This window comes from Panthera tigris, chromosome D4 (assembly GCF_018350195.1).
Source record: "Panthera tigris isolate Pti1 chromosome D4, P.tigris_Pti1_mat1.1, whole genome shotgun sequence".
NCBI lineage: Eukaryota > Metazoa > Chordata > Mammalia > Carnivora > Felidae > Panthera > Panthera tigris.
Window position 1 is genome coordinate 46,213,265 of NC_056672.1, and position 144,179 is coordinate 46,357,443.

The 144,179-nt window shown below is 36.8% G+C and overlaps 1 pseudogene; it reads right to left on the reverse strand.

Annotated features, from left to right (window-relative positions):
* Positions 1-19,401: 19,401 nt before the first annotated feature.
* On the reverse strand, positions 19,402-115,855 carry LOC102955607 (annotated as a pseudogene).
* Between the last annotated feature and the right edge of the window lie 28,324 nt (positions 115,856-144,179).

Below are 144,179 nucleotides of genomic sequence, written 5' to 3' on the forward strand. Positions count from 1 at the left end.
GAGTAGTTAGAGAAAAAAGTTGATGAATCAAACTTGGAGGATGTGGCTAGGGTTCCTTGCCAAGGAAAGCAGGCTGAAAAAGGCTGCCACAGTTGCCTAGAGTTATACCTTGCTTGGTATGATAGGAAAGAGAAAACAGTCATGCACCCAGGGTCTGGATCATGCTCTGTTATGGCCTTTGATATCATTCCAGTACTAATGTGAAATAGGAGCCTTGAGGTGCCATTATAATGCACGGTTGTACATTGGAGGTCTTGAGGGTGCAATGTAGGCAAGCATAAAACTGCTAGGGAAGAATGAACAGAGAGAATAAGGAAGGAAGAAAAGTGAACTACCACTAGAGCATGCAAATTAAAATTTTAATGCACAGGAGGAAATCTATTTCCAAGACATGACTGTCTCAAGCAACAGTTGAGGCATAAGTATATGTCCATAAAATTCAAACAATAGAATGATTTGAATATGACATTAAAATTAATATATTTAAGAGCCTCAAAGATATAAAAGTAGAAATACTACTTAAAAATAAATTGTTTACGAAATAGATTCAGACTGATATGTATTTTTGAAAAACAGTTACAGATAGTAAAAACCAATTAAAAATGTTAGGAATAAAGAGTATTGAGAAAAGAATTAACTAATTGGAAAATACTACTGAGAAGTTCATCTGGACCCTAGCACAAAGATAAAGAGGTGAAAAAGATAAATGGGTACTTAGAATGATGGTGGAAAATCGATTGAGAGGCTCCAACATATGTCTTGTAGGAGTCCTAGGGGTAGAGAATTGAGGAAATTGTATAGAGTAACAGCTAAAGTATTTTCAGGTGTGGAGTTGAGAAAACAAACAGCTAAACTGTGTGAGTAAGTGTTAATAACTACTCTATGTCTACCTTTTTATAAATAAAAAAAATTTAGAACTATAGATCTAGGTAGTAACGTGGAAAATACAGATGGGGAAAGGGTGTTTGTCATAAGATTCTTGTCTTTTGGGAGAGAAAAAAGATATTAAATAATTTTAGAAAAAATATTTTCTTAGGTATGCATGTTGGCAACCTAAAGGTTATCACTGAAGGATAATAATCAAATGTATAACTTCTAAGCCATGAGATATATTAATATACATTTCAAGTCATTTTTCTTCAGATGTTTTACTCCTTGAATAGAGACATGACCTTACTCTCCTTTTTCCCTCTCATCTCCTCCTGGGACTTCTCACTCAGTAAACCCAATGGGAAGCCTTAGGGAAAGGAAGCTGATTGATGTGCCCATATAGATAGATCCACCACTTGAGACACAGAGTAGAATGGAGAATTGGGAGATCTGATCTGGAGGTGGAAAGGAATATATTTAGTAAAACCTCATCACAAAAATAAATCCCAGGTAGAATAAAGGCCCTTATGTGAAAAACACAGCATTGAAATTATTAAAAGATACTGAGACTATATCTAGGGAGTATGGGAATATTTCTTTACCAAGATCCCAAAAACACATCTCAAAGGACAGACAGATGAATGGAACTATAGTAAAATTAATTTTTTGGACAGTAATATGCAAAACAATTAAATGTCAATAACAAACTACATATATAGCACACAAAGAATGGCATTCCAGGATATATAAGTACTATGAATCAATACAGTTGGCCAAATAATCATTAGAAGATGTAAACCATTATACAGCAGTTAACATGAATTGGTTGGATCTTTATGTGTCAATGTGGATAAATCTCAAGACAAAATACTGAATTAAAAAAACCTCATGAAATTATGTATAGAATATATTTAATATGATTGTGACTGGAATAATTCCATATGTGAAAATTAAACTAAAAGTACAATAATGCTGTGTATTGTTTCTGGATAGATATGCAATAAAAGTACAAACAAACAGATTAGTTATAGTAAAGAAATCATGTTAGTTACTTGCAACTAGGATTGGAGGGGATTGGGAGTGGGTAATGTAACGTAGGTGTTTGAATGTAATCTCTAATGTTTTATTTCTTTTTTTATTATTGTTTAATTTGTATATATTTTTTATTTTAGAGAGAGAGAGAGTGCGAGTGGGGGAGAGGGGCAGAGGGAGAGAGAAAGAGAATCTTAAGCAGGTTCCTAACTCAGCAGAGTCCAATATGGGGCTGGATCCCATGACCCTGGGATCATGACCTAAGCTGAACTCGAGTCAGACAGTTAACTAACTGAGCTACCTAGGTACCTCCACCCCCACAGATGTTTTCTTTTCTTTTCTTTTTCTTTTTATTTATTTATTTTACTTTTTTTAACATTTATTTATTTTTGAGGGAGAGAGAGAGAGAGAGAGACAGACAGACAGAGGACGAGCAGGGAGGGGCAAAGTGAGAGAGAAACACACACAAAATCTGAAGCAGGCTCCAGGCTCTGAGCTGTCAGCACAGAGCCCGACGCAGGGCTCAAACCCACGAATTGTGAGATTATGACCTGAGGCAAAGTCGGACTGACTCAACCGACTGGGCCAGCCAGGTGCTCCTATTTCTTAAAAAAATCTTAAATATGACCAAATGTCAATTTTACTTAATTAAAAGAGGTATAGGTACATTTTATTATCCTTTTTTTATTTTCTGGGCTTTAAAAGCTTTTTTGGGGGGGCTTTAAAACTTTTTAAAAATAACAAAAAGGAAGAATACTTTATTAATGCAATACAAAAATACTTTCTCTCAGATATATGAGTGTGATTAGGGTCATCATTAGACCACTAATTTTAATTCTGTAGACCGAGTTCATGATGCAACTTTTGTGCTTTTTCGAGTCCTGTTTTTCTGGTAATGGAGGCAAACAAGCAAGAAGTATTTTTCCTCTGTCTTTCCTTCCCATAGCAAAAGAGTATTAAAAATAGTCCCAGGAGTTCAGGAACTGAGCAGCCAGAAAGTGGTTCTTAATTCATGCATAAGTGTTAATTGATTTCTTAATTGAATAAGCAACATTGTACAAAACAATATTCGGGGCTATGTAGATAAATACAGAAATGATCTTAGAGGAAAAGCAGGTGGCAGGAAATTAACATTTACTAAATACCTCTTGTGTGGCAGGCTCTAAACAGGAATTTGAGTGCACAATCAGACTATTAATATGGAGTCCTTTAAATCTGATGTTTTAAAATATATACTCAGTGTTTACTTAATTTTGGCACTTAGAAACTTGTTTCCTATCAATAAAAATGGGATACTTGTGTTCCACATAACAGATTCATTCCATAAACTCATTATCACAGCATTTAACTTGTGTCTGCTGTACTGTTTGGTCGTTCACACCGTAAGGAAAGAAACACCTCTCTTGGACAGACTGTAGACTGTATTTGAAGTTTCTTTTCCTTGTCTTTTCTGTTAGCAAAACATTTCCTATTTTCCAGGGGATTTTATTTCTCTGACTTTCTTTTCTGATACTCTGAACTCTAAAGCTAATTGGTTGACATAAAAATGAAGAGCAAGGAAGGTCCTAAGGTTCAATTCTTGATTTTGTCACTTCCTGTTTGACCCCTGTTGGGCAACTGCCTTTTTAATATTCCAGTTGCCTCATCGGGCAATTGAGATGTTAATAGTGCCACCTAGCTCAGAGGGTTGTTGGGAGTGGAGGGAGGGAGGTTTAAAAAGTAGGAAATAACACATCTCTGTCACTTTGACATTGAGCAGCATTAAGCTTCTGCAAATGTAACCTATGGTTTTGTTTTTTTTTTTTTTGAAAGAATTACAAGTTAGGTGATAAAATAACTCATCTGTTCTTGGAAGATAGCACTATACCACACAATCGTGTGCTTCAGATTTTCAGACTTGATGCCCGAGGCCATGTCAGCTGTTCAGTCTCCAGCCTGGGGTATAGGTGGGAACCTGTACTATGCCATTTTCATCTTGCTCCAAACGGGTCCGTTCTGTAGGGAGTGCTTTTTAAAACTTCCACTTGAGGGCGCTGTCTACTTCTGTGGGAATTAGAATATCACAAATGTCCAGTTACACAAAGAACCTTTTTCGATTTAGCCCATATCGTATTTCCAATTTATTCCAGGGTCATGTTAGTTCTCCTTATTGATTGTTGCCCCAGGCAGATGCCATCCTGACCTATGCTGAGCACTTTATATTAGACATTTCATTACATTGCATTAATCTTCTCAATTATCTTGAGGAGAATACTTGTCCCAATTTTATAGATGAGCAAAAAGCCTGAGAAAGGTTAAGTAATTCTCCCAAGTTGTCCTAACTAGCATGTGGTATAAAACTCAAACTTAAGCCTAGATCAGTCTAACTACAAGACTAGTTGATATTCTTTCATGATGTCTCTCTATTTAATATATATATTTGTTTACAAATATGTGTGTATATATATATGTCTATATAGTACATGTATATGTGCATATACATGCATATGTACATGTGTGTATATGAGCATATGTGTATATATTTATTAGTGTAATTTTAGAATTTAATGGACAAATATTTCATATATAATTATTATATTTAGACTACATTTTAATTTTTTTAAATTTATTTTGAGAGAGACAGAGGCAGTGCCAGTGGGAGAGGGGCAGAGAGAGGAAGAGAGAGAGAATGCCCAGCAGGCTCTGTGCTGTCAGTGCAGAGCCCAACGCGGGGCTCAAACTCATGAAACTGTGAGATCATGACCTGAGCAGAAACCAAGAGTTGGATGCTTTACCAGCTGAGCCACCCCGGCGCCCCTAGGCTATATTTTAAAAACTACATTTATATTATATTTTAAAACAGGTCCAAATTAAAGATCCTGATGAAGAAAATACACAGATAAAATTGTTTGCCTGCAGAGGAAGTTCTGGTATTTTTGCTGAATAATTATGCAATAAATGTGCTAAAGCAGAGCCAGCATGCCCAACTGTTTCATCACATTGGCAAGCTATAATAAAACACCAAATTACTGTCTAGAAACAAAACACATTGTTGTTACCATGAGTTGCTTTAAGTAATAGGAAAGCATCCTGGCCCATTTAATACATGAACTCCCCCTCCCCCCCACCCCCCCGCCATTTCTTGTAAAATTGAATTAGGTAAAGGCTATAATATTATTTGTATTTATAGAGAATCACTACCTGGAGCAGACTAAGCCACTAATTCACATAAAGTTACTATTTCCCAACATAAGTAAAAGCAAAAGAGATAGCATGAATTACTATTCCATTTGTATGCAAATATATAAAAATTCCTCCAGGTAACCTGGCTGGTATTTGCCACTTCTCCTTTTTAAATGGTGCCAAATAGAATGCTCTTTTTTCAAAATTTTCAAACTTGAACAATCTCATTAACAGAAAGGTGACTGAGAAGAGCATTAAAATAATCATCACTCGAGCTTTATATCAGTGAGCACTTTCTTCGTAACAAATAGTAAGCACTTACTGAATGCCTGTTGTGTCTGGGGCATTGTGCTGAGCAGGTCGAAAGCATGTCTCCTGCCCTATTTGAAAGGGGGGGCTTCATTTGGGGAAGGACAGAAGGTATTTTCAGTCCGAGTGAGGACTCCGGGAATGAGGGAGGTGGACCACAGAGAAAGGCTGGGCCCTGACCAAGATGTCCTCATTTCTCAAGACTTTGCCTGTACAGTGTTTTGTTACATGCAATGTAGTTAATATGCTCTAGGCATTTGGAGGAGAGAAAATGGTCCTAGATAGCCATGGAAGTGCATTCCGTCTCATCTCTTGGTAGTTTAGCCAGCAGCTTGGCTCAGCAGCATTCAAGAGAAGAGGCTGATACTAGAGACTGAAGTCCCTCTCCCCCATCATTTCTAACAGTGCCCTTCTGTCACCAGGTAGCCACAACTGGCTTTCAAAAACCGGCATGTTCCCTGCAGTACTGTTTTGCCCTCTTTCCCTCTGTGCAGAAGGTTATGAAGTTCGATTCCTTCTCTGGAGCTTTTCTGTGCTGCGTGCAATATAGCTATGCCTGGCCTAAGCACAGCCACGTCTGTGGGACAAACAAGACTTTGAGAGATTGTGTGTGTTCTGCTGCTTCTCTGTTTTTTAATTAAAAAGGAAAAAAACCAAACCTCAAAACATCATCTTAATGCTGCTGATGGTGCTATGGTGTGTGTGGTTGTGATGTCGTTACATTGACACGTTTATTTATAAAATGCCATGTGTGAGCAAGGAGGGCAAAGACCACCAAATCAGTTGTAATTAGAGTCACAACAAAAATCATCTTTTCTTTGAAGTCTGGCATGTCACTTGTGCTCAGAACCAGAGGACCGACTAATTCACAACCTGTGGATGTGTCTGCATAAATATTTCAATGAATCGACTGTTCTGTCCGTGCTTGTTGTGAAGGGACATGTTGAAGAATCCAGATTATGAAGCAGACTTTAATTCAGGCACATCAAAGTGAAAATTTTTTGAGAATACATCGGCAGAAGCGTTAATGCTAGATAATATGTTATAAATTTTAACAATGACCTTTAACACTCCAAGAGCAGGAATTGCCAGAGGCTTGCTACTGTCATCGCCTCAAGTTCTAGTTGAACAAGCTTTCATTTGGCCCTCCAGAGGGACTACTGATGAAATCATTTCGAGAAATGTCAGAACTGGATAAAACATTTTCACACACATTACCCCTGACAGGCAAACCTGGTGGGCTGATGTCAAAAACATAACACCACATCCTAGACTTTTTTGAAATACTTTGCCTGTCCCCTCTATAAATATTAGAGCCATTTAAGATTAACTTCCTTGCTGAGACCTCCGTGTGTGTAAAAAGACATGTAGGGTTGAGAGCATTGATCTCTGCTGGGGTTTTGAGATGGAGATGTTGTCTTCCAAAATCTGGAGACTAAAAGGGAAAATTATGACATTTACTTTCCATGGAGAGAGTTCTATAGTTCTGTGAAAATTTGAAGCAGAGGGTCAAACCAAAAATAAATATGCAAAAAAAAAATGCTTGGATTGTAAAGGCTCTTTGGAAATGACAACCATTTTAGCTCAATGGAATATATAGCTAGCCATTTGAGGTTTTTCCTCGTATTAGAATGTACTTGTTAAAAAAACAATCAAACAACATGAAAAGACATACAATAAAACAGAACTGTCTTACTGCCTCTTCCCCCCCCCCCGCTCCTATTTTTTAAATGTTTATTTAGTTTGAGAGAGAGAGGAAGAGAGAGAATGCCAAGCGGGCTGCATGCTCAGCACAGAGCCAGATGCAGGGCTCAATCCCACTTATCGTGAGATCATGACCTGAGCCAAAATCAAGAGTCCCATGCAAAATGACTGAACCACCTAGGTGTCCTGACTCCTTTTCTTAGTCCCTTTTATTAATTTCTTTAGTATACTTCCACAAGTTTTTAATGCAAATATAAGCAAATAGGTATTGTATTTTATTCTTATCTTTACCCACCTTTTACATGATTCAAAAGGTAGCACCTCGTTTTATTCATTTAACACTGTAACTTGGCACTCTTTCCATATCAAACTCAATGAGATTCCTTGTCTTTCCCTTTCTCCCTTTAAAAAATAACTACATAGCATGTCAGTGTATGGATGTAACAATTCAAATAGTCTCTTATTGAAGGCAATCTATATGGTTGCTAATTTTATGCAATTGCGAACAATACTGTGATGAATAACTGAATATGTGTCATTTGCTTGTGGACAATTATTTCTGTAGGATAAATTGAATCCAGGTAATATATAATTTTGAAAGAACTTGCCAAATTGCTCACAATAGGTTAAGCTACTTTGTGGTCTCAGCAGCAACTCAGGAGCATGTTAACAGTGTGTCAGAAATATTTTGGTTTTTAATAGATTACAAATATTTAAGATATCTGGATAAAAATCATATCAATGTAATTTTAATCTGCATTTCTCTTATGATAAGGTTAAAAACCTGTCTTCAGATGTTTAGGGGCCATTCGCATTTCTTTTTCTATGAACCATCTGTACATACACTGTGCTCACTTTTTCTATTGGGTCATTATATTTTCTTCTTATAAACATCCTGAGGTATGTTTCATCTATCTTTTGACTGAGGGTATTTTTTTGTTTTGCAGGTTTGTTATTAATTATAATTTTTATATAATAAAATACATTTATCTTTTCTTCTGTGGCTTCTGAACTTTGAGTACAGGTTAGAAAACTGCCTACTTTGGGGCATCTGAGTGGCCCAGTTGGGTAAGCGCCCGACTTCAGCTCAGGTCATGATCTCACAGCTCCTGAGTTTAGCCCTGTGTATGGCTGTATGCCCTGACACCTCAGAGCCTGGAGCTTGTTTCGGATTCTGTGTCTCCCTCTCTCTTGCCTCTCTGTCGCTCATGCTCTGTCTCTCTCTCTTTCTCTCTCAAAAATAAATAAACATTAAAAAAATAAATAAATAAAAGAGAGTTGCCTACCTCAAAGCAATAAAATAATTGTTCCAAGTTTTAATCTAATGGCTTGATATATAATTATAATTATCAATATATATATTATGAAGATATTAAAATAAGATAAATAAATATAAATAATATAAATAAATGTACAAATATAAAATAAAATATAAGAACACAAATGAACTGATGTAATTAATCATTAATATCCAGTCACTAATAAAACTTCAAATAGTATATATATTTATAGCTTTGACACAAGATTTGAGAGTTTTATTTTTTTAATTTCCAAGTGAAAAGGACTCTTTGTTTCTGAATTTAAAGTTATTTTCTATTTTTCTATGTTTTGATCAGTGAATATTATCTGTACTCATTCCAGTTTTTAATATTTATTTTTTGTGTGTGCAGCTTAATAATGTTCTACTACTGATATATTTCAAATTTTTGTTTGTATCTCCTGCATTATTTTGTCCTTTAAAAGGTTTTATATTATGAGATATGTAAAGGTTAATGACTTTAATATATTCATTGTGATTTGTGTTCTTTAGACTTATAAAGTATCCTTTCTAACTGTTTATTTTCTTATGTTTAATACATTGGCTGGAACTCTGCCTCATCTGATTCAACTGAAAGTTATATCCCAATCCTTATCTTTTCTTTTCCCCCTACACTGTGTGGTTTATACTTTTCACTATTCTTTTATTTTCAGACTTTCTGAATAACTTGTTTTAGTAGGATCTGTGCATACAGCACAGAAGTAATTTCATATTTGTAGTGTGATCTGTAGTTTGTAGTCCTGTTTTTCAGTGAGTTATAGATTTTTCGGCCCGTTAAAATGGGAGATATATTTGGCTTCATTGTAGCTAATTTTAATACGAATTCTTGATTTAACAATGACTACATACATGAATTACCTATAGTCGGACTTTGAGGCAGAATGGAATGTTACTGGCCTTGGTAATGAGAGAAATAATATGGTCAATCATGTACTGGCTTATAATAAACCTTTCTGCCTGGAAGTTTTCATTCACATTTCATTGACACAAGCACATCATTGCTATATTGAAGTTGAAAGTAGGGGAAGGGGTGAACAGTCTTATCTTTGACCCGAAAGCATGAGACCAGGAATATTTGTGCATAGTTTATGATTACCACCTGAAGCTGTTTGACCTTTTGATTTGTGATTGTCAGGTGGACTATGCAGGTTATTTAGGAGGTCTTGATATGAGGACTAAAATATACAAGAGAAATATGGTCCAAATACTTTTTGACATTTTCATTATATCAGTGAGTGACTTGGATTATATTTTTTGTGTCTGTAGACAAAATATACTTTGGATATGGAGAAAATTTGAATTTCTAAAATACTTGGCTACCAGGAATAATGGTGATGATAACAACGATAGCAATGATAATACCAAGAGGAAGATAATGGTAGGAAAACTATTGCACAAGAAATGTAATTATAGTATGTCAAATGGCAGAACTTTATTTAAAGGCCAATAACATTTATTTTATGGCACTAGGAGATGATCTTTTTGGAATAACAGCTTGGAGGATCACTGACCAGAATGCCTTTCACTCCTGGTTTATGGAACAATCTGTTTCCTTGGGCTCACTTTCTTACAATATGTAATTTATGTTCCTGATTCACATTTTTCTTTCTCGTTATTATTGTAAGTACTTCTTTTGGAGTTTACTTGTTGATATTATTTTAAACACAAGAGCCATTAAAACTGTACATCTACCAAAAAAGCCTGTACATCTACAGCCTTAAAATTGTGGTAGCCTATAATAATACTTTGCGTGGTACCTTGACCACAGTAAGTGCTCAAATTGTGTTTGTTGAAAGGCTCCCTGTAAAAAGGAATTTGATGACTGAAGAGCAGTTGTGCTCTAGGTCTTTTATTACCTTCCACATAACAGATAAGAAGAACTAAAATTTCAGAGATCACAGGTGTTTGTGCCTTGTCTTCATTAATTGAAATTAGTCCTAATAAAATCCAGGGTCAGATGAGACTCATATAAGGGTACAGAAAAATATTTCTCTCTGGTGAACCTTAAAGAAACTGAGAGAAAATATCAATTTGCTATTACTGATTGAGCATTTAATATGTGCCAATAATTTTATCCTATTGATAACTTAATGAAGTAGAATTATTATTATATTTACACCCATTTTCTGATGAGAAAAGCTTCTTCACTATTCAGCTGGCAAAAGCATGGAAGTATGATTTGCACCCAGAAAGTCTAACTCCAGAACCCATTATGTGACAGACGACCTTGCCACAATTATTGGAAAAGACTCCATCATTGCATTCAAACTGCATTTTATTCCAAGATAGAAATTACAAAGCTATAAAAAAGAAACACTGTGGGGGAATAAGGACCTTAATGTTCACTTTGTAGGTCTGAATATATCAAGCTAGCTCTCTGTTTTTTTCCTGTGTTTAATATGCAATAATATCTCAGTGCTACCTTAACTATGTACCAAATACTAAGCTCCTGATAACTAAGAGCCTGATTAGTTTAAGGGAATATCATACTTTTTTACTCACTGAGACTCTAATCTAGTAAATCGATAAAATCTTTTATTACTTACAAACTACTACAGTTGAAAAGATTATATCCACTTTATTGCAGATATAAACACTTAGGAACTATTCTCAGCTATCATAAACTATTAAAAATCATGAGTCAATTTAATCTTATTATTCTTGTCATGCCAGAAAAGAGTTAATTTTTGCACATGGTATGAGGTAGGGGTCCAACTGTATTCTTTTGCATGTGGCTGTCTTGTCCCAGCACCATTTGTTGAAGACTGTTCTTTTCCCATTGAGTAGTCTTGATACCTTTGTCAACAATCGGTTTACCATAGGTGCTTGCGTGTATTTCTCGATTTTCGATTCTGTTCTATTGATCTGTATGCCTGTCTTTATGCTAGTACCACACTGTCTGATTACTGTTGCATTATAAGTCTTGAAATTGGGAAGTACATATCCCTCCTTCTTTATTCTCTTTTTTTCTTTTTAGGACTATTTTGGCTCTTCTGGGATCCTTGCAATTTCATATGAACTTTAGAATCTGTTAATTTTAAAACACAAATCAGCTGGGATTTTCATAGGAATTGCACTAAATCTGTATATCAGTTTGGGGTCTGTTGCCTTCTTAACAATGTTGAGTGTTCTGATCCATGAACATGAATTACTTTCCCATTTATTTAGATCTTTGTTACTTTATTGCAACAATGTATTATAGTATTCAGAAGTAAGTTTTGAGCTTCTTTGGTTATATTTATTCTACTCTATTCCTTTTGATGTTATTGCAAACGGAATTTTTATTTTCAGATTGTCTATTGCAAATGTGTAGAAATACAGTTGGTTTTTGCATATTGATATTATATTCTGCAAACTTACTGAACTCACTTATTCTAATAGTTTTTTTTAGTGGATTCTTTAGGATTTTCTCTATGTAAGATCACGCCATCTTTGAATAGTTGTTGTTTTACTTCTTCCTTTGCAATCAGCATGACTTTTGTGTTTGACCTGTGGGAACTTCCTGTATAATGTTAAATAAAGGTGGCAAGACTGGTTACCTTGTCTTGTGCCTGATCTTCGAGATAAGCATTCAGTCTTTCACTATTAAGTATGAGGTAAACTATGAGTTTTTTTCTAGATGCCCTTTATCATGTTGAGGAAGCTCCCTTCTATTCCAAGTCTGTGTAGTGTTTTTATCATCAGAGGACATTGGATTTTGTCAAATCCTTTTTCTCTGTCTATTGAGATGATTGTGTGATTTTAAAAATTCTATTACTATTATATATTACATTAATTGATTTTCAGATGTTACACCAGCCTGATATGCTGGGATAAATTTCACTTGACCATAATGTATAATTCTTCTCCTATGTTGTTGAATTCAGTTTGCTAGCATCTTATTGAGGATTTTGCATCTATATTCATAAGAAACATTGGCCTGTAGTTTCTTTTCTTGTGTAGTTTTCTTTCCTCCTCCTCCTCCTCCTCCTCCTCCTCTTCTTCTTCCTCCTCCTCCTCCTCCCCCCTCTCCTCCTCTGCTTTCTTTGCCTAATTTTAGTATCAGGGTAATCCCTTATAAAATGAGTTGGGAAGTACTAACTCCTCTTCTAGGTTTTGAAAGAATTTGTGAAGAATTGGTATTCACTCTCCTTTGAATATGTGGTAGAAATCAATAGTGAAGCCATATTGGCTTGGGCTTCTTTGTTAAATTATGGATTCAGTCTTTTATTCACTTTTTATATAGATCTATTCAGATTGTCTATTTCTTCTTGAGTCAGTTTCAGTAGTTTATGTCTTTCTAAGATTTTCTCCCTTTCTTCTAAGTAATCTAATTTGTTGGTGTGCAACTGTTCATAGTATTCCTTCATAATCCTTTTTATTTATATAAGGCTTGTTTTATTTATGTAAAGTTGGTATTTATATGATGTCTGCTCATTCATTTCTGATTCTAGTAATTTGAATCTTTTCCTCTTTTCCTTTTGGTCAAACTAGTAAAGGTTACTTATTTTTTTTGTTGTTGTTGATCTTTTCAAGGAGACTGATTTTCTGTTGTCTGTTTCATTAATTTCCACTACAATCTTTTAACTTTTCTCCTGCCTCCTTTAGGTTTAGTTTGCTCTTTTCCCTCCCCCTCAATATCTGAAGGTAGAAGTTCATATTTTTGATTTGAGACATTTGTTTCTTTTTAAAATTTTTTATTAAAAGCATTTTTAAAATGTTTACTTATTTTTGAGAGAGAAAGAGTGAGAGAGAGAGAGAGAGTGGGTGAGGGGCAGAGAGAGAGGGAGACACAGAATACAAAGCAGGCTCCAGGCTCTGAGCTGTCAGAACAGAGCCTGACGTGGGGCTCAAACCCACAAACCATGAGATCATGACCTGAGCTGAAGTCTGAGACTTAACTAAGTCACCCAGGCGCCCCTGTTTTTTCTTTAAATACAGGCATTTACAGCTATAAAGAATCACTCTAAGAATTCCTTTAGCTGCATCCCATAAGTTTTGATATATAATATCTTTATTTTCATTCATCACAGAGTATTTTCAGGTTTACTTTTTAATTTCTTCTTTGACCCATTGGTTGTTTAAGAATGGGTTTTGTGATTTCCATATACTTATGTTTCCTTAATTTTTCTGTTTTGGTATCTAATTTTATTACATTATTATTTTTATTGTTTATTTATTTATTTTGAGAGAGAGAACATGGGCCAGGGAGGGGCAGAGAGAGAGGGAGAGAGAGAATCTCAAGCAGGCTCCATGCTGTCAGCACAGAACTCAACGTGGGGCTCAAACCCATGAACCGTGAGATCATGACCGAAGATGAAATGATGCTCAACTGACTGAGCCACCCAGGCACACCTTGATTTCTAACTTTCATTGTGTTCAGAACACGTGTTTAGTATTATTTCTATTCTTTTAAATTTATTGAAGTTTGTTTTGTGACATAAGCATATGGTCTATTCTGGAGAATGTCTCATGTGCACTTGAGAAAACTATATATTCTGTTGTTGGATATATAGATGTTTGTTAGATCTAGTTGTTTTATAGTGTTGTTCAAATCTATTTTCTTGCAGATTTTCTCCTTAGTTGTTTTTATTATTATGGAAAGCAGGATATTGAAGTCTTCAACTATTATTATTGAGTTGTATATTTCTCTCTTCATTTGTGTCAGTATTTTGCCTTATATATTTTGGCACTTTGTGATTAGGTGCATATACATTAGTAATTGGCATATATTCCTCATAGATGGACCCTTTTATCATTATAAAATCTCTCTCTTTATCTCTAGTAACATTTGTAGAAGTCTATTTTATTTAGTATTATTGTAGAGCTACTCCAGCTTTCCTCTGGGTTGCCCTTTGCATGATGTATCTTTTTCCATCATTTTATTTTTAATCTACTTGTGTCTTTGAATTTAAAGTGTTGTGTGGACAACATAGAGTTGAATAATATTTTTAAATCCAGTCTGACGGTCTCTGCTTTTTGATGGGCTTGTTTAATCCAGTTACATTCAGTGTTATTATTGTTATGTTGCATTTATGTTTGCTGTTTAAAATTTTGTTTTCTATGTGTCTCATGTCTTTTTTGTTCTTTTATTTCTCCTTTACTGATCTTTTCTGCAGTGAGTAAATATTTTCTCATGTAACATTTCAGCCTCATTATTGATTTTGTCACTATACTTTCTGAGTATAAGTGACATATCACTTTAGTGATAGCTCTGGGGTTTGCCATATATGTTTTTTGACTCATCAGAATCAGCTTCAGATTATGCTAGCTTAATTCCAGAAGTATACAGAAAATACTACCTCTATATAAATCTATTCATTTTGTCTCCTTTTTGTGGTATTATTGTTATACATGTTATGTCTATTAAAATTATAAATCCCAAAATGCTACTTTAGTTAGCATCTGTAGTTATTCCCTTACCCTATTAGATATTTGCTTTCTCCTACATCCTCTGTGCTATTAGTAGAAAATATATACAGGGGCACCTGGGTGGCTCAGTCAGTTAAGCACCCAACTCTTGACTTTGGCTCAGGTCATGATCTCATGGTTCGTGAGTTCAAGCCCTGCATTGGGCTCTGCGCTGATAGTGCAGAGCCTGTTTGGGATTCTGTCTCCCTCTCTCTCTCTGCCCCTCCCCTGCTCTGCTTGCTCTCTCTCTCTCTCTCTCTCAAAACAAATAAAAATAAACTTAAAAAATTTTTAAAAATATATATTATATATAAACAAGTATAAATTACATGTGTATAAAGAACTGGTTGTTAACTCAGTTAAGAGAGGAAAGGAGAAGGAAAAAGAAGAAAAGAGAAAGAAAAGAAGAAAGTTAAAAAAAATATGCAGGAGTAGTGTTTTTTATTATTATATAATTACCTGTACTGGTACTCTTCGTTTGTATAAATGTGAATTACCATCCAGGATTGCTTGCTTTCATCAAGGCATTTCTGCTAGAAACACATATTCTGTTTTTTTTTTTTTTTAATATGGAAAATCTTCATTTCACTTTTATTTGAGAATAATCGTTTTGCCAGATACAGAATTCTTAGTTGACTTTTCTTCTTTGAACACTGAATATGTTACCCACTGCCTTCTGATTCCTGCTGAGATTTTAGCTGTTAATCATATTGGAGTGTCATTTAAGTGATGTGTTATTTTTTTCTCTTGCTGCTTTTAAGATTTTTTCTTTGTCTTTGACTGTGAGCATTTTTAGCAGGGTGTGTCCGTGGATCTCTTTGTGTTTCTACTTGGAGTCTGTTGAGCTTTCTGGAAATGTAGGCTATACTTTTGCAATAATACTGAGAAGTTTTTAGCCATTATTTTTTGAATACTTTTTTCTCATTTTTTTCTCTCCTTTCCTTATATTCTTATTATACATATTTTAATGTTCTTAATATTGTCCCACATTTCTCTGAGACTCTATTCATTTATCTTCATTTTTTTCCCTTTCTAGTTGGGCTTGCATAATTTCTATCAACCTATTTTCAAGTTTGTTAATTCTTTCTTCTGCCATTTCATATCTGTTGTTGAGCCCCAGTGAATTTGTTTATATCAGTTATTATACTTTTTAGCTCCATAATTTCCATTTGGTTATTTTATTTTTTATAATTTCAGTCTCTTTATTGGTATTCTTTCTTTGATGCAACATTGTTATCATACCTTTCATTTCACTAATCATACTTTCTTTTTGTTTTGTGAACAAATTTACAATGGCTCCTTACAAATCTTTTTTCTGTTAAATCTGACATCTGGTCACCCTCACAAGTAGTTTTGCCCCTCCTCCCCTTCCAGTGTATGGCTCATATTTCTGTTTGTTTGTTTGTTTCTTTGCGTGAGTCATAATTCCTTTTTGGAAACTGAACACTTTAAATAACACATTGTAGCAATTCTAGGTATCCTCCCTCTCCTCCTCCATTTCAGGGCAGATATTGTTATTTACTTGTTCATATGTTTAGTAAGTGGCAGGATTATATTAGTGAAGTCTATTGCCCTACCTCCCTATTTTAAACGTCTGAGATTGCTTTTCAAAGAGGCATAGGTTTGGATATGCCTACAATCACCCTACATAACAATGGGACTGGTAGAACTCTCTTCCATTCTTTTTTGGGCCACACCCACCTATTAAACTCCACTGATTTCCAGTTGATTGCTTTGTTTTCAACAATACCCTGGGATACACATTCCTCTACAAACTAACAGATCAAATTGTGACTCTTTCAATGGCTGGAATAGTTTCTGAGGTTGGTGTTTGATATTTGTTGTGACTGCAGAAGGATTTTTCCCAGCTGTCTTATTTCCCAGTTATCTCCTGTGAGATAGCATCTACAGTCTAGGCTGTATCTTCATGAATCTCCTCATATTTGAATATTCTTTCACCATGTTGACCTTAAAAATAAAACCGGGGCACCTGGGTGGCTCAGTAAGTTAAGTGACTGGCTCTTGGTTTCAGCTCAGATCATGATCTTACAGTTGGTGAGTTGAATCCTGCATCCCGCTGTGCACTGACAGCATGGAGTCTGCTTGGGATTCTCTGTCTCCCTCTCTCTCTGCCCCTTCTCCACTTGCCCTCTATCTCTCTTTCAAAATAAATAAATAAACATTAAAAAAAAAAAAACCCAGCCAGTCATTTTACCAGCAAAATGGCTTTCTTCGGGAATAGTAGAGGAATTATAATTATAGACATGCCAGCCATGGAAAAACTTAGGCAAGTTTGGAGAACAAGGGGAGGAATGCTCTTTTATAGAGCAAAGAGGAGTTAAGAGAGGCTATCATAAAGGAAAGTCCATTGGAGTAAACTAGGAGTTCAAAGTGTAGTGGCTTTTTATTGGCTGAGTTGTGTTAGTGGTAGTCTCTCATTGGCTGGGCTGTTGCTGGGCAAGGAGAAAAATCTTCCTCCTCCTGGGTAGTAAAGTATAGGCTTCTCCCTGTTTGGAATACAAAGTATGCCTCTTTCCATAGTTTCTATAAAATGCTATGAAGAGTGGTATGGCATAAGAGCTCCCCCTTCTGGCTTCCCATCTCCATTTTAAATGAGGTTTATTTTATTCATTTTCATAACCACAACCTTCAATAATCTTGAGAGCACCCTCAGGTTTAAACTTCTTCATGTTCAGTTGCAAATGAAGCCAGTTCCTCTGGGAAGAGATCAGCAGCCATCTGTTTTACAGTCTGTTCTTCCTCCAGGCAAAATCTCTGAGTCAGAGCTCTGGAGCTGGTAGCGCGAATTGTGGCAAGTGTTTCTCTGAGTGACACCCCTGCTCTTGGAGCTGAGTGCTTGCTGTGTGTTGGGGAGTGCAGGCAGCATAGAGATGCAAATAGAGAAAATGGAAAGCAAGGGGGAACTCTGTGGCATTGGATTAGAATTACAAATAGCAGGGTAAACATCATATATACATATATGTAATACAAACGCACACACACACACACACACACACACACACATACACACACATCCCTGTACATGCAAGTTCATTCGTTGGTTTTTCTGGTACTCTTCTGTTTTAGGAACCTCGGTGAGGTAGAAGAGCTCCTGTGTAGGTGTAATAGTTGGGCCAATAATATGTGGCTGATTTACTTGATGTATTTTGCATTAAACAGAGACAAAGTCTCATTCCTTGCCATAAGGTGGTTTTTGCAAACATATTCCCTTAAGTGTACAGAAGACCAGATAAAAAGCATGAAATTAGCTTTTATTAGAGTAAAAACTATATCCTCTCCCTGATAACTTTTTCAAAGATCAAGTTAATATAGTTCAAAGTTAAATATAAATGGAATCTTGGAGAGGTTGTTAGATTTTTATGGATACAGAATTTTCTTTTTGTGTAGGGTTGGCGATTTGCATGAATCCCAATTTGACATATGTTTTTCACTACACATTAATGAACTGTTCACACTCTATGTGGCAGAAAGCAGTGGAAAATAGAAAGTAAATGACATTAAAATGAAGTTTTTAATCTATGGTGGGTATAGATTTGCATTATTGTCCTTGTATGGAATATGAAGGTTACTGCTTCCTCCTATCTGACAAATTTTCACATACCTGAGAGAGGGAGAAAGAGAGAGGTAGAAGGAGTATCAAACTAAGTAAAAAAAAATTTGCATAAAATTTTGAGGCAATAAAGGGAACTTAAAAATCTAATTACTTTTTTAATGATATGGTTTATGTAAAACAGGTGCTTCAAAATGATATGATACATAATGAATATTCATATTATTTAATTTCATTTTTTTTATTTAATTTTTTTTGCAAGTTGGAAAACAGTTTAATGACCACTCACTAAAATTCATAAGAGAACCTTAAATGTTTACAGGGTAAACTTTTACACTACACTTGCTATCACCGTGTTTTACATAGTAGAGTATAGCAAGTCAAAAGTTTCTGGTTGTTTCATCTAATTAAAACCAGAAGGAAGAAATAACCTAAGTTATAGCAACTTCATGCTTCATTATGAACCCATCAAAGCTCTCTTGGAAAGGTTTTCTCTCTGAAAGCAGCTTCCCTGTCTAAAGATGCCTAAGGTCCATGTATCTTTCTTCTTCCAAATAGCCAAGAGATGGTTAAATACTTTAAAATGCCCAAAGGGGGGCACCTGGGTGGCTCCGTCAGTTAAGCATCCGACCTCGGCTCAAGTCATGATATCGTGGTCCGTGAGTTCAAGCCCCGCGTCGGGCTCTGTGCTGACAGCTCAGAGCCTGGAGCCTGTTTCAGATTCTGTGTCTCCCTCTCTCTCTGCCCCTCCCCTGTTCATGCTCTGTCTCCCTCTGTCTCAAAAATAAATACACATTAAAAAAAATTAAAAAAATAAAGTAAAATCCCCAAAGAGGTCCCAATATTTAGTCAAGGCAAGTATGAAACAGGGCACATGCTTTTTAGATGTGATGAATATCAGAGTTCTGAGAAAGACATTAAAGCCATCATCGAATCCTTGGAGGACTGAGATATTCGAGCAGCAGTGCAAAAGTCTCAGGCAATAGGAAGAAGTCTGGCACCCGTACTTCTTCCTTCAGTACCAGGCCCTTCTAGGCTTTGTGGTCTAGAAGATGATTTCTGTGTGCTTTGAGTTGGGGATCTGCCCCTTTGACTTTAACCTCTGAACGGTGTCCCTCATATGTTTGAGTTGTAGTTGGTGGCATTTCTCCCCACTTGCCCCACACATCCAGTACTGCTTCTATCATCTCCCCCAGAGAAAACCCTGGAAACACCATTTACAGCAATCCCAACATTCTGAGACACAGGAGGTGCCACATGACAGACTGGATCAGCCCTTGAATGGCTGCCTTAGGGAAACCTGACTGGTGATATGCTTTATAACTGTTCAGCTGCTTCTCAGAAAAAGAAGAAACCAGATCTGCATCTTTTGAATCTCTTCGTCCACTTTTGGCTTCTTCTCTTCTTTTCTTCGGTGTCTATTTTCATTTCTTTGGCTGCAGGAGTAAGTAATGATGAGTCCTCCTTTCCAGTTGCTCTTCAATCTGAGATGTCCTGACTTTTGAGCTTGCAGCTTTGGCCATGTCTTCTCTCTAGTCCCCATCTCCATCCCTGTCAGTTTCCTCCGGGAACGTCTCTATATCGGTGATCCTGGGGGCCCTGGGAGCAGTGCCGTTTTCATCTGACTCCCCTGTCTCTCCACTTTTATCCACGGTGACTCACAGGCATTATCACAGCGGCAAGAAAAAATGGAGAGATCACAATCCTGTCAGACTCTGGAGCTCTGGGTGCAGGCGGCCTCCTAATTTTAAATAACAAATAATCGGGGCACCTGGGTGCCACAGTCGGTTGAGCAGCTGACTTCAGCTCAGGTCATGATCTCACAGTTCCTGGGTTCGAGCCCCGTGTCAGGCTCTGTGCTGACAGGTCAGAGCCTGGAGCCTCCTTTGGATTCTGTGTCTCCCTCTCTCTCTGTCCCTCCCCCACTTGTCCTGTGTCTCTCTCTCCCACAAATAAACATTAAAAAAATTAAAAAAAATAACAATCTACATGGTATGCTAATCACATGGAAGATGTAAACATATCACAGTTGTTCTTGAGGAATTTATCAGTGCTCAGATAGATATCTCTTCATATTAAAAGAAAAATAATAAGTAAAAATAATTATTTTTAAAACTTACCTACCATGTTCATTGATGGAAAGAATTAAGTTGCTCATCATACTCTTGAAGTATTTTGGGCTTATATTTGGAGTAGCAAATTTCTGTCCAAAGGAAGACTCTGGAGGCCTATGAAGTATCAGAGAAGAAAAACAAGGTTGTTCAGTAGAAATATTTCCATCATTAAACTGTTCAAAATGTCAGTTAAAATCCAGTTATTATTTCTGAAACTGGAAGCATACAGTGTGGCAAATTCCCCATAGTACATATTCTAAATTTTGCCATTCAGGTGGAACTTTTTCAACACCCACATTTTGTGCTTTCCTTCCTTCCTTTTTCTGACTTCATTCCCTTTTATTTCTATTGGTAGCTCTTAGATTGATCCTCCCTGCTTTGAATAATTCACCATCTAAATAAAAGTAACAACATCAAAGCATCCCAGACTTAATACACTCCATTCCGTCTTGGGCTCCCGCGGGTTGATCTGAAGGAGCCTGAAGAATTAATCACCCAGGATAAGAGCCTCAAGGTTTTCATACATTTAATGCTCAAGTCACTTTCAGGAAAAAAAAAAAAATTCTCTTTCCCTTTTGTTTTTGTGTTTAGTTTTCTAAACACTGTCATTCTGTTTCCACTTCAGCTCCAGATCCCCGGGACGTCTTGGCACCAAACACATGTAAAACAAATAAACACCTTCTTGCACACTCTAACAAGTGTAGCAATTAGTCGCTGAGCACAGCTTGCTCTCCACCGCGGCAACTCATTTGGTGCTGGTTGTTATTGTAGGAGAACAACTTTGAATCAGCAACATTTGTTTGATTCTGCAGTGTTCACCCCTGTCTGCGTGGCGACTTCTGTACATCCTTTTCAAATCGCAAGTTCTACACCCCTATGAAATGAGCTGCCACCCAGCATACAGCACTTAACCTCCTGTATGTCACCTTGTCACACCCTCATGGAATTTTCAGCAGTGGGTGATCCTCACTCCATATGGACTGTAATAACTACTTGCTGTGGTGTGAATTACAGATGATCTCAGTTGAGTATTTTTTCCCTTTTTGTTATATGATAGTATTGGCTTAAAATAGTATTAATAATCTTTGGTATATATTTATGAACAGCCTGTATTCCAAGATACAAAATGTTATTTGTAAGTGCCCAAGTGGTCTCTTTAGTACATAAGTGAGAAAACAACTTGCTTTCATTTTATGTATGCCACAGAGAGGCTAAAGATTTTCTTTGAGTTGATGCAGAACTTGGAAGGTTGAGGGGCGCCTGGGTGGCTCGGTCGGTTAAGCGTCCGACTTCAGCTCAGGTCATGATCTCACGGTCCGTGAGTTCAAGCCCCGCGTCGGGCTCTGTGCTGACAGCTCGGAGCCTGGAGCCTGTTTTAGATTCTGTGTCTCTCTCTCTCTCTGCCCCTCCCCTGTTCATGCTCTGTCTCTCTGTCTCAATAAATAAATAAATAAATAAATAAATAAATAAATAAACAAACATTAAAAAAAATTAAAAAAAAAAGAAATTGGAAGGTTGAACATAAAGTCCCTGTCTGTGGCATTATTTGATATAATATCCTACAATCCCAAATGATTTTATTTCAGAACTGATGGATTCTTTTGTGGGGGAGGGGTTAAAGCATGTTAACATATGTTTTTTATCCTGAAATACAGTGTTGTAAGTTATGGAACAGACTAGTATTATTTGGAAACTGGATCAAATGTTTCTAGCTACAAAAAATTGAATTGCTATTGAACTTTGTGTCAGGGTGCTAACTTCTACCTTTTTTCAACATTATGAGTCAAATTCCCTAGACCTCTTCTTCAGTAATGCAGGGTACATGTGAACAAATAAACAAAATTAATAAACATTCACTAGGTTTTAGCCCCAGCTCTGTGGCTAAGTGTGTAGCTTTGGGTAAGCTGAGCAACCTCTGGGATTCAAGACTTCATCAATTATACCGAACGGTTCAATGAAGTAGTTTTCTAAAGCCCTTTATGGTTCTCAAATGTACTATTTTTATTCCTACCAACTAACTCTTGCATTAGGAGGATTTGATTTTAAGTGACATCATACAGAACTCTGCTTGATTCTTCTGTGTAAAATATGAAGAAATAGAACTATTTACATCTAACTACTGATTATAACTCTACTTATGTGCTAGTCATTGTGCTGAAAGCTAGATGCAGTGAGTGCAATAAAAAGACACTGGCAGCCCCACCCCCAGAGAGATTGGGGCCCAGTGTATGACAGATAAGCAAGCAATCAGGAAAATGATTATAGATTGTGGTAGGTGGCAAGAAGGCAGTAGAGAGCTGAGACTGAGAACAGTGGGTATAGGAAGGAGATACTTTACCTAAGGTAATCAGGGATAGCTTTGCAGGTTTTGGTGTCTTTAGAAATTTTGGTTGCAAGAAAAACCACACCAAGTATACTTGCTCCCTTTGAGAGGAGAAGATAATGGTGTGGGGGGAATATGAGCTGTGATTTCAGAGAAGGTGAATGGAAATGTGCTGGTGCCTTGAGCTCACAGTGTGTTTTGGACAGAGCCTCTTAGTTCTTCTGGACTTGTTTCCCTGTCTGTTCCAGTGCTTATAGGGGCACTCACTAACCAAACTGGTAAGAAATACCGTAGCTGCAAAAACTCTCAGAAAAGTTGCCAACTCTCAAATGAGTGATGAGTTGTTTTTTTTTTTTTTTTAACATATCAGTGAGAGAAAGATTTAAAAATCATCGAACACCTTTCCCTCAATTCTTAATTTTAGCAAGAAGCAAGAAAAGCCATGAGGTAGACAGGCACAGTTGAAAGGCCAAGCAGGAATTCAGAAAAGTAGGCTGGTGAATGAAGACTGGTTTGCTGTGCAAAATGCGATAGCCACAGTTTGCTTCCTCCTTTAGTCCCATTTCTACCACTATATCCACATAGTGTTCCTTCTCCAGTGTAAGGGATTTTTGCTATTTTATCCCGTAAGTTTTGAATAAGGCTTTCTTGTAATTTCCTTATTGCAATGAGCTGGAGTTTAAGTAGATCGTAATGCTGGAAATCTTTCTGTATTAACATTGCAAAGGCTGTCAATATCACTTGTGAAATAGTCATGGAATGGACAGCCTTTCAATTGGAATGACAAATTCAGAAACAGCTATTTGGAGTGTTCATTTCCCAGTGTGACAATTTATCATCAATACCATCTCTTAGGTTTCTTATGTTACAAACTTCATCAAGTTTTCTTAGTTGCTAGACCAATAAGAGAAGCTTCTTTATTATCCATTTACAATATAAAGGAGAATCCCATTTTGCCCACTTTCTTTAAAATGTTACTATCAAAATGCCAAGCCAAGTGTTTAGTGCTGATAGGGCTGCATTTGATAACAGCATTAGCAGATCCTTGGTGGTTCTGCATATATAGCAAAAGCTACAGAGTCCCTTGACAAGGCTTATCCAGTTGAGCCTATGGTATCTCTAGGATGTCTGCATCTATAAATATATAAGCCAGGCTTAGGCTTTTAAAGACGCTGATTAAGAACCACAGAGTGGTTTCTGTTGCCATGCGATAGAAAGTTGTGGAAATCTACAAACTTGTGGGAAAATATAATGGAGCAAGTTGTTCCCCCAAAGGTTTCCATTCTGGTAGGTTAAACATTCTCTAGGGGCACCTGGGTGGCTCAGTCGGTTAAGCGTCTGACTTCTGACCAGGTCATGGTCTCATGGAGCCACGCGTCAGGCTCTGTGCTGACAGCTCGGGGCCTAGAGCCTGCTTCAGATTCTGTGTCTCTGTCTCTCTTTGCCCCTCCCCCCACTCACACTCTCTGTCTCTCTCAAACATAAATAAGCATTAAAAAAATTCTCTAAACACACACTAGTATTTCAGAGTGCTGTGTTGTTAGGCAGCGTTCTCTGGCTGAGGATGTTGGATGAATACCGATCAAATGCCGTGCAGAGAGACTGCATGACAAATACCTGATTTCAAAGATGGTAGAAAATTTTAAAGCCTGCATACAACAGTTATAGGTAGAAGAGCTCATTTTATTGGTTGTGGGTATTTATCCATTATGGTAATCACAGTCTATACGTTTGCAGTCAATTGTATCATTAGTGATACCTTCCCCCATTCATCCTTCCTCTTTATTCTCAGCACATTCTTTGATAATGTTCTTTTGCCATCAAGAGGTTAAAAAAGCGATTCAACTAAATTATTTGAGACCTGAAAAAATATGATATACACTTTCTAAAGCATCCTTGGGAGATTTTAACAGTTGTTGATTTCTTTAAAAAAATACCTGTTACACACTGATGAAAATTCTAGCTCCATATATTACTATAGAATATCTTTAAAAGACTGGTGAGAAGAGAAGCAAAAGATTAGTCAACCATGTAACCATGTACAAACATTTCTTTGTTTCCAAAAATTTATTTCATTTTTTTTGTGACAAATATTTCCCTTTCTAGAGAAAGCTAGGATTTTGTAATTTCTTGGAGTGTGCATGGGAAAGGAAAGAGGTTGAAGAGACATTTGAAATAAAATATGTATCAGAACTTTTCTAAATTTTAAGAAATTTAAACAAAACCAGTACACACATGCTTGCATATTTATATGTTCTAGTCTTTGTAAAGAACTAGAAGAGACCATTGTCTTGAGGCTTTCTTAAGTGGACTCTCTTCAGAGCTTTGAAAGATGTGTATTTGAACTCCACTCTTCAGCACATGGTTAATCTGCAAACCATTGGGATTCAATCTTAGGGATGATCAGAACTTTACATGATTCATCTTTAACTGGCCTTAAAATAAAATAGTCCCTTAAATAACAATAGTTATATTCTATCTCTTCTGTTTTTGACAGGGAATGTGTATTGATAACTCAAGTGATTTATCTTTCTTTTTTAAAAATTTTATTCCACTATAGTTAACATACAGTGTAATATTAGTTTCAGATGTAATATAGTAATTCAACAATTCTGTTTATTACTTATTGCTAATTGTGATAAGTGTACTCATTAATGCCCTTCACCTATTTCACCCACCTTGCTCCTCTCTGGTAACCGTTAGTTTGTTCTCTATAGTTAAGAGTCTGTTTCTTAGTTTGTCTCACTCTCTCTCTTTTTACCTTTGGTCATTTGTTTTGTTTTTTAAATTCCACATATGAATGAAATCATATGGTATTTGTCTTTCTCTGACTTATTTCACTTAGCATTATACTCTCTTTTTAATGGTTGAGTAACCTTCACATATATATCACATATTCTTTATCCATTCATCTATCAATGGACATTTGGTTGCTTCCTTAATTTGGCTATTGTGAATAAAGCTGCAGTAAACATGGGGTGCATATTATCTTTCTGAATTCGTGTTTTCACAGTCTTTGGGTAACTACTCAGTAGTGGAATTACTGGATCACAGAGTAATCCTATTTTTAATTTTATGAAGAAACTCTATACTGCTTTCCACAGTGGCTGCACCAGTTTGCATTCTCATCAACAGTGCATAAGTGTTCCTTTTTTTCTCCACATCTTCATCAACACTTATTTCTTGTGCTTTTGATTTTAGCCATTCTGACAGGTGTGAGGAGATATCTCGTTGTGGTTTTTGATTTACATTTCCTTGATGATGAGTGATGTTGAGCATCTTTTCATGTGTCTGTTCACCATCTGGATGTCTTCTTTGGAGAAATGTCTGTTCATGTCTTCTGCCAATTTGGTTTTTTGGTGTTGAGTTGTGTAAGTTCTTTATATATTTTGGATACTAACCCTTTATTGATTTTGTTTGTTCTTCTTTTTATGGCTCCTTTAGGTGTAAGTTTAGGTTGTTTATTTGAGATTTTTCTTGCTTCGTGAGGTAGGCCTGTATTGCTATGAACTTCTCTCTCAGAATAGCTTTTGCTGCATCCCAAAGATTTTGGACCATTGTGTTTTCATTTTCATTTATCTCCTGGTATTTTTAAATTTCCTCTTTTATTTCTTGGTTGACCCATTCATTGTTCAGTAGCATGTCATTTAACTTCTATATATTTGTGGTCTTTCCAGATACTTTTCTTGTGGTTGGCTTCTAGTTTCATAGTGTTGTGGTCAGGAAAACACGTATGGTATGACTTCAATCTTTTCAAAATTGTTGAGACTTGTTTTGTGCTCTAATATGTGATCCATTTTGAAGAATTTTCCATGTTCACTTAAAAAGGATGTGTATTCTGCTGTTTTTGGAAAGAATGTTCTGAATGTATCTGTTAAATCCATCTGTTCCAGTGTGTCATTCAAAACTATTGTGTCCTTATTGATTTTCTGTCTGGATGATCTACCCATTGACATAAATGGGGTGTTAAAGTCCCTTACTATTATTGTATTACTATTGATTACTTCCTTTATGCTTGTTATTAGCTGTTTTATACATTTGGGTGCTTTCATGCTGGGCGCATAAATATTTACAATTATTATATCTTTTTGTTGGATTGTTCCCTGTATGCATGTGTGGTGTCATTCTTGGTCTCTTGCTATAGTCTCTTTTAAAATCTATTTCATCTGACATAAGTATTGCCACCCCAGCTTTCTTTTCATTTCTATAGGCAGGATAAATGCTTGTCTACTCCTTCACTTTCAATCTGCATGTGTCTTTAGGTCTGAAATGAATCTTTTGTAGGCAGCATATAGATGGGTCTTGCTTTTTTATCCATGTGGTCACCCTGTGTCTTTTGATTGGGATATTTAGTCCATTTATATTCAAAGTAATTATTGATAGGTATGGACTTACTGCCATTTTTTACTTGTTTTATGGTTGTTTTTGTAGTTTTTCTCTGTTTCTTCTCTCTTCTCTCATGGTTTTCTGACTTTCTTTAGTGATATACTTGGGTTCCTTTCTCTTTATTTTTTAAATATCTATTACTTGTTTTTGATATGTGGTTACCATTAGGTTTATATATAATATCTTATGCATATAGCAGTCGGTATTAAGTTGATGGTCACTTAAGTTTGAACCCATTTTTTACTCCAGGTTTTAGGTATATGGGGTCATACTTTACATCGTTTTATTTTGTGAAATAGTAATCACTCCTGACTGATTTTTTACAGATACACTTAATAGTACTATTTCTGTACTTCATACTTTTCTTACTCCTTCTTGTGGTCTTTCCTTCCCACTCAAAGAATCCCCTTTATTATTTCTGTGGGCTGGTTTAGTGTCATGAATTCTTTTAGTGTTATTTAACTTTTGTTTGTCTTGGAAATTTTATCTGTCTTATTCTGAACAATAGCCTTGATGAGTATTCCGTAGATTATTTTGTTTCAGCACTTTGATTATATTATGCCACTCTTTTCTGGCCTGCAGAGTTTCTGGAGAGAAATCAGCTGATAGACTTGTGGGGTTTCCCTTGTACGTAACCATTTCCTATTTTCTGGCTGCTTTTAAAATTCTCTCTTTATTGTTACTTTTTGCTATTTTAATTAGTATGATTCTTGGTGTGGACCTCCTTGGGTTGATTTTCTTGGGGGCTCTCTGTGCCTCCTGGGCCTGGGTTTCTGTTTCCCTTTCTAAATTCAGGAAGTTTTCAGCTATTGTTTCTTCAAATAAATTTTCTGCCTGCTTTTCTCTCCCTTCTCCTCTGGGATCCCCATAATGCGAATGTTATTAGGCTTGATGGTATAATTGATTTCCCTCTGTTTATTATCGTGTTATATTATTTTTTTCCTCTCTTTTGTTCAGCTTCATTGCTTCCGTTACTTTGTCCCCAGGTCACTGATCTGTTCTTCTGTTTCCACTAGTCTACTATTTATTCCATCTTGCATATTTTTAAATTTTATTTATTGAATTCTTCCTCTCTGATTGGGTTGATTGGGTCTTTTTAATGTTTTCTGTCTCTGTTAAGGGTCTCACTGAGGTCCTCCAGTCTTTTCTTAAGTCCAGTGAATATCTTTATGAGTATTATTTTAAATTCTCTCAGGCATATTACTCATTGCCTTTCCATTTAGGTCTCTTTTGTCCTGTTCTTTCATTTGGGACTAACTCCTTTGTCCCCTTGTTTTGTCTAACTCTCTGTGTCTGTTTCTGTGTGTTAGGAAAGTCAGCTATATCTTTTTGCGTTTGAAGGTAGTGGCCTTATGAAGAAGAGGTCATGTAGTGCTTTGCAGTGCAGTGTCTCCTGTTCACCAGATTCTGGTGCTTCAGGAGTGCCTCCTGTGTGTGTTGTGTGTGCTCTACTGTTGTGGCTGAGCTACTTTTGCCTTTAGTCCGGTCATCTGCAGTGCTCTCTTTGCATGTTGTGGGCCGGGTTTGTTCCCTGTGTTGTTAATGGGCCAGTATGGGGCTGGGTTGGTCTTGAGTGGAGTCAGACCAGGTAGGTATTTGCCAGAGACGCAATAGCACTAAACTGCAGGGAAATTTTCTCCATGTTATTCCCTGGGAAACTTTTATTGATGGGCAGGGTCTGCAGTCACATCAGATGTCTGACCCCAGCCCCACTGCTGGGGTTGCTGTCAGACTGGTGTATCTTTGGTTATCTTCGCCCTCTCTCCAGGGCAGGAGTCACTTTGGAGAGGATCTGGCCTTTGTTGGGGTTGCTTGCACACTGCCAGGCTTGTGGCACTGCTTTGGAGGTCTCTGGCCAAAGGTATATTGGATGGGGCAGATCTGCAGGAGAATGCAGGGGCAGGATATGCTATTAGCAAGTTAGGTATAGAATGTTGGTGCTATGCTAGTTCCCATATGTATCCGTGTGGCTAGGCTGGGGGACAGGGGAGGGAAATAGTGCCTTCTAGCTCCTTTATTCCTGGTGAACTCTTCCAAAGATCCCTGCCCCTCCAGCACGGGCTCTGAGATTGGTAAACAAATATCCCTTCTGTGTTTTTCAAACTGCTGCTTCTATTCTTTATCTCCAGGGGGCTGTTTGTTGTGCTGTCTCTTTAAGTGGGGGAAGTCAGTTTTCCTTCATTTTCTGAGCTCTGCTAGAGCCCAGCCCACTGATTTTTAAAGTCCCAGGTGTTAAGCCCCACTGATTATAAGACCTCACAAAATCAGGCTCCTCTGATTTTCAAAGCTAAATGCTCTGGAGATTAATCTTTACTGTGTGGGGTTGTCTATGCCTGGGGTACATGGTGTGAGAGTCTTTTTCTCTTCTTTCTCTGCACCCCTGGGGTCCCTCCCTCACATGAACAGCCCTGCAGGTCTATCTCTTGACCACATCTCTGCTTTTCCTGTCCTCTTCAACATGGCCTCCTGTCTACATGTAGCCGTGGAGATTCTGCCCTGCCAGTCTTTGGGTAGCATTCTCTGGATTATTTACATTGATGCGAATGTTATCTGGTTGTATCCATGGAACAAGGGGAGCTTAGGATCCTCCTAATTCTCCGTCTTCTCCTGAAGTCTCTCAAGTGAGTTTGGCTATAAAACCAATTCTATTTAACATTCTAGTACTAGCACATTCTATGAAGGAAACAAAACAAATTTAAACCAATCTTTCAAAAGGACTTACTATTTAACACTTTAATCTGTATATTAAAAGCAATATTCTTTCTTTTACTTTTCTCAAAGATTAAAAAAAAATTTTTTTAATGTTTTTATTTATTTTTGAAAGAGAGAGAGAGAGAGAGAGAGACAGAGACAGAGCATGAGCTGGGGAGGAGCAGAGAGAGAGGGAGACACAGAATCTGAAGCAGGCTCCAGGCTCTAAGCTGTCAGCACAGAGCCTGATGTGGGGCTCAAATTCACGAACTGTGAGATCATGACCTGAGCCGAAGCTGGATGTTCAACTGGCTGAGCCACCCAGGCACCCCACTTTTCTCAAAGATTTTTTTGAGCAACTGGTGTGTGGTGTGAATGTGAATGAGAAATGGTGTGAGGCCTACTATATGTGTTCAGGTGTTGATACTTCTGCTTGGCCTTAATTGCTTTCAAGCTATATCTATTTATCGTGAACTTAGGTTTCAAAGAGAATATACACAAAATTTTGAATTTTATTCTTTGGGAAATAAAAAGAATCCCTGAATAAATGAAAAAAAATATTTATGTAGTGGGTTTGACTTTATTGCTAAATGGTCTTCTGAAATTTCATTCTTTTAATTGGCTAATTAGTAATTACTAGCTAAGTTAAATAGTTTGTCATATGCAAAAGCATCCTTGGTTTCATAATTAAAACTAGTCAGAAGAATATCATTGGCACAAAAAGGAACAGTTTTGAAATTCAACACATACTCAAAGGAGGAAAGCTTGAGTAGTCAGTTTGACCATTAACATAGGTACATTGTATAAACAAACAAAATTTAGACTAAAGTAGTTCTGATATACTGTGTGATCTTTATAGGACTGGATGAATGTACTTCTCAAAAGTTTTGTGATACAGCAAAATCATTTTTTGCCTTGTTGAAATAACTATGTGATAGAGAAGAGTTTGGGGGAAATTTATACTTTTTTAAAAGTTTATTTATTTATTTTGAGAGAGAGAGAGAGAGAGAGAGAGAGAGAGAGAGAGAGAAGCAGCACACTAATGAGTGGGGGAGAGGCAGAGAGAGGGGGAGAAAGAGAGAATCCCAAGCAGGGTTTGCACTGTCAGCTCAGAGCCTGATGCAGGGCTTGATCCCATGACCGTGCTATCATGACCTGAGCTGAAATCAACAGTTGGAGACTTAACCAACTGAGCTATGCAGGCACCCCAGTAACTACGTGACGAAGGAGTTTGGGGGAAATTTACACTTGACAGAAGGCATTCTCAATATTTAAACATCTTTTTTTAAATTTACTATTTTAATGGAAAATAAAGCTGATGGGTATGTACTGTTGTTCTGTGAAACACAAATACACCTATATATACATATACACATAATAAGTCTGTTGTAAATTTAGGCATAAAATGAGGGCTGGGGCGCCTGGATGGCTCAGTCGGTTGGGCGTCCGACTTCAGCTCAGGTCACTATCTCACTGCTCGTGAGTTCGAGCCCCACGTCGGGCTCTGCTGACAGCTCCGAGCCTGGAGCCTGCTTTGGATTCTGTGTCTCCCTCTCCATGCCCCTCCCCTGCTCATGCTCTCTCTCTCTCTCTCTCTCTCTCTCTCTCAAATATAAAATAAAACATTAAAAAATTTTTAAAAAAATGAGGGCTAAAATTGTTCAATTTACTAAGCAATACCAAAGCAGAGGGCACGTAGTATTATGGTGGATGAGAAGGTCCCATGGACAAAATTGAAACTTCTACCTTGGCTAGGAAATATACTCAGAAGCCTTCAAGATTAATCTTAAATAATGAAGAGGACATATGAAGGCATACGCATAGAGAAGGGCATTGCAACTGATTCTGCATTTGGACGATAAGAAGTAAATATGAGATAGTAATTGTAGCACTCTGTATTTATTCAATGACATTTCAGTGTCCCTTAAAGTTGCAGTGGGAGTTGTTTTGGGTAGATGACATATTTGCTCATTCAACCACCCTAAATTTAAGAATGGGAGATCTTTCAAACCAAGGGAGACCTGATTTGTACCTGTTTGTAGGAAAATCAGCCCAGACAGCTCTTTTTTCTTCAAATAAAAGCAGAAATAAGCACTACTACCATTTATTGAGTACCTGATATCTTCAGGTACCTTGCTTGCTGTGACTTTTTCAAAGGACTGTATTATTTTCCCTGTTCTACAAATAAAGCAATAAAATTGTCCACGTAGCAGAGACCTAGGATTAATCAACATTGCAGACAATAGTACAGAAACACTATCAATGAATTTTGAAACCTAAACACAGGCTGTATAAAGTTATTTTAAGTCTGTTTTCAGATTCAAGAATGGGGAGTGCAGATATTACAAGAGGTTAGAAGCATCTTGATAAAGCTCTATTTTAATCATCCTTAACACCCTGGTGGCATTTCCATGGCTTCTGTAAAATTGTACTTTTCTGTTTATCTTCCTCCTTTCTGACTGAAATTTGCTTATCTTGGATTTTGACTGCTCTTACTTTTAACATCGCTACCAACATAGTGTACTCTCCCAAGATGATATTAATCGTTTTGAAAAGCTGTTAGCACAGAGCCTGACGTGGGGCTTGAACTCACAAACCATGAGATCATGACCTAAGCCGAAATCAAGAATCAGTCGCTTAACCAACTTAGCCACCCAGACACCCCTATCCTATGTTTTTAGTTATCATAACATTTGTAGTATTTACATGTTTTCCCAGGTCTTGACTGTCACCTTCCTGCTATTCTTTATTTTATAGCTGTGTTCAGGACAAGCCAGCATTTACTCCAGCAGTTTCTCAAATACAATCAGTCCCAAACTGAAAATAATCATCCCCACATGTTCCCATTTCTTTTTCAGTTACTCTGCTTTTGTCTCTGTTACATGGAGACATTTTCTCATGTCCCAGGCTAGAACATTTCAAGCCATTTTTTTTTGTCTTCACATTATTATATCTGTTTCTAAGTTCTATAATTTTCCTGTCAGTTGCGTCATTGATTTACCCATTTCTTTCCATTTCCAGCTCCTTAATTTAGGACTTCCGAATCTATGTCCAAATTATCTTTCAATGAGCACTCTGATGTCTTTTCTCACTCTTTGTCTTATACTCAAAATAGCCTCCTTTCCTACACTCAGCTTAATTCTATATATTCTTCTCCGATGATGCCTGTACACCTAAATCTTGGCTTTCTGTAACCAAATCCTAAATCTTAGAAATGAGACCATGTGGTTTAATCCTTTATTGAGTTTTTATTTCATATTGTCTTCTCAGATAAATTATCACCTCTCTTAGGTCACGAACTGTGGTCATGAACCCTTTGATAATTGGAAAAGAATTAGAGCATCGGGACACTTAATAAATACTAGGAATTGACCGAAGGACTTTTTCAAGACCTCAGAGAAAGAATGAGAAATGTAACCAGATCGCCAAACCAGACTCCAGATTGATTCAGTATGTGTGGCAGCTAAAAACAGATTATGGAACAAGGTGTATCTCAAAGTTTATACGTTGGCTTTTCTACTTGGCCAAATTAGTTAAATCCTTTAAACCGCAGTGTTCTCATTTGTGACATGGGGATAATCCTATCCATCTTCTGTTATCATTGTAGATACTAAATGGGATAATAATACAAAATTACTAAATTTGTATATTGCTAATACCTTAACTGGATATTTTACATGGCTATTTCATTTACTATGTAATAATGACTTCTTGAAATACACAGAGGTAGGTGCTATTATTATCATCTTCAGTTTACAAAGAAGTTAAGGTTTAGAGGTTAAGCAACTTGCCCAAGATTATAACTCATGAGCAGTGGGACAAGGATGTGAACCCAACGTTGTAAAATTTAACCCCTTAATCAGTAAACTGTAATGTATGTAAGCATTTGACACAATGATGAGCTCATATTACATATTCAATAAATGATAGCAGTTTTACTAGCATGAAGGATGTCTTCGCATAAGATTTGAGGGCTTGCTGTCCAATGCTATTGGATGAATGCATTCTAGTCTGTCTTTCTATTATTATCACCTACTCTCCTAGACTCTATGCCACTATTTTAGCAAGATTGTCCTCTAATGTATCCCTTGGTAAATGAAACAGGAAATTTCTTATTCCCAGTCCCATGATCCAACAGGAAATCAAACATACTTTTCTCTAACAACTTCGTAGCCTTAAGAATAACTATTCCATGTCCTCCTTTGGTGTCTGTAGGAGAAATAGTTAGATTGTGGAATCTAAATCTTAGTTGTGGAATTAACTAATATTGTGACCTTGAGTATGTTATTTTTACCACTTTGGGTTTTATTCTTCCCATTCTAAGAAAGGGGCTTGAGTTATTTATTTTCTAATGTTACTTACAAATATTTTACAGCAGTCCTAAATATGGAATTAGAACTCTGAGTAAGGATATATAATTGTAATCGTGAAAAACAAAGAATAACTGTAGGAACATTAGTTTTATGTTCAAATATTTCAATGATTATATGTCTTTAACATTGTCTCCACCAAAATTTCTTTCCTTTAATTATTCCAACTGAAAACTTTTCTATTTATTTATTTATTTATTTATTTATTTATTTAGAAACTAGCTTGCAAGCATCTCAGAGGAGGGTTTGCACTTCTAAAAGTTGTTTTAGTCCTCACCACACCCTTTCTCTTGTGATCAAGAGAATGAGAAGACAGAATGCAAGCATTTGGTAGGACTGCCGTATTAACACTCCTTGCTGTTTGCAGCATAGTTCTCCAACCTGTTTCAATAACAAAATCATTAATTATTCATTAGAACCTTTCTCTTCACGAGTAATTAGTTAAGCAGCACTGGAAGAAGGTTCTAAGGGGAACATGTTCACAGACCAAGAAGTCAAGGGTGTTAAATTATGATCATGATTATTTTATTTCGGAAAGTGACAGCACGTACTACTTATTTCTGTCACTCAGAGGCCAACAACGGCAACGCTGATGGTTTACCTGAGCTCTGCTCATCTGTTTACACTTTTACATTCAATAAAGCTGTGCAGTTACTATGGCAACTGGGAGTCTATAAGGTCTGTTTCAAAACCTGTGTTTGGCAGTTTATGTGCATAAATCTTCAACACACTGATATAAGGCTCTAGTCCAGTGTTTCATTAATTTGTATTTTCTTTGTATCTCAGACAGATAGTGTTTTATTTTATAAACTGTGAAGTCAAGAAGAGGTTGGCTGAAGAAACAATTTGTCTTGAGAGTCTAACCTTGGAGACTTAGAGAATTCTGGCCTATTAGCATGAAAATAAAGCACAAAGCTTGGCATTTCAGATATATAAACATTAACCCTGATTTCTTCTACGAAGTTGGTAAAAGCATTGGATCTTTTACAATTCGGGTTCCTAAGCAGTTCAATAATGACTCCTCTATCTGGGAAGGTAGAAAACCAAACACTGGTTTCCAAAGGAGAATGAGCAGTAATGGAGTACGTTTTCCTCCTTAATATTGGTATATAAAACTGTATACTAATAGTTCTATGAGATGATAAAACTATTCTGGTACAGGTGAGGTTGCATCATTTCTGCCCGGAAGAAGTCATTAGAGAAAGAGCTCAACTAACACATATGATCAATACATCAGACTTGCTCAATAGACTCCTTTATGTGTCAAAGTGTCTTGTAATCTTCAGAACTTTCTCCAGCAAATATTTGAACTATATTGAGTAAGTGTGGTCAGTGTGGGTAAATGTAGTCTATTTGAACCTGCAAGTCTTTAATGTGAGATCAACATGGATTTGAAATCTGGTTCTGCTTAGCAACTTGACCTTTCCGAGCCTCTGTTACCTCATCTGAAAAATTCAAATAGGAATATATATTAGCTGTGTTATTGTTTGAATTGCTATATAGATGACCTGTTTTTCAATTATGTTTTTCAATTATGAAATAAACATAAAATTTACCATTTTAGCCATTTTTAACGGTACTTAAGTGGCATTAAGTACATTTACATTGTTGTACAACCATCATTGCCATCTATCTCCAAAGCGTTTATCATGTAAAACTGAAACTCGGTACCCGTTGGACAATAACTTTTCATTTCCTCCTTTCTCCAGCCCATAGCAACTACCATTCTATTTTCTCTCTCTCTGAATTTAACTGTTTTAGGTACCACATGAATCTTACCAAGAATCATTTATTCTTTTAAAAAAAAATTATATTTATTTATTTTTGAGGGAGACAGAGTGTGAGCAGGAAAGGGGCAGAGAGAAAGGGAGACACAGAATCTGAGTCAGGATCTAGGCTCTGAGTTGTCAACACAGAGCCTGATGCGGGGCTCGAACCCACAAACTGTGAGAGCATCACCTGAGCCTAAGTCAGATGCTTAACAGACTGAGCCATCCAGGTGCCCCAAGCGTTTGTTCTTTTGTGAGATTTATTTCACTTAGCATAATGTGCTCAAAGTTCATCCATGTGGTAGCCTTTTCCTTCCTAAGGCTGAATATTATTCCATTGTAGGTGTATACTATATTTTGTGTATTCATTCATCTATCAGTACACAGTTGGGTTGCTTCCATCTTTTGGCTATTGTGAATAATGCAGCTATGAACATGAGTAGAAATATCTCTTTAAGTCCCTAATTTCAATTCTTTTGGGCTTACACCCAGAAGTGAAATTGTTGGATCACATGTATTTGCATTTTTAATTTTTTGAGGAAATGCTCAACTGTTTTCCACAGTGGTTGCCCCATTTTACATTACCACCAGCAGTTCCTGAGGGTTCTGATTTCTCCACATCCTCACCAAAACTTGTTGTTTTCTTATTTTTTGATAATCACTATCCTAATAGGTATGTAGTGGTACTTCATTATGGTTCCATTTGTATTTCCTTACTAATTAGTGATGTTGAGCATGGTTTTATGTGGCAGTTTGTATATCTCTGGAGAAAATCTATTCAAATCTGTTATGGGCTGAATTGTTCACATGTTGAAGCTCTAACCCCAGCGCCTCAGAACATGACCATAGTTGAAGATTAGGTCTTTCAAGAGATAATAAAGTTATAATGAGATCTTTAGGGTGGGCCCTATTTCAACATGACTGGAGTTCTTGTAAGAGGAGGAAATCGGGACATGCATATGAACACACAGAGGAAAGACCATAGAGAGAGAAGATGGCCATATATGGGCCAAAAAGAGAGGCCTCAGAAAAAATAAACTTTGATGACACCTTGATGTTTGACTTCTAGCCTCCAAAAATATGAGGAAATAAATTTTAGTTGTTTAAGCAACCCAAGTCTGTGGTTTTTGTCATGTCAGCCCTGGCATACTAATATGTAGTCTTTAGCCATATTTTTAATTGGGTTGTATTTTTTGGTTGTTGTTGAGTTATAGAAGATCTTTATATATTCTGAATATTAACTCCTTATCAAGTGTATAATTTGCAAATATTTTCTATCTTTCCATGTATCTAGATTAAATTTTAGAAATGTGTCTGTATTTTATAGTTCATAGGTAACACTCAACAAATGATAGCTGTTGTCGGTAAATGCACAAATGTACACTTATTATAATTTGTAGCCCTCTTTATCTTTTGCTATTTTCCTTTTTTACTGTAAAAATGGGGCAAAAAATGAAAGAATAATTATTTAATGTTAGGGAGTCTCTGGATATCAACAGAAAAAGCATAATTGTCCACTACAGATGACTTGGCACAAACAAATTGGTCAAATACAGCATCTGTTAAACATTAGAATCTAAGAATATGTCAGGCTGAAAAGAGGATATGTACATTCTGGGATATGTAGACCAGACATATAGATAAGCTAAGTGGATAATATATACAGTGTCCTATGATTTGATACTGTAGAAAATTAGTTTTAATATGATTCAAATCCTATGCATTGATTATGATGTGACCAATAGACTATAGGAGACAAAATTAATATGTTCGTTGGAGAAAAAAAAAAAGACACCAAAGTCTTGAACACTGAAAGCATGCTATTTTTTTCTGTACAGAGAATTCCAAGTACAAAAGCTTATAAAGTGAAATTTATTTAGTAGTTTGTATGAGCATTTTCTGTTAGAAGAAATGGAATTAAGTGGTGAAAGAAGTTGAAGTTAAGTGCTCTTACGCATGGGCACCTGGGTAGTTCAGTTGGTTAAGCACCTGACTCTTGATATCAACTCAGATCATGATCCCAGGGTCATGGAATTGAGCCCCTTGTTGGGCTCCATGCTCAATAATAAATAAATAAATATCTATTTATTAATTAAAACTGTTTATTGTTTATTTATTAATTAAATACATTTAGTAAATATTCATTGATTTGTTTATTTTGTATTCAAAATAAATAAACATTTAAAAAATGGTCTGATTCAAAACAAAGACAAAAATAAGGCAAAACGAAACAACCAAAATAAATAAGCAATATTTCTAGCTTTTTTTAATTTTTAATTTTCTTTTTAGAGAGAGAGAGACAACATGAGTACTGGACAGAGGCAGAGAGAGAGAGAGAGAGAGACAGAGAGAGAGAATCTTAAGCAGGCTCCATGCTCAGCACAGAGCCCAACACGGGCCTTGATCCCGTGACCTGAGCCCAAATCAAGAGTTGGCTGCCCAACCAACTGAGCCACCCAGGTGCCCCAACATCTCGAGCTTTATCTATTGAGCCTCTTGTTTTGCCCTGGATGAGTAAAGTGGGAATATTTATTTTGGAATTGCTAGTAAAATATCACTTAAAAAAGTTCTTTTTGTATTTGTAAACTACAGATAATTGCTTTAAAAGGCGGTATTTTGGGGGGGGCTGCATAACAAGGAATTGTATTTTAGTTTTGTCATTTGAAGTTAGAAATTTAATAATGAAACTAATTTGAAATAATGAGAAACAAATAAGAGATAGATAAAAGAGCAACATGAATTATACCCAGTAAAGCTGGAAAAAGGTAAACAACAACAACAACAACAACAACAACAACAAAAGAAAACCAGGATGTCTGTTGTCACCACAGATAATGCAGTAAGGAAAGAAGTAGTCAATATTGGCTTGCATATGATGGAAAGTTTCGTAGGAAGGGTGATCCTTGAAAGTTTTAGATAGTTGGTATTGGAAGGAGATGTCTCTCAGGATGAGAGAACCAAGGTATGAAAAATAAAGAGGTAGGATTTTGTATGGTGTGGGTTGATAGAGTTTGATTCTAAGCAGTGCTATTCTGAATGGTTCCTCAAGGTCATTTTTTTGTGAGAGAGCTCAAACTGACAATAATGTTGTCTTTGATGTGTATTTTTATTTCTTCAAGGGATAAATTAGTCTAATGACTGGAGTGACTTAATTGCACTATTTAGTGTTTATTTATTGTGGGCCAGGATTTAATGAGTTGTTATTGTGTTTTATTATATGTTGTAAATATTTATCTTAGCCTGTTTGCACCGTTCTTTAGAAATGTTTGATTTACATATGTCTTTCCAAGATAGAAATGCATAATTAGTCATAGATGACAAATGGATTTCATTAAGTATTTCAATATGTGGTAAATTGGTTGTATGAAAAATATGATTGATTTCTTTCCATCTGAGATACATTTCAGGTGACTAATCATTGAAACCACAGCTGACATGAGGTATCTTTTTTGTTTTTTCTTATCTGTGTGTACTTTGTGGTTGTATATTCAATGATAGGAGGTATGTTGTAGCAAGGTATTTGTTTATCAGATTGTGTATAATAAATCCATTAATTACACTCTTACATAAATTGATGAAACAACAAATGAAGATTATCTGTTAGGTAAATACAAGGATGTAGAATCTAGGAAAAGATAATATAAAGAAAACTATAGGTTGAGATAGATTTAATAAGGGAATGAATGAGTTATTATACATGTTGAACAGATCCTTTAAGTAAAGTGTATTTGTCTTTAGTTTTTGAGCTTTGAATCACAGTAGATTTATTTTAATACAAGTATTTAGTAATGCTTTTAAAAATGAAAGATGAAAGTAAAAAAAAAATCCACTTTCCCAAAATAGAGAATTTTAAGAATTACTCCAATTTCAAAATAAAAGTTAGTAGTGAAAGAAAAATTCTCATATGGTTTTTGTGTTATTATAGTGATGAAGCTCTGGCCTGAAGCTCAAGTATTGTATCTGCTATAAAATTATGGATGGCCATGTTACATCACAGATGATGAACATAGATGAACATAAAAATTTTTTGTACCTTCAAAATTCTGTGACTCTGTGGGCAATTATAAATTTACCTGGGATGTAAAGTATGGTGTTATTCAGAAAATATTATATAAATTCTAAGTAAAAATAAAATCTCTTAAATTCAAGGGCTATAATATTGGCATTTTAAAATGTGATAAATTGATTATTCTAGGAGGAAGAAAAGTTATGCTACTGTCTTGCTTTCATTTGACTGTCTCATTGCCTTTGCCATTCCTGATAATGTTTGGAAGAAACAGACTAATTATTTAGGAAAGCATTCAGTTTGAGTAATGTATGCTGAGTTCCCCAGAGGGAAAATACATTTAATTATTTTGACCAGAATAACACTTAGTTTAATCTTATCACTGATATCTTCTTCACTTTCTCTGGTCATAAATTATTCTTCTCAAGATAGATAGAAAGTATCAGAGCATTTACTGCCTCATTAGGAATTCCTTCCCAGAACAGGTGCATCAATGTGTTTAGTAGGTGAGGTCAGTGCTGGGGAGTGCTAACCAACTTTATATTCTCTTTGTCGTAGTCTCCCAGCAGACAGAAAAGAACCATAGTCTTAATCTTAATTCTCTTTTCTCTTTAACACTCTCAAACCCCCCAGCATCATCTAATTTCAAAGGAATAGGTGATTCAGTAGTCAATAGCACTAAAGATATCTGTCCCCAAAACGACTAGTCTGGAGTTAGGAAGGAGTCAACTCCATCTGGAGTTCAATCACACTTTCCCATATGGTTAATCACCAGCTGCTTATGAAGGAGAGTGTTGTCAAGGCTGGTAGGCCCGAAATTAGCTGTGCGTCTGCATTTTGGCTATAGGCAAAACCTATAACAAGCTTAGAGTGTATGAAGGCAAAGATAGCTATGACTCCTTTATTCCCTATAATTTTTTTCAATATGAAAAGTGCTGTATTAATAAAAGAAAATGTATCTGCGCTGGTAAGAAGCAGCCTGTATCACTTTCTGAAATCCAAATTAAGTCTGAATATAATTAGCATGTGGCTAGACGTGAGTATTATTAATACAAGTCTTGCGACTTTACAGCTGGCATATGCAAGTTTCGGAATTTTATTTATGTGATTCATTTTACTCTTTCCTGATAAGGATAATAGGTTTTGGTTGCTTAAAATTATGTTTGCTTTGTTTATAATTCATGGGTTATATCCTAAGCTTTTTGAAAGCTAACCTAGTGTGGGGACATTGTTGCCTTAGTCTACTATAGAATGCTTTTGAATGCCTGGAAGTTAGTGTCACAGATGTTTTTGTTTGTTGTTTTATTTTATTATTTTTTGTTTTTTAGCGATGATTAGTTTTTGATTGATGCCTATTTGGAGATATTTAAAACTTCTTGTATGATAATTACTGAAATTATCAATAATATCTCTATCTTGAAGTTTTAACTTTTTTTTTTTAATTGAGTGGCATTGGTAGTCTTAGCCATAGATAGGAACAGGAGGCAAACTATTATTCCGTTTTACTCAAGCAGAAAATTGAATTTAGTATCTGGTGTGTGTTACACAGTGACTATTTGGTTAGGGATATTGGACCTCGTTTCTTATCCAGCATAATATTATGGGAATTAATGCCTTTAAACATTTTGCCACTGAATTTCTTATGTTGAGACACTAGACCAGATCTTTTGGAGGAAGCTTTATGCAAAGTGACCATGAGGGCGGGGATCATTTATTCGCATTGTAACCAACAATCAAGTCTATGTTTGTTGTTTTCAGTGGGGTGATTTTCCCCCTCTTTAACGGTCAGCAAAAAAAAAAACCTGTAATGGAATTGAATTGAAACTGTGATGACTTTTGAAAAAACAATTTCCTGTATAAGTTATAATTTAATGCAAAAGGCTGCACAAACCTTTCAGGATGCAGCTTGGTGATCTAGATAGACACTGATGATGTTAATCAAGTACCTGTGGTCCATTCCACTGATTTGTGAAATGTATAGAGCAGATGGGGGCAGAAAAGCTTTAAAAAAAATTACCATAGTGAGAGCAACACATTTTTTGAATGAGAATATTTTAAGAATACATTTTGGCAGTTTAGGTAAACGTACACTTGTAAAAATTATGTCATATACTTCTCATGCATATGCATGTTGCTAGATGGTTAAAACATTGCACCAGGGAATTGTTCTTCTGGTCAACCTTCAATGAGAAATTCATACAGACTTCTCCAGTGAAGAAGCAAAATGATTTTGAACAACCAGCACTAATATTTTTGTATAAAGAATGTGACATAATAGCCACTAACTGATTTGGATATACTTTAATATTCTCACGTATGTCACAGTAATTTCAAGTTTGTGTAGTCAGCTTTATTGCTTTACTGAATTGTGTGCTACTGCTGTAATATCCCCGTTATATAGACTTCATCCAAATGCCCAACACCCCAAATTCTCCTTATTTCCTTTACATACTTTACCTTGAAATTAGGGCATTCTGCCAAAAAATAAGTGGTTGTGATCACATGATCCAAATAAGCACGTGTCTTTTGTAGTTAACTAATAAAGGTATTAGCACAGTTCAACCCTATTATTTTCATAATTCTTTAAAAATCTCGTTTCCTCTTGGGGCGCCTGGGTGCGTGGCTCAGTTGGTTACGTGTCTGACTTTGGCTCAGATTAAGATCTCACAGTTAGTGGGTTCGAGCGCTCTGTGCTGACTGACCGCTCAGAGCCTGGAGCCTGCGTCGGAGTCTGTGTCTCCCTCTCTCTGCCCCTCCCCTGCTTGTGCTCTGTCTCTGTTTTTCAAAAATAAATAAAAATGTGAAAACAATTTAAAAAAAATCACTTTTCCGCTTTACTTAAGCAATCGGGTTAAAACTCTAAAGGCAAAATCATCTATCTATTAAACAGGAATTTAATTGCTGGAAGTAGAAAAAAAATGAAATAATTCTAATGGGATTTTAAAACATTTCATTTCTAACCAATATCCTCTAAGGAAATGTAGCGCTAAGAAATAATCCACGAGTGGCTATCCATTCTGTTGCAGTGGCTCAGCCCAGTTGATATGAGCTGATGTCTACTGGCAATATACGCCATGCACATGTGTTAAATCATTTAATCCTCAAAACAGGCTTCTGTGGCAGATACCATTATCATCCTCCCTATTTTACAGATAGCAAACCGTGGCACTGAGAATTTAAGGAACTTGCCTGGTGTCATTTGATTAGTAAGCAGAAAGGCTGTGATTTGAACTTTAGGCAGTCTGGTTTTCCAGCCTATGCTGGATTTTGGTATTGTGGGTGGTAATGGATGGATTGATTAAAAATGATTCTTTCAGTTTGCGAAAATCCTGGAAAGAGCATGGAACAAAGGTCATTTACTTCTGAGCAGAGGGTACTTCAGACATCCCTATAGAAAGAAAGATGTGCCAAAGAAAAGGCTTAGTAAGAGCAGGTGTGAGACACAGGAGGATTTTTTATAGCATTGCTGCATCATTCTTTGCTTTGCACAGATAGCTGGTGTAACTAACCCTGACAGTGAATGATTTTGTCACATCTCCCTGTGAAGATTAACTAGGATTTCCCAGTAAACAAAAGTGCCCCATGATGCAGTTTTACACACACTGCAGATCCAGATGCCACAAAACTCAGTTGTGACATTGCCAGTTCCAGTCTTTTCTTTTCTTTCTGTGTTTAGAGCTCTAAATACCCATTGTGTTTTCCAGGTTTTTATTTAAATGCCAGCTAGTTAACATACAGTGCATCATTAGTTTCAGGTGTAGAATTTAGTGATTCATGCTTCCATACATCATCCGGTGCTCATCACCAGTGCCCTCCTTCATGCCCATCACCCACTTAACCCATCTCCCCGTCCACCTCCCCTCCAATAACCTCAGATTGTTCTCTATGGTTAAGTCTGTTTCTTGGTTTGCCTCTCTTTTTTCCCCTCTATGTTCATTTGTTTTGCTTCTTAAATTCCACATATGAGTGAAATCATATGGTATTTCTCTTTCTCTGGCTGACTAATTTCACTTAGCATAATACTGTCTAGCTCCCTTGACATTATTGCAAATGGCAAGATTGCATTCTTCTTGATGGCTGAGTAGTATTCCATTGTGTGTATATATACACTACATCTTTTTTACCCACTCCAAATGTCTAATAAGTCTTTTTGTTATTCATTTATCTTTTCTTCCTTTTTGTGCCACAATGGTGAGGGACATGAAATCAAGGTTAACGTGCTGGGGGAGGAGGTTTAGAGAAAGGGAGAGAAACCCTAGTATTCTCCTTTCTCCAAGACCCGATACCATCAGGGCTGCAGGAGGGGGAGACAGTCCCATTTTAAATTAAGTTCAGTGTATTGATCACTAATGAGACAGGATGTTCTAATTTTTGAACCTAGACTGTGCTTTGAATTTAAAATGGTTTTACAACTGTTGAAAGCCATGGGTCCTACACATTTTTAATCTAGGGTCAGGGAAAACAATCTTTCACTACTGAATAAATTTTAAAGGGGCAGTGGGAGTCACAAGTAAAGATGTATTTTGATTAGATCCCATATGCTGTGCTTGATTAACTTGTGTAGAAAGAAATCATCAGGGGGAGTAATAGCATCTCCAACTACATAGCTAATGAGCTCAAATGTAGCTACATCGGATGGGAAGGGAGCCCAGTAGGCTTGTGGATGCTGAGCTGCAAGCAACCAGGTAAAAGCTGTGGCTGCTTTGATATGTTCTCCACTGCTTTTGATTAGTATTGTAGATGGATTAAGGTAATAGATATGAAAGTACAAGGCAAATTATAAAGTTGATAGAGATGCAAATTGTAGTTCTGTGTCTTTTTTTTTACGGTGAACTATGCCAATAATTATCTTTATTACATTTGCTCCACAAACATTTGTTTTCTTATGCAAATTCTATCCTTTAAAGGATTACGTTGCTTCACTTATAATTTCTGGCTGGTATTTGGGACATAACTTTTTAAAAAAATATATAACATTTTACAGGAGATCTTGGTGCAGTTTTCAGATGTGAATTTTTAAGTTTAATTACAACACTGATGAGGAGACAGAAATAATTTTGAATCATGTTGAAAGAATCTGGAAAACCACAATCTAGATTTTTCTAGTGAAAAATCACTACAATAACACCTATATATTTTTAGCTGAGATTTTTGTATATCCAATGCCAGTAGGGTTACCCATTAGAAAAGAATAAGGTTACAGATTAAAAAAAAATTCAACACATAATTTTAAATTCAATATATAACTTCAGGTGTCATCTAAGCTCCTTTGTGGAACAAGGTGAGATAAATAGATAAGTACATCTATAATATGGCACTTGTGTCCATTTTAAAATACAGAATTGCAGTATTTGTATATATTATATGTAATTGTTTATGGACTATATTAAAAAATAACACAAATATGGGGTGCCTGGGTGGCTCAGTCGGTTAAGTGTCCGACTTCGGCTCAGGTCATGATCTCACGCTCTGAGTTCCAGCCCCACGTCGGGCTCTGTGCTGACAGCTCAGAGCCTGGAGCCTGCTTCAGATTCTGTGTCTCCCTCTCTCTCTGGCCCTCCCCCATTCATGCTCTGTCTCTCTCTGTCTCAAAAATAAATAAACGTTAAAAAAAATTAAAAAAATACACAAATAGATTGGAAGGTTATATACCAAACTTTTGGTATTGATTGGGTAAGATTAGAAAGTAGAATATTAGGAAAGGAATGGGGCTGGGGGAGATTTTCAGAAAAGACTCCAATTTTATTTGTAGTATTTTCTGTCCTTTAGTCATGAAATCTTGAATGAAAAGTAACAAAGTACTAGTAATTAATTCTAGATGGTGGAATCATAAGTGTTTGTTGTATTATTTATTTAAACTCATCTATATTGTTAATTCTCTCAAAAGAGTCAAGTAAGTGAAGGCACTATGAAGCATATTATATAAGCTGTGCTTTCCACTCTGGAGGAATTTATAATTTAAAAAGGAACAAGTCAGCCTGAAGTGAGACAAATGGATGGTGAGTGAAGACCAGAAAAACATGTCTGGATTGGATACACCATGAGATATAGACCCTGTTTTTCTCTTTGAGTCCTCAGCATCTTGCTCAATGTCAGATACATGGTAGAGGCTCAGTAAGTATGTATGGGTCTGACCTGAGGTCAGAGATCCAAGGAGAAAGATAGACTTAATTAATCGTTATGGCAGGCTATCAATGTCATAGCAAGCATGTAATCTGTTGTTGTAAGGTTTGAGGAGCACATAATGAACTGCAGTCTCAGACTATAGAAGACCATGAACCTGTGAAAGATGAAAAAGATAATTAAATAAGTTACTAGAATAAGAGCGCTGTAAGGTGTTCCTGGCTCACCTGCAGCCTTTGCATATTCTTCCTGCCGGAACTGAATATTGCTCCGTGTCACCTCCTAGCTAGGAGGAGATGTGTCCTGTTGGAAGTTTTCTTTGAAAGCCACTTGATTTGGAAACACCTGTAGTGATTTTTAAAAATGAAGACTTCTGATTGCATTCCAGACCAACCATATCAGATGCTGTATGTGTTTGGCCTAGACAATGATTTTAATTAACTTGCAGGTGCTTCTTGTTGAGAACTGTTTGATTATGGAATACTGATTTGATTGTAGAGCCTAGTATGAAACATTAGAATGGAACAGCCTCGAAGTCCTCAGTTGTGAGACTGTATTTCAGGAAGTATGCAAAGTATTATAGAATTAGATAAAAACCTAATGAGTTAAGGGAATGAGAAGACAAACCACAGACTGGAAGAAAATATTTGTAGAAGACATATCTGATAAAGAACTGTTACTCATAGTATACAAGGAACAACAATAAAATTCAACAACAGTAAAATGGAAAACCTAATTAAAAATGGGCAAAAAACCTAAATAGGCACCTCACCAAAGAAGATATACAGATTGCAAGTAAGTATATGAGAAGATGCTCCACATCATATGTCATTAGGGAATTGCAAAGTAAAACACTGGTGAGATACCACTAAATAACTTTTAGAATGGCCAAAATCCAAAATCCCGACAACACCGAATGCTGGCAAGATGTGAAATAACAAAGACTCTCATTCATTGCTGGTAAGAATGCAAAATGGTACAGACACTTTGGAGGACAGTTTGGTGTTTTCTTACCAAACTAAACACACTCTTACTATATGATCAAGCAATGACACTCTCTGGTATTTACCCAAGTATATTGAAAACTTATGTCCACACACACACAAATTTATAGAAGCTATATTTATAATTGCTAAATTTATAATTTATAATTTATTTATAATTGCTAAAACTTGGAAGTAACTAAGATATTCTTCAGTAAGTGAATGAATAAACAGTGGTACATCCAGACAATGGATTATTATTCAGTGCTAAAAAGAAAGGAGTTATCAAGCCATGAGAAGGCATGGAGAAATTTTAAATGCACATTACTAAGTGAAAGAAGCCAATGTGACAAGGCTACACACTGTGTGATTCCAACTATGTGACATTCTGGAAAAAGATGCAAAAAGATCAGTGGTACTGGAAGAAGTGGGAGAGATAAGGAGGGATGAATCGATGAATAGGTGGGACACAGGATTTGGGGGCAGTAAAACTATTCTGTATGATGCTGCAGTGATGGATACATGTAATTATTCCATTTGCCCAAACCCATGGAATACACAACACCAATGATAAACCTAATGTAAATTATGAACTTTGGGTGATAATGCTGTGTTCATGTAGGTTCATTGATTGCAACTGATGCACCACTGTGGTGTATAGGATGTTGAATGTGGGGGAGGTGGGTGAAGATGGGGAGTACATACACAGGAATTCTCTGTACTTTCCACTCAATTTTGCTGCAAACCAAAAACTACTTTAAAAAAATTAAAGTCTATTATTTTAAAAATTCCAATAAGTGATTGATTCCTGCATTTATTTATTCATTCATAATTATCAATTGCATGTCCATCGTGTGGTTGGCATTCTGTATTGTACTAGGCAAAGTATGCCAGTTTGAGAGACAAATCAGTATATTATAGTGTGATGTGATAAGTACTGCAGTTGAAATAGAAACAAAATGTTTCAGTGGTCACTAACTCAGCTACAGAAAAAGGCAATACGAAAGGAAAAAAAGAGTTACTAACACAGCTTTAGTCAGTTGGAGATGTTTCAGAGGATGTAAGAGTTGAATTGAGTATCGAACAATGACTAAGAGTTTTCTAGTTGAGGTCTTTTAGGGAAAGGCAATAGAAGCATTAAAACATGAAGAACTGTAGCAATCATGAAATATGATTGATCAACTCTCTTGAATGTCGTCCACTAGCCCACTATCATCATTCTTTAAAAAAAAATTTTTTTTTAATGTTTTTATTTTATTTTGGGGAGTGAGAGTGTGAGCAAGGGAGGGGTAGAGAGAGAGGGAGACAGAATCTGAAGCAGGCTCCAGGTTCTGAGCTGTCAGCACAGAGACTGACGCGGGGCTTGAACTCACTGACTGTGAGATCGTGACCCGAGCTGAAGTCAGATGCCCAAGTGAGCCACCCAGGCACCCTCCACTATCATCATTATAATTATGGTGCTATAGGTTAGTTTCCTGATGGTGAGGCTTCACATATGTAGTGGATAAATAAAGATACTGATTATCTACCTTAGGGGTAGAGAAGAAACATATATTTAGATGTGTATTAAAATATTGTCAAATGTTTCCGTTTATAAATCAGAAATAGATTTTTCTAGCTGTCCTAATTAGTTTACATAGTTTAGATTTAATTAGGTTAAAATGGAATATAATGGAACCTCTGCATTTGTTCAGTAAATAAATGTTTTAGTCAATAGATTGTTTTTTAACAGGGTGTTTACTTATGATGCTCTTTATATCAGTGATTAATCCAATCTAACATCTTAATAGAAAGGTCTGTTTCTTTTCCAGCTAATGTGATAAACACCAACAGTGCAGCAGCATCACCTTAATTGCATACACCGAAGTCTAATATTAGATAAATTGTATTCTGTTGCCTATCTTTGGTTCAGTGGACTTCAGCCATTGCAATAAACTCTTTAAAGACAATAAACGGTGTCTCTGCAGTGTGCACCAAATGCTATTACTGTCATATACTTGCACATAAGACTTTTCATAGAATCCTTCAGAGGGGCCAGGGTTCTAGATTTGATTTCAGTTAACATTTACTGCTACATGCATGGCTGTGTATGAGGCATTTACTGTTATTTTTATTATTGTATACCATATGTTATCAGTAGGGAACTGGTGCTATTATTTTATGTGGTCTTGCATTATAATTTTGGAAGCTGAGGGTGGGCACCTTTACAGAGGAAGTTCATCATCCTCAAATACCTCTCTTCCCCATGTCCTCTTATGCAATATCCAATCTATGCACTTTATAAAGACTGATTAGAAGGGAAGGCTATTTTCCATAATGAGGTATTTAGTAAACAGAGCACATGATAGATGTTGAAAAAATAAATTATAAGAAAAATGATGCAACAACACATAATACATTAACTTGGGAAATTTGGGGGAAGCTGTTGGGCAATAACAGTAAAAAAATAATGAATGAGGGCTTGAGACATATCTAGATTTTTTTTCAGTTCAGTTTTACTGAGAGCATCTTTTTTGAAAAATTACAAAAACACCTTAGGCTTTTAAGGATCCACTATCAAAACAGTGAGTGGTAAACTGATGAAGCTAACAATATTTCTTGTAAAGAGTTTTGAATATCCTCGATGACTTTCACAACCATTTTAACCTGTTCACAGAAACATCTGTGAGTAAGCACCTGGCACGGTGGTATGGAGGTGAAGGTCACGTGCCTGGCCTTCAAGGAGCTCACAAAAAAGTTGTAACCAATCATTACAATAATGGCCATAACAACAGCTTACTGTGCACTCTGAATATGCCAGGCTTTGTTCCAAGCATTTTACACATCATGTCATTTCAGCTTCACAATAACCCCAAACTATAAGAACTATCATTAATTCCACTTTGTGGATGAGAAACACAGAGGCATAGACAGAGGGTGAGGACACTTGCTCAAGATCAAACAACTAGTATAAGACACAAATTAAACTAGAATCTGCTTGCCCCCAGGACCCACATAGTTGAGCAATTTGCTATTCAATCTTCTCTCAGTATGTAGAGTTAATGGCTGTGATGCTTGAACTCCTAGAATGGTGAGGCTACCAAGAGGAGAGATACCCAATTCTAGACAAAAGAAATATAACATGGGAGTATATGATAAATTAGAATTTGAGGGGAACTCCAAGTAGTTCATTGTGACTTCAGTACAGAGCTCATTAATGTTAAGAAATGAAGGAAAAGAAGTTGGCTGGGGGTGGATTATGACGGTTATGGGAAATTGTGAAAGAGAGGTAGGAAAGTAACATGTTTGGATCATCTTTTAGATAAAAAGGGAACAAAACAGGGAGGCAAGTGGAAAGGCAAGTGGAAAGGAGGCAAGAAGTGGGGAGGGCCTGAGCAATAGCAATAGACATGAAAAGTACAAAAACCTTTTTTGAGAGATAGTACTATGGAAGAAGTGACAAACGTTGGTGACATTTTAGTTTGGGGTGAAGGGAGGAAAAGTTATAGTCTCCCAGGTTTCTGGCTTGGAGAACTGGGTGGAAGGTGGCGTTCCACCCTTAGATCCTCCCTTAGACAGTGAATCTGGAAACAAAGTTAGATTTGGTGTGGGGAGTGGGACGAGAAGGTGCTGGCTAAACTTGGAATTCACTGATTTGAGTTGGCTGGTTATGTAGATCTGGAACAAAGACTGCCCTAGCCGGCGTCCGCGTATGGATCGAAGTTGAAGCCGGAGGTTTAGATGATATCACCCAGGGAGAATTCATAGAACGCCAAGCACTGAGGCCCAACAGTGGAACCCTGTGCAGTATTAAAATTATCGAAGGGCAGGAGCATGAGGGAAGGAGTGTCCTGAAAAGAAGGAGGAAACCCAGGAGACAGTAGTGTGAAAACAGTTCCTCTTGGTTGAGCACAAAAACCCATAGAGAAGAGGTGCCAGTTCAAAAACCCTGAACACTAGTTACAGGAACTTAATTCTGTCTCTGATTTCTTTAAAATTACCTTCGGGGTGCCTGGGTGGCTCAGTCAGTTAATCGTCCAACTTCGGCTCAGGTCATGATCTCGAGGTTCGTGAATTCAAGCCCCGCATCAGACTCAGCGTTGACAGCTCAGAGCCTGGAGCCTGCTTCAGATTCTCCCTCTCTCTCTCTCTCTCTCTGCCCATCCCCCGTTCATGCTCTCTCTTTCTCAAAAATAATTAAAGTTTTTTTTTTTTTAAATCACTTTCCCAAACTTTCCTGTATTGCTCATTAAAATACTTCTGATCTCAAATCCTAGGTGATTCCTCCCAGGTCAAATTCTGGATTCCTGAGAAGGTGACCTTGTGCATTCACAGGAGGAAATACCGTAAGCCCCAAGTAGAAAAATGTCTTTAACAGATAGCATTCTGCATCAGATACCCAGAAGTATTTTCCTTAATTATCCTCGCACACTTGTAACCTTTTCTTGAGGTCACTGACGTACCCTACTGCCATGTTAGGTGTAGACAGAGGCAACAGACAGGGAGAAAATCTCTCGTACGTCAAGAAAAAAAAGAAACGATGAAAGGCAAAGTTGGGCATAATTTTCTTCAGAACCTGGAACACCTGCTACATTTCCTGGAGCCTAAAATGGCCTCTGCTGCTTTTGCTACTGCTCTAAACCATCTGCTGAGCCGCAGAGAGGTGGTCTGCGGCAGCTGAAAGCCACTACAAATGCTTCAAGTCAGGCTTGTTGGCACAGTAAGGGAGCCAGGACTATATTGGTGCCAAATGCAGGTCCTGTTTCTTTCCCTTTGCTGCCGTGAAAAAAATTAACCAAGGCCTTAAGAGCTGCCATTGACATAAACATGATTTAATGTCTTTTTAGCATTTTTAGGACCACGGCATTAGCAGAAGCCTTGGAGATATTTAAGGGTGAAGTCTCGAAAGTTGTTCTCTGGCAAGTCATCTTAAAAGCAGGTGTCGTGAGCATACTTCAGTACAGCTGCCTGTTAGGTGACAGTACTTCGAATGCATAGGACGTGAAGGAAATGTACATTCAGTTTTCTCTATAGGAGGGCAGCCGGCACTTGCCTCTCTTAAGTGTGGACCAGATTTCTGGTTGTTGCCTGCTCTCCTTTCCGTTTTCCGTGCTTCTCTCCAGCCTGGTGAAGAAAACTCTGATTAAATTAGGAGAGCTGTCAATATAAATCTATAGATGCAGTATCTGAGCAATCATTTATTTACATAACTGTCTCTTTGATTATACGGAGAGCTTCTTGAGAGCTGGAGCCAGATATTCTTTGGGTTTAAGTCCTGATTGCACTTCCCGCTAACTAGTTTGTGAACTTGGGCAAGAAACTTAGCTGCTTCGAGTCTCACGTTCCATGTGAGTCTCACTGGCTTTGTGATGCTGAATGATGCTACCATCTTGAAAAATACCTAATTGGGTACCTGGCACATAATAGGTACTCAATAATGTCTATGGACTAAAGGACATCGAAGCTCCTGTTTTAGGGTGAATGTGAAAATTTACATTACATGTTTGCCTTGTAATTGTGTAAAGACTCTTCATCTGGGAAGCAAGTCTGTGGCTAAAATGTGAAGGGATATGCTGGCCTGCTGGCTATTTGTTTAGTAAGAGAATTCAGAGGAACCTTGCTTGCCTTTCTAATCCTTCAAAGAATTGGAGGGTTTGGACATGATCCCTGTTTAAAATTTTTTTTAATGTTTGTTTGTTTATTTATTTTTGAGAGAGACAGATAGATAGAGAGTGAGCAGGGGAGGGGCAGAGGGAGAGGGAGACAGAATCCCAAGCAGGCTGCATGCCATCAGTACAGAGTCTGATGTGGGGATTGAACTCATGAACCATGAGATCATGACCTGAGCCAGAACCAAGAGTAGATGCTTGAGCCACCCAGATGCCTCAAGACATGATCCCTGTTTTTAGATCCTATCCTATATTCCCTTTCCTGTCTTACCAAAACGTCCTTTTGTTTTAAGACACTAGCTCATAGCTGGTTTTTTGAAAGCTGACTTAAAAACTGATTCATATTGGTAAATGTCTAATCAATGGCTTAAAGCAGTGCTTTTTAAAAACTATGTTCGGGTACTTCTCGGGATTCTTCAGGGAAGTCTAATGAAGAGCTGTAGGGATTTGGAGATTCAGTCCAGTGGCTCTGGGCACTCCACCCCAACCCTAATTTTAATCAGAAAAGTTATGCTTTTTATAAAATAATTTATACACATATATGTGTATTTTCTACTTAAGTGTATGTGTGTGTATATATATGTTGACTTAATTAAATAATAGATTTACTGTTTTTAAAAAGATTAATCTTTAAAGAAGATTTATGATAACTGACTGACTTATCTCTTTTCAGCTCATGCACTTTTGTCATGAGACTGAATAATTTTACTAACAGGGCATTCTTTAATCCTAGAATCCTAGCAAATGATAGGAAGTGATAGTCACTAAGGATCACCATGTGGTCACTAAGATGTATTTCATTTCTTTCTTTGATAGAGTTGTTAGATTGGTATAAAGCATTTGACGTGGAGCATTTGAACTCCAGTAATTCATTTAGCAAAGTATATCATGTATTCTCATAGATAAGAAGGATAAGTATGAATTAAGTGTCTTATAATTAAGTGAATAATTGACAGAATATTAACCAAAGGACCTGATCTATAGATAAACACGCATCTGGAGAGAAATTTCTATTGACAATCTCAGGGTTATGTTCCATACTCTTGTCATATTTTCTCCTTTCAGAATTTGTGACTTGGGTGAAGCTATAGAGGGAAGTCTCAACAAATTTGCAGATGACAAAGCTGGGAGGGATAAAGAATGTGTCGGATGGCAGAATTAGGATCCCAAAAGATCTTGACAGGGTGAAACATTTTGAAGTGAAAAAACATAATGAAATTTAACAGGGATAAATATGAGGTCCTATACTTGGGTCAAAAAATAGAAATATAACTGCACTTTCCAGGGATGATGAAGTTAGTAGTTTCTGAACAGAATGTGTAAAAATGCTTAGAGGTATTAGAGGACAGTCCTATTTCTAGAAGTCAACTATGTGATGTGCATGTCCCAAAGGCTAATGTGAGTTTGGGGGATGCATCAATTGAATAAACAGAATGTAGAATGAGGATGGGCACAGACCCAGTTTTCTTCAGACTGCTCAGATTTTGCAGGGATAATGTATCAAGAGGTATTTAGACAAATTGAAACACGTTAAAAAGAGAATGAATGTAGGGGCTTCAAACTCTGTTGCACGAAGAGTATTCAGGCCTGAACATTGGGGAATGGATTCTGTAAGGCCTAGAGATAAGAATAAGATGTGCCGTGGGGCACCTGGGTGGCTCAGTTGGTTAAGCATCCAGCTTTGACTTTGGCTCAGGTCATTATCTCACAGTTTGTGAGTTCGAGCCCTGCGTCCGGCTCTGTGCTGACAGCTCAAAGCCTGGAGCCTGCTTCGGATTCTGTGTCTCCCTGTCTCTCTGCCTCTCTCCTGCTCACGCTCTGTGTCTCTCTGTCTCTCAATAATAAATAAACATTAAAAAATTTTTAAAAAAGAATAAGATGTACCAAAGTCATCATCTAAAAATATTTAAATTGTTATCATTGAGAAATTTAGGGTGTGAACAGAGAGGAGAAGTCAGATTGATGAGAAATTTCAGATAGACGGACAGTATCTCAGTATAAGGAAGATTGTTTTAGCAGTAAGAACTGTCCAAAAGGGTGCAGTCTCCAGGAGAGAATTTGTTCCTCTCAATGCCAGTACTCGGTTAGACTGGACTTCCCATGACAGAGATGTAGAGTGAATGCATTTTAAAAGATGGCCAAATGAGATAAATTGTGAAATATCTCCCAGCCTGAGATTTTATGACTTGTAAGAGAGTTTAGACACATTGAAAACCACAGGGGATGATGTTTCAAGTCAAAATGGCTCTTCCTTCACTTTTCACCTTGGATGCAACTTCCTAATTACCTCTTTCCCATATTAGCTAAAAACATGCTCAAATTTCTAAAGCTGAGCGCTTTAGAAAACAAGTAATAATAAAATTCGAAAGAATCCCTTCATTAGAAACTCTGGGTAATTAAATCAAATAAACAAACAAAAACAAACCACAATAATGGTGCCTTCCAGAAGTGTTTCACTTTCTAGACTCAATTTAGAATAAAAGATATTGAAAAGAAATGTCTTTATTTCTAGGTAAGAAATACTCTGATTTTTTTCTAGTTTTTCTTTGAATCTGCCAAGCCGTACAAATTCCATAGGTCTATAATTAGGTAACCCAGCATAATGCAGCCTCCTAACAAAGGCAAGTAGTGATTGGTAGATACACCAGTCAGGGCTCTTAATTGCAAATAGCAGAAAAGAGATTCATTAATGGCATGGAACTTGAGCATGCATTTAGAATTACCTGGAAAGACTTTTTAAACACAGATTGTTGATTCAGTGGGTCTGGAGTGGGCTTAATGGTTTAAATTCCTAATAAGTTCTCAGGAATGTTGCTGGTGCTGGTTTTAGACCATACTTCTGAGGATTACGCACTGAAAGATAGCAGAGTTTTCAGAATTCTTGGGAATTCTGGAGGAGCAGACTTGAGGCCAAACTTTTAAGAACACCACCCATACATACTCTACTGGGCTTGATGAAGAAAATTGTGCCTGTTCTGTTGGCACTATCAGGCTGTGTATTTCAGGAATTTGATTTTTCTACAACTTCTAATGTTACCAGGGATGATGCTGATTCTGCAGTGGGAATTCAACTTGCATCCAGTGATCCCTCCAAAATCCAGACTTCTCTGATGTTACCTACCCTATACTCCTGTAGTAATGAAATCTTCCCCGTGGAAGGAAGGCTATGGGGCCAGGATGACCTGGCTGTTGGAGCATAGATTACATATGGTTTTGTGGCTGTGAGTGCTTTCTCCTACAGTGGAGAAGCAGGACTCATATTTGCAGAAACATCTGTGTTAATATTAGAAAATTCTACTACATTAACCTCACTAGTACATTTTAAAGCTTAATTTATTGACTTCAGTTTTCTACTTCTATGGGACATCTGAACTCAGGGAAAACAAATTTCTTCTGGAAACTTCTATGGTGATGCTGTGCAGGTAAAGCTATGCAAGTTCTTCTAATATGACCCGAATGGGATTCTGTGAAAGCTTTCATAGTGAGAAATGATTCCGCATACCAGGAATTGTTCTGGGTGCTGAGATGTAAGGAGAATAAGGCATGCATCTTGAATTAAAGAGTTTGCAGTTTAGTAAGGGAAATAGTCAAGTAAATAGAATATTCCAGTATAGACACTTATTTTTTTATAGGCAAAGATTAGATGCCAGAGAAAACATGGGCTTATGTAAGTTCATATGTTCAAAATGGTTTGTATATACTATACCAAAAGTTACTGTAAGAGCTGTAAATGTTCATTGGTCACTTCTTGCTTCTTTTCCATCCTATGAAAACTGTAAATATAGATGTTTGTATTTTGGATTTTACTTTTCATTGTAAGTAAATATATAACAGAACAGTGCTTCAAATACAATGCACATGCCATAGACCATTACATTATTCAAAGACCACATCTACACTGGGAGGGCGCAGTCACTCATGATATGGAGATGCTGAGTCAAACTGACATTCTTTTTCTACGTTGTGTTCCATTTCTCCCAGTATTGAGTCTGTGTCACCTGAACCATTATTAAGCAGAGGAGCATTCTTTATAATGTGCAGAGTGAGATGACAATGATGTGGTACTAAGAGAGTAGACAAGGGTCTTGTAGTTTGGTCTGGAGAGTGAGGGGTGCTTTGTTGAAGGATAGCGCACTTAAGCAGTTTTCAACGAAGACTATCAAATTAGTCAAGAGAAATCAGAGGATGGGAAGTGGATGGGCAGAAGTTTAGAAGTGTGGAATGGTATGTTACATCCAGAGGAAATTAGAGGCACATAAAAAACTTGCGTGACGAGGGTTAGGAGAGAGGGAAGGTGAGATTGGAATGAGCAGAAGCTAGATCACAATGGGTCTCTCCAGCTATAGTCGAACTTCAGAGAGCACCCTCCATATGATGCTTGTGCCTTCCAGTATCCCACTGACCCTCTGACGGGAGAACAGTGAAACTGCAAAGGTGAGCAGAGAGGCCATAGAATACCTCATCTGCCACATGGGGCTCAGTGGTGGCTAATTATCCTCCAGCATCTATTTTCCCTTATTCCTCTTGCAATTCAAATCCCCAGAGGGTGAGCTGGACATGTGGCTGCCCACTGAGATGCTAATTTTTTTTAGTTTTTATCGAAACTGGGTATGGTGTGGATTGAACAAACAACACATTTTGTCAAGTGCCAATTTTATGCAGGACCCTCTTTTATGTCTGGAAACATACCGAAAGCCCAGAAATTGGGATTTTCATGTCACTAGCCAATTTTTCTCTTTTCTTTTTCTTCCCCCGATCTTTCTTTTTCTTTCCCCCTCTTTTTCTTTCCTTCCTATCCCTTCAAGGGATACCATTTAAAAGGACAAAATGAGCAGATGGAATGATTAAACCACTAATATTCCCCATTCTAATCAATGGGATGTCTGGAAGTGCCCCTGTATATTCACCAATAAAGCTGACTTTATGATACTACATCATAAATGTTTCTAAGGAAATACTATCTTGTTCTACGATTTCTTTTTAACATATTTAGTATTTAAGGTTCTAAGAATTGAACAAAGAAGGAATATATTTAGTGTATCTCACTGTATACATAATCAATGACCCTTTAAACATTTTTTCATGGTCAAGAACATTGGTTTCTGTAAGTAATGAGTTAGCCATTCTTATATTAAAAGTGGATGCTTTTAAAATTCTGCTATCTTTAGCATTCTCTGAATTATGTAGAGGCTTTCTGTAGTAGGATTTATTTAAACATATTATAGTCTAATTAATCATTTATGTTTATGGGCTTAGTGAAGATTGTTCTTTTTGGCTGTTCATTTTCAAAACCAGAAATTTATAAATGGAGAGACCGAGTAAGTCTCAAGTGGCTTTGCTTCTTCAACGCTGTGAAAAGAAGCTTGCTATGCCATGCTTTGGCCACACGGGGGCATTACTGGCCTTCTCTTTTGTATCAGTCCTCTAAGGCAAGAGAATAAACCCCTAGAAACTCATTTTTCATTACTTTAAAAGGAAAACAATATATTAATATGCACACAAAGCCCCTCAGAGTTAGTGGCCACTTACAAGTTATGTGTGATTTTTAGTCTAGAGAAATATTTTCCTGAATAGATTATCATAGCATAATCCTTTACATCTTCTCATGACCGAAGCAATTATTTTTCTAGCTATTTCAAATTTCCTTATGTAAAATACTTCGATATTTCAAGAAAAGCTATGACCCTTATTTCAATAATGCTAGGCTAAATAGGGCTTGGAGAAACAATGCGTCTCATTGGCGGCCACTGCCATCTGAAAGAGAACACGACTCTCATTAGAGAATAGTCACGCTAGAAACATATTTTGAAAATGTGGTCTCTATTTCCTGCTGTCAGTTCCTGTCCTCCTCTTTGCCCTCCCAAATGGCTGGTGCATATGCTGTTGCTGCTTCCTGAACACACATCATATCAGGTTTCAGAAGGAGGAAAAAAACCAAGAAGAGCTAGAAAGAACAAAACATTAATAAGGTCCTGCGTTTGTACAATACTCCCAGTACAAATGGCACACACTTGGTTCCTCATATCTAATACAAGGTAATGGAGATGATTATCCAGTCCAGTTTGAGTCTGAATCTAAATACGATCCTAATTAAGATCGTGATCACAAGATTCACACACGCACAATACTTTCAAGCAGAGCCTAATTAAAATAGCACTAAAGAGACAGTCTTCTGACATTTCCTTTTAGGAAAAAAAGCATCAACACAGCTGCGGAGAGTTGTTCTCTAGAAGTTCCTGTAAAAAGGAACAGCAAGGCAAAGGCCCCCATGCAGTGGCTAAGCCACAAGCTCAAATTAAATCGGGTAAGTACCTTCTTTTCCCCAATTCCTGTGGGTTAATCATGCCTTGGTGTTTTCATTGCCTTTCAGCCACGGGGTAAATGAACAGTTGATCACATACTCAGCTTGGATTTGGGGGAGCTGATTAATTTCCTTTCATCACCTCAAACTTAGTATTGTACTTCAAAGACACTAAAATATTGTCATGCCAATTGACCTTGAAAATTTATGAAAATTACAATTTCTTCTTGCTTACTGCTTTTCTTCATCTTTTCTCTTTTCAACCATTTCATCCATTTCCCCTTCCACCGTTTGTCATCATCTCCCTTCTAAACACTTCTTTCCCCTGTGGTGTTTGAAATCATTACCAACTTCTCCTGGGAGAAACAGCAAAAACTTGACCCAGGACTCTGCCAAATCCCTCAGCAGTTGTTAGGGCCACAGAGAGGCTCAGTGCTGCTTGGTATGTGGTACTACGGCATGGGAATCCTAGACTGACTTGGGAAAGTTTAAGGGCATTTATGGCACGCTGTTGGTTTCTAGATTGGTATCATGATGAACATAGGAAATCCCTTGGCACTTGAGTGGGCTCCCAACCTATAGGCTGTGAGATTAGATCTCTGGCACTCCCTGAGGATTCGGGGGTGACCAAAAGCATTTGAAGGTTTTATTCTCTAAATTGGATAAAAAATGGAATTCTTTTACACACTCTGGTTCCATCCCAGGAATTCTTGGATTTTACAGTGTCTGATTCTGGCACAGATTCCTCAGCTTTCAGCTTTTATCTTGTTTCTCCCATGGCTGATTCCCCCAGATTCATGCTGCAACTGTATCTACCAGACTGCTCTCAGATACAGGCTCAAAAAGACCTTGGTTTCCAAGCCCATCTGGATAGACATATTTATATCTTTACCACACCCCACCACCTTGGAATTGATTCATATACTCAGAATCTGGAAGCCAGTCTGCACAGCCAGGCTTCTGTGTTACTCTTCTAACTTCTTTTACCACCAACAAACATTGGATATTGACTCCTAATTTTCAGTACTTCCCTCTCTCCCACTTATCCCATTAAAGGTCTGAAACATACGATGAAGGGTGAGGCTTCTATCCCGGTCTCTTTTCCCACCTAGTATCCTACAAACCTCCCCTCCTCCCCAACCCAGCACAACCCCATCAGTGCTCAGCTCTGAGCACTGAGGTGATTAAACTTGGTACCATATTTTTCTTCCTTCTTTTTCTCTTCTGTCCTTGATAGAACTGATCGTATATCTACTATGAAAAAAACTAACAATTTACAGAATATTTGCAATTTACTAATAATTTACAGAATATTTGCAATATATATCAGGAGCTTTATACAAACTATCTCATTTAATTTTCCCCCTAATCGTCCACTAGACAGTGGAGGTTATTGAGAGAAGTTCTTGCATCTAGTATGTCACAGAGCTATAATTTAAATTTAATTCTCTTCCAAAGCCCTCATGCTTTACACTCTGCAACACTGTCCTGGGACCAAGGGAGAAGAAGCTAAGACCACAGTCTAGTCAAGTCAGGCAAATGAGCATCTCACCATATGCAATGCAACTTGAAACATACTCTAATGAAAAAATAGGTCCAAAGTGCACAAAATGCTTTAGGTGGCAGATGAGGAAGAGAGAATTCTTGCTCGACCAGAGAGTGAGGGAGGGTGCTGCCATGGTTGTAAGTTCAGAGAAGTTTTATTTGAGCTGGCCTTTGAACGGTGAGATGAAATTCATGGAGCAGAGGATGGAACCAGTATTTAGAGTTGTTTGCACATTTGTCTCTTTCTGTTTTTTCTGTATCTTATTGTCATTCTCCTCCTTAAAGACCTTATTAATCTTCTAGATGGAAAGTTTTCTCCCTTCCCATTTATGACCTCTTATTTTTCCTCTTTATTCTATGTCACTTTGTTAACATAGTGTCTCAAACCTGAAACACTCTTTGTTTATGACACCAGGTTATCAGAGAAATGGAGCAAGACAATTTTTTTGCACTCCGATTTTTCTTTCCTTTTGTTTTGTGTGAATGTTCTGTGCACTGACAAAGAATGGTATATTTTCTAATTAGGTATGTTGGAAAAGACGCATAACAAAGGTAAAATTCAGATGGCCTACCTGGAAAATTAGACATAACATTTTCAAAGAACAAAAGCTATTTTGGTTACAGATCTCTCTGTGACAAACTGTTAAGCTGGATGAGGTGTCTTGAATCACGAAAAATTATATTGGAATTTTGGAGTGGCTAAAAAAGAAACATGATTGAAGTCAATGAAGTTGGAAAAAAAAGATGGACTATGACAGCCTGATTTATTCGGGTTATTTTTTTTTAATTTTATTTTTATTTTTTGTTTTGATAGGAGAGACCTTTTTTATTTTTATTTATTTATTTATTTACTTATTTTTTAAACGTTTATTTATTTTTGAGAGAGAGAGAGAGAGAGAGAGAGAGAGAGACATGAACGGGGGAGGGGCAGAGAGAGAGGGAGACACAGAATCGGAAGCAGGCTCCGGGCTCTGAGCCATCAGCCCAGAGCCTGACGGGGGGCTCGAACTCACGGACCGTGAGATCGTGACCTGAGCTGAAGTCCGACGCTTAACCAACTGAGCCACCCAGGCGCCCCTATTCGGGTTGTTTTTAAAAAGAAAGATTATTGAACTGATAAAATATAGATAGACTGAAACTACATATTTGTTGTTGAGTAGTCTCCAATTATATTTCTGAGAATCAACATATGAAGTATATAAATGCCATCTGTATTTAATTGTCTTCCATGAAATACTTTTGCATGGGTATTATTAGATATCTCATTAAAGATGAGCTCCATGGTTGAAAAACTGTAGGATTAACTAGGTTAAATAAAACTAAACAGGTTTTTTTCAGTTTACTCTGAGCTTTGTAAAGTTCTGTATTGGCTAATGAACTTTATGACTGTCCAAGAAAAAGAAATAGTTTGTAATGTGTTTGACCCAAACATATTTGTACCTTAGAACCTGTGTGTGTGTGTGTGTGTGTGTGTGTGTGTGTGTGTGTGTGTGTATGGACTATCACTTGCAGTATCTCACTTTAGGAAATGCCAGTTTAAAGAAAAATAATGCAAAATAGAGTTGAAAAAAGAAACTCTTTGAGGAATTATAATTGTTCCAAATAAGAGAATATTGAAAAGAGGATTAATGAAGCATACAGATCACCTTAATCTAACTCATCATTCTAAATATATTGTAGAATCTACTCTTCTAACTTCTCAGTGAAACCTGCCGTGATTATGTCAGCCTATGCCAATATCTTAAACATCTGAATTACTGTAGTTTAAATGACCGATTTGGCCACTTAGCATAGGTTGTGTATTTAGTTGTCTTTCCGTGTAGGCACTTCATCTTGCCAATTGGACTGGAGGATCTTTTAGAACAGAAGCCTTGTCATGAAGTGATAATAATCATTTGTATTGATTTTCAGGTCAATCACAATTTTGAATATTCTATTTCATCAAATCATGTGTCAAAAAATGTATTCCTCTTGATTTCTCAGAACAAGGGTCATTTCATTTACACATTTTGAAACTTGAGTTTCTAGTGTAGTGCCTTATACAAATTGAGACTTCAGTAATTATCTGTTAATTATAACTTAAACATGGTGACAGGTACTTCCTGGTTTCAGGAAGAAATAAAAAAAGAGAAGGAAATAGAGTAGAATTTCGCCATTTAAACCAAATCAAATTAAGCTATACCCGTAAGATGCAAAATTGTGTGTGGGTGTGTGAAGGGGTAAAATAAAAACTAAAAAATTTCTACCCATATGTTAATGGTGACTATCACTTTTGTTAGATTTTTTTTTGGTGGGGGGGGTAATTTTATTGTTTTAAAATTTCTATACTTTCTGTGTGAACATGGCTTACATTTCCAATCAGCACAAAAATAAAAGTATTTCATTTCTTTAATAATTAAAATTATACTCATAAAATGCTTACTAAGTGCCAGGCAATGTGCATGGCACTGGTGATTCCTCTATCAAAATATATATGGAGTTCTTGGCTTCATGAAACGTACAGTTTAGTGTGGAATACTAATGTTAAATGAATATGTAATTAATTAAAATTGATTTCAATGCTGTATGGGTCCATCAGATCAATTTTAAGGGACATCAAGAGTAACTTACCTTAGGAAATGATTTTGCAAAGATGACCTAATGACGAGTAGAATTCAGCTAAGCTGAGACTCGAGTAGCATCTTCAGGATCTAAAGTTAGGAAGAAAATGTTGTATTCAAGAAGCTGATACAAAACCACAGTGTAGGCAGTCAGCCAGACAGTGTCAGAAGAGAAGCCTGAAGAGGCTGACGGGCCTAATCACGTAAGTCTGGCTAAGAATCTTTTCCTTGATTTTAAGAGTAATAGGATGACGTTGAAAAAAAATTTTTTTTGACTAGTGTATATACCCTAGCTAGAGTTTAATTTAAAAAAAACTCACTCTGGTTATAATGGAGAATGGATATGGGATGGGCATAAAACAAAACAAAATAAACAAAAAACACCAAAGTGGATAAAAGAGTGGAAAAGTTAGGATGATATTGAAAAATCTAGGTAAGAAATTCACTAAAATGAAAACCTCACATCTGAACACCAACAGCTTCCATAGATGATTTGAAGTCCTCTACATGCTCTTTGGGAATGTTCTGGTACCAACTCTGGCTGGGGTAACACTGGCATAGGTGGGTAATAGCATGGGACCTGGAGCCAGACTGTCTGATTGTGGGGCTACCTTGAGGAATTTATTTAACTTATTTTTGCCTTAATGTCCTCTTCGGTAACATTGGAATAGGAACGGCAATAATACCTACTCATGGGGCTCTTGACAGGGTTCAAAGAGCTAATATATGTAAAGTACTTAGAACACAGCTTGTCACAGAGTAAATGCTACATAAACATTTCTCTCATTATCATTACAGTCACAGACACATTCAAAACATTTAGAGGAGAATATGTGGATTTGGTGATTAATTAGATGGAGCAGGGAGTGGGATGGTTTTGTACAGAGGGGGTTAAAGTTAACTGCTAAGACTGTACTGAGAAAATAAGTGCATGATGACACCTGTTTGTAGAATGATGGAGACTTGGAGGAGGAACAGGCTTGAGGATCAAGCTCATGAGTTCAGTTTGGGGTATGTTGGGTGTGAAGTACCTGTAAGACATCTAGGGGGATACATTGAGGAGGCAGTGGAATATATATGGTTAGGTTTTTGTTTAGAAGTGGAGTGTTGATTGGAGATCTACTACCAGAGAATAGATTGTAATTTAAGTCATAATGTTATAAAAGAAATGAGACAGAGAGAGAGAGAGAGATGAGAGAGAGAGAGAGAGAGAGAGAGAGAGAGAGAGAGAATTACTATAGAGGGAGAAAATAAGTTGGCCTGGGATTTAGCCCCAAGAGCTTTAACAATAAATGGGATTATATCTTTAGAAATTATATCTTTTAGAAATTCTGACACAGCTAGCATGGATTACTTTTTAGAGGTACTTCATGGAGCTTTCAATTCTTTATTATCATTTAGAAGCATTTTGAAGGGGAAATGTCTTAAAGTCTATTGGTATATAATTTAATTTCTATTCCTTAGCCACCTATGATTTGAAATGTACAGTTAATCCTTCCACAGATGTGATATCTGTACATCAAATGGAGATCATAACTTTGAATACAGTCACAGCAAACTCCCCCAAGGGGGCTAGCCAATGGGCTCAGCTTAATTGTGGATGGGATAGATAACTTCTGTAACTACCCCTTTATCACCCATTGAGGGTATTTTGAATGCTTTTTCTAAACAATTACGTGCCCTGAAGTTTAAATGAATTGTTGCTACATGATGATCTTTTCCTTGTACATGCTTTTCTCAGCGGCTGATTATATTGAGAAGGTTCGATGTTCGCTAATAATACTTTAAATTTATATATTGTGGTAAATTTCTTCTGAAAAACTCAAAGCACTGTGCACGATTTGCCTCAATTATCTGATTCTATACTTGCACTTGTAACTATTCCTCTCATTCTATTCTCTGTCTTTCAGATGCTTGTTATTCTCTTCCCAACTGCAATTTCCTTATGAATCCCTTTGCCTTGAAATTTTCCAAGACTGCTTAACAGGAGTGCCATATTTAGCTTCTAAATGTGTCTAATTCTCCTATACAAGATTGTTCTCTTTTCACTTGGCGTCAAGGGATTGACTCAAAATAACTATCCTTTTGTTACAAAGAAAGAGGAGCAGAACCAAAGAAATTCACTAAAATGGAGGCTTCACAATCAGTTTAAAAAGAAAAGTCATAAAATGTCTGAACACCAGCAGCTTCCAAGGATGGCAGTTTTGAAGCCCTCTATTTGCTCTTTGGGAATTCCATTTGGAAGAAATGATTTGATTTATGAAGTCACACTGTGTAAGAGGGGAGGGGGGTTAAGTACTAGCTTCAAATTTAGATTGGAGTCATAGACATTGAAGCTATTATAAGGCTTATTTTTAGGGTACACTATTCTATAGCTTTCCTCTTTAGCACTTTATACCATCGATGTGACATTTATCATATACTTTGTTTTTTATACACATGTTTTATCCTCCTTAATAGATTTCAGATATCCTCTTTTAAGACAACTTGTGTGTGTGTGTTTCTCTAATAGCCTTTTAAAAATATCAAATGAATGAATATTAATTATGGAGCCACAAACCTGTGTTTTTGCTTTACAAAATCCAGAATTAATCCTAACATAGAGATCTAGAAAAGGCACCAACATAGTTTATTCCTCTAGGCATGACTTTTTAAGCAGGTTAAAAGTAACTTTTTACTTACCACTCCCTCTCCCTTCCACAAAGGGACTCTTGAAATTGCAATATGAATGGTTGTTTGAAATGTTTCTCTACTGGCATTGATAGGCTAATGATGGGGATAATAAACATAATAATGGTTAGTATTTACTGAGAGTTTACTATAGCTTAGAGTGTGGGACACAGGAACTCAATAAATACTTGCTGAAAGAATAAATGCAAGGTTGTATATTAAGTGCTTTGTAGACATGATCTCATTTAAGCCTCAATAAATTTGCAAAAAGAAAAGAAAACGAAAACAAAAACAAAAAACAATTTCATACCTATTTCTCACATTAGGAAAATAAAGAGTTTAAGTATATTCCCCAAGGTTACACTGTTAGTGACAGAGATAACTCCGTGAGCTATCTGGTATGACTCTCTCCACAAAATCATAGAATCTAGTTCAGTCTTACAAAAAGGCAGAGTACTCCCGAGCTTCAAATGCCTTCTCAGTCATAGATCTAAGGAAATTAAAAGAATCTTGTGCTCCACGTTACTCTAATCCTATCCTGGTCTCTTGGGAAGCAAACCAGGTGATTTATTGTTCACTTCCAATGGGAACAGACTCAACTAAGAAGGGAGAAAACTAGAGAAGAAACTAAAGGTAATAGAATAAAATCAGACTGAGAGCATGCTAGTCAGTGTAATATATATCTCTCCATTCCACTTTATCTACAACAAAAATATAAAAGGACCTGTCAGCCAAATCATGAAAATTATTTCCATCATGACTAACCTGTAGAATCTGTCAAATTCTTTCCTTTGTTTAGGTTATAAGCCACATGCTGTGACCCAAGGCAGCTAGAGGGTTTATTACATTTTCTTTTGTCCCTGTTTAAATAAATAATGCTAGTTCTTCCAAAGAAGCACTTGACTTGTTATCCTGGCCTAGTCTTTTAGGCTATTATTCTCCAAAAGGATCTGGGATTTTATAAAGGTGATTTTTATGCTCTTTCATTTGTTTATTTGAAGTTTCTGGGTATCTCTTGATATTGCTTAAATTCTCAAAATTATGTGCTTTAATGTGTGTGTGTGTGTGTGTGTGTGTGTGTGTGTGATCTTAACATCTTATATATATTTAATCAAACATTTGTCATTGTGTTACTAGACTTATAAAATACTCCACTCAACACTTGATTCTCTCAACTGATTTAATAAAAATAAATCCATAATCAAAAGAATCTGATGAAAAATAATTACTGGACAGTCATTAGTTTTTTTTCCCAATTAACAGAAAGAGAGGATACCTTTATCCCCAACAGACAAAGTCAAACAAACAAGTTAGCTGGCTGCAAAAAAAAAAAAAAAAAAGAAAGAAAGAAAGAAAAAATTGGAGCCACAAAGATGCCAAATTAAATTAATTAATAATTTTAGCTGAAAAATACAGTACAATGATGCCATATGTTCTCAATTTATTATTCATGGTTATTGGTTATGGCTGTTACTATTAATTGCATTATAGAACCTTTGAAAGGGGGGAGTCCTAGAGGTCATTTATTCCAACTTTAAAATTTTATATGTAAAGAAATTACTAAAGGCAAATGCTAATAATCACATAGAAAATACCTGATAAAACAAGGTTTGAAGTTGTGCTTTGGATGACCAATATTCCTTAGAATATTAAATTTTTACGTATTACACACATGTTAACATTATTAGTAATTTGGTTGAGAAAATAGTGGCATGATTTAGAATTTCTCTATGAACTCCTCCTATGGTAAGAGAATTCTCTTGGTAAATGAGATATCATCTTCTTATTGGCCAACAGGAAACTTTAAGTCTGGAGTTACCCAATTAGTGTGGCTGTAAATCAAGTAAGAAGAGGGAATATTATATAAAACAGAATTCCTTTAAGGAAATTATAGTTTAGCAGAGAGACTCTCAAGTGAATCAACAAAGACAGGGGCCAGAAGGTAAGTATTGTGGAGCAGTATTCTCTAGATTTGAGCAAGATTTCCTTGAGAAGGCAATTCTGAAAGTGAGTTTTGAAGTGTAAGCAAGAATTTGCTAAATGAAAGAAATAGGAAAAGATATTTTTGGCAGAGGGAATAGAGCACAAAAAGACAAAGGAATATAGAACACTTCCATGAAATTCTAAGTAGTCTGTAATGGCTGTGTGCACCATTAATTTATTTAACAAATATTTTTTGAATACCTGTCGTGTGCTGGGTAGGCTTTAGGCTCTTAGATATGGCTGTGTTCAAGTCAGATACATTTTCTGTTCACATTCTAGTATACAGAGGCTCACAATGAACAGATATGATATGTTAAATGGTAATACAATGAAAAAAAAAAGGCAGAGAATGGGGGATAGAAAGAACCAAGGCATGGAGGGGGTGCATGAATTGCTATGTCAAAAAGAGTGGTCCAGAAGGCCTCTTGGATTAAGCGACATTATCCAAGATTAAATACCTGAAAGAAATAAGGAAGATAGCAAGTATTTGGTAAGGACCTCTCAGGACCAAGGAAGTGCAAGTACAGTGACTCAGAGATTAAAGCTTGCATGATGTGTTTGAGTAACAGCAAGGAAGCCAAGAGGTCCAGAGTTGAAGGAGACAAGAGGTGATGAATAAGGTGTTGAGTGAATGATGAGAAGGATGGTAAAACATGAGGTGCCGGAGAGAGCAGTGAAGACAGGCCATGTAGTGTCACACAATCGATTGTAAAGATTTATGCTTTTACTCTGAGTGACATGTATGTCAGGCTTTATGCAAAAGAGCATTGTGATATGAATTATGTTTTACATGATTGTCCTGGCTGCTATGTTGGGAATAGACAGTAGGGGGCGAAGTGTAAAGAGAGTCCAGGTGAGAGGCTTGTCAATAGTCCAGAAGAGTGATGACGGTGTGTTTTGGACCATCTACCAACTACCAGGTGGTAGCAATGGAGTTACTGAGAAGTGGCTGGGTTCTAGATGTATTTTGAAGATAGAACCAACAGGATTTCCTGATAGACTGGACACAGAGTGTGAGGGAGGAAAGTCAAGAGTGATCCTATTAGTTTGGTTTGAGCAGTTGGAAAAATGATGAGGCTGATTTGAGTCTTAATATTAATTAATATTTGAGTCTGAAGTTTAAAGGAGACTTCAAGTCTAGATATTTAAATTTAGAACTCATTAGCCTATAGATGGTATGTATGTCTATGGAGCATATTCATGTGAAAAGCAGTGTGGTATCACATGCTATGCAACCAGATTGGCTCTGAACATTATCTGTGCAAACTTGAGCAATGAACTTACCTGTACAATAGTTTCTTCCTCTGTGAAACAGAAATGATAACAATTATAAGTTTGTTGGAAAGCTTAATTGTCACTTACAAAGCACTTTTAAAAAGCAGTGTCTGGCACGGAATTAATCCTCAGAAATATTAGCTGCATTATTATATGTGGGTGTTATTGCATGAAATGAATATATTGGGGCAATGTTCTTTCATATTAAAATGATTTATATGTAATTCCCTCTAAATAAGGACCTTGCACTTTCTCCATGCCATGTATTAAGAGCATGATGTCCAAAACAAATGAATCTTTTTTTGGGACCTGAGATTTAAAACTGATTTTCTTGAGTTCCTAGCAATACCAAGGCCTTGTCACTAAGCTTTGGTGAAAGAGAAAAGGGATTTTTGCATCCTAAAGCTTCTCTTTATAAATTAAAAATAAAATTCTAGGAGGTCTGAAAATAGAGTCACACTATAAGCCATTTTCAGAGATGATATAGGACTTAAATGGATTCAAGTGCAATAGCTATCTGGCTTCAGGGGATCTACAGTGCCAGCTACATGTAAGGGGAAGACCTAGTCAACAGGGAAGGTGGCTAAGTGCCTTGGAGTAATCCTCTGGCATTGTTTGTGCCAAGATCAAGGCTGATGATTTATACCAGCTGTAGACAGTCCAGTGGATATTAGAGAGACAGAAATCAATGCCCAAATACTAGATGATATGGACCAACAAAGGAGGACAGTTCTAGGATCAAACACACCTAGCCCCTTTCCATGATGGTATATCTTCTCCCTTGGTCTAAGTCCATTTTGGACTAGGAATTATAAATTATCTTAATATTTCCATGAAAGAGACTGATTTAAACTTGATTACACTGATTTATTAAATGTCAAGGTTTTTTTTTTTAAATATGAAATTTATTGTCAGATTGGTTTCCATACAACACCCAGTGCTCATCCCAACAGGTGCCCCCCAATGCCCATCACCCACTTTCCCCTCCCTCCCACCCCCATCAACCCTCAGTTTATTCTCAGTTTTTAAGAGTCTCTTATGGTTTGCCTCCCTCCCTCTCTAACTTTTTTTCCCCCTTCCCCTCCCCCATGGTCTTCTGTTAAGTTTCTCAGGATCCACATAAGAGTGAAAACATATGGTATCTGTCTTTCTCTGTATGACTTATTTCACTTAGCATAACACTCTCCAGTTCCATCCACGTTGCTACAAAAGGCCATAAGTGGGAAGGGAGGTATAAAAGCAAGTGATGCTTTTATTGAAAATAAAGTAAATTTGGTATATTATAATTGTAGTATATACATACGTGTGTGTGTGTGTGTGTGTGTGTGTGTGTATTCACTTTACTAGACAAGACAAGGAGAATAAGAGGTATGTATACAGCAATGATGATTTTGGATTATTATTTTTTGAACCATTAAAAATAAGCCATTTGATGGCATGCTGATAGTGCAGAGCCTGTCTGTGATTCTCTCTTTCCCTCTCTCTCTGCCTGCTTGTCCTTGTTCCCTATGTCTCTCTCCCTCCCTGTCTCTCTCTCTTCAAAATAAATAAATAAACTTAAAAAAATTAGCATTTTGAAAAAGTTATCTAGATCTCAGATTGCAGCATGAGGGAAAGACTGGAGAAAGGAATTGATGTTTGAGATAAGGAGGCCAGTAGAAGATATAATAGGTATCAACTAAAAAAACAAAAAACATCTCACAGTAATAATGTCTCTGATATTTGGGTGGTGCATGTTTTCTTCGAGTAAATATTTAGTTTTCCAGGCTCCCTTACTAGTAGAGTGGCTAAAGGAGATGTTAGTGGAAGTAATGTGTTTAATTTATGGGGAATATCTTTACAGGGAGGATCTGTTCCTCTTCCTCTTTTCTGCTTCCTGGAAAATTGATAATGGCTGGGACTCTGGCAACCATCACGGACTATGAGATGACCTTAGTGGAGGGACACCATGCACATCTGAGCAACAAGATAGGACAAACGCTAGATGCCTTACATTTTGAAATATTCTAACATTTCTTGATGACTGCCTCTAAACTCTTTGAACAATTTCTGTATTGTTTTAGTCACTCTCAACTTGAGATTGTTTTTTTCTGTTCCTTACAGGTAAAGAATCCTAACTAATAACAAATATTTATTGGAGAGCATTAAAAAAACCACGAAGAAGTATATAAAATAAAATGTAAACCAAGCATAATTTCACCATAAAAAAGTATCTATTATTATTATTATTACCACTACTTAATTTCAGTCTTTTCCCCTGAACCCTGATATAGCCTTTACTTATTTCTTTATTATTTATTTTATTTTATTTATTTATTTTAACAGTGATGCGGTCCTCACTAATGCTGCTTACCAGCATTCATGGTAGGATTTTTTTTGCCTTCATGGTGGGATTGCCTTCATGGTAGGATTGCATTTCTTTACACACTGTGATTGCTTGAGACTACATGTCGACCAATAAACTGTGAACAAGAGTGTTATGTGCTGTTTGGGGGCTCAAGCATTATATTGTCAGCTTAAGTCCTTTTAGAGCTTTCTTTACTCTCTGCCCTGGAAACCTACAGTATCCTGGCTAGTTATAGCTTTGTCAGTCTAGACCACAAAGTGAGGAGGGTCTCCATTTTAACTGTGGTGGACATGTAGGGAGGAGAAGAAATAAAAATTGGTAACTTTAAGCCATTGAGATTTGGGGGTTTGTTTGTTATTCAGCATGAACTAGCCATGACACTAGGATGAATGATAATCAGTAATATAGGTGTATTAGAGTTCTCAAAAAAACCAACAACACCCAAAACCAAAACCAAAAAACACCCCAACCCTAAATTAACAGGATTGAAATAGATGTAGATACAAATATAGGTAAGAGGAGATTTATTATAGGGATTAGCTCACGTGATTGTAGAGGCCAAGAAGTCACAGGCTTGACCTTCTGCAATCTGGAGAACCAGGAAAACTTGTGGTGTAATTCAGTCCAAATCCAAAGGCTTGAGAATCAGGGGAGCTGATGGAGAGAAGGGAGACCTTAAGATTGTGAGAAATAAGCCCACTGCCCCTATCAAAGGAGGGACACGGGGACTCAGAGACTCGGGAGCACAGTGACAGGAGGCTTTAATTAACCTTCTTGCAAGAGCTGGTGCCTGATGGACAGGCACACTCCGGGAGGTTACAGCAGACAATTTATCTCCTTGCATGAAGTCCCTCCCCTGATTCCTCATTGGCTGAGTACTACAGAGGTTATAGCCTTACCTCGAAGTAGCCTATGCCCATGTAAGGCCAAAAAGTAGTCCCATCGGAACAAATGTATGTTCCCGGAGGTGATGCAGAGACTTCAGAGCATGAGACTTTCATGCTGATTGCAAAGCCCTAAAAAAATAGCCCACAAAATGGAGAGGGGAACCAGGAAGTGAAGTGTCTAAGGGTTTGAGACTCCATTGTTGTGCAGAGAAGATTTCATACATATTTCCAATAGGTTGTAAACTTATTGTTAACTAGACAGCACAGCTTTTATTTGGTATTTCTGATCATCTCATTTCTTACAAGGTGGAATAAGTCTTGGTCCAATGTTTAAGGGGCACCGATGTTTAAGGATAGTAGAGGATGGTTGTCTCCGCTCAAGAAAAGAGAGCATAGTCTCCCTTCCTCCACCTTTTTGTTTTATTCAAGCCCTCAGTAAATTGAATGATGTTCATTTGCATTGGTAAAGGAGACCTTTCCTGCTTGGTTTGCCAATTCAAATAATAATTTGCTAATGTCTTTTGAAGACACCCTCACAGACACACCCAAAAATCATGTTTTACCAGTTGTTTGGGCATCCCTTAACCCAATCAAGTGGACACATAGAATTAGCCATCACAATGTGTGAAGTGCTAATTGTATAAATTCCAAAATCCTCATAAGTATTATTTTACACAACTTGCCTCCTTGCTGCTGCATTCTAGCAAGCTCTCTGGTCCCTCAGTTGCTTCCTTTTTTTTTTTTTTAATTTTTTAAAAATATTTATTTATTTTTGAGACAGAGAGAGACAGAGCATGAACGGGGGAGGGTCAGAGAGAGAGGGAGACACAGAATCTGAAACAGGCTCCAGGCTCTGAGCTGTCAGCACAGAGCCCGACACGGGGCTAGAACCCACGGACCGTGAGATCATGACCTGAGCCGAAGTCGGAGGCTTAACCGACTGAGCCACCCAGGCGCCCCCCTCAGTTGCTTCCTATAGCATTGCTTCCTGCACACTATTGAATGGGTCCTGAACATTTGCCCCGCCCCTGCCCCTCCCTACCAGGTTTGTCCATTGATCGTTGAGATCTCAGTTTAAATATCATTTACTTATCAAACCTTTCTCTCAACTCTAGGTCCTGGGTGCCTTTAATAGTCTCTCTTGATACTCATACTACATCTGATTATTTGTTATTACCATGGTAATTAAATTATTCATTATGCAATGAAGTGTTTAACTCCTTATCTTGCACTAAAATAAAAACTTGAGGAGGGCAGGAACTATATACTTTGCTTACTACTTTATCCCTGATTTTTAGAACAGAGAAGGAACACTAGAGTTTAAAACAGAAGTATCTTTCATCAAAGCCAAGGTTACTAAACACTTTCCCTTTTAGAAAAACTTTGTCTCTTCTTTTTCTTTCTTTTGAATTTCTAAATTATAATATCTTTTTAAATTGGGTGTAGAGTTGCCTTTTAAGAAAAGCTAAAATTTATTCAGTTTGGAATAAATAAGAATGAGGTGTAAGGGAAAGAGGATATTAAAAACAAGTTTCATATTTACCTGAAGAAAAATGATAATAAACATGATAGTAGTTCTGTAAAGTCAGTTTTATTAGTAGATACTGGGGATGAGATAGTGTTGATTTTGGAAACCAAGGATGGTTTGCTTTCAAAGAGTAACCAATAAACTTTTAGGGAAATGAACACCTGAATCCCATATACAGTATTGACATGTCAGATGAAAGAACACTTTGTTATTTTAGATGATCTGTAGACACAATCTCCACATCTTATGAGAAGCATCTCATTTTTGCAAACCACAATCTGAATTTTAAAATAGCAACACCACAAAGGTAGAGGGGCCAGAGAATTTGTTCTAGGTTTGTAAATTTCTGTTGGAATTGATAGGTGTTTTCCGATGCTTACCGGGCTTTTAAACACTTATATTTTTAGCTTCAAGGCGGATGACAGTAACTTAACTGGCATGCCTGCCAAGTGACTTCTACTTACACCTCTTTGGCCAGGATGCTGTCAAATATTATGTCTCGCTTCAAGGGTAGCATGGAGGTTAATGTTTTTAATTAAATACTTTGCCATATAGAATAAAATTGAACTTGTGGATTAATAAGGAGAGGGAAATGGTTATTGGACTGGCAGTTATCTATGTGTGTTGCAATATCTTTTAATAATAAATGATACTTTAAAAAATAATAATAGCAAACAATGACAATACGTGCTTTATTGTTTATTACACCTTTCAATCCGCACAACAGATCGATGAAAAAGGTATTATTATTGACCCCTTTTACAGATGAGGAAGTAGACTGATGGAATGATTAAGTAACTCGCTTCATGTCACACAGCTATAGGTGCTATAGTCATACCAGGTTTTGAATCTAGCAGCCTGGATCTTAACCATTCCACTAAAAAAGTTTAAAAGTGTGTGAAGATACGTCTTAAAGCACATGCATGTACATTTGTACACTTTAGGGCTAAATATTCAGCCTCAGCTAGTGTCAAGAATGTCAAGTTCATTGGAAAAAATCATTGTAAGTTTTTATTTAATTTCGACTCTTTTAAATTTTTTTTAAAAACTCTTTTAAAGAAGAACAGTTTAAGTGAAATAATAGAACTAAAGTGTACATGGAAGAGAATAGAACAGAATAGGTGATATACACAGATGCAATATGGATGCAATGAAAAGCAAATCTTTCTCTCATCCCATTCTCAAAGTCTCTAGTCTCCCTTCCCAGAGGCAGTTACTCTCATGTCTGAGACTGTTGTTATCCGCCAGTATCCAAAAGTTGCCTTCTTGGTTTCTGTAACTGACCATCTAAATTTTACCTGGCTACAGGGAAGCTTGACTCAGCGCTATTCTTTGTGGCCTTCTTAGCTTGTAGCTGGATGTGGACTTTGGACTAAACCTTAGCCAGTGGGAAATTAGTAATGCGATGTGATATGTGTAAATTCCAAATTATATTTTTTAAAAGGGAACACGATTTACATTCTGTTTTCTCTCCTTCCATGGGCTATCATGTGAACTAAAGTGGTGGTGGTCTACCTCAGTTATGCAGACAATGATGGAACAAATGGAATTAAACCTGGTTTAGAGCAGAATTTACCTATCTCCTATTCTACAGCTCAACTCTGGACTGTTATTGAAGACAGAAATGAATTTTTCCCCTCTTTGAGTTAATGCACAGACTAAATTGCTGTAACAAAAGGTCACCAAAGTAAAAATAACTTTTCTTCATCTTTAATCCCTAAAATTATTTCTCAGTTCATTTGACAATGACTAATGATAATATATAAATACATGTTTTAGCTTCATAAATATCTTTACATTTTGTAAGCCTTAAATTTCCAGCAGGGAACTCTGTTGATCAAATTTCTCATATGTCAACGCTCTTCATCAAAGGATAAGGTTTTATTTTAACAGGTTGTTTTCTTAAAGATAACATGTAAAGAAGCAAAAATGAATAAATGATTTTGCTTTTCTGGACGAAAGTCTGCCTTTAACATTTTTAGAGTTGGGTGCTATAATATAGACTCTTAAAATGGATTGGGCACTGTTTTTGAAATCTTTGTACATGGAACAATCTAAGGTTCTTATATTTTTGAAGTGAAGAGAGCAAATTGGCTTTGTGGTGTGTGTGTGTGTGTGTGTGTGTGTGTGTGTGTGTGTGTGTAGTGTGTGTGTGTGTATGACTTTTTGTAGATGCTTCAATATTAAGTGACCAAAACAAGACAAATGCCTCCAGCACTGAGAACTTTTTTTCCTTTTGATCAGCTTTAGTAATATAGCTGTAGAGATTACTTTTTAGTTCAAATTAGTTTCAAAACAGTAAATTGACAAAGTTTGAATTGGTTAGACCCACATTTGTTACAAAGCTCATGTCCAAGCCCATTGATCCCACCTTCTCTTATTTCTCACCTTTCTTTGCTGAGAGGGTCCAAGCATTTATTCTTAATCTCTGACATCCTGCATAAATTCCCTAGGAAACAAGGAGGAATTAATTAAAAGACAGGGATCAAAATATGCTCAATGTATTTTTATATACTATTTTATTTCTTTCATCTCTATTTCTGTAAAGTTTTCATTACATGAGTTAGTGTTTATTTTTGTAGTGGTTGCAGTTGCTTTTCATATATAGCCAAACACCTTGTAGAAAAGAAAAATGTAGTTCAAGGTCAGTGCAGGCTTATAAAGACTCATTAGAGAAACCACAAGGAGAACAAGAATCTAAAGGCACATGCCTGTTTCATCCTCGTGCAGAGGATGAAAATCTCTTTTTGTTTCTCTGAGTACAGTGGGTTTTTTGTTGTTTATAACTTACTAAAATTGGTTGGCAAGGCTGGTTGAGAAAATAAATTTTTTTAACTTTTCTGTGAGTTCATATTTAGTAGGGACTAAAATATGTGTATTTGATGGGAATAACAGTGAATATTACATAGCTCCAGATTATGATGCATGGAATTGAGTCATTTTTTACATCCACTGATACTGTTAGTAGTTGAATATATAAAGTTGAGGGAGCGAAGTCTGTAGCACTGAAGCTTCTTTTCAAAAAAAATATTTTTTTTAATGTTTATTTTTGAGAGACAGAGTGAGACAGAGCTCCAGCGGGGGAGGGAAAGAGAGAGGGAGACACAGAATCCAAAGCAGACTCCAGGCTCCTAGCTGTCAGCCCAGAGCCCGATGTGGGGCTCGAACCCACGAACTGTGAGCTCATGATCTGAGCAGAAGTCAGATGCTTAACCAACCAAGCCACCCAGGTGTCCAGCACTGAAGGTTCTAAAGCAGATGTCAGTCCCAAATTTTGAGGAGTTACTATAAATGTGTTTAAGAAAGGCAGTTTTAAAAAAAGATCTCGGCAGTCTTTCTTCACATATTTTGGCTCCATGTACGAAAATTTCTGGGTGAGCTTTAAGCTTTCGTAATGGCCTTTTCCCCTTTTGTTACCATGGAGGGGCTGTGAGCCTATTATTTATGAATTTAGCCTCCACCTGGTTTGCACTAGAGTCAGAAGGCTAGCATCTGTATCCAGGGGTTTAATTTCACAGGATAAGGAGAAGGTGACCTGACACTTTCACTGTATCTACCATGTGCCCTGCTCTGCCTCCCTCTCCTGTGGCCACTGTCACCACTGCCCATCAGGCCTCACAGCACCTCTTGGAGATTTTAAGTGAGTTCCAGAGAGCCACTTGCTTATAACACAAAAATCAGCAATAGTGTTCTTTAAGAGTGAACATTTTAAATGTTTATTTATTTATTTTTGAGAGACAGCACAAGTGGGGGCAAGCAGAGAGAGAGGGAAAGAGGGAGAGAGGGAGAGGGGGAGAATCCCAAACAGGCTCTACACTGTCAAGACAGAGCCTGACACAGGGCTTGAACTCACGAACTGTGAAATCATGACCTGGGCTAAAATCAAGAGTCAGATGCTTAATCGACTCAGGCACCCCGGGGGTGAACATTTTAAAGTGGTGCTCTGTAGTTTTGGTGTTTTAAAATATTTTTCTGTAGATTTTTTTAGTATTTATCTCTTAGCAATATTGATGGACATTCACCTCTCTCTCTTTCTCTCTTTTTCTCTCTCTCTCCCCTCAGTTCTTGCATACCATTGCTTTCTTCTGTTCTTTTGTAATTTATCTGTCCTACAGCTGTAACTATAGTGCCTTCGTTTTTTAATATTTCTCAGTAGGGGTTTTAATGGCAGTTTGGGTGAACAATGCTTTATTTAAATGAAGAATGTTGCTTCTCTATTTTTTTTTTAAAGTTTTTTTTTCAACGTTTTTTATTTATTTTTGGGACAGAGAGAGGCAGAGCATGAAGGGGGGAGGGGCAGAGAGAGAGGGAGACACAGAATCAGAAACAGGCTCCAGGCTCCGAGCCATCAGCCCAGAGCCTGACGCGGGGCTCGAACTCACAGACCGCGAGATCGTGACCTGGCTGAAGTCGGACGTTTAACTGACTGCGCCACCCAGGCGCCCCAGCTTCTCTATTTTTAATATATAGCAGCCCTGGCCCCCACTCACTAAATCCTGTAGCACTTCCTGGCCACTGTGAAAAGCAGACATTTCCTTACATTTTGAATACCTTCTAGGAAGGTAGCACCGTTCTTTGTTGAGATCCACTGATGGACCAAAGCTCCACAAGGACACTGGTGGGGATATATGTGTTTCTGCTAATCAATTATTAATGTCCACTCTGTGCCTGGCACTGTGCTGGGTTTGGAAACATATTCAAGTCATGGCATGCATGCAAGACGATTAGTGAATAAGCTGGGGCTCCAAATTTATTTACACTATAATTCTCACATGGAATCAGTATATAGGTTCTTCATATTGCCTGCAGTTGTTCTGATGTTTTTCTTAAGAGCTATAATCTATTGGGTAACGAGAAAAAATTCAGTCTCATTCTATGATCTCACTATAATTCAACAATGTCATTGTCTTTCTGTGTAATCCAGCCTCTTCTTGGATACCACAGGAAAAGGACTCCATCTTTCAGATTTGCTCCATTGCTAGGAAGTGCTTGGATATATAGGGAGGGCGAGGCTGATGGCATCCTCGCTGGCAGTACAGAAGATAGAGCCCTCCTATCATCCTGTTGTTCTTTAGATATTCATCACAGGTGTGATTTGCTCCTGGGACTGATGCCTGCTGCTCTGAAACTGGCTGTTTCTAGTTGTCTGGATAAACATATGGTTTTCCCTATAGAGCCCAGGGTTTTGGCACCATTGGTCTTTGAGTTTGAAGTCCCCACCAGAGACAGCTTCTTTTCTCTGGGTCCAGGGTGTTTTTCTTAAAACTTCCTATCTTTTCCCCACATATCCCAAGACTTCTTGGTCTCTTACACATAGGCCATTGGAAACCAAAAGGACTGCTTCAACTTTACCTGTTTACCTGTCTTGTAATACCGTTTCAGCTCTGATGCCTGGGTGCTGAATTGTAAATGTCAGCACGCACACTTCTACAGGCTTCCTCTCTCCTTGTTACTGTGCCACCGCCTAAATGTTCTTGGCCACCACTGTACTTATCTTGGAGTTTCTAAATTTTACCCCTCTCCCATATCTTACTCCAAATTCCCTGGGACTGCAAAAGGTTGGAATTTTCTTCCTTCCTGTTCCTCTCTGGACTACCCTTACACAAACTGAGAAGTGTGCCAAACATCTGTTTCAGTAATACCAGGATTTCAAACATGTTTCTTGTTGCAAAATCCTATTTTAAGAGCAAAAACAGCTGAATATTAACTATTTCTTTCTATTTTTGTTCCTCTTATTAATTTTGTTAAACACATCCCTGAACAGATGGGCTACCTTTGGCTTTCGGGGGAGAAACCTATATTAGGGAAATGCAATTATATGCAAATGTATGTATGGAAAAATATAATAGAGAAAAGCACACTGATTTTTTTTATTATTAATGTTATGTGTACATAATTATGTATACGGTGAATAAGATCAGGTGAGATCTGCTAGTGTTATCTGTGGGTGCTATGGAATATGTGGAAATTGAATTAAATCTGACACATAGTATAGTATGAATGTAAAAAAGGTGGGATGTGGTACAGTAAGGGCAATGCGTGTATACTGAGGGTTTCTAACAACATAATATATAATTTCAAACCATAGGAAGAGTGAGTATTTATATAAAGGGATATAAAGGCACAAAATTAATATAAGGACTCATTTTATTTTCTCTCCAAAATGTCATAAAAAATTTCTACAAACCTGTGAAAATAAGAAAGACAAGATGTTAACCTAAGGTGGTAGTTATTTTACTATTTAAAATGCATTACCATTTTAGTTATTTTACTGTTTAAAATGCATTCTTTTTTCTAATTAATCAGTGATTTTGTTGTCTGCTAGTGCTTACTAGGGGAAGTGTGGAAGTAGGTGCCAAAAGGTTTGGAAGGTTTTTTTAAGGGAGGAAAAGTTAAAATTGGAAAACAAAAATCTCCAGACAACTTGCTTTTCCCCTCTGCAAATTGGAAAAGGATCATCCTTATTCAATAGTTTTAAGAGCAGAAAGCCTCTCTAGAGCTCATGAAATACTAGGGTTTATGGAAAAATAGATTGAGAGCCATCATGCACTGCCAAATCTCTTCTCAGTAATTGCTTATTTTAAATTTAAGAGCATTGTTGTTGTTTTTCTTCCCACTTAATTTTGTACTAATCGTGTAGAATAATGTTTATTTTTAGCCTCTGATTTAGATGTGAATGTAAGGAAATACAATTTTTCTCAAGAATTTTCTATATGTATGTTTGCTATATATCTGTTTATAATGTGAAGTGATATATATTTTCAAGACTGTTTTCACGGCCCAAATTTTTCCTCTATTAGCTCATAAAGTTTAAGTGTAAGAAGATGTGTGTGATAGGCAGAATCATGTTCTTCCAAAGATGTCTACTTCCTAATCCCCAGAACCTATGTACATGGAAAGAGGGAGTTAAAGTTACTAATCAGTTGATCTTGAACTGGGGAGATTATCCTGGATTATATGGGTGGTCCTGAGGTAATCAAGGAAGTCAGAATGAAATGGAAGGAGGGTAACAAGCCAAGGAATGTGGAACCTCTGGAAGTTGAAAACAAAACAAAACAAAACAAGAAAATGGGTTCTTTCCTAGAATCTTTTGGAAGGAAAACAGTCCTGCCAAAACCTTGGTTTTACCACAGCAGGATCCATTTCCAATTTCTTACTTCCAGAGCTGTAAGATGATAAATTTGTGTGGTTTCTTGAAATTTGTTATAGCATCAATAGAACCTAATAGAGTGTGTTATTCAAGTGAGAGTATTTGTAGGTATCTGAAATTGAATTGCAATTATTCCTTTTTGTTGAGTAACTTTGAGTAAGTTACAACACTTCTGCAATGACACATATGCCCATCTCTATTTATATTCTCTTTCAGGATGAAAAAGTAAATAAAATATATGCTTGTCTTAAAATCTAAAACATATGTAGAATACTTAATATGAGCTAGCTATTTTAATAGACTTGAAATCAGATTTATTAGGAAAAAATAAAGTCTCAATTTTTAAACAATGTGTAGTTATTTATTTTGAGAGAGAAAGAGAAATGTGTGTGTGCGAGCTGGGTGAGCAGGGGTAGGGGCAGGGCAGAGAGAGAGAGAGGGAGAAAGAGAATCCCAAGTAGGATCTGCTCTGACAGCAGGTCTCAGTCCCACCAGTTGAATGACCTGAGCTGAAATCAACCAGCTGAGCCGTTCAGGTACTCCTAACGTCTCAATTTTCAAGCGGTTTATATTCAAATCTAGGAGACAGACATGAGAATGAACAAAGTAAAGTAGAAGATGATAGTATTATCATAGAAATGACAGCAAATTCTTAGGGAATGCTAAGGAATATACAAAAAAGTCATTGGAGGGATTAGATCTTGAGAGATGATAAAGATTTTGCATGGTGAATGTTGTATCTGGAATATATCATCACTTGTTCATCAGGTAGAGATTTGGTTTGACATATATTTTTAAATGATGTTAAGGAAATACTCATGTATTCTCTTAAAGCATTTTTAAAAAATCAGGAATGCTTTTTAATTTTACCAAGTACATTTTGGGTATGTGTTTAATTAATTAAAGATTATTTATTCTTTGAGCATTGCAAGTCTGGGGTGAAACAATTTACAATTTACAATTTTGCAATTTACAAATTGCAAACAAACATATTTACAAACAAATATATTGCTGAATTCTGCTTGTGAAGTTTTTTTTCTTTCAAAACACCATTGAGGTATATTTTACATTCAGTAAAATGTGTTTATTTTAAGTATAAATTTTGACTAGTCTAGTTAAAGGATTATCAATTTCATTGATCTTTTTGAAAAACCAGCTTTAGATGTCATTGATTTTTCTCTATTGTTTCTCCGTTTTCTATTACATTGATTTTAGCTCTGATCTTTTTCTCTTCTTTATTTTTAATTAAAGGACAATGGACATACAATATTTTATTAATGTCAGGTGTACAACATAGTGATTTGACAATATATACATTACAAAATGTCCACCACGATAAATGTAGTCACCATCTGTCACCATATAATATTATTGACTATAGTCTCTATGCTGTACTTTTCATCCCTGTGACTTCTTTATCTTATAACTGGAAATTTTTACCTCTTAATCCTCTTCACCTATTTCACCCATGCCCCAACTCCTCCTCCCCTTTGTCAACCACCAGTTTGTCTCTGTTTTTATGAGTTTGTTTCTGTTCTTTGTTTGTTTTGTTTTTTTAGATTCCACATATAAGTGAAATCACATAGTGATTTGTCACACTTATTTCACTTAGCATAATACTTTCTAGGTCCATCCATGTTGCCAGGAATGGCATTATATCTTTCCTTTTATGGCTGCATAATATTCCGTTATATGTATATGTGTGTGTGTATGTATTACATCTTCTTTATCCATTCATCTCTCTGTGGACACTTAGATTACTCCCACATCTTGGCTATTGTAAACAAGGTTGCAGTAAACACAAGGGTGCATATATCTTTTCAAATGAGTGTTTTCCTTTTCCTTTTGGTCAATACCCAGAAGTGGAATCAGTGGATCATATGGTATTTCTATTTTTAGTTTTTTTGAGGAACCTCTGTACTGTTTTCCATAGGGGCTGCACCAATGTACATTCCCACCAAAAGTGCCCTAGGGCTTTTTCTCCATTCAACCCTGATCTTTGTTATTTCCTTCCTTCCACTTATTAAGGACCTATTTTTCTCTTAATTTTCTGGCTTCCTAGGTAATTTATTTTAGATCTTTCTTTCCAAAACAAACATTTACGACCTTAAAAACACCTTTAAATACTGCTTTAGCTGCATCTTACTGATTTTTATATCTTGTCTTTTCATTACCATTTACTTGAAAATATCTTATAATTTCCCTTGTGGGTTCTTTGTTAGCCAAGGTGTATTATCAAGTGTATTGCTTAATTTACAAATACTGGGAACTTGCCAAGTATCTTTTGTTCCTCAGTATTTATTTTAAAATTTATAGACAGTAAAAATCACTCTATTGGGTGTACAGTTCTATGAGTTTTGATAAATGCCTTGAGCTATCTGAGCACCTCCAGCAAGCTACAGAACAATTTCATTACCCTCCCCAAATTCCTTTGTGCTTACTCTTTGCAGTCAATGTCTCCCTCCACTTCTACCTCTTTTCTCTGTGGATATAATTTTCTCATTTTGAGAATTCAAGACGAATTATAGCCTTGGTTCTCTGCCAGCTATTGGATTTCTACTTTGATCCAAGCCTTGGTTACCAATGGGCAAACACCTGGACTGTGATTTTGGTATCATAATATTCTAGTTTCCAGCTCTACCTTTGTTTTACTATTTTCTCTGTCATCTCCAGTTGCCAGTTGAGTGATTTTAAACACAATTTTGGTTATTGTATATTTTAGTTCCAAAATTTCCATTTGATTCTTTTTCATATTTTTAATTTCTATCATGAGACATTTGTTCTATTCATTTCAAGACTGATCATCCTTATTTATTAGGGCATGGTTATAATAACTGTTTTAAAGTTTAAAGTCTTGAATTAAATCTGTGTTGTCTCAGGGTTGGTATTTGTGTATTGTCTTTTCCTTTGACAGACATTGAAATTTCCTGAGGTTTTCTTGAGGTTTTACTCTGCCTAGGATCCCCAACATCTTCTGCCTCCCAGGCACTCCTCCTTTCCTGGTCTTCTGGCTAAAAGGTCACGGCTTTAGTTTACCTGCTTTGTTACAGATTTCTTGAAGTTGTGTCTCTTGAGACCATGAGGAAAGAAGGTAAAGGGGAAAAGGCAATGGGGATTTTTCACATGCTTTTGAGACTACATTTCAACGGTCTTAAGAGAAGAGTTTCCATTCGTTGTGGTTGTGGGTGCTTGTCTAGAAATCACTGCCATTACTGTCACCACTCCATGGATTGGCTGGGCTGGAAATGAGAAATAAAGAAAAAATCCAGAGGATTTCTTTCACTTTTTCCACCTTTTAGAGCCCTTTATTTCCTGTCTTTGGACAGAACAGTCTCAAGTCTTCTCTTGAGACCCTTTCTGTCTATACCTGGTGCGCATTTCCAGCTTTTGTCCTGTCTATGAGTTCAGGCTAGGAGATACTTGAGAAAGGAAAAACTCACTTCTGGTTCACTGACACTTCTAGCTCTGGTTTCCTTTCCTAATCTACTTGCTACCATTTGCCTTACCGGCTTTTAACATAGATGCTCATGAATCGTCTCCTGGGTTTTAGTTGTATTCAAGGTCATTACAAGGGTAGAGTGTGGTTCATTTTCACTGGAATTGGAATCTGGAATCATTTTTAAAAAAACAATGAAGGAAGTCAGTGATAAAGAAGAGAGGCAATAAAATAATACAAAAAAATGAAAAGGGAGCTGGAAATGCTCATAAAATAATGAAGAAAGCAATAAGTATGGAAATGAAAACCATTATCATGAAATATAGTTCTTTCTATAAATAGATTAAATTTGGCATCTGCAAGTAACTAAAATTGAAGGATTGATAAAGGGGCTAAAGGACATTGAAGAACTTGACAGACACTATGTGGTAGCTATAGCTTATACATTAGTTTGAATTCTTATTATTGGTGTTGGGAAGGAGTACTACAAGGAAAACTGGAGGTTTTGTGTATCCAGTGGAGGCAAGAAATCAAAATTGTGAAATCAGAATTTTTTTTTATTAAAATGATTCTATCTTTACTGTTTTGTGAGATATAGGGAAAGATTGGTTATAGAAAGGAATTATCAAATGGAATTTTGAAGACCGTCTTATATTGATAAAGTATTGAGAAATAGTTAAAGTAGATTTAAAATTTAGGAATGAATACAGATATTTGGCCACTGAATAAATGACTTATAATTATCAGAGAATGTTTATTTAGTTGTGGCAGCAGAAGGTAGAGTTAGAGATAGCAATTTGCTTTAATTCAAATTAGCAGAAGTCTTGAATTTAATTTGCTTCCTTAATTGCCAATAGAGTTGATACATATATATATTTTTAAATAACATGCAGTAAGAAATTCATAGCTTCATTCATCTTGGCCATTATTTCTTTATCTTGGACGCAAGAGAGTGTTCCCAGTCATGCCAGAGGGCTAAGACTAAGCACAATAAAGGTGTTTTTTTTTTTTTTACCTTTGTAATATTATCAAAATTAGAATACAATCTATCAATTGTTAATTGTAGACAAAATGAATTATGTTTTGAGTACTCATGGTGTTTCTGTTGTTGGTACTTTATTATTGCTTCTAGGATTTCATTCCCCCTTTTTTTTCCTTTTGGACTTTGAATCTAGATGTTCTTTTCCTATGCATTTTGTTTAACTTTTACCCGTGTCTACTGAACTGATTTAACTAAGTCCACACAGCTTTTAACAGTCTTCTTTCTTTTTCCGATGGCTATTTCCTAAGCACTATATCTTGCTTTTTCAATCTTTTGATTCTCTTTGGAATCACGCTTAATCTATCCTCCTTGCTCCCAGCTTTCCTGGCAAACGATCTCATGTTTCTTAGGGATAAAATAAATCGTAGGCTCATATTAATTGCCAAACTTTTACCTCTGGATGAATGACATTATGATGCTTTTAAGACTCTCAGATTTGCCAAACGTTCAATGTAAAATTATCCTGCAGTCGGAATGGAAATCATCTTTAGGGAGAATTCTATATGTATGTGTGTCTATTATTTATAGAGTCTGATAATGTTTTACTTAAATGTATGTGTTGTATTAATGTATTGGTAAAAACTAAGGTATAAACTTCAATTCTCATGATATAGAAAGACAGAGTGGCATAATAATAAAACAGAAAGGAAATCCATTGACCTGGGTGTCTAAATGCTTGCCTCCCATCAGAATCAACGATCATTTCCCAAAATTAATTTCTTTCTAATTGTTTCTTCTAATGTATTAGGTTGGCATTGCCTAGGTCTTCCACACACAGATTAAAAATGGTCAACCATCACAATTCCAATAAACTTCGATTTCATTGTTCTATACTGAGCAATAATGTACTAATATGATCTATGATGATTCACCAATCAATGGGAGGCAGAGGAAGGTGTTTTAGTATGGCTCTGACTTGGATTTTTTTTTAATGTAAAAAATAATATTGAACACCGAAAACACACACACACACACACACACACACACACACACGGTTCTTCTTTCCCAGGCTCACAATTTAAGGACTTAAAGAAATATTGAGAATTAAACCATTACCTGACATAACTAGTTTTTTTTTTTTATTTTTTTTTATTTTATTTTATTTATTATTTTTTTTTTTTAAATTTTTTTTTTCAACGTTTTTTATTTATTTTTGGGACAGAGAGAGACAGAGCATGAACGGGGGAGGGGCAGAGAGAGAGGGAGACACAGAATCGGAAACAGGCTCCAGGCTCCGAGCCATCAGCCCAGAGCCTGACGCGGGGCTCGAACTCACGGACCGCGAGATCGTGACCTGGCTGAAGTCGGACGCTTAACCGACTGCGCCACCCAGGCGCCCCTGACATAACTAGTTTTAATGACTAACAGATAAATTGGTTTGCCCAGCCAAAAAAAAAAGTACTTAGAAGTGTAGGAAATAAGACACATGTTGCCTTGGTTCAAATTCTAACTCTGTTATGAATTACTCCAATGTGTAATTTAGTCTAAGTCTGTTATGAATTACTTCAATGTGTAATTTAGTCAAGTAAGTTACATCATCTCTTTACATGTTTAAAATGAGTTTGCATTAGATAATTTCTGCAGTTATTTACATCTCCAATATTCTATAATTCTGTAAAACATGTTATCAAGTGTTTGAGGGGATTTTTATGAAATAACTTTTTTTTTGGATAAAGGTGTACGTTTCAGTTTTTATTTCATAGTGCAGTTTAATTTGTATTCATATTGATGAAGTAATTTTATATTCAGGAAAATCTGTTTACTAGCCAATAGCTGGGATGCAACAGTCTTGGGAATAAGCTCAGTGAAGTCATGGCTACACTTAATATTATTTTATAAAATGGATTGGAGGTGTAGACAAATTAGAAATCTATTTCAAAATTCCAGGTAAAAGTAATTGAAGACATGGCCTAGGGCAGTGGCTACTGACACAAGTAGGAAGGGATGGATGTGAAGATGTGGGAAGAAGACTCACTAATTTCTTTATTTAAGCCACGGGTGTATACTTTAAGAGGAATTGGTATTTAAAGAGAGTACGTTTCTGGTTTAAAGTTATTAGCATATCTTATGTTCATATGTTGAACAAAACCAGTATGCTGATATTTTAAGTTCTCATTGAGTATTGATTTAAATTTATGTAGAAATCAATATCAGATTTCTTGTAGTTCTTATAATTGTCACTGTTACTATGGTTTTCTATGAGGTGGTTCCCATCCCATGGGATAGTTCGAAAATTTGTTGGGATGACATTCATTGTGCTAGTAATTGGAGGTGGTACCTACTGGCATTTTAATGCGTGGTAGTAGGGATACCAGATGCCTTTAATGCTCAAGAGATGTAAACAATACGTTGTACTCTTTCCTTCACAACTTTCGAATATTCCATACATTAATGTACATGGAACACCTGTTCATAATTTTTGAACCAAGAAACAAACTCCAAAACAATTTTGCATATTTTAAGCATAAATGATTTTTCAGGAATGCTAGTATTGTGAAAATTGGAAAAGGCTGTACTTTGTTTTGTTCTTTACCTAGAGTTTATTAATCATTTTAGAAGAGCGTCTTACTCTCTATAATGCTGCTCATGATACTACAACACACCTGACTGAGTCAGTCTGCACCTGTAATTGTCACATTCCCAGTGATTCGACACATTCTGCACATATGTTCAAGCACTCTACTGCTGTAGCCCAAACATTTATATTGAAATACATGATATTTTAAAATACATTACTTTATATCACAATTATATTGCTTTTTAAAAATAGTTATGTGTGTAGGTAGATTGCATTATCTATGAATTTCATTTTAGGAGGGTAAAAGTAAGTTAAATGCTTCTTATATAAAGGGGCATTGAGTCTGATAGGGTTCAGAACCACAGCCTTAAGGTATAGAAAAACTTCATAGCATTTTACTGGTGAAAGGAAAATTAGAATTCAACCTATGTAGTGGATAGACCACTTCAGGGTTTGAAGACTTGAGTTCTGATACCAGGTCTGACATGAGTCAGATTACTTCTGCAAATTGTGGTTTGCTTATATGTAAATTTTAAAAGTTAGGATGACTTACAGTGGAGGGAATAGACTTTTTCTGTGTTGCTCTGAAACCAAAATAAGTAGCTAGAAAATACAAGGAAATGGAATATTAACTAGCATGTGGATGAACCCTCAAATAATTAGAACTATGCAAAAATGGAATTGACATGCATTTAAGGTATTTCAAGCTATGTCTGGTTACCTATCTGCTGTGGCTGGTATGTTGGGATGAGGACAGAGTCAGGAAAAGCTTCTCAAACAGAGATGCACATCAAAGTCATTAAAGGAGCTTTTATAAATCAGCGATTTATAATGGATGTAGTGACATACAGATATTTCTAGAGTGTCATGTATGATTCTGGTACCCATTCCAGATTAAAAACAAGGGAGTTAGATTACCTCTGATATTTTCTTCAGCTATACATTGTTTTCTTACTACCGTACAGAGAGTTACCTCTAATTTAGAAATCTTGTTTTAGAGACAGCTGAATGGTCTCTCACCAAGTGGTAGTTAATTCATAGATCTCATGTAATTGTAGATGTAGTAAAATCTTAGAAGATTTAGAATGATTTTAGGAGATTAGACGATTTAGAAGATTTTCTAGTCTGGGTTAAAAGTAAGAATTCACTGATATGACCAGGAATCCAAAAGAAATGTTGAAACTTATAGAGTTCCATTATTCAGGCTTGCTCTTCGATTTTACCATTTATTCTGTAAACCAGTCTTTCAGATCATCATAGCCATCCATGATCGGCTCAGCTCACAATGAAGCCACTCTCTATAGTTCCATGATACCAAGTCTCTGAAGCTGTTGCCTACTCTTTATTAAACGTGTCCTAGTCTTATTTTACATTTTTAAAAAAAGTGAACTGAAGTTATTCATGGTTTACTAGCTGTGGGTACCAGCAAGGTCACATTAGCAATTACTGCTTGAATCTTATTAGCCACTGTTTGTGTAATAATAGGAGTCCAGTCCCCATTTCAGAGCTCCAAGTTCTTCCAAATACTTTGGGGTATCCCTAGGGCATGACAACATGCTGCAAAGTGCATCTGAGCCATTGCTCACCCCTGAATGACTTCTCCCTCAGCTGTTAATCCCTGTTGCTCACTTTGGTTCATTGTGTCTGCTACCATCTTCACATAGGACATTTTTTTGGGGGTGGGAGGAAGAGGCATTCTTCAGTATCCTCTGGCATTTTCGTTCCTTTGGATATGCATCCTTTCTGTGAGACTTTACTGTGCTATCAGAGTCAGCTGTAGATGAGACCACATCATTCATACAGGAGGCTCTTCAGCCTTCCTGTAAAACAAAGCGTGTATGGGTAGAGCAGTACTACTTACATTACTCAGCAGGTACATTCACATCTGAGTTCTGCCTTGAGCCAGGACCACCCTACACTAGCTCATGTATTTGACCTATGATGGTGAAGTGGGGAAAAAAATGAGTGAAGGGTTAGAATAACTGAATTTCAGGCCAGATTTTGTGACTAACTTTGTAAACCTTTTTATTTATGTGACCTTAGTTTCTTCATCTGCAAAATATCAAAGGTCTGGGGTAGATTATCTCTAAGTGCCCTTCCAGATCTAAGAGAGCATCATTGTAGACATAAGCTCACTGACAGAAGAAAACTCATACTGTTTTTCTCACTGTCCTCCTCCCTAGCTAGCACAGTGTTTTGTGTGTCTCAGGACCTTGCATGAAAGAGTGATCAAAGTTCTGAACTGTGAGTCCAGAGACTTCAGTTTGAGTTCCAACCCCTGTTCCCAGTGAGTTCTGTTACGACAGACAAATCATTCACTTAATTTGTTTACCTGTACAAGAATGCTCTTGAAGGTGCTTTACATCTGTGGGGAGTGGGGGAAGGTTAAGCTATTGGCAGTATTATTTCTATGACAGTATGAGAAGATATCTCTTGAATTTTTTTTGTTTGTTTTTGTTTAGCTTCTTACCTTGTCAAAGGATATCTCCAGAGGAGATTTGCTCAGGTATCAGATCTCCACTATTTATCATCGGTGTGAAATCTTCTTTCACGGAGTGGGAGAAGGACAATTTAAAATTCTGTGTTTGAATTATATTTACTTAGCAAGGCTTTACTTTTTTTTTTTCTTCCCTGCTTGTTTTTCCCATGTCTGTCTATGGTGCACTCAGGGGGCTTGCATTAAGCTTATGATGCCTGGCATGATTGATTGTGTTTCCAGTGGTTGGACACTTTGCTGGGAGCCGTGGTTATGTCTTGGAAAATCACGCTAATCGAATTTGAAGACACTGATATGCATTCTCAAGTAAGAGCCTGGCTCTTGGGGGTTTCATCTAGGTCAGGCCTTATAAATTAAGTGATGATTTTTTTCCTTAAGTCAGTAAATAAAATTCATCAGTAGCCTTATATTGCCTTCACTTTTCTGCAGCTCAGCCAACCTATGAGTCAAGCAGCATTTTTATCCACTTTAAAGCTAATGTTTTGTGGTAGTTGGCAATCCATTTATTAAAGGCAGAAGACGGGAACACAGAGTAATTTGAGAACAATTTCTGAGATCACTGAAAAGCCAGAGAAAAATAATCTTTAAATGTATATCTTTGAAGTTGTTGGAGAACATACGTTTGCTATAATTTCTTTTGTACAGAAAATAATGTAAAATTTTCTAAAAGCTTCAGGTCAAAAGCAGTTTTAAAATGGCAAAATGATGGTGTCTTTTAAATTTTACTTATTTATTCATCTACATAATTGAAAACATTTATTGAACATCTATTCTCTGCCAGGCACAGAAGGTATGCTAGGAAACTCATTGACACTGAAGTAGGCCAACCTGTATCTGAATCATGTTGGCCACTTATTAGGTAAATGATAACACATAAAGAAAATAACCTTTAAAACCTCAGAGTTTTTGTTTGTTTGTGTTGGTTTGGGTTTGGGTTTTTTTTGTTTTTTTCTTCAATAGGGGTTGGAGAAAACAAAGCAGATGCTGAGCATCAGCCCACAGGAGGGGCTAACAATAGGAGGGTAAGAAGTTGATATTTTCATGTATGCCTCCTTCATGGTATTATTGAGACAGTTTTTAAGAAGTATGAAAATTAAATGTATGGTACCTGGATTATTATAGGTGCTTGATATGTCAGTCACTTTTCACTAGTAAGAGATAAAGCTGAAAATATGGGTTTTTTTGACCACAGAAGATCGTGAATGCTATGGGACTGCTATATTATTAATTGCTGTATACTGGTACAGGGCCTTACTAAGCACTTGTGGGTACTGAAGAATTTCTTTGTAATGAATGATAGTGAATAAATGGGCAATAGAAAGTTATTGAAGATAGAAGAAATCTGTTGTGGATGCTGCAGACAGAGATCTTACATTAGATAACGATGTTGGTCGAGGTGATCTTCATGGGAAATAAATATTTGCAGAACTAGAGACTTAGGGACAGACACCACTTGAGTGTGAACTATGGTTTCTTGGGGAAGAAAACTTAAACAAAGACTCACCAGGGCTCCCAAGCTCTCCTCCCATCAGAGGAGTGCTTGGCTGGAGTATGGTTAGATACTCAGTGGACAGTGCTGCAGGAGAGGACCCCTATTCCTATCCTCATTTACACTTCTGTAGAGAAGCCCAGGGAGGGAGCAGAGAGCACCTGGTCCACATTGTAATAAAGGGAGGTTTTTGGTCAGGAAAGTTGAGCTTTGAGGTTTGGGAACTCACATAATTGTCTCAGTTAGTGTGCATAGTATCACTAGTATTAATGATAGACCCCCCCGAGATAGAGTGCTTGTAGGTACCTAAGGGAGAGAGGAAGCCACCGAGATTGTCCAGTAAATAGGTTGTCTTTCTTCGATGTCATCATTTGTGCTTTGAAACTATCACAGTGTCCTTGATGCTCCTGGACCTGGGATTCTTGGTATTAAGAAGACGACTTAGGTTTGGTTTTCCTAATAATTGTGTGAAAAGCATCAATTAGAGTAAAGAACTGCTGTTTATGGGGGGAATTAAGTAATCTGAGTTTAGATTCAGTTAGGAAGGAGTTCATAGGAAGTCGCAAAGTAAGGGTGGACAGAGCTACTGGGATGTTGAGAAGACATCTGCAGGAAGGATGCTAATGTTGGAGATCCATATTTTGAAAAATGGTGTCCATGTTAAGATAGAAAGAACAGACTGATGGATTTGCCTAGGGCTGGGGTACCTGTCAATGTTAGGAGTATATAATAGTGACTTGGAGGAGACAGAGTTAGGATTATGCGTAAACTTCCTGGGTTTGCTTTAGGTTTACCTTTCTTGAATTAGGCAATTCTCTCTTTAGTTGCTGCACTGAACTTGGGGGAAGAGAATATAAAACATGGATTGGATGCTAATGAGTTCCCCTGCAGGTTGGATTTGTCCTGAGTTATGGGAACTACATTGTGAGTGAAAGCCCAAGGAAATCAGTGATATTTCTACATTTCCACATAATAGATTCAGTATAATCTTGGACATAATTTGTTTCTCTTGGCTAACTAAAGCTAAGCAAAACCCAAATTTCTACTGTCAGACACTTTTTCTCTTAATTATAAGTACTTGTATGGAAAGTTAATTTGTGTGGGTTTAATTTATTTACATATATTTACATTTGGCTCATTAAAATGTTCCGTCTAAGAGTTGTTTGCAACTGTTTGAGCATTTTAAGTCCTTTTGGAAAATGAAAACATTCTTTTTGCCAAATAAGAATAAATTTAGAAACCCCCAAGTTTGGGTTGTAGTTTGACTAGCTTCTAAATATGGGAAAATATTTTATGCTGTCCACCAGTACATAACCAACAAATGAAAACAGAGCACCAAAGTGAGTGGTTAGTCTCTTTTCTTTTATCTGCACGTGTACCCCCACCACACCTTAAAGAAATCGGTAGACTCCAGGTAAAAACACCAACACTGCACAAAAACTTGCAAGAAAAATGCAAGATGGCTTAAATTGTGAAAACATAGTCACTTGTCAAACATTTGTGAAATATCCACTTAGTACAGGAGATGGTACTCAGTCTAAAGCACCCAAAATTTATATTAAACATGATCCTTGCTCTCAAAAACTTACTATCAACTAAAACTTTAAAGAGTTACTTATTATGACTGTGATACAAATCTAAGATTCCTAAACCTCCCTGTGTTATTTTTCTTTATCTTATCATGATCTAATAGCAGTTGTCACTAATTGGCCCCTTCCTTCCCCTTAGCCTGTGTGCCTAGAGTGTTAGATGCATCAAATTATATGGCCCACCATTTATGGTAGATATTATTATACCCTTTTAAAGATAGAAGAAAGAGATTTTGAGAACGTGATTAACTTTTTAAGGGCTGTCTGAATGGAAGCCTTAACTCATTATCATTGCCCTCTTTCAAGTAGTTGAATGAATTAATATATCTTTAGAGTGAGACCTAGGTGATACAGGATTGTACAGGATAATTTTTCATATCTTATCTAGAAAACAATGGTCTTTAATAAGGAAAAAAAAAACCCATGATTGGTAGCCCCAGTAAATCATACAAAAAACAATTTCTTGGTTAATAAATAGAATAGAAACAGCAGATTCATGAAACCAAGTATTTAGAGGAGAAGATAAAGTTTAACTGCTTTGTTTGTAATATCTTAATAAAAATATCCAGTCTGATACCACTGGATGATTTCAGACTACCTCCAAAGAGATTTTAGCTGATTGAGTTCAATTAATCTTTTTTATTCTATCCACTTGATAATGGCCAGTTAAGAAATCCAAATAATTAAAATAGCTTTGCTTTTCTCTAAGCCCTCATATAAACCACATCATTGGCTCACTGAAGAATGAACATTATGATCTGGGGAAAAAAAATCAATTCTGTTAAATTCATTATCTACCTTTTGCCAGAAACAGGATTGGGAAGAAAAGCTGATTGTTTTCACCCACATTTCTGGATTCTGGATCAAGGATGATTTAGGCTTGAAAAGTTAGATCTCCAAACACAGGATTTGAAATAGGCCCAAGGGAATGAGAAGAAGCTGTCACTTTCCAGTAGGATGAAAGAAATAGTGTTAGGTGACATTGTTCTCTAAGAGACTCAAATAATTTTGGCTGCCCCAAAGGGTTTTAGTCTTTGTAGTTTCATCTGTTTCCTTCCTAGTAATGATATTTATTGAAATAAATGCATCATCCAAAATCCAAGGAGTATCTGTCATCTGCGGTTATGTTGATCTTTCTTTGATTTCACTGGAGTTTCCCATTATGTTTTAAACTTTGGTGCATACTATTGTAGAAGAAAAACAGATTACATGTCAGTCTAAGCCTGTGACTGTTCCAAAAGGAATTACTCCAACATTGTTGAGTTACTCAAAAGAGAGTTTATTTAATAATAAAGCAAACATATACCTGCCTGGTTAACATACATCAGTGGTGTGGAGTCATTTTATCACTTAATCACTTAATTAATTAATTAATTTTTAAAGAAAGGAATGATCAAAATTTCAAATGAAATTTTACATATTGCAGTAAAAACTAAAATCATGGAATCTCTTAAGAAATTAAGACCTTCTATTAACCTTGAATTAACAAGTCATACTATCTACCAACAGTAATAAAAAATAATAATAAAATAAAAAAATAATAAAAAATATATATCATTTTACCGTAATTACAACAAAACAAGTTATTTACTATGACAAATACTCATGGAAATGTTCCTTTCTTTTATCCATCAGAACCTTAGTGGTTTAAATAACAAAATAACAAATAACAAAGTGCTCACATTACCTTTTCATTATGGGTAAGTGGGAGATTCTGTCGTTGTAATCAATCAGGGATTCAGACAGATGAAGTAGTTACCTTCTTAAAATTGCTGATCCCCATGCCAGAAGGAAAAAAGAGAACTCTAGAAGATCTTGTAGTAGTGACTAAATTCTTGCCAGAATTCTAGAGTAGTAGCGTGCATTACTTCTACTCACAACTCATTCATGAAAACTCATCGTCCCTCTCTCCCTGTCCTTACACATTACTAAGGAAACTAGGAAGGGAATCATACAAATAATCTGGAAGTAGGAAGAAATCTGTGGATGTGGAATTAATATCTAACACAACACCCTTCTTGCCAACAAATATTTGATTTACTTTTCTCCTCACACGTGAAATCCACTCCTTCCTTTCCAAGAAAGACAACTCAAAAGCACCACTTACTCTTTCAAGATCAAACTCCATGATCACTAGGTGATGCATGTCAGTCTCTAAAGTTAACTTTGAATGTGACTCCTCTAGATCTAGGGTCCTATGAGCTAGAAAGAAAAACTAATACACAGGTGAGGAACCACAATAAATGCTTCCATTCATAAAGAGAAAGTTTGTGAGGCACACAGTGATTTTATTGCTCTGCTGAATGTATAAAATCCAACTGATCAAAATTTTGAAGATCTGTCCTGGAATGAAAAGTGTTGCTTAACTAGGTCTTCATTTTGCTTCTTGGAGTTCTCAAGTTCAGTATTCTTTATGACTCCTGGCTCTATGGTCTTGGGGTTCCTTTCTTTTCTTGGTTATGCTCATTGGCCATATCTAAAAGAGCAACAAAGAATATGCTCTTTGGTGACTGAACAGGTTCCTCAGCCTGTTTCCTACCTATAGAAGTTTAGTGTTCATGGGTCATTTTAGATTTTAATAAATTCTAGTCTCTTTTAAGTCCAAACTGATAGTCTTTTTTCTTCTTCTCTTCTTCTCCTTTTCCTTCTCCTCCTCCTCTCCCTCCTCCTTCCCCTCCTCCCTCCCCTCCTTCTCTTCCTCCACCTTTCTTCTTCTTCATTTTTTCTCCTCTTTATCCTCCTTCTTCTTCTTCTTCTTCTTCTTCTTCTTCTTCTTCTTCTTCTTATCAGACTATCTCACTCAGAAATGTGTTTAGCCTTTCTCTATTTGATTCCAGTAAGAAACATGTGCCAATAACCAACCCATGGTTCTGTTTGTATTACCTATTTACTTTTCCTTCTCAACTAAATTGTAGGAATCTTGAGCCTATGACATTTTGGTGGAGAAGCACATTTTTTTTTATCATCTTTTCCAGAGGGCATTTTGTAGAACTCATAGGATTTTTTTTTAAATACAACTTTAATTCATTCAACCTGTTAATTCATTCAGACCTTTAAAAAATGTCTGCAATGACCAGGCTCTTGGTTTGATCCTTGCCACAGGCTGAGATTTGATTGGTCTTTTCATCTAACATGTTTTATAAATTTTCATTTACTGTTTTCATTTAAAGTTGCTTTTTCCAATGTTACAAACTTTTAATTCCTGCTTGCAAACTGGCCATTTTTTTCTTATTATTTTTGTAACAGTCTGTCAAATGCTGCTAATAGTAGCTAGCACATACCATTGATGTTCTGTTTTTCCCATAGAGCTACAAGTTCATTGGGTACATTATCTGCATTTCAAGTCATTGTAAGTGATGTTTTTACCAATGCTATAATTTTGGATAACATGAAATATCATCTTTCTACCCTTTGATATCACTCTTTCCTCTTTCCACACCACTTAGTCATAACCAATGCCAGTTTAGATTTTATTAGAGCAGCACTGTACTTCCAGGGGAATTTTTTTTTTTTTATCAATATGGAAGACTAACTTATTGTGCTATAAGAATCAACCTCCAAGTCTTAGTGCTTTAAATAGCAAAGAGTTCTCTCTGTCATACTACGTTACCATCATGAGTTAACTGGGGGGCTTTTTGCATTTAGTGAAAAGGATCACCATCTCAAATACTGCTGATCTCTGGGCAGACTGACGGGACAACCAAAACAACAAAAAACAAAACAAAAAAACAAAAAAACAAAAAAAGCAACCAACCAAAAACCTGCTCAGTGAGGCCTTCCACTCACTGATCAGAATTAAAAAGCATCTGATCACAGAGAAAATTTTTCCACATGCTCTAAAAAATGGAGAAAAGAAATCTTTGTAGAATGTTCTAGTGACATTCACACTCTCTTCTCTCATATTTTGTGTCTAGTCTCTCAGCAAATACTGTTGTATTTTAATTTTAAAATATCAAAAAATCTGGAATTTGACTGTTTTTCATCTCCTCTGTCACTGCTATCCCGGACCTATATTATTCCAGTAGCTTCCTGATCTTCTCTTTGAGGCATTGTTAAATAATTTCCCTGGCTAATGAAAATGCCTTCAATTTAACTGGATAAACTTTGAGTGTTTCTTAGATGCAAGGCATTATTCTAGCTACTGGGAGGAAGGTTATTGTTAGGTAAAGGAGAGAAGAAGGCAAGGTACAAAAGATGAAGGAAAAAAGTCCCTAACCTCTAAGATTTTATAATAATAAGTAGAACGTGTATGGCTTGGAAGGAAGAACATAAAATCTAAAGGAACACTTGGGAGTCACTTATTAGACATGTAAAGCAAAGTTGTGAGTGAATTTCAAAATTTCAAGAGCTACTTTTTATTATTTTGCCTGCCTTTCTTACTAGATAGGTGAAGAACTCAAGGTTCAGAGCATAAAGTTGTCAAAAGTAGATGGGATCTGCTATGAGGTGTGCAGGGATGATGGTAATAAGCCAGTGGGGAAGGGAAAAAAGTAAGGTCAAAGAGTGACCTGGTTTGGAAGAAATGACACAACTCCTAGCTTTGGTGCAGGAAATACTAGCAGAGCGATAAGAGAATTGAGACAGGCTTGCTTCAGGCTAGAGGTGATACACAAGGAAGTCAAAAGTGTTAGAAAGGGCATGCCCTCAGGAGATGCAGTTATCCATGAGTGCTTACAGGCAATTGGTGCTATTATTGTGTCATAGTTGATCAGTCCATAGGAGCACCAACTTAGAGAACTGGGGGTATAGGCATTTATTTTGGTCTGTCTTGTGGAGTAAAGGCAGGACAAGGCAGGAGTGAAGCAGGGATTTAAAGCTTGAGCTAAGCTCTGTAGGATTCCACAGTCATCAAGGCCTTTGAGCCTAGCAGTCTCGGTCACACAGGACACCACACTGAAGATGGAAAGGCCTCCAGTCCTCGCTGTTCCTACTGATCCTTCAGTAACAGCTGCCTGGGGTCCTGATTAGTTTAAAGGAGATACGTAGGGCCAAGTCTGGAGGTTGAAGCAAGGAACTGAAGTTTGGGAAGGCAGTGACTGACTCAGTGGTTTCTCCCAGATTATACGAAAAGTTGGTGGGATCAGAACTTGGCTTTCTGACTATACGTCTTAGGCATTTTCTATTACAGCATCGTCTTAAAAGACATGACCTCTTAAAAGAGACGACCAAAGCAGAGGAGAAGGCAAAGTAGAAATGATTAATTCGCTTAACTCTTTCATGACATTGTCAAATATCCTAAATCTGAGAGAATTGCTAGTCCCCGGGGGTTTCAGTGTTTTGCCGCAGGCAGGTCACATCACACAGACACTGATTTGCTCAGGCACGGCTGGAGCCTGACTCTCTTGCCTGCCAAGACAGCACATCCACCTACTGTGCTGCTCTCCCAGTTTTAATTAAATGTACATATGTTCTTGTTTTGCTTTTGTCCTTTTTCTGTCCGAACTCATCATTCCCATGTTTGGACCCTGCTTATTATTCTGAAATGTCCTTAGAGTGGGGGAGCTGTAAAACACTCCATCCTGAGTTTTGGACTTAAATATGTATGTTTGATTTCAGACCCACTTGGACAAAATATTTAGGATTTCTGGTGCATTTTTCTCGATCAGAGATAACAATACTGGTAGGTACTGAGGAGCAGCACAGAGAGGAAGGGGCTGTAATGTTTAGCGGGCAGTGGCACCAGGGCAACAGTTCAGTTTTCTTTTTCCACATCTTGCTTTATTCACGGAGAAGAAGGTGTGCGTGCGTTTTCTCATTTTTGATTGGAAAAAGAAAATCTAATCTGCAGAATCATCTCCTGCCTTTGCCTAGATTTGATCTGGTCTATTCTTTGCATGCAGATTTTCACCTGTTTACTAGGTCACACTTGATCTTAGCCAAAAGGCCGAGAAGCGATCACCTGTTTACTAGGTCAAAGTAAACTCCACATTGTGTACGCCTGCACTGACGAAATGGGGATAGAGATATCAAGGAGGAAACTGCAGATCAGTTACTATGACCTGGTGAGTAACACGGATGCAGAGGGAAGGAGTAGAAAGACCATATAGTCACTGGGCCCAGGCTGGACTATATGATCGCCGCCCCCCCCCCCCCAATAATCTTATGTTTTAACGTCTATTTGATTACTGTATCTCAAAGTTACAGAATTTAAAGGACAAAAGGCTGTCACACCTCAACAAACACTAACCCAAAGATTTGCTGTTAAAGACAAAGTTTATGCAAAGTACCTAAATTATATAATATGTGCTTCCCCTATCATTGTTTGCATATAACTTCTTCATTAATGTTAGCGCTCTTTGACATTTGTTAGAAATTTCAAGGGAGAGGTGCCTGGGTGGCTCAGTCAGTTAAACATCAGGCTTCAGCTCAGGTCATGATCTTGCAGGTTTGTGCGTTCCAGCCCTGAAGCAGGCTCTGTGCTGACAGCTCATGCTGTCTCTGTCTCTGTCTCTCTCTCAACAATAAATAAACATTAAAAAAATTTAAAAGCTCACATTTTCATTAAAAAAAAAGAAATTGCTGGGGTGCCTCGGTGGCTCAGTCAGTTAAGTATCTGACTTCGGCTCAGGTCACGATCTCGCAGTTTGTGAGTTCAAGCCCCGCTTCGGGCTCTGTGCTGACAGCTCGGAGCCTGGAGCCTGCTTCAGATTCTGTGTCTCCCTCTCTCTCTGGCCCTTCCCCACTCACACTCTGTGTCTCTCTTTCTCTCTTTCAAAAGTGAATAAACTTTGAAAAATTTTTTAAAAAATAAAAGGGTACATCACTCTTGATACAGCACACTTGTTCCTCGGAGTCTATTATAAAAAATATTCAAGTATTTGAATATTTAGCCATTATCTCTGAAACGTTTGCTTTTTCTTCTGTCAGATAAGTAGGGCTGGTCATGACTGCCCCAGAGTTAATGTAAGCTAACTAGTACACAAAAACTAGCTGGTAAGCAAGATCAATACTCATTCAAGTATCCTGGAAGTTGACCTATGATTCTTAAATCTGGAGTTGTACTAAATAAGGAGTTGGGTTACAAATTAAAGAAACCAACACAAGCTAACTTTACAAAAGTGGAATTTTTTAGAAGATTCCTGGGAAATCTCAAGGAATTCAAGGAAAAGTTAAAGAACCAGACCTTGGGAAGGGAGGAACCCTGGGAATAATACCAGAAGGAATAGGTAAATATTGATTCCAAACTCTGCCACAATGTACCTACTCTCCCCTCCAAGTCAGCTTCTGACCAGTGCACAATATCATTTGTAGTAACTTGTATATCAGGTATCTGGCATGAGTCAGTGGCTTGACCTTGTGGCTTATATATTAAGCAGACACCTCAAAAGTTGTTTCCTGTAAGTCTTGAAAAAGACAGAGATGATGTGAAAATAACCTGATGAGATGATTATGGTGGAAATTACTGGTGCATTCTTTATGTTGTTCAATTTGCCTTGTTCTTCTTAATGCTTAGATTGGGAAAAGAAAAAGCATATTTTTTCTGATTAAGTGGATTGCTTTTCTGGTAGACAATGAGAGCAATATATCATATCCTGTATCATTCTTTACCTTTGTTTCTACAAAACTCGGAAAGAAATCATATTCTCTCCTTTTTTTTGTAGCTCTCTTGAATCAGAATTTTTGATGTTTCCCACCATTATTTTCTGATTCTTGTTTTGTTTTGTTTTTCTGGTGCTAAGTGGTTTTGCTGTTATTATCATCCTTGTTTAAAGTGTTTCAAATGTGTTTTGGGGCAGATGTCATTTAAACCAGTAGAAATCACTCAAAAAATTTTGAGTAATTAATATTTCAGATCTATGGGTATGCTAAATTAATTAGTTGAATTTATTTAATTTGATCTCTTTGTAATCTAAATAAAGTCAACTAAATTTGAACACAAATCCCACCTCAGTAGCAAATTGGTCATAGAGAACTCATGTACTTAGAGGCCCAAATATCCTTGTATTTCCTCTGTTCTCTAGTCTTCCCTTGAGTTTCTTATATACCTGGAGGGAATATATGGAGCTGGCTATGGAAGTTTAAGTGTTATTCTCCATTTAGTTGTGGGCATTGAAATATAGCTTGTTGGTCAAGAGAATGAACTATGTACTTAGTCTGATACAAATTCAACTCCTGGCTTTGATATTTGCTATTCTTGGGTAATTTACCTAAGTTACCATTTACATTCCTATAAATATGAAACGTTAATACTCACGCAATCAAATTGTCATATAGATTCAAATAAAATATTTTATGTAAACACTTAGGATGACATAAATCAGGAGCTAAGTAGATGACAGCCATCATGATTATTGCCGTTATTATCTCTACTGCAGGTTAGTCAATTTCCAATTATTTTGGTGATTTCAGAGGCTTTACTGGTCTTGCCTCAATTATTTTTTTTTGTTTTTTTAGTTTATTGATTGATTGAGAAAGAGAGAGAGAGAGCGAGCAGGGGAGGGACAGAGAGAGAGGGGGAGCGAGAATCCCAGGCAGGCTCCATGCTGTCAGCACAGAGCCTGATGCGGGACTCCAACTTGAGAACTAGGAGATCATGACCTGAGCTGAAATCAAGAGTTTGATGCTTAACTGACTGAACCAACCAGGAAGCCTGGTCTTGCCTCAATTCTTACTGTTTCATTTAATTTCTCCACCTATTATTGTGCTGCTCTATAGTGACTTCTTTTTGATTTGCTTAGAATTTCTTGCTGTATGTTCCCATGGCACCCTGCACTTTCCATTGAATTTAAAAAATGTGTATCATATGTGTTTATAATACATCTCACGTGTGTTTATCTTCTCAGGTAAGTGTAAACTCTAAGAGGGAAGGGATCATGAAGGCTGTGTAGTTCTGTATATTATCACCAGTGCGTAGCATGATGCCTGCAGCACAGTAGGGACTCAACAAACATTTACTGATATGAATGACATTTCTCTGTCACTTTCTCTGCTCTGCACTTGGCACTAACCTGGTCTCACCTTATCTTAGGTAGTTCTTACAGCTTTTCCTCCCCTAAGGCTTTTCCTCCCTTCAGACTACAGCTTTTCCTAGTCTCTTTGTGTGCTCTAATTGCATTTCTCTGTTCTCAAATACTTGGTTACTGTTATACATCTTAAAATAAGGAGGGCCATAAGAAATCCGGTCATTCAATTGAGAAAATAACTGACTTTCTGTGGTGGTGCCACTAGGAAAGGAGTCATCCCAAAGAAACAAACAAACCAACAGACAAAAACATTGATTCTGAGTGCCCACTTTCTGTCACTTTGAAATTTTCTCCCAGCTGCAACCCAAGGAGGAAGAACATCCACATCCATAGGCCGAGTCAGGGCTGCTGTCTCAGCATTTTCGCTTATAACCCTTTGCTGCCCACCGTATGAGTTAGTGGCACATTATCATCTTAACTGCCTTTTAATGGTTATGATGATGTCCTGCAAATTGAGAAAAAAGAGTTTGGCTGTTAATTCCAGGGAGATTATAGGCCCAATAACTGCTGTTATTAGTTCCAGGATGATTGCCAATAATGCAACATCGCTTGGGCTCCATTACGTGCAGTCTTTAGAGCTCTAAGAACCATTGAAATCCCTACACCATTATGTGTAACATAGACTAAGACAACCACGATGACAAGCACAACTGGGGTTCTGTCAACAAATATCTAAATTGGGACATCATTGCCTCTTTAGCAAAACACTCTTCTAGAAAATAAGTCAGAAAGGGTTTCTAAAGGTTAAGAAATGGTGGGAAAATAAATGCTACTCCTTTTTTTTTTCTTTTTGCTGTTTTTTTAGCTACTTCTACATAGGCAAGATTCTGAAAGACCTTCAGCACACTGTCTAATTAGGGGCCTTAGCGTTAAGCCTCAGAAACCTGAGACACTCTCACACACAGAATGTAGAAACTTCTGTCTGTTCTATGGATGCTATCAAGCTCAGTTCATAGAAAGCATCAGTGTGAACTCCAGTGATGTTCATGATGTCAACTAGCATCTTTTGATTATTCTAATTTGATACTTTTTCCTTCAGTTTAGACTAAAATATCCCATACATGTATGAGATGAACTACTCAAAAGGCAAAACATATGATAATCAAAAATTCACATTTTCTACAGTAGCTCCTAGGATTTCTTGATCTATAAAACTGGTAGTGTGATATATTGGAAAGGATATGGGTTTTAAATTAGTTATGTCTAGTTAGCCATTTTTAGAATGTAAGGCCTTGGTCATGTCAGTGTCTCTGAGACTAATATTTATCTTGCCATATTTTTGTTAAGACTAAATAAGATAATTTATGCAAAGATCATTAGAGCTTGGAAATTCAAAACAAGAAGGAAAGACAAAGAGGAAAGAACGGCATTGGCTTAACGCTGGGGCAAAGTTTTGCAGAGACATTGGAAGTTTGGATGCATAGGAACAACAATAGTATAAAAAAATTCATCAAAGACAAAAAAGAAATTTCAAAGAAGCATTACTATGGCCTTCAAATCCCTTCATTATACTAGTAAAGTGGAAATAAAGATTTTAAATTGTTTGGAATTATAAAAAAAATTCTAAAATGTGTTCCTTTCACCAAGACATTACTTTGGGGCTGGATGGTTGAGATTGGTATAAACTCTTATAAACCATAAGTGCTCCCTCCACCTTCCCAAATATTGATTGGTTCACAGGATTCCAAAGCAGAGAAAAATCCATGGTACAGATATTGGTTTGATTTCATAAGATCCCAGGTTCAAGTTCCTCTTCTTTCACTGTCTCACTTAAAACCTTTAAAAAGTCATTTAACCTCCCTGATTTTTATTGTCTTCTGTAAATTAGGGAAAATAATACTTCACTCATTGCTATAGTGATTACATGAATTTATACATAAAAACATGTACCATAGAAATGTATTTTATATTATTTGTTAATATTGATGTTGTGAACTTTAATTAGTAAAGAAGGACAAGAAGAACAGACTAAGAGCAACAACCATTTCAACTCATTACCATTGTATGTGAAAATTGTTACTTAAGGGAAGAATTCGACAGGAACTCCATCTCTTTCTTCTTGAGTTTTCATTCTGTCATTTGTCTCTCTTGTTTACATATCAGGTTCTATTCCCAGTGCCTTTCCTCCTTAGGATCATAACTTATAAAGAGTGTTCTAGAAATCAAAGTAAGAACACAGCTACATTTTGACAATTTTGTTCATATCTGGAACAATATTTTCTTCTTTCATTTATCCCAAAGGGCTTTTCTACATCTATTTTATATGTATCTATAATCATTTGATACACTCTATAAGTATGCACAAAGATAGAATCAGGGCTATCTTGTTAATTAGTTCTGTTTATAATAGCACAAGCCTGTTATTAATAGCACTGAGAACATAAAGACATTTATTGAAAATGGCCAGTAATTTTAAGATAATTTGCCATATTAATATAAAATAAAATGTGACAGAAGATTGCTAAAGATAGATGTTTTCCAAAGGAAAAAATTCAGTTGTAAAAAGCTGCCAATATCCTCCACTCAACTCTGTACTGAGAATTATAAACCCAGCTCTATTGTCTGTCATTGGGCCTGTCTTCAGGTAGAGTTCTTATATTTCCTGAGCCTTAGTATCCTTATCCAACAACTGAATTGTATCATAATTTACTCTAGATGTCACAATTAGGAGGCAGTCCGTAATTACTACGTTTGGGAATAATAGAGCAAAAAGCAGAGGAGAACCACAGTTGTTGACCTGAAACAGAAGAAACACGTAATCAACAGGTAAACAACAAGCAGTTAATTGTAGGAAGGGGCCGGAGATGAATGTGCTGTTTCCTCTAACTTTCAAAGTACTATGATTCTGAAAAAATGGAACAAAACAATAAATATAAATTAATTGGTTTTTCTGATCTGGTAGCGCTCTTGTAATGGGTACAATAGATATGAATGAAATATATCAGTGAGAGCTAAATGGTCCCCCCAAAAATAAAAAAAATAAAAATCATAAAGGTCAAAGGGTAGTTGAATTACAGTCATTCTTTGACTCTGAAGGAAAAGCTAATTAGAGATAGCCCCCCAGAGTGAATAATTCCCAACTTTAGGTCCACCTTTTTTAAATGTAATTCTCATTTTAAAACGTCCACACAAGCGGCCGACTTCGGCTCAGGTCATGATCTCACGGTCCATGGGTTCGAGCCCCACGTCGGGCTCTGTGCTGACAGCTCAGAGCCTGGAGCCTGTTTCAGATTCTGTGTCTCCCTCTCTCTGACCCTCCCCCGTTCATGCTCTGTCTCTCTCTGTCGCAAAAATAAATAAATGTTAAAAAAAAAAAAAGTTTAAAACGTCCACACAGAAACATCCAGAATCGTCCTAGTCAAGTTGATACATAAAGTGACCATCATAGGGGCGCCTGGGTGGCTTAGTTGATTACGTGTCTGACTTTGGCTTGGGTCATGATCTCACGGTCCATGGGTTTAGGCCCTGCATCAGACTCTGTGCTGACAGCTCAAAGCCTGGAGCCTGCTTCGGATTCTTTGTCTCCTCTCTCTGCCCCTTCCCTCCTCATGCTCTGTCTTTCTCTGTTTCTAAAAAATAAATAAATGTTAAAAAAAACTAAAATGACCATCATAGGTTGGATGGGCGATATGTCAAACAACTTCGTCTATTATATATTATATATGCAACATGTAATTTAATATAATCTATAATGTATAACATATAACAATGCACTATCTCATTTTTATTTACCTACATCTATTTATCTGTATTATTGTTTTTATTTCTTTTCACTAATAATTGGTGAAATCTCTAGCCAAGTATTCTGGTCTATTTTGATCCTCTTTTTATGTTGTCTTAGGAATATGTCCTTAATCCTTTTTTAGAAAATATGTCCCTGCTTTATATTAACATGTTTGTTTTTTTTCTTTATATGAAGACCTATTTATTTACTTGAGGATTTTCTGTCATTTCTTTATTGGGGTAAGGGGTCTGTCATTCATTCAGACAGACGTCTGTGGACATCTGGCGCCTATGTGTAGACAGGTATGCATACTCCTTTGTTCGTACAACCTTTATATGAAGATTTAAACACAGGCATTCTGATATAATAGGCTCTGGACTTCAGTTGTCTGTTTTCAGATCTTAGCCTTAACTAGTGCTGTCCTGAAAGCTGGCTTGTATTGGCTTGCAAGAAGAGCTTGGGTACATCTCTTCCTAACACCGCGCTCAGAGACCACGTTTGATGGTAGCTTGAAATCAGCCTTGGTTTACAACACAGGGTTTGGCAAATGCTACAAAGCAGAGTTTACCCCCTTTTGGGGAGCCAGTGGCTAAACATTTACTATAGTATTGGCCTTAACATGCATACGTGATGTAATCTAGGCAAATAGATTCTGTTCTTTGGCACAATTTTTTTCATGTTCGAAATAAAGAAAAACATGATTCTTTCTTAGCTGTTTTCTTTTTTAAATTAAGAGAACGTATAATAAATATGTTATGGTGTCTTCACAAAAAGTACTCAATACATTTTCTTTTATTAATTGTGAAGAATTTTAATTTCTACACTGGGTTATTTAAACTTAAAACTTTATTTATTTTTTAAAAAAAAAATTTTTTTTAACGTTTATTTATTTTTTCCAACTTTTTTTTTTTTTTTTTTTTTTTTTTTTTTTATTTTTGGGACAGAGAGAGACAGAGCATGAACGGGGGAGGGGCAGAGAGAGAGGGAGACACAGAATCGGAAACAGGCTCCAGGCTCCGAGCCATCAGCCCAGAGCCTGACGCGGGGCTCGAACTCACGGACCGCGAGATCTTGACCTGGCTGAAGTCGGACGCTTAACCGACTGCGCCACCCAGGCGCCCCACGTTTATTTATTTTTGAGACAGAGAGAGACAGAGCATGAACAGGGGAGGGGCAGAGAGAGAGGGAGACACAGAATCAGAAGCAGGCTCCAGGCTCTGAGCCATCAGCCCAGAGCCCGACACGGGGCTCGAACTCACAGACCGCGAGATCGTGACCTGGCTGAAGTCGGACGCTTAACCGACTGAGCCACTCAGGCGCCCCTAAACTCAAAACTTTAAATACAAATACTTAATCACTGTATGCGTTTCGTTTCTGTTGCCTGTCTCTGATTTCCTGCTCCCTGGACCTGGACAGTGCTGGAGCTTAAAGATATTCATGTTTTCCAATAGATCCTTTTCTATATAACCAAAATACAATGACCAAAATCAAGGAAATACCTTTATTTATTATTGCAATCTAATCTCTTATTCAAGTGTTACCTGTTGTGCCAATAAAGTTCTTTATAACAAAACAAAACAAAACAAAACAAAACACAAAACAAAAACACTTACGGTGTTTAGTTGTTCTGATATTTAGTGTCTTCAGATGTGGAACACTTTCTCAGACTTTCCTTAATTTTCATGATCTTGCGGACTTTGAAGATTATCGGTCAATTGTATTATAGAATATGTCTCAATTTGGATTTATGACATATCCTCATGAATGAGATTCAGAACATGTGTCTTCAGCAAGAATATAATAGCAATAATGCTATACCCTTCTCATCCCATCATGTGGGACACATTTTTTATTTGTCCCATTTTATGTGGTATTCATTTGATTACTAGATCAAGGTGGGATCTGAAAGACTTTTCCACTATAAATATACTCATTTGCCTTTTGTAAATATACTCATTATACTTATTAGGTATTTTGTGAAGAATTACTTTGAGGCTCTATAAGCTTCTGGTCCTCATCAAAATTTCAATATATTCATTTATGTTTTATATCACTATGGGTTTCATGAAATACTATTTCATCCAGTGGCTTATAATTTATAAATGTCCTTTTCTTTGATGCTCAAATTGTCCCAGATTCGTTTAGCAGGAGCATCTTCAATCTAGGTTCTCCTTCCTTTTGACTTGTCCTCATCATTCTTGAATACTTCCTTACTGTCTAGCACAAAAATGATATTTCAGAGTAATCTTATATTTGCCTGTTCCCATCCTGAGATCAACTGTTTTTTCCAGGCATCTATGATTTCTTATTACGTAGAATGGTTTTTAGAAACGAAGATCTGGGAAGTAGGTATGCTTCTTTTTTGGGAGGTATTGCTGTTCAGCTCTCTCAATAGCCAGAACTAGAGAATATTACATCTACACTTACAGCTTTTATATACCTAACTATAAATGTATTTATGTATCTATGTACATTTCTATATATCTTTCTGTATATTTTAACCCATGTGGTAACTCTAGTATTTGCAATTGAAATCCAACACCACAGGGTTTTTTCTAATTTCTCTCTTTGTTGACAGTGAGAAAATTGGTTCCTCTTATCTTCAATGTACTTACTTGATACATTCTTCATTTTGGTCACATATTCAAGTATTTATCCAAGCTGCCATTGTCATTGCATTGTCTACCTCACCATGCATTTATCTCGATGCCCTCCTTACCCTGCTTAGGCTTTGATACCCTGCACCAGATCCCTTCAGCACCTCTCCACTTGAATGTGCACTCTCTTCACCTCATTTGGGACTTGAATGCCAGGCCATTTTCACCACTGTCTCTTGAGTGGATAATGTCATCCTGCGTGGGCTCAGACACCCCATCTTAGGATGCCCTCCTGCATGGATGCCCTAGTTTCTCTTCTTGGTTCTGGGCCATTTTCTTGCACAGATGTCATAGTCATCCCTCTGGAGTTCCAGCACACAATGCCAGGCTGCTGTTACTTCCCTCCAACCATGTGAATACCGGCCTTGTGGGGTTCTACCAAATGGCTTTTGGACTAACTTGTTCAGGAAGGGGAGGGAAGGTAGAGAACAGAATGAAAAGGGAGGGAGAAAAAGAAGGGGAACAGATACAGTAATTCTTAAGCAATTTTGTAGAATTGATAATGTGAAAATGGTGATAATCCTTGATTTCAGATTATTTGGAGTTTTATTATTTTTTTTCAAAGGTTTATTTATTTTTTGAGAGAGACAGAGGGGGACAGAGGAGCCAAAGCAGGCTCCACACTGACATCAGAAAGCCCAAGGTGGGGCTTGAACTCACAAACCGTGAGATCATGTTCTGAGCCAAAGTCAGACGCTCAACTGACTGAGCCACCCAGGTGCCCCTGGAGTTTCATTTTGAATTGTGTTGTTTTTCATAGAGTTATTTGAGGGAATGGGCATCGTGGGTAAAATAAGGCAGGCAACAGAAATTAAAGCCTGTATTCCAGATATTTACTGATACAGGAATTGTTCCAATCTCATGCTAAAAGATGTCAAAATCAAACTTATTCAATAGAGTGTTTTCAGGAAACAGGATTTTTTTTTTTTTGTCACAATAAGTAGTAGAACTTGAGTCCGTCAATACTCTGGGAACAAAGCTAGATCTAATATCTTAATTTGTGTGCACAGATGGAGTTGGGTAAGATTCTGGTCCCCTTGGAGCTGAGTTTATGGAGGCCCTGGCAAAGGCAGAATGTGTACCTACAATATACAGTTGAAACTAGGTCAAATTTAGCCCATCTCAGATTCCCCTGATAGCCCCTAGGAGGAAGAACACTGGTACTAAATGATTTAGTCCTTGACCACAGCTAATCCAGCAGATTACCCTTTGGTTTGCAAGAAGCCAATTAGCGTATCTTTCCCAGGAATTTGGGTCTGAGGCACAGTTTACTCTGCTTATTCCTTTTAGGGGACTTGAATGAGCTGGGGTTGACACAGTCAGTGGTGTCTCAAGAAAGATATCAGAAGAAGGTGGTCTGGAGGGGAAAAGAACAAAGCAAACATATCTAGAGAAAAGTGGAAGGGAAGTGAAGGGAAGGGAAAGGAAGGGAAGGGAAGGGAAGGGAAGGGAAGAGAAGGGAGGGGAGAGGAAGGGAAAGGAAGGGAGGTGGAGAGAGAAGAGAAGAGAAAGACAAGGGCATGCAGCTCCAGAGAGTTGTTGCTTTGGTTCTGGATAACTTTGCATTTCTAGTTCTCTCCTTCTTCCTGAGGTTTATTGAGATTTTCCTGCAATTGCCCAACCACATCCCCTTCTCCCCCATTGTACTTAGCTTATGTGACTGTGTTTCTCTTCAATGCAACCAATGATTTCTGACCAAGACAACCCTCTTAGGCATGGGTAAGACTTGAGCCGTGTTTAAAGGGAGACCACATTCATGGGCTTCAGCAGCAAGCTGACTGGTAGAACTTCCACCTTGTCCCTTTTAAGCGTGGAGAAGGATTATTCTGAAAAAAGTAGGAGATGGCTAGAGGGCTGCTGGAGTGAGAAGGGGTGAGCCCTCCTTCTTCCTCTACCATGCTTGAGGCTCTGTCTCCCATTTTATTTGTGCCTCCAAAGACGAGTTGTTCTGCTAATGAAGTCTGTCTTCAATTTTATTATTTTTGGTATATTTGTAAATATTTTTTCTTCTCTCATCTGTTTACTTTACTGTAATTCAAAAGCTTTAATGAAAAAGTCCTATAAAAATTGTTATGAAACAATGGTTTAATAAAAGTGAGTTCATAGAATTCTTTTAAGCTGCTCCTGACTGTGTGTATAACAAATGCATATTAATAAAAAAATATAGGAGGATAAAAGCAAAGGTGAAATAGTGTATTTTCATCTTCAGGTACTTTCTGGGCCTAACATCCAGGATTGCCACAACATCTTCAGCTTGATTTGTCCTTGTTTATTAGATGTTTTCTCAATTCCACAAACATGTTTTTTTTCAGAAACAAATGAAACTGTATTTCTTTGTCAGACCGAACATTTTGCCAGTGTCCCAGATGTTTACTGATTAATTACACACATTTCAATAATATTGGGAGTGTGGTCTTGGTTTTGTTACATACATTATTCCAGCTATTTAACTAATAATGGTAAAGTGCCAGACTGTGCGTGAAATAAGACAAGAACACCACTAACAGCAGCACCAAGATCCATTATGCTGTGGTGCATGAGATCTTTCATTTTCGCTTTAATAAATCATAATTTCGGCAACATGGTGAATTTGTTGTTCAGGAAAAGACTAAAACCAGGTTTTAAAAATCACTTCCTGATATCATTTAATGGGAAGGGGAGAACGATTATTCTGTAAGAGTGTGCCTATCAATTGGACATGTATTAAATGAGGGGAGACATTCCTCCGTGTAATATAGAAAGCAGTTTTCAAAATCGTAGCCTGAAAACCTAACAGGCAAAAAATTTTAAATGTGATGACACTTTAGGAAAATACTAGACAGTTATCGTTCTCACCAAAAATGTTTACTAATGCATGCTGGTTATAGAGCTGTGTGCTACCCTTCAGGGTCGTAGAGCTGATAGAAGTATTTCATTGGTTGCTAACTTCATCTCATTTCTGGAGGCTACACAAAAATAAGTAAGACAATGGCCTCAGAAAGCTTATGTTTTATTAGTATAAGAAAAGAGTCATGTTTACAGCTGGAGTGAGTAAGCTACACTCATCCCTAAAACCAGAGCAATAGCACAAGGTGCTCTTTGCTAGGTGCCTGCCTATCACAATAGATGAGGAACGCTCTGAGATTTCGAAGAGGGGAATAAGAATATTTGTCCCGTGAGAATCCATGTTCTTTCCTCTCAGAAAAGTCTTTAATTTCTTGTAATGTTTATTTATTTATTTTGAGAGAGAAAGAGAGAGAGAGAGAGAGAGAGAGAGAGAACGAGCAGGGGAGAGGCAGATAAAGGGGGAGAGAGACAATCCCAAGCAGGCTCTGTTCTCTCAGAGCGGGACTCCGAACTCACAAACTGTGAGATCATGATCTGAGGCCAAATTGAGAGTTGAACGCTTAACCAACTAAGCCACGCAGGCGTCCCCTCAGTTAGAAAAGTCTTGGGGCACCTGCGTGGCTCAGTGGGTTAAGCCTCGGACTTCGGCTCAGGTCATGATCTCGTGGTCTGTGAGTTTGAGCCCCGCGTCAGGCTCTGTGCTGACAACTCAGAGCCTGGAGCCTGCTTCGGATTCTGTGTCTCCCTCTCTCTCTGCCCCTCCCCCACTCATGCTCTGTCTCTCTCTGTCTCAGAAATAAATAAACATTAAAAAAAAAAAGAAAAGTCTTAATTGGATACCTTGTTATGATTGTCATATAATAAGTAATGACCAGTATGAGCCACATGAGACAGTCCCTCAAAAGGAATACAAATTTCCTAAGGAACAATATTTTAGAGTGTATGGATATGAGCAACAAAGATCACAGATAGCAGGCAGCATGCTGCCTGGATGGCCCTTACACATCTTCTTAACATAGACATCATTGCCTCTGGAAATCTCCCTTGACCCCCACATCTGATTTAGAAATCCCTGTTTTCAAACTTTCTTTCTTTCTTTCTTTCTTTCTTTCTTTCTTTCTTTCTTTCTTTCTTTCTTTCTTTCTTATTGAAGCATAGTTGACCTTCAATATTATATTAGTTTCAGGTGTATAGCATAGTGATTTGACAATTCTGTACATTACTCAGTGCTCACCATGGTAAATGCAGTCACCATCTGTTACCATACAAAGTTATTATGGTATTATTGACTATATTCCCTGTGCTGTGATTTTCATTGCTGTGAGTTATTTATTTTATAACTGGAGGTTTGTACTTCTTAGCCTCCTTCACCTATTTTGCATACCCACGCTTGCTGCCCCCCCCTCCCCACCGCCACTCCTCTCTCTTCTCAAAACGCTGATTTGTTCTCTGTAGTTAGAGGTCTGATTCTGCTTTTGCCTATTTGTTCATTTGTTTTATTTTTTAGATTCCATGTATAAGTGAAATCACAAGGTACTTGTCTTTTTCTGTCTGACTTATTTTACCCAGCATAATACCTTCCAGGTTTATCCATATTGTTGCAAATGGCAAGATCTCATTCTCTTTTATGGTTGAGTGATAGTCCATTGTATGTTCATACTTCTGATAAGAGCATGCTGCCATGTCCAGTATAACATCCACTTTTGAGCATCTGCTTAGTGTCAGGTATTATATGCTATGTGTTGGGAATGCAAAGAGGTGTAAAGCTTACTACCCTCTGTGGGCATCTTATCTTATTGGATTGTATACTCCTTGAGGATAAGAGTCATGTATAATTTTGCTTTGTATCTCATCATCTAGTTAATAAATATCTGTTGATTGAATACATATACTAACAAATCAAATCTGTAAGAAATTGATGGGTACTAGAGCAACCAGAGTTTGAATTAAATTCCAGTACTTAGAAGGTACACAACTGGATGAGTCAGTTAGTTTTTCTTTTTCTTCTAGATTTATTAAGATATAATTAACATATAACATTGTGTATGTTTATGGTATACAGAATGATTTGGTACTTGTATATATTGCAAAATGGTTATCATAAGGTTAGTTAACACATCTATCATCTCATAATTTAATATTAATATATATTACAGATTAACATATTAATATGACAGTACACTGATTTAATAAAACTAATACTTCAAATAGAACTGGAAAGCAAATGCTCAGTAAATGCTCCTTCTCATCATAGATATTAAATGAAGCACAATCTTATTTTATTAGTTTCATGATCTTTTGAATTTCTTCAATGGATTTTTAAAAACCTCATTCTCTGATGCCATAGTCAACATCTATTATATGCTCTACTTAATTTTTTTAATCAGAAAGACAACCGAAATGATGTCTTTATGAGTTGTACAAAGTGAAATATTCACAAAAAACATATTTAATCCTTTTCATCATTTCAAACAGAGGTTATGTCGAGCCTATTACTTGTCTATGAGTTTCCATTTCTGAAAAAGACCACCTTCTCTACAATAGATTCCTGTATAGCAGAATCAAGGAACTGCAAAAGAATGACAGTAACTAAGGATATGGCAAATGGGGAAGCTTTTCTTTTACTCAGTTCTACCCTGACACTATGTTGGCACAATGAATCGTAATAAGGTATCTGACAGTTCTATGTGCTGATGATCTCTCGTTGGCTATGAATACACTTCAAAGAACCAATACCTTCTCATCAAGCTGTCAATATAGAAACATGCATTCAACACACTCTTATTTTCTAGAAAGATTTGCAGATTTTTGTATGTCCAGATTTTGAGTGGAAGACTGAAACTTTATGATTTAGAAGCCAGAACTATCAGTCTTTCTTTTACATCGAGTCTCTGTCTAGTGTAGGTCCTTTAAAAGCAACAAATTTAATAGCGTAAATAAACTCTTATGATAGTACTCATATAACAACACTAACCACTGAATTCCAAGTAGATTGTATCTACTTCTCTCTCCTACTGAGCCTTCAAATTATTCCTTCATTTAGAGTTTGAAAAAAAAAATCTCAGGAGAACAAATATAATGACATTGGAATGAACATTGATCAAGTAAGAGTTTGGCTAAAAGGAGTTTCCTGTTTTACAACTTAAGAAATTTCAGGAGATATGGTAGAATTTGTAACCCTAGTGCTTTCTTGACTCAGCACTCCTTTCTAGGTTCTGCAATATTCATACCTGGAACATAGCAAAGAAAAGAGAAGCGTAATTTTATTATCAGCTAGAATAACGTGAGGATGCAAGTAATCAATAGAGACCCTTTTATTTTCCCTTGTATTACCAACGATTTCAGAGATTGCTGGTAAAATAGCTTATAACTTACGGTAAAAGAGATGTTGTGCTTTACCAAATTCAAAGGAGTAAGTTTGAAATTGAAGATTCGCTTTTGGGAATAGTTACAAGGATAGTATATAAAATATGGAGGATTATGTCCATTGCTGACGTATCTGTGATGTGGAGAGTATTGATCTTTAGGTGTTGGGGATTTGGAGATAGAAATGGTAGACAGCCCAACACAGAGTTTGCAGAGCATTGCAGTGGAACTCTGGTGTTAGAAGGTGGAGGAGGGACAGGAAAGTATCCCCCTAACTGAGAAGGCACTTGGAGACCGAAATGCAGAACAAGCCACTCCATAGTATTTACACAGAGTTTTTATTCAGGGTAACTTACTAACATTTCAAAAATCCAAGCATAGAGAGAAAATGCCAGAAGGATATTGTGGGGGTGTAGCATATGAGAAGTGGGGAAAAAAAAAACCCTTCTCTACCTGCCTTCTCCCTCAACCCATATAACTCCTCTGAGTCAGGGGAAAGGATCCTATCAATCCATGTCTACCTTCAAATGGGACCATAGAGAGGAGATGAAGTTTCATTGGCTTATCAGAGGCCGCTTTAGTGAGCAGCAGATAGGCATTTTCATTAGAAGAATGGGTATATGTGGCTGCCAGTTGGAGTAGGGAACAGACGGAAGTGTCATTTGAGTCTCTCACACAGACCCCTGAAATCATGGGAGCTGTGCAGAGCTGGGTCTTATGTATCTAGACAGGGTTTCCCCACATGCCCGTCCTGACTCTGTAGACAAGATTGTGAGTTGGACTAGCATCAGGAGCCAGAAGAGACAGACACAAAGCATAATTTCCCCACCAAGAATGTGTGGTGAATGTCACACTTTGCTCTCCCCTTATCAACACAAGCAAGTGCAAGGAAGGAGAAAAGGAAGTTAGAAGGAATAGATCTCTCCCCTCCATCCCGTACTCATCTCTGAAGTGATTCACCACAGATGTTTGCAGTTTTTTCATGATGAAAACTCGAACATGACTTATAAAAATACCGAAATTACTGGGACTGACATATTACTAATTGCTAACTGTAAGATGCATGTGTTGTGGGGGTGTGGGTGATCTTTGAAAAAAAATCGATGTTACATATTAGAAAAAAATAAAACTTGTGTGTGTTTATGCATCGCTGAGTTGATACTTTGAATTTTAACTGTGACATTAGGTTTGGGTCCAAAACTCCAAGATAAAGTGTTCTTTGTTAACCTAGGCCAAAGCAAACTACTTAGGCTGAAAGCCTAAGAAGCTTTCTCTCCCCGCCTCAGCTCGAATGCAGACTTCACCATTGGCCAGTCTCTAGGGAAGATAGGAAGCAGCAGAAAGGAGGGTGCCCATGTGAAGAAGAAAGATTGATTTGCTGCTATTTGCTGGCTTTTTCGTTCACTAGGAAACATGGATCTGTTTTTTTCATTCACTAGGAAACATGGATATGGTTCTTTGGATCTGACTAGTTCTTTCTCTTAAAGAAGATTTAAAGTGCAATTCCGAGAACGGTATATTTCTTTACCTTAAGGGCCTAAAGAGGAGAGATCATTATGTAAAAGCATAACTGTGGTTATGTTTGAGTTATAAGATTATGAATTATTTTTGTTTTCTTCTAAAATACTAGATAATAAATATTTTAGGCTTTCCTGGCCATCTTGTCTCTGTCCCAACTGGGCAACCCTCTAGCTGTAGCATGAAATCAGACATAGACAGTAAGTAAATAAATGGGCTTGATTGTATTCCAATAAAATTCAACTCATAAAAGTAGGCGATAGGCTGTTATTCAACATAGTATTGGAAGTCCTAGCCTCAGCAATCAGACAACACAAAGGAATAAAGGGCATCCAAATCGTCGAGGAGGAAGTCAAACTTTCACTCTTCGCAGATGACATGATACTCTATGTGAAAAATCCAAAAGATTCCACCAAAAAACTGCTAGAACTGATCCACGAATTCAGCAAAGTTGCAGGACATAAAATCAATGCACAGAAATAGGTTGCATTTCTAAAAACCAATAATGAAGCATCAAGAAAGAGAAATCAGGGAATCAATCCCATTTACAATTGCACAAAAACCATAAAGTGCCGAGGAACAAACCTAACCAAAGAGGTGAAAAATTTATACACTAAAAACTATAGAAAACCTATGAAAGAAATTGAAGAAGACACACAAAAAAATGGAAAAATATTCTTGCTCATGGATCGGAAGAATGAATATTGTTAAAATGTGGATACTACCCAAAGCAATCTACATATTCACTGCAATCCTTATCAATATAACACCAACATTCTTCACAGAGCTAGAACAAACAATCCTAAAATTTGTATGGAACCAGAAAAGACCCCGAAATAGCCAAAGCAATCATAAAAAAAGAAAACCAAAGCTGGAGGCCTCACAATCCCGCACTTCAAGATGTATTACAAAGCTGTAATCATCAAGACAGTATGGTACTGGCACAAAAAGAGACATTTAGAGCAATGGAACAGAAAATATGTCCCCTAATATAAAATAGGGAGGGGACAAAACATAAGAGACTCTTAAATACGGAGAACAAACTGAGGGTTGCTGGAGGGGCTGTGGGTGGGGGATGGACTAAATGGGTAAGGGACATTAAGGAAGACGCTTTGGATGAGCACTGGGTGTTATACATAGGGGATGAATCACTGGCTTCTATTCCTGAAATCATTATTGCACTATATGCTAACTAACTTGAATGTAAATTAAAAAATAAGATAAAAATAAAAATAGACAATGGGCTGGATTTGTCCCACAGGCTATAATTTCTCAATCCATATTCTAAATAATTATCCATACTTTCCCAAGTTTCTAAATAAGCATGTGTTATTTCCATAAATACACACACATATACAATATACACAACAGATTATAGAATCAAAAATTTCCAAACTAAGTTGCTCTGCTTTTTTTTTCTTAATTTTTAGTACCATAGAGTGTTTTTTCCTACCCCTTCCATAGAAGATCATTGGTTATTTGAATTATCCTTAACAGAAATCTTGGTAAGTTGTTTGCCTTGGTAATTTGCTGTGGCTCTTTATATAAAGAGGAGAATCCTCCCTTTTCAGGATTACTTCTGATGGGTTTTATTCTCTTCTCTGCATTACTCAAAAGGAGTACGTGAGCAGCGGTTGAAAGAATATCCCAATTATAATGTGCTTAGAGCATCTGCAGAGTTGGTCCTGGAGGCTTGAGCAAGGGAAACCACAGCTGTGAAGCTTTGCTCCTACCCTTAGCACAGATGCCAAAGCAGATGGAAGGGCAGGGATCGTCTGCAGAAAGGCTCCAGATCTACCAAGCGAGTGGAGTGAAAGGCATATCGGACATTGCTGAAATGGCTAGATTGATAGGCTCTGCACTCCCAGGAGCAGCAGAGGCGACAAACTCTCCTCACTCTTTGCCTCAGACAGAAACATGATGGATGGTGTGCATACAGTTGTCTTCAATCCCTTTACAGCTCGTGATCCCCTATTCCGACAGGCACTCATTTGGTGCCCTGCCTGGAAATTGTTCTGATGCTGTTTGTGTTTCGGATGCTTAGGAAAACATTTCTATTAAGGTTGCATGCCAAAATACAAGGCTGTCCTGAATAGCAAGAAGGAAAGAGTACATTTAGTGCTGCTAATCTGCAAAGGAAAATATTACATATGCTCTCTCTGGAGAATAATAACACTTTGCATGTTGCTGTGCTAAATTTACTGCAGGACTATAAGTGTTAAAACAGCAGCCGTGTAAATGGGCCATGGGGTGGTAAAAGGTTGACAGGATGATTATGCTTGAGGGGCCACTGTTATGTATGTCCTTTGGACAGTAGCTTGGAAAAGTTTCAGAGACACTAATTAATTCTGCCCCACAGTGAGGGGGTGGTAACCAGCTAGCTCAGTAGGAGGCTGAGCTAGAGAGCTCTGTCTCAGGTCAGAGGACCAGGAAAACACTTCAGGGTATGTCTAAGTTGATCCTCTAGAGAAAAGCTCTTTAATCTTACTTAAGGTTACAAAGTCTTTGGCCTCATGCAAAACATTCCATCTTGTGCAATTTTCAGCTGTTCTTATTTTTTTTGAATAAAGTAATGGGATGAATCAAGCAGCTCAAAAGACCAGTAGAATCTTATTCTTTTAAAATGCTTATAGCTTAGTAATACTAATTTTCAGGCTCTTCTAATCGCCAAATTTCTTTCTCATACACATTTCAGCTTCCCCTATTGTATTTCTTACAGCTTCAGTCATAGACCCCACTGGATTTTTTTTCCCCGTGAAATTTCTAGACAGGGATAGCCCAGATTCCTGAGGAAAATAGTAGAAAAGCTAATTTTCTATGAAAAATAGTGCCATCTGCTAACCAAAGAACACCTAAGAACAGGAAGCAGTATAGCTTTTCACTAGGTGAGTTTTGGGTTGAAATTTTTATTCTAGATTTTAAGAACTGCTTCAGATATAATTTAATAAACATATATGTACTTTTTTATATCACTTAATAAAGATAGTTTGTATTTATTGTGCATATATTGTTCTAAGTATTCCACATAACCGATTTATTTTTGACTCTTAGGAATAAATATGGGGATTTGGGGATGAGACCTATGTAGGACATATTTATATAACTGAGGTAGAGTAGTACAGTATGTTGTGCAATGTCCTGGCAAAAAATAGAATGAATATAGTTGGGATTACAATTATAAGTAATACAGTATTATTTGGTATAGTGGTAGGGTTTTATGAATTGTTGGTGCTCGTATCTTTCCATCTCACCTTTTTATATCTTTGAGGCAGAGTTAATAGGTGTGGGTGGGGAGGAAGAAGAGAATGGAAGGAGTGAGTAAAGAGGACAGGGAGGGATGAAGGACTGAGTATCAAATTAGTGATACAGAAAGAATTTCTGAGAAATGAGTGATGCATATCTGATAGAACATAATAATTTATAGATAATGATTAGCAGCACAGTAGGACAAAGGATTTTATATCTTTAAAATGTGCTATAAATTAACCTTCACAAATGAAGTTCCATTGTATACCCTTTGACTGATTAATATCTTGCCTTCAACAGTTTGAAAAAAGTTGAAATTCTTTATTTGAAACTTGACTAAGTTGACTGAAATTATGATTTTATCTTTTCTAAAACATGAATGTTTAAATTTGGTATAGTCCGATGAGTGAAATTTTGGTGTGATAATTGACATTGTACTGATTTAGTCTCTCTATGAATTTGGCCTAGCCATTTAAGCATATTATGACATAATTATTTTATTTTTAAATTGTGGGTAAGTTAATGATATCTTCTTTAACCTGTTTCATAGTGACATGGTCAGAATTAAAAAAAAATCCTCTGAAACAAGTTATTCCCAGGAATTATTTTAAGATCCTTTGGAAGATATTCTTACCCATTGAAATTTCAAGAAAATAATTCAGTTTTCAAAACATTATAAGAATTTGTGAAGTATAGTCTATTGTATCAAATGATGTTAACAAAAAATTTTAAAGATTAAAAAATTGCTTATGATACAACATAAAACAAATAAAATCAGACTACAACTGTAATAAACATGATGATTCCCCCCCAAGAATTCAGCTGCTACTCTCTTTTCCAGAGCACTCAGCCTCCTTTGGGAATTTATCTGGGCTAATGATGGAACATGGGAACTAGATTAAGCCAATCATTGAGTTCCACGTCAAGACTTTTCATGGAAATTCTGTAACACAAATTGCCTTTTCCTTCTAATGTGGTGTGATGTATAGATGTAAAGGTTAGAAATATTGCTGTCATGTTGCCATCATGAAGGAAGTTAACTAGGCAATGAAATTAATACACAGAAGAATGAAACCAAGAGAATAACAGAATCAGAACTCTGATCTAACATAACTCAAGACTGTACTTCCTGTAGGTCTTAGAATTACATGATAAACGCTTTCTTTGAAGTAAGATCTATCTGAAAGTGAAAAGAGAAGACAATTCAGCATATCTGACAGCAGTGTTTTCCATCACATTGACTGAGGGCTCTTGATTTAGAGCTTGGAGATTTGGAAAAGCCAAATTCTCCAACTGGAGTTAACATCAGCATTAGCAGTTGTAGAGAGATTGAAGATAAAGTAGAATGTAAGACTTCCAAAATCTTCTTTGAAGTTTCTTTTAAATCTTCTTTGCTTGATAAAAGTAACAATCACTCTCATTGTGGAGATTAAGCTGCAATTCACTTTGGGAGTGAGAAGAAAATAAACCATCTACCCTATGATTTAAAATTGTTTTAAGGTGGACTTCTGTTCTGCCATGCTGGAATAATGAATATTGGTCTAGCCCTCCTGACATAAAGAGCTATAAAAAGCTGGACAAACTATATGAAGCTTGTTTCAGGCATTTTACTCTACATAGTGGAGAACTATGATTCCTAAGGAAAGGGTGATCTTTGGGATGCCTGGGTTGCTCAGTCAGTTAAGCGTCCAACTCTTGATCTCAGTTCAGGTCTTGATTTCAGGGGTTGTGAGTTCAAGCCCCACATCGGGCTCCATGCTGGGCATGAAGCCTACTTAAAAAAAGAAAAAGAAAAAAAGAACAGGGTAATCTTCATGACTTCCCAGGATTTTCCCCTGGATGCACTTTCTGGACAACAGTGCAGGAAAGTAGAGCCCAAGTACATTACGGTGGTCTTACTGAACTCAGAAGTTAAAGCTGAGTTTGGGGCTACTGAAGGAGCTCAATTTGGTGTGGGAACAGTCTCATAGAGGTGAGAAGAACACAGAGAACGAGCTCCAAAAATTGTTACAGCAGTACCATTAATTCTTTGGATGAATGCTAAGATCATAAATACAAGTAAAATTTTTGTAAAGCATGGCAGAGAAGAGCTAGTGAAATGTTAGCTGAACAGAAATTTCAGAGATCTCATAGTACTGAAAAATGTTAGAGGTCTAATCAGTCTGGTTGGGGAAACCTTGGCAATCAGTCGAGACTCCTGAAAAGGCAGGTATTATGAATAGAAATTCTCTAGTTCTAGAGTGTGGCACACCAACCCCTTCTCAACAAAGTTCTTTGTTTTGTTTTTTAAAAGATTATTTATTTTGAGACAGAGAGAGAGAGAGAGAGAGAGAGAGAGAGAGACAGGGAGAGAGAGAATCCCAAGCAGGTTCCTCACTGTCAGCACAGAGCCCTACATGAGGCTTGACCTCACAAACTGTGAGATCATGACCTGAGTTGAAATCAAGAGTTGATGCTTTACTGACTGAGCCACCCAGGTGCCCCTCAACAAAGTTAAAACACAAGTTGATCTGCTGGTAAATTAACTGCCCTCATGAACAAAATTCAACACTTAAACAAAATTCAACACTTTAAAAAAGAAAACAACAAACATCCATCAATGTACCATTCACAAAGTTCAGAATACAATAAAAATTACTAGACCTATGTAAAATGAGACTCAAGAAATATCTAAATCAAGAAAAACAAATAAATAAAATAGGATAAGAGAAATGTTAGTGTTAGGAAGAATGAACTTTAAAAGTGATCTTAAATATTTTAATAATATAAAGGAAAAATGGACATAATGAACAAACAGATGGGTAATCTCAGAGAAATTAGATATTCACAGAAAATTAAATTAAAATTCTAGAACAGAAAAGTCCAATATCTGAATTGAAATCTTCATGGATGAGCTTAATAGCAAATTGGATACAGTAGGAAAAGAATCAATAAACATGGAGAGTGGGGAACAGAAACTGATGCAGACAAAAAAATTATAAAATTGAACTAAGCCTCAATGATTTGAAAAAAGCATATGCAATTGAAATTCAAAAAATAGAGGAGAAATTGGGGAAGGAAAATTTTGAAGAAATAGTGCTAAAATTTTTCCAAATTTTATGATAAATGTTAACTTTACAAACCAAAAAATATAAGGAATATCAAGCAAATAAACATTAAGAAACACACAGGTAGATAGTCAAATTGTTGAGAATAAAGTATTGGGGCGCCTGGGTGGCTCAGTCGGTTGGGCGGCCGACTTCGGCTCAGGTCATAATCTCGCGGTCCGTGAGTTTGAGCCCCGCGTCGGGCTCTGTGCTGACAGCTCAGAGCCTGGAGCCTGTTTCAGATTCTGTGTCTCCCTCTCTCTGACCCTCCCCCATTCATGCTCTGTCTCTCTCTGTCTCAAAAATAAATAAACGTTAAAAAAAATTTAAAAAAAAAGAGAGAATAAAGTATTAAAAGAAAATTTTAAAAACCGTCATAGAAAAAGATACATTGTGTGCAGGAAGACACTGATAAGTAATTACTTTGATTTATCAGAAAAATCAATGCAAGCTTCAGGACAATAGGAGGGCCATCTCTAAAGTGCCAAAATAGAAACCAAATTTGTCAACCTAGACAATGTCTTCAAAAAGGAAGGCAAATTAAAGACTTTTTCAAATAAATGAAAGTATTATGAACTCTTCATGAGCAAAGTTACCCTCTAAAAAATGTAAAATTAATTTCTGGGGGCTGAAGGGAAATGATACTATATGAGCAATTAGACCCATACAAAGGAATGAAATGTCAGAAATGGTAATATGCTGGAAAATATATTTTATTGTTGCTTAATTAAAAAAACAATTGGAATTATGGGATCTCTAGCATATGTAGAAATAGACAACAATATTATCAAAAGTGGGAATGTAAGATAAAAAATATAATTTTTTGAAAATGTGTCTTCTGCCTTGAATTTCTTGGACCTGCATCCTTTTGGCAAATTTTGTACATTATTTTTTCAAATACTTCTGTCTTCCCCATTTATTATTCTTTTGTGCCTCCAATTATACACCGATTAGGTTCCTTGAAACTTCCCACATGTTTTTGATGCTCTGTTCATTTTTTAAAATATTTCATTTTTTTCCTTTGTATATTAAATTTGGATTATTTCTTTTGCTATGTCCTCAAATTAACTGATTTCTTTCTTTCCAAGTCTCTGATCTGTAAATCACATCCAGTGTATTTTCTCTTTAGTTATTATGTTTTTCATTTCTAGAAGGTCTATTTGGGACTCTTAAATCTTATATTTCTCTCCTCATAATGTTAATATTTCCCAGTACTTTATTAAATATATTAAGTTTATTTATAATAGATGTTTTAATAACTGTATCTGTTAATTTTATCATATGTGACATTTGTAAGACTGTTTAAATTGATTTGTTTTTCTCATTATTTTGATTCATATTTTTCCATTTCTACACATGCCTAGTGATTTTTACCACATACTAGATGTTATGAGCCATACATTATTGGGTGTTGGATGTTGAGATATTCCTTTAAATACTGTTGAGTTGGTTTTGGATTGTAGTTAGTTATGTGGAATTAGTTTGACCTTTTTAAACTTGGTGTGAAGATTGTTGGGGAAAGTCCATTGGAGCCTTTATTTTAAGGTTAATTTGGACTCACTTCTAACGCCACTTTACTCTGAGCACTCTACCCAATGTCCCCTGTATTAGGGTCTTACTACTTTGGCTGATGTAAATACAAAGTATTTTTAGACCTTAGTGAGCTCAAGGAATCATTCTGCCTATTCTTCCTTGTTGGTTCTTTCCTTTTTTTTAGTCTAATGCCACAGCACTTGTAATTGGTAATCTATAACTTGTGTATCCCATTGGATGAATATCTTTATATATTATCTCATTATATTTTAAAAGTCTTTATGGAACATTGTGGAGAGATTATGAGGCAACCTGGAAGATACAACATATGAGAGACTCCAGTTCTTATAACTTTGGGTCATAAAATTCATATTACACAGAATTATTACAGATTTAAACTACTAATTTATTTTTGTTTTAAATGTGCAACACAACAGTTTACACCTAACTATATTATGTTTTTACAGTTTAAAATGAATGTGCATATGGGTGACCATAACATTTGTCATTCAAAATGGATACTCTTGTGAGTTCATGGCATGCTGTGTGAAATTATGCCAGACACTGGCATAAAACTGATATGATTGGGGATAAGCTAAATACTATGGTCACAATAGTTATAATATCTAGTTATCAATGTTATTATAGAATGTGTATGATTACATATATGCTATATACAAACATACATATTCTATGATGGCTATATATACATACTCTTTTTATATATACATATATACATATACAATATATAGGCTATATGTATTAATGTGTGTGTGTGTGTGTGTGTGTGTGTATGGTGGGTTCTCATTATTGTGTGTATGTATAGTCATAGAAATATGGACTTTTCTCTAACAGTGAAATACTGTGACTTGTGGGATCTATTCAGCAGATTTGGGTAAAAATCATTTTTCTTATACCCTTCCCCTCACACAGTCCTTCAATGTTGGATTCCTATCTCTTTCTTAATATTATGGATGGAGTGGCCAGGAATTTGGGTATAGCTGAATCTTTCTCCATAGAGTTGTTACTTGTCTGATATCATCATTGGATCTGAAGCTCAAGGGCTGTGAATAATTTGGCATTCTATCTCTTGTGTCTTAAAATATAGTTAAAATTTTTCAAAATGGGGGCCTGGGTGGCTCAGTCGGTTAAGCGTCCGACTTCAGCTCAGGTCACGATCTCCCGGTCCGTGAGTTCGAGCCCCGCGTCGGGCTCTGGGCTGATGGCCCGGAGCCTGGAGCCTGCTTCCGATTCTGTGTCTCCCTCTCTCTCTGCCCCTCCCCCGTTCATGCTCTGTCTCTCTCTGTCTCAAAAATAAATAAAAGTTAAAAAAAAATTTAAAAAAAATTAAAAAAAATTTTCAAAATGGCTTAAGCCAAAAAAAGAAAAAAAAAATTTTGGGACTCTTATAGAATCTAAGAACAACTAATCCATCAGGGATCTAGGAGATTCTTCTCTGTTCTGTGTCTGATCCCCTGTGTCTGGTTCTCACTGCATATCAGCTTCGTTAGCCTAAATTCGCTTTCTTTAATTTTTCACATCTACAGTCCCCACCCCCCCATGTTTATTAAGTTTCTCCCCCAATCATGAGTCCAGCCAGGGCTGGCATGTTTTTTCTTCATTGCAATTCTAAAACTATAAGAGAAGAATAAGTTTGACTAAATTTGAGTCTGTTTTGCCCCCATGGATTAATAAATGATAAGTACAATCAAAAGGATACAAGTCTCAGAAAAAAGGGGTCACACTGTGAGTTAGGCAGGCACCCCCAAAGGAATTTTCAACTGCAGCCTAAACTGAGAAGCACAGCTATATTCTCATAACTTAAATACAGGCTTTTAGAATATAGCAAGAAGTGGTTATACTATCAATGATATTTTAAAATTCTTTTACTTTGAGTTCAATATATGCCATTATAATTTTTTGTATTATTAACCTTTTTTAAAATGAACACTAAAATATAGTCACACATATTAGATTCAGGGAAAAAAGAGCACCAAAATCAAATAGTATCTCACTGAAGAATCCTTTGGGATAAGAATAGCAATCACTGTGCATGAGAAAGAAACTCAGGACCTTGAAAATTGCATTACTATAGCAAAAAAAAAAAAAAAAAAAAAAAAAAAAGAATAGATAGAAGTAAATCCACTAGACAGAAGAATGTGAAAGAATAAAAAGACCTGAGAAATGTATCACTACCAACATCAGCCCAACTGCATTTTTTTAAGTTTAAATCATGATGCCCAACTGACAGAGATTCTATGATTACATTTGATACAAATGCCATCTATATGGCCTGGTTACTAAAAAAAATTTCTTTGGGGAATGTGGCTGAATAAATGTTTTGGGGATGGTAGGATTTTCAAATAAATTAGCACAGGATTCTTATTTCAAAATGGAACACTAATAATAACCTAGGTGATGTGAATGTTTTTACATTTATGTGGATCTAGTTTGCAAGTGACCCCTGGGAACAAAGTCCATATGCCTAAGAAATAGCAGATAGATACTACTGTAAGCATATAGATTGACTGCTGAGCATTTTTATTGCCTTGTCCAATATAGAAGGTAGAAGGTGAAGAAATTTGATCTGTAAGCCTATGAATTTGAGATTCATAGGTACAAATTGGAGGAAAAAAGGCTACAGACTGCTCTATGGAGCTTTGCATTAGGCAAGCACAAGCACAGAATTTCTTTTGTTCTATGAGGCACAAATATATTTCAGAATTTCTATAGAAAACTCCCTTTGAGAGTTTTATTTAAAAACCAAGAAAATATTTTAAATAAAAGAACCAACTACATAAAAATGAAGGTTAAGGGTAAAAGGATAGGGCCCCAGAAATGGCCCATAATGTGGGGGTCATAGGCCAATAAGCCACTCCATGCCACTGGGTACGTTATGGTGCTATTTGGTATAAATTAATTTACATGATCACATTAGCCTTACAAAATCATGTGTTATTTATCAGAAAATAAAACTCCCTGACTTACTATTTAAGAAAAAATTAATGATATAGTTTGTTTGTTCGTGTGGTAAGATACATGGCATATATATATTTTTTTCCTTAAACTAATAATTCCACTTTTTTAAAACACTTTAATTTTGAAAGCATCACAAGCTTCAAGAAAAACTGGAAGTACAGTGCAAAGCACTTTTTCTTCTGAACCATCTTAGGGTACGTTGCTACCTGAATGCTCTAATCACTCCTATTTCCTACAAAATAGGAGTTCTCCTACATAAACACAACACAGGCATAGAAATAAGATGATCAAAACTGATATGTTACCACGATCTTATCCCCAGATCCCACTCAGGTTTTGACAGTTGTCCCAATAGTGTTTTGTTTTTTTGTTTGTTTGTTTTTATATAGCAAAATGACCCAATCCAGAATCTTGTGTTGTCATGTCATTTTAGTGTCCTTTATTGTGGAAGAGTTGCTCAGTCTTTCCTTGATGTCATAACCTTGAAACTTTTGGGCTTGACTGGTGTTTCCTCATGATTATATGGAGAATATGCAACTTTTGTGGGAACATTACAGATGAGATGTACATTCTCTTGCACCCTACCAGGTGGTACATACTTTCATTTAATAAATATCTGGTAACAAACAACTCTGAGACCATGACAATATCCTCTTTTTCATCAGAGTTCCAATTAATTAAATAAATTGTATTTTTATGGATTCGTGGTTTCCTATTTTATTCAATAGGTTACAGTCTGTTGTTACTTTTATTTACAGTTGATTCTCAGTCTTTGTGGTAGTTCCATGTTCCATAAAGTTGCCATGAACAATGAATTACAAATATTCAAGCATTCCTCCTAGGGAAAACACAAGGCTAGGTTCCTTTGAGCCTCTGGTTAGAATATTTTAATTCACTGATCAATAAGTAAATTTGTGGGTGTGTTTTTGTTTAAAGGGGACTTATTTAACATATTTTGTTGACTCATTAACTTTGAACTCACCCAACAGTACTATAACTCATGCCTTATTGAAACTTATCTAACACACTATTTTCTACTTAAAGACATTTTGCAGCTTTCTTGCGCCTACGAACACTAGATAGCACTTCAGGACTATGCTTGGGGGCCATTTTAAACAGTGTATTCATCAGTGAAAAGCATAACATGTGAAAATCATGGCATTAAATGGACTGTGAAGAAGATAGTTTTTTATAGTATGAGAGCTCAAACAGGAAGGTGAGGGGTTATGTTCGACATCAACTGGGAACATATACATCAAACAACACAAAGTTTTTGCTGTTTGCATTCCTGTGAGTGCTGTCAAAGTGTAATGAGTATTGATTTGGGGGTTACAAATAAATTTTAGGGAGTAGGCAGATTTGCAAATATGGAATCTGTGAATAATGAAAATTGACTATATTTTGATACTAACAAAGGGACATTTAACAGTGGGAAGCCCATTGAAGTTGGCTTCAAAGCACTTCTGGCATGCCCTCGTTGTTCTTTGAGCACTTCTTTGCTTTCTGGCACAAAAAGATATAACAGGTTCATTTTATCAGCTCTGAACTTTGCCATTTATCCATAGATAATTACTTCTTTTAGTGGAAAATGGTATTAGGAAATCAAGATCTAGGACCTAGTTGTGTTCATGGCTAGTGCTTATTGCTATTCCCAGCCCTTCTTATAGGATAGGTCTAGAGAAGATAGATAGGTAGGTAGTGTTTAAGCATAGTGTAGGTAATAGGGTTGTATCCAAGGAGATCAAGGTCTAGGAACATTGCAGTTATATATGGTGGTGATGGGAGTTATGGTGGAGGGGAAATATGAGGGCCAGATGCCATGTTCTTAATAAATCTGAGGAACTAATAAGGAACTTAACATGCCAGCGTGGAAGAATATTAAGTTAATAAACTCTGATTTCATAAACTCCAAATAAGGAGGGTAGATGGGCTTGAAATTGATTCAGTATAAGTATTAGAAAGCTGGAAGTACAAGATTTTGATTATTATTACGAGGTAATAATCTTTAAGTGAAATTTTAGAGGTAAGCATTCCAGAATGCATTCCAGGAAGCATTTCCAGAATGGAAAGAAGGGCAAGCCACTGTGTCAGACTTTGTAGATTTCACTGCTCCCCCACATGAATCCTCCACTCCCAAGTTCACTTCATGGTCTCAGATACTTCTCCAGCTCTGTTTCCTAGCTAAGGAGGAAAGTGAAAGGGCATACTAACTACTTCCATTAAGAAAACTTTCTGTAAGTTGGAAATACACTTCTATTTAGATTTCAAAAGTCAGAATTTATTCACATTTAAATTTAGTTTCTCTTCCAGATAGGCATGTGCCAAAAGAAAACATCACTATATCTGTTTATTTAGAAAGAAAAACAAATACCGAAAGATAATCGGCAGCATCTATCACAGACAGGGGTTCAGACAAGATGGAGAAAAATGAGTAGCTTAAAAAGGTAAAGGAGAGGGGCGCCTGGGTGGCTCAGTCAGTTAAGCGTCCAGTTTCGGCTCAGGTCATGATCTTGTGGTACGTGAGTTCGAGCCCCACAGGGGCTCTGTGCTGACAGCTTAAAACCTGGAACCTGCTTCGGATTCTGTGTCTGCCTCTCTCTCTGCCCCTCCCCTGCTAACACTTTGTCTCTCTCTGTCTCTCTCTCAAATATTAAAAAAAAAAAAAAAGGTAAAGGAGAGCTAGGAGCATGTGGAATAACTTCTTCTGGCTCCTGTAAGGCAGAATGAATATAGCTTTCCTATTAGGAATCATCTCTTCTTTCATCTCTTTTGTATCATGCTTTGCTTGGCTTTATTTTACAGTTTGTTTGCATCTATGATTTGCTTTCTTCATTAGTGTTTTGCTTGCTCTGTATGTCTGTATCTAGCCATCTCTTTCACTGAAAGTGAGCTTATAGGCAGAGAACACAACCTCAGTGGTTGTAATTTTTTAGGAAAACTGTATTAGAGTAACTGTTAAGAAGCCAGATCCCAAAGAGAAACTGTTCTGTGTTCAAATACTGGTTCTGTCACTTGCCAGCCATATTCCTTGGACAACCTACCTGACCTCTCTGAAGAGTAGCTTCCTTATCTGTGATAATACATGTAAAGTTCTTAATATGTTACCTGAAAGATAATATACTAAATTTATATTAGCTATTATTTTTGGTAACTGCTACCAAAATACACACAGTAAATGCCTTTTCAATATTTATTTGATTTGACGGAAGGCTTCACTGTTGTTTTCAAATGAAACAGAGTCTGCAAAAATGAGAACTCTGTTACCATTTGACTAAAAGTGTTATTAAAAAATTAACTTCACAGCTCAGGAAGCCAGACTCACTATCAACAGATTACACATCATTTTTATTGCTAAGCCACTGATCTCCAGATGATTACTACTAGATTCTCTTTTCCAGTTAAGTTATTTCACACTGTGATGAGCAGTGGGCAGAAGTGTAATGCATAACTTCAAGGAGTTTAAGATGATAGAAGGGAACACCATGTTCACATCACGGACCAGTGGTCAGACAGTTATTTACATGCTTGTCCCAATGCACATGGCCATCTTCTAATCTGGTAGATCTTCCACCCCAAGTTATACAGTAAACATAATCAGTGTGCATGGAATTCACAGGGACAAATGCATTCATCAACAGTTGAGGTGAGGTAGAATATGGCAACATTAAAAAAAAATTTCCTTTGGGAAAGTTTGAATTTCACACAACAATCTCGAACGAATGAAAATAGCTCGGGTCTCCCATTCATAGCTAGATGGGTCAGATCACAAAGAGTTTGTCTTTACTCAATTCCTTTTCTTATTCACACTTCCTACATTGGGGACTTTTGTTGTTGGGTACTTGCTTATTTGTCTGGGACAGAAAACCAGACACAACTGAGGGGATTTACAAGGAAATCTGTAAATGTCAAATGGAAAAACAAGAGTAAACACTCAAAGCAGGCAAACAATAACAAAAATTCCAAAAATAGGAGCTATAAACCAGATAAGGAAACTGAAATAAAGATGTTGATCTCAAAGTATTAAGTGTAAATAAGGTATAGTCTCCAGGGTAACTGGTATTCCAAGGAAGGACTTGAAGTTCTTATTCAAAAAATAGCAATTGAATGAATTAATTAAATTCATGGAATCTAGATTACATATTGCTTAAAACCGTCTCTCTCTTTCTCTGTCTCTTCAAAACTACCTCACTTTTTTGTGTGTTTTACTTTTAAATGTGAGATTATTGAGAACCTATTACAGATTGGGCAAATCACACCTCCATTTTTGAGATTAAATTGCACTTAATGTTAGTCATTGTTCCTCATTTGAGTTACACCCCGTGATTGTTGAGAAGATTAAATGGGATGACTTATGTTAAAGCACATTGCATGGTACCGGGCACACAGGAAATCTACAGAAAATGTTTGTTTATTAGTTCCTCTAGAATTGATGCCTGAAATTATTTCATGTGTGTAGTTCAGTTAAGTTGGAGAGAGATTTTCTTCTCTAATGCCAACATGTTAAATGAATAAGAGCCATGTAGTTTCTTATGATCATCTGGTAACTAGAAAGTGTATACCCCAAATATTTCTAGTCTGCCTTTCATAATAGAGTAATTATGTAGTCTGGAAATCCGCCATGTAAATTAAACCACTTACCTTCCAAATAGCCAGCATCCTCAGATCATTCTGCAAGAGTGATATGTTGAACAGTGCACATGATTCCAATTTTAGTAATTATAGAGCTTCTAATAGAAAGATAATTGAAAATACTGCCTAATATTACTATAATCAGGGTTTTAAATGAAGTAGAACATAAAGTGAGAAAAGAGACGCTATTTATGAGAGAGGCAACTAAAATCCTTTATACCCTTGGTACCCCAAATTAACTTCTTGTCTGTACTTTGTGCTATTTCTATATCTCCCAGGAAGTCTTAACACTGATTGTCTGCCTCATCCCACTGAGCAGAGTTCTGGATCCAAAATTCAATTTTTCAAGTAGTCTTTTCTATAAAGACACATAAAACACAACATAGTCTGGCAAAACAAAGGATACTTTGCAGTGAGGCAGGGAATCCAGGGCTCTTTATCAAGCACTCTATCGTGTCTCCTTTTCTCCTTGGTAAAATCACTTTAGATATTTTCTATATCTTGCATATAGGAAGAGAGCCATTTTCCTTAGAATCCTCACCAAAAAGGACTATAAAGACAGCTAAGGTGGACCTAGAAAGGTACTTAGAACTCTTTGGAAAACACCTGTGAAGGACATTCATGTCAATATTTTGTATAATAAAAATTTGAAATATCACAAGTTTCAAATATTTCCCATAAAATTAAAAACTATAAATTGTTACATGATGTAAAAGTGGGACTTGAATACCTGAGAACAATTTTTCAGGTCATGTAAATATCCACTGTATTACTTCTTCTGATTAAAATAACTATACTAAACCTATGATAAGGGCACAGATTTGAGACTCGGGCCAGGACTCAAGCTCCAAGACTCGGGAAAATTACTTATTCTGAAAGTCATTGTTCCTCATTTGTCACGTGGGCAGTTTTAATCATATCCCATGATTTTGAGGAAGTGTAAAGGATGTGATTTATGTAGTGCGCATTGTAAAGTACCTGGTACACAACAGATGTGAAACAAATATTTGGTTATTAGAAGTTAAATTCTTCACTTACTTATCAGTACTCCAAAAATCTAATGCAAGCAGAGAAATAAAACACAAGGTGCTTATAATTTGCTCTACCATTTAGTCAATATTAAAAGTTCCAAAACCCAGTTCTTTCATTTTTTTCCTATTCTTTCCTTTTTTAACCTGTTGATGGTTATTTATACATATTATTTGTTTTTCATGTATTTGATATTATTTATACATTAAATAGAAACTTACATTAAATATGTGCGTACATATACTTAAAGTTAGGTGATACTAGCAATTTCAGTGATCAAACTTAAGATACTCACATTTCAACCATCAGCACCCACTGCTGATAATGCATTCCAACAATTTTGTTCCAGGAAAATAGTATTTGTTTTGCCACTACTACCTTGTGACCTCATCTTTGACAGACACAACCTCAAAGTCATATTTATACTCATCAGAGATCAGAACTCCAGCTAAGTCATTTGTATTCAGTTTTCAAATTGCTTCTTTTCCAGGCTTTCCAAAGATACTAATAGTTGTTAAGTATCTTCAGTTATCAGCCAACAATTTTCATATGGAACTCATAGAACATATGCATTAATACAATAGGTATTAAGTTCTCTTCCCAATCAAAATGATGAAATCAGTAGATCTTTTCACTAATTAATCTGTTTTTCTTCCCTGAAAAAATACTAATTTTGTTCTAGTGAAAATACAAAGCATAAACTAATATTTATTGAACTACTATAACCTCACCATTGAGTAAATTTACATGTATCATTTCATTTAAGTTCCAATTAACTACTATTTTCCCACTTTTCAGATAATGATGCTCAGTTTTGGCTCAACATCACACATGGGTGCTCTTGTGGAGCTGGCCTTTAAAGCCAAATGTTTTGACCACAGTCTCTGCTTTTAAATACTTTCCCCCTAAAACCAAGAAATCTATATGCATTCCAGTAAGAACTGTCTAAGAATATCTTTGACCACATGTTCTTAACATAATGTTTCTTCAGGATTATCATATTGACTGGACGTCTCATTCACCCTTAACTCCCCGTGGTCAGTTTTAGATCTTTCACCACCTCAAATTTGCATACTTTCTCCTCCTTGAGGTAGAAACCACCGTGTCTCAGTTATAACAAGCAGTGTCTTATATGAAAAATGGTGTAAAAGAACTGTTACTTTTTGTTGTGGAGAAAAGTAAAATAACCCAGAGACATAGGAGAGCTGACCTTTAATATTTTTTTATTTTATATATTTATTTTAATGTTTTATTTTATTTTTGAGAGTGAGAGGGACAGAGACAGAGCACGAGCAGAGACAGAGAGAGACAAGAGACACAGAATCTGAAGCAGGCTCCAGGCTCCGAGCTGTCAGCACAGAGCCCGATGCAGGGCTCGAACTCAAGAAATGCAAGATTATGACCTGAGCTGAAGTCAGATGTTTAACCAAATGAGCCACCAGGTGCCCCATGGCCTTTCATATTTTAAAAAGGCCATCATGCAGAAAACAGGCAGCAGAACTAGAACCTATGGGAAGAAAATAAAAGGATGAAGATTGTAGTTTAACATAGGGAATAGCTTTAAAAAAAGAAATGTATTAGTTTTATCTAAATCAGAAATGAACAGTCTTGGGAAGCAATGAGCTCCCTGCAGATCAACTCATATTTTGGAAGGCAGTAAGGCAAGGATGTTACAGAAGATGATCCAGTGACAGATGGAACTAGAAAAGATGCCAAATATGAGCCTGTAATTATATAGTTGTGTCAGTTTCCTCTTGATTATCAAGGGTTTGTGGAAGAGTAGAAGAGGTCACAGGACGTCCAAAATCCCAGATGAGAGAGGACAACACAGAATGAAAAAACAAAAAGAACAGTAGTACTTGATAATAGACCGTTCCCCCTTTCCTGCTCATTTGTTGTCAGGATCTGGAAATATTTTTGTCATATCTAGCTACCCTTGAGCAATTTTCCATAGAGCAACCGTAATTGAGCCTGTGATAGGGACAACCTTTCTTTGCTTGGTTAACAAAGCTTTCCCTTTGTGGATTTTCCTTAGCATGGCTGGTTTCCTTAAGAAAAAGAACTTGGCTTTCTAATAAGGTATCTAAAATTGAACTAATTTAAGGCCTTATCAGCAAATAGTTGGCAACTAATTTTCTCCTAACAACACTTAGTAATAAAAAGCCACAAAATTTCTATCTTAAGAAATTTCTAAGGTTCTTTTCCTAATCACTAAATTTGTCTGGAGCAATAGTACTTTTAATTTGACAATATTCATTGTATTTTCCTATTCGGCTTTTTTTCTTTAGCAGAGGTGTCATTGAACTTAAATCTAAGCTAAGGAGGGATGCCTGGGCGGCTCAGTTGTTTAAGTGTCTGACTTTGGCTCAGGTCATGATTTCATGGCTCATGAGTTCGAGGCTTTCTGTGATCAGTGTGGAGCCTGCTTCAGATTCTCTGTCTCCCTCTCTCTCTGCACACTCTCTCTAAAAATAAACATTAAAAAAAGAGTTAAAGAGAGATTTTATATTGCCATGCTGAAAAATTTATTGATTTAGTGACCAGAAAAGTATCGTTTTCTAGTCAAAATCTGAAACTGGAATCACATGTTTTGTGAATATAACTTAGCATTGTACAGTATTCCCAAGCAGCTGTCACTACAAAAAAATCAGAGACCCGATTATTCTCTAAATTTTACCATCTAAAATTACTAATACCATTCAGTATTTTCAATATTTTTTTCCTAATAGTTTCATATTGGACTGCTGGCTCCAAATGCATGCATTGACCTAATTATAATTGAAAGCTGGTAGAAAGAATGATCATATAAAAGCCTTAATTTCTACCAAGCATAACTTAATAGAGAATAGAAGTGTAAAGAGAGGCACCAGGTGGTTCATAGGACCTTCAGGTAAAACAAATGAGATTTTATTAGGCTTACAGATACAATTTGTGTGTGTGTGTCAAGGGATAACAGAAGTGTTGATTTGAGTGGCTTATTAAACAGGCATGTTTAGCTCAGCAATATTTCTCATCACTTGGCTTTTTAATCTGCCAAGAAATGGGTAACATTTGCACTTATGAACTGTGTGTAATTGTAGTGATTCAGATATCAGCTTATAATGCATCCTCCATCATAGGCTGCTGTCTTGGTCTTTTATTTTTTGTTCCTCTAAGTGAAGGGAGACCAAAGAGAATTCTACCCTGACCCTGGCTTAAGAGTAGAACATACGTATCTATAAAAATATTTAGTACATACATTTATAAAAGTTTTTATCAGCATTTCCCCTAGGTTTTATGTTTTTGATGATAAAATAATAAGTTGTGCATGCCATTCAAGATAAATAGATGAAGATAGTTCATTTCTTCCAAATTATTTTTTTTTTAATTTTTTAACATATATTTATTTTCAAGAGACAGAGAGCACGAGCAGGGGAAGGGTAGAGAGAGGGAAACACAGAATCTGAAGCAGGCTCCAGGCTCTGAGCTGTGAGCACAGAGCCCGGAATGGGGCTGGAACCCACGAACTGTGAGACCCTGACTTGAGCTGAAGTTGGACATTTAACCGACTGAGCCACCCAGGCGCCCCCTTCCAAAATATTTTTATACTGATGGGTGAAGCATAATAGAAACAAGTCTGTATGTATCCTTAACCAGCTGGGACTGTCTAAGGAAATGGAAAAGAGGTTGCATGTGTTTGATCATGCTACACATTTCCCGAGTAGAGGTTTCTCCATCTACTCCCAGCCCCAGCTGAGACTACAGTTCCATCTCTGTATTTATTTCCAGGTACCCCATAATTGGTGGTTAGTATTGGAAGGAGCCTAGATTTCCGTGCGTTCAATCCTCTAGTCTTTACAGCTGAATTTCACAGATGTTAAGTGAACTATCAAAACTGGAACTAGGGCTCCTGTCAGCTCAGTGATCAGTTCTTCTAACACTCTATCCGGTGTTGATCAGTAATCTAGTTCCTTTTATATTCTCCTGTAGTATCCCTCTCTTTCTTAGGGCTGTTCTAATCTCTGCTAATACAGTAAAGATTTTAGGAGTTAGTGGTGTTTTGCCTCCAAGGATCATTTAAATTAAAAAACAAACAAACAAACTCTATGTAAAGGCACCTTAATTTGAAGGAATGAGTCTGTGAGTGGATTTTGAGAAACCATGGTGGACCAAGTGAAGAAATTTTGTGTCTGGGGATTTTGTGTGCGTGGGGGTGGGGTTTGGAATTCTTGCCCCAAATCCTGACATTCCTTTTCAAGTGAATGTTGCCTTCTGGAATGTGTTACACTCCTTGCTTCTCTCTGTGCATTTATTCATCACCCACCTGGGGAGGTGGAGTGACGGGTGGATGAATTTGGAGAGAATGAATTAGGCAGACTCAGATTAATTCCAAACCTTTTGTCTTGGGAGACAGCTGCCCGTAGGGAGCAAGATTTTACCTGACAAACAGATATACTTGTTCTGGTCCAGCATTATGTGTAAATGGAAGAAGGCTGCCTAATTCCTAGATCATTATCCTCCAGTGGTTCTCACACTAAACTTTATCCTCCAAAGTATTTATTTTCCATAATAAAATTGATGTTTTCAGTTGCATCTGCTACTGCTTGGCAATTTGATAGGTGAAGAATTGATACTATGTTATGGTTCCTAATTCGTTTTTTTTGTTGTTGTTGTTACTCATAAATATAATATCTATTCAAATATATTGCCTGTTTATTTTTTATGTGAATTTTTTTATTATGTCATTTTCCAATTTTTCTCTTCAGGCTTTGTTTTGTTTGTTTCAGGAGTAAAATTCAGTGATTCCTCACTTACATACAACACCCAGTACTCATCATAATAAGTGCCCTCCTTAGTACCCACCACCCATCCAGCCCATTCCCCACATCCCTGTATCAACCCTCAGTTTGTTCTCTATCTTCAAGAGTGTCTCATGGTTTGTTTCCCTCTCTCTTTTTCCCCTCCAATATGTTCATCTGTTTTGTTTCTTAAAGTCCACATATGAGTCAAATCATATGGTATTTGTCTTTCTCTGATTTATTTTGCTTAGCATAATATTCTCTAGTTCCATCCACATTATTGCAAATGGCAAGATTTCGTTCTTTTTGTTGGCTAAGTATTATTCCATTGTATATAAATACCACATCTCTTTTACCCACTCATCAGTTGATGGAAATTTGGGCTGTCTCCATATTTGGGCTTTTGTTGATAATGCTGCTGTAAACATCGAGGTACATGTGTCCCTTCAAATCTGTATTTTTGTATCATTTGGGTAAATACCCAGTAGAGCAATTGCTGGAGCATAGGACAGTTCTATTTTTAACTTTCTGAGGGACCTCCATATCGTTCTACAGAGTGGGTGCACCAGTTTGCATTCCTACCAGCAGTGCAAGAGGGCAGGCTGTTTTTTAAAAGTACATTGAAAGAGAGTTTGATGATGATAGGAACATATTCTAACTAGGCCAGGGACAAGGAGTAGTTCCACTTGACTTCAGCCTGCATTTGTAGGAATATGTTCCCTTATAGTAAAATACTGAACACAACTGTGTGGGGAAAGAGAGAAGGACGAATGGACTCTGTATGGAAGAGATTGCTACTTAGTAATGCAGGAGTCACATGGGCAGAAATGACCCAATTTGTTGATGTGAGATGGCTAGAATACCATAGATTGACATGAAGGTGTTAATCCAAAGACGCTGTAGAGAACAAGTTTGAAACATTGATGCCATATATCCACTCTTGCCCTTTTGCCTAGGGGAAGCCCCTTGTGAAAAATCTTATGGAAATCCCATATTCATGCTTTTGGAGTATGAGGTAATGGATTTCTTGTTTCCCTGACTTTCTCATTTCTCCTATTGTGCCTCTCTGATGTAGCCAATAATGCAACAAAGAAGAACTTTAGGAGTGCAGAGAACTCAGAAATAGCCAACTGTAGTAGAAGGACATATTTGTTTATAAGTTAGCTCCTGAATAGTCAGTTATGTCATCACTTTGCCCCCCAATGGTGATTTTTGTGGACATCCTGTCTTTGGGCTTGCCGTATTAAATTAGATTTGACTCTTTTTGGAATACCCAACTCTAAGTTTAATACTTTTGGTGAGTCCCATTTCACAATTATTGAGAATTGTTAATATAGAAACTTTACTTATATATACCATGAAGGTTCTCGGGAGGAAAGATCTGTTTTTTATATAAACATTATTGGCATTTTATAAAAATATTTATTCAAAGTTTAGGGGAGGGTAACTTTCTGGCTAAAACTTATTCAGCTACCATCAAGTCAAGCTCACACATCTTTTTTTTTTTCTTAGTTGCTGTTATTCTGTCCCACTCCCCAAGGAGTGGAAAGGAAAAGGTTTGAAGGAGCTATAACTTTATTGAAATATGAAGGCTTTGGACTTCTCTTTCTTTAAAAATACAGAAAAAAAAGTCATGGGCTCTGATTGCTGGCTTCAGAATCTTTGACATTCCATAATGAAAATGTCCTAGTATAAAGATTCCAGCTATTGGAGACTTACATTTTAAAGGGAATTCTACTTGTTAGGCACTGTAACTATTTTTGGCCAAGAGAAAGAAAAATTGTTTAACTGAAAGCATGTAGTGACAATGTTGTGATAGAAGCCAAAATGTCTCCAGTTGACATTGTGCATAGAAAAAGAATTTTGTTGCAAAACACTTGGAGCTGTGTTTGCAAAATGGATGGTTGGTAGATATTTTTGTTCTTTCTCTGCTATACTAATGGATAAAGCCACGCTGATAAGTGACTGTAGCTCAGTGGGGTTCATGCCAGAGCCGTACTCTTTCTGAAGGGAGATCAGAGTCTTATGGACACCATTACAATATACTTTTTATAGGAAAGTTACCTTGCTTCTGGACTACATAATGTAGCTCTACATTTTGGCTTACTACAATGACTTTACTTAGAAACTTCTCAATCTTAGGAAAGCCCACCTTGAAAATTCCTTTGAGGTCTTTCTCTCTTTCTGACATCCACTCCTTTGTTTCTTTCCCCCCCTTTCTGGTAATCCCATTTCTTTATTTCTGCCTGAACAAGGCACATTCTTTAGAGCCAGTGAGCCAGATCTGAGCTCAAATTTTATCTTGATCACATATAAACACATGGTCAGGAAAAATTACTTCATTTCTAAAATCTCTCTGCTTTGTCATATGGAACATGGAGATAGTATGCATTCTGTAGGGTTAGAATTAATTGAAATAATGTGTGTAGAACATCTAACACATGCACTAAAATGTAGAAGTACCTGATACATTTCCTTCACTTTTTTTTTTTTTTTCTTCTCAAATAGCTCAGTGCCCTACTAATAGGGAAAACTAGAGTTTCCAGCTTAGGGCAATTTAGTGCTTTCAAGAACTATATAATTATTACATGTAATTACAGGCACCTAAACAGCATATAGAATAAGTATTATGGTTAGATTAGTCTATTACATCTTAGCAACCACCAATGGAAGTGCTGTTATCAATACAGGTCCTGCCTTGAACTTCCAAATAGTCAGTCAAGCTTTGTTCCCATCACTAAACCCTAGAGCTGTGATAAATGACAGATCCTGAATGAGAATGCCCATTTTTCACTGGCATTTTGAAATGGAACAGGGTCTTATTTTAGAAAATATTCTCAAGGCATAAGATTGTGCATCCAGAGTTCAGAGTTGTTGAGAAGATACTGGGTGTGTCTGTAATATAGAGGAGTGGGCTTAAAAGTCTCTTCAAGCTTCCTTCTTGGATAAAAACATTAAGAATTCTTCTAACTACATGAATTCCAGGTTCATCTCTTCCAAATAACACACCTGGAGAACTTTAAAGAGCATGGGTACAGGTTACCATTTCATACTGATCAACTCACAAAAGTGAAAAAGAAAACACAGTTAAAGAAAGTGTTTTCCAGATGGGTTCCTAAATCTCTGTCACTTCTGTTAAATTGGCAGTTCTCAACAATATTCACAAATAAAAAGCATGCAGGACTTTTAAAATGCAGATTCCTCAGCCCCGTCCTTAGAGAGCCTGGTTCTGTAGCTCTGGGGTGTAGCTTAGGACTGCAGTCTACAATGCATTTTAGACATTCCTAAGATTAGTAGTCCTTGGACTTTACTAGAAAACTATGCCCTGTACCCTGCCTTATAAATAAGTTATATGACTGCTTCTTGGGGGCTGCTAAGCAGTAGAGTCTAGTGAGATAGTTGCAATTTCTTATGCCGAGAGAAAGAAATCCAATTAAGAAATGTAAATTCTTCTTCATGCTGAGAGAATACGAGGCAATAAAAATATGAATTTCTTTATGTTTCATGGAAGCTTCTGAGAGCCCATAAAGGCTGAGCAATCCTTGCCGAGCAGCTGGACTGTCATCATCTTCTCCGGCTTTTAGGGGAGAAGATGAGACACTTTCGGCACTTTCCCGAGAACAATCTCTTTGTGAGAATTTCTGTACAGGCTACGAGGCTCTTTCGTTAATGCTCGAAATCCATAATTAACTATTTAGAGTGAGGGAGATGTTAAAATATGTAATGAGTGCAATCCTTTCTTAGGATGATTATCTGGTTTCTAATCACACCCTCCCCCCGTGATACATTTGTGCAGAAAAGCTGGTGGTTGGGGGTGAGGAAAAGGTAGCTCAGTACCATTGGGGGGAACTAGTTAGTGCTCTGACAAAGAGAGAACAGTTCTAACCAGTACTCATGCTCCGACACAGTTGTGTGACCCTGATGCAGGCCCTCGTACAGGGCTGAAGCCCATGAACTACTGCTGAAAACGGCAGAAAGGAAAAAGGAAGATGAAAAAGTAAGTAGGGCTTTGGCATGAGAGATGCTATTGCCTTGATGTGCCCATGGCAGCAGAGTTGAGTGAGAGGAGCTGTTTTTATTATTTGGAGGATTCCTTTCATTTGGTTTTCTGAGAGGATTCTATATGATCCTGGCTGAATCCTACGTACCACTTCAAATGCTGTCTTCTTTTCCATTTTGCTGTTACATGGAGTGAACTTGTTCAGATAATCTTTTCAAGTGGATTCCTTGTTATGTGTTCTTCCTTGTGGCCCAGCGTTTGTAAATTCAATCTCTAACTCAAAGATTCTAAATCCACATCAGTTGTGCCCTGTATCAGTCAATATATGTTGTTCAAGACAGGTCCCTCAGCAGCACCCTCTATATCCCTTCTCTCTGTTTCTCATTATGTTCCTGATTCTTAATTTAAGTGGTGTTATTTTGGGAAAACTAATGTGCATCAGGATTAGCAGCAATTCCCTTTGTAAACCAAGCCTGTTAAAAAATGCATTTCCAGGAGCTCAGTATAACCTACACCAGCAAGTCAGAGCCTCTGCTTCCTGTGTGGGGAGAAGTCTAGGCTCCTATATTCAGGGATTGCTTTATTAGCCACAGAAGAAGCAGCCAAAAGTAGAGATTCCCAGAATAATTGTAAATTAATCATTGAATTTAGAATACCATTTTCAAATGATTTTCAATCAATGACCAGTCTTAGGAAGTACAAAGACAACTCAATTCTGGTGTGTATCTTAGCCACTTAAAGATATTCATAGGTTTGAAATTTAATGTTTTCCTTTCATTTACAGTGAATTTATTGTTGGCAGAAAATTCATGAGAGTCCAGCCTTGGAGAATTAAGTCTTCTGTACCTTACATAATGGATCTAGCAGAAATGGTTAGCTATTTGGGATTCACTAGTGCTGCTCTGCCAGTCTACATTAGACATGATTTGGGGCCACCGCCAGACACATGTATGTATTAAACTTTTCAAACCGTGTCGAACCATCGGTGTCAAGACCTTGTTTAAGGAAGGAGAGCTAAGAATTTGGCTAAAAATCCTTACAACAATGTAAGGATTGAAGACCTCAGCACTTTACCCTAACCATAATATCTGACCTCTTTTGTCCCTTAGGTTAAGACCCATCTTCTAGCCTCATGGCTCTATATACCTCTAGTCTACGACATATTGCTGATTCTTGTAAGCAACCATAGACATATTCTCCCTGCTATGCTCCTTCCTGGAGGAGGAATCTTACAGTGTGAAAGTAGGAAAACCCCACCCCATCTGAGGTCCAGAGTGGTGCTGTTGTCTACTTAGGGTCACGTCCCTAGTTGGTGAAAAGGTAGAGACTTAAATTCAGATCTTCAGAAGAGGACGTAAGGGAAAGTTCAGCCAGAGGTTGTAATGTGTGACATACACTTGGCTTGTTGGATTCACATTAGATACTCGAAGCTTCGTTGGTTTCTTCTGGAAAAGAAGGAGGAAGTATTTATGGAGCCCATGGATTCTGAGTCACGCAAACTTGGGCTCAAATTCTGTCCCTTTGCTTCACAGCTGACTGATTTGGGGGAAACCACTTAACTCAAAGCTTCGTTATCATCTTTTAAAAAGTGGGAATAATGTTAATATTAAACTTTAGAAGGATGTTCAGTGCCATTTACAAAGACGTTGCCTAATGTAGACTCTGTAAGTGCTCATCTGTAAACCTGTTCTCTCCTGACCATACATACCACTGATCTTTTCTATTGGCAACATCACTATGTTTTTCATTTTATGTTTCCCTGTCCACTCTAATGATAGTCACAAGACAATTTCTGTTGTAAGACATCAAAATTCCCAGCTGGGGGATTACTTTAGCCAATCTAGTTAGAAAGAGAAAGAAAAATGCCATTATATATTTGTAAAGGAGGATTTAAAATGAGATAATTGAAAGTCAGCTTGTTTATCTTTAGGGGACAATTGGTGATTCTTTTTTCTTCCCAGGTAATGGATTGTTATATATTTAATTGCTATTTTGAGAAAGGTATTCCTCCAAATGGGCATTAGGGAAAGAGGACAGATTTTAATTAAACCATTTAGCACATACTGAATAACCCCACCAGGAGGCATGATAAAGGTATGCTTAATTGGCTTAGAAGGATGGTAGTGATGTGAGAACTTCAAACACAAAGTTAACTGCAGAGATAATTCTACATCTATCTCCTAATCAACAGCGAGGGGAATTATTGAACATTTTAAAAG